The following is a 144,179-nucleotide window of genomic DNA, read 5'->3' as shown; positions in this document are numbered from 1 at the left end:
AATCCAAGGTATGACCTGGTCTTCAGGAGTAAGGGACTGTGTGGGATGTCCTTGGGTGCAAAGAGGGCTATAGTTATTGGCCATTTGTGGCAAAGCCATCATGGATTCGATGAGAAAGGCAAGGCTCCTCATTACTCGGCCCAGTTCAGCTACTTCCTGTCCAAGGGAGCTTACCTGCAATAGATAATCAGCAATCATGCAGGCATTTACACATTTATTCATGTTATCTCATACATCTAAAGCAATATTATCCTCAATGGTATTAACATATAAATATAAACAATAATGGGTAACATGCCACCATAGGGTCCACAAATGAGAAATATATTAATTCTTATTTGATTAATTGACTTGATTAAAGTTTCCCTGCAGTAAATTCAGTGGATTGGACATGATTTGGGAAAGAACTCATCTGTGAATATAAAGCTCCACAGCTGACATTATGTAAGAGCAAAAAACAAGGCATGAGGTCAAGGAAATTGTCCTCCTAAGCAGGACTGTGCTGAGGCATAGCTCTAGGGAAGGGCTCCAAAATGTGTCTGCAGCTTTGAAAATCCTGAAGAACAGAATGGATTCCAGCATTCTTACTGTAAATAAGAGAAGCTCTCTTCCTAGCAAAAATAAGCACATGGGGAAGAAAGGCTTTAATCAGGGAGGTGCCTAAGAACACAGTGGGTGCTTCTCGATACTCAAATTGATGCTTCCTTGTTTCCTTGCTCCTCCGTACTCCAGCCTGTGTCCCGGAAATCGATTGAAGTCAACCATCTTGAAGGACATATCAATTCTCTTTTTGCACCATGAGGAGGTGAGGAACGAGGAGTGAGGAAGCTTTCAGAGGAGCTAGTATGATGATACACAGGTGTATCCTATGCAGAAGTGTTTCTTGTCAAAAAACCTGAGGATATTACATTTGACTTCAATTCCTCTCTCCTCGCATCTCATCCTTGCATCCTTCCCTCACATCTCAAGGGGGTGGCGCTAAGACGCAAGGAAAGGAAGCAAGGAAAGGAAACGAGGATGCACAAATAAGAAATGAGAAGCATCCAATATCACTCTGATGCAACTCCAGAGATTCTATCTGGAGATTAGCAAACTCATTGACCTGAATGCAAATATTTTAAGGAAATAAAGCACATCTTATCACTTCAGCCTATTCCATCCTTACTGTGAATTAGGTTGGTGGTAGCATTATGATCTGGGTATATTTGTCAGTAGCAGGGACTAGGATGCTTGTTAAGATCAAATGATTGATGGACAGATTAAAGTACAGAGACATCCTTGAAAAAGAAATACTCAAGAGTGCTCAGAATCGCAAACTGGGGCAAATGTTCAAGTTCCAATACAGCACGGGCCAAAAGCACCCACTGAAAAAAAAAAGAAGTAGTGGCTTCAGAACAGTCTGGATTTAAACCTGACTGAACATTGTAGAGATGCAGAACGAAAATGGGAGTTGCAGATATGGGGTTAGGGTTAGGGAATATTGGGAGACTGAGATTTCAGAAGCACTTGAGTGAGCTAAAGAATTTGAAAATAAGTTGTTGTAGTACTTCCACAAGACAAACAAGCTTGCCTCAATGTAAAGTGATACAAGTTGTTTTACAGTACCTCTTGGTCAAGGTGGCCTAACTGTCCTCTGGTCTCTTCTGATTTTGCTGATAGCTCACCAGAGCTTACCTGCAGAATACCTGGAATAAATAGTGAATACAGACAAAAGCAAATATGATTTGGAGAAACAGTTACAAAGTTGTTAAAGTTGTAATCATTGTACCAATGATCATAAAGTTGATCATTGTACCAATGATCAATTCATTACATGTATACAGATATTAATTTCCCCTCACACTTATAAACACGGACCTGTTTTGCTGGTGGTTGTGCTGACTGAACTGTTCTGATGACCAGGAAAGAAAGAGAATGCTAAAGAGTTCTCGGTCTCTGTTCCTTCGCTAGCTTCTGTACCATCAACAATCCTAAACACAGATGCACACAAGATGTAAAAATCAGAGTTCACTACCAATAACTGTTTTACATCAGTGATGAACCAAGAACTGCTTTGCTACAAATTTGAGCAACAAAAACATTTAAAAGCAATTAATAGCTTGTGTCTGATTAATAGCGGGTATAACATAATGCCATTGTCTGTATCGGTTTATTGCTCAAAATATTCATATCTGTTTTCAAATTTGAATTTAAATTGGATGTTCCAGTTTTTATATACTATGTGTTTTTTTTTATTTTGTGGACCCAACCACTATGCCCTGGAAACACTGAAAAAAACGACAAATTATAACAACAAATAACAATCTGCAGAACATAACTTTATTGAACTACTGAACCAGACACCCTGTGGAAATCTTTTTTAACTATTTCAAAGACAATGCTGCTTTCTCAAATCAAGAAACTATTATTTACAGTTAACAACAATAACCATCTAATAATATTTTTATCAGATTCACTTTGGTTTTAGATTTGTTCCATTCCAGAAAGATCAGAAAACTTCACTGGACATGTTAACAGGATCTACTATAACGCTGGGACATATTCACAATGTTTCTGAGAGTTAAAATTGGGTCCTTTAAGTGCCATTTCATTATAATGCCTGTATGATTTGCTGAGAAGATTTTCTTGAACAGGAGAGAACTGTAATTTAAAATAATGTGCAATGAAGTGTTAGTTGATATGCTTAAAAATTATTTAAGTGATTATTTTTTGGGGGGAGCCCAGCAGGCATACTCTGCTATGTGCACAGTACATGATGTACATAAGCTATATTGAGCAACAGCTCAAAATAGTAAAGCATTTTTCTGTCGTTTGTACAAAAACATGATAGAAATGTGTTTTTATTTTGGAGCGCAGTCTTTTTTTAAGTTCCTTGAGTAGTAATGCCAGGTTCCACGTATAATTATATACTGAAATAGACTGCAAATCAGAAATGCACACCACTGTGAACTTCTTTTCCCCAAAAACACTGAGAAAAAGAAGAAACGTCCATCTACATTTTCCTATGTCTAAATATTTTGGGATAGTTTTAAACCTAAGTTGGGGTTTATGTAGTTAGGATGAGAATTTTGATGAAACCTGGCAGCCCTCCCCACAAGATACCATGAGCTGTCCTTTAAAGCTCTACATTAAAGTAAAAACCTTGCCCTCGAGCAAATTTTCTTTTCTGTCCACATCTATTGTGAAACTTTTAGCAAGTTTCTATTTTTAAAAAAAGTACTCTGCCTATTGTTTGCATCTGCATCGTATTCATTTAGGATACATCCTGTTCAATCCCAATATTGTATTTGTATTCTATTACATCCCAAATATACATGTACTGTACATACACATATGTAATAATGTAGTCATTACCAATTCCGGTCAATGCTCACTCTGTCTTCCAGTCTCTAATTAATTATGTATTGATGTATGGTAGAACAATTTATGACCTCCTATATCGCCAATATTTTGATTTATTTCCTGTCATTTTCTGAAAATAACACTCGCATCAGAAAGATGTAAAAGAGATATTATTTTCATTAAAGTCGAAAATTCTGAGTTCAACCAACAGAATATCTCAAGAGTTCATCTTGCCATGAACTCCACTCTCAAAGAATGGCACTACTGGCTGGAGGGAATCAATCATTCACCTCTTTTTGGTCTTACCTGAAAATAAAAACCTTAAATACATTAGGAATGCTAAGACCACTGGTTAATATTCTGAACACATTGTTTCTTATAAGATACCCAATTCATCTCACAAATACGGAAAACCTTTCTGCAGAAACCTGGTATCAATGTCAGCTTCACATCTAGTTATGACCTGCAATCGAATTGTGAGTATGAGTGAGTGAACCAAGAGCTAAGGAAAATTTTAATAATCTTCTCCCATGATAAACAGAAAAAAGGTTTGAATAAGACTAAGATACCTGACTTTCAAAATTCTATCATACATTCTTCTGCTGTTCTGACAACTTTTCAGTGTGTTTTAGATTCCCAATATTTCCTGAGGATCTTCAACCACTGACATACTTGCCATAATGTAATGGATTAGAAGGACCAAACAGGTCTAGGAAGTCACACATCAGTGATTTCACACACAGAGAAGGAAGAAATATCCAGCCAAGGTAGGGTGACTCCATTTCATCAGCCAGAGATTGCATCTGGCTCTGCTCATGAGATTTGAAGTTTTTAGAGCTAAATAAATTAATAACTTACACCATGTTACATAGGCCTGGTAAAATCAGTAGGGCTAATGATGTCATTTGCTCCAGAATACTTAAACTCCCAGAATACTCAGTCTAAAACCAGACCCACACTCACAGCTGTTTACAAATTAAAAAGTTGTTGTAAGTGTAGTCACCCAAAGATTTGTCAAACTCTGACACAAAGTGTGTTTCAACTGAGTAAAATGCTGTTTTTGTGATGAAATAATAAATAAATAAATAAAAATTCACCTAATTTGAAGTGAGCATTTAATTACATTGAATTGTGTGTGTGTGTGTGTGTGTGTGTGTGTGTGTGTGTGTGTACACATGTACCTGGGACTGAGATTAGAGGGGTCAGGTTTGGTGACTGCACTGTGTTGAATGCAAATTTCTTCTTCATGTTGATAAGAGTTTGTGGTTCCACTGTGTTGGCTCAAGCTTCCACTTCTCCTCCCCTCCACCTATGAGGCAAGGATCACTCAGTTATTCTACCATAACATTTTCTAAATAGGATTTTTACTTTCATGCCTCTTAAAAAGCACCTGAATCATCCTTCCTAAGTTTCTCAAATGCCCTCCCTTTTAATTTGTTAGATGCCAATTCATTGTATATTAAATAATTAATTGTTTATAATTGATGGTGGCACAGTGGCAAGCATTACCAAACTTGTCCATAAGTATGAATGAGTGTGCAAATGTGTGTGCACGATGCCCTGCAATGACTCATCCCAGGTGAATTTCTCCACCATGCACCCAGTGTTACCCAGTCTGGCTCCGGATCCACTGCAACCCTTACCATGATAAAGCAGTTACTGAAGATGAATGAAGGAAGATGTTTGTTTGTATAATATATAATTATTCTAGTTTGAGTGTCCTTTCCCTAAAGACTGTCCAATAACCCTATCCTGTTTCCAATCTAGCATTCTTATTTGAATTATGTCATGTTAAGTTATTTATCAGATATACTGTATTTTCCATCTTATTTATGACCAAGGATAAAGTGAAAGCATTCCAGAATGTCAAGGTTTTTCAGTGAGACTTTTGAAAACTGTTTTTAAGGTTTAGTTTATGTCTGAGAAAGGGAATTAACAGTCACCCATTCCACGCCTTCCTGTACTTATAACTATTTCATTACACTGTAAAAAAAAAATCATGGAGTAATTTGGTCATTTTCCCTATTAAATAATTGAAGAACCCTCACACTGTAATTGAAAGTGTGCCAGTTTCCCCCAAAGAAGTCAACCACTTTCAATGAGCCCTTGCCCGCTTCCTTTTCAGCCCTCACTCCATACCAGACTACGTTTCGCCACTGTCACTCTTCCCTCCACCATTATGGCTTCAGGCATAAGACAGGATGTGGAAAAGGCGCCTCATTTTCATGATGATCATCACTCTCTCATTCCCCCTCTCATTCTGCTGTATTGGTGCTCCTCTCAACTTGTTAGACAAATGAACCAAGAGATGGATCATCATTAAGGAAATGATCCCAGAGCCAAGGGCAAAGTAGTGCATTAAGTGACCGTAGACAGGAAGACATGCCTGTGTGTAAAATAACTTTACATAATCATCTGTCTGCTTCATCTTCCAAATCCGCCTGTAACTGCACACTGCACACAGAGTTGCTATGGATTATTATTTTACAGTAAACTAAAAAAGTCAGATCTTATTAGGGCTCATTCCTCTGCCCCTCTCTCAGACTCATTTTTTAAATTTAAATTTCATAGAATGGATCTGCCATTACAAATTATGTAATTTACTTAACAAGACAATATCAGTTACTGTGACCTCAGTCAAGTGGGTGAAAAAACACACTTCGCATTGAGGAAAAAAACAGAAGGAAAATATCAACAGCATTTGAAGGTCGGTGGTTCAAGCCCCAGCACTGTCAGGCTGCCACTGTTGGGCCCTTGAGCAAGGCCCTGAATCCTCTCTGCTCCAGGGGCGCTGTATCATGGCTGACCCTGCACTCTGACCCCAACTTCCTGACACGCTGGGATATGCGAAGAAAAGAATTTCTGTGCTTTAATGTATATGTGACCAATAAAGACTCGTTATCATTAGATAGATTGCTTTTGTATTTTTGTAATGTTTAAATTACTTTTCATAACTTTTATGATTTTTAAAAAAAATAACTTTTATGACTTTTATAAAACTATATAACAGACAGGTATGGAACATGAATGATCAAAAATGTTTCTGAACACTATAATTACTTTAAACAAGAGAACTAGGCTGTAATAACATGCACTATTTTACATGTAAAACATGTTGCACTCCATTCGTCTTGTATTCTAAAAACATTCGCATATGAATTATGTAAATTTGGACGATGGGCGCATCTCGTTAGCCATAACATTGTTAAATCAATCAGTGGGACACCTGCACTTGCTTCTTTTTACATTCACGTCTATGTCAGCTGCCGTGCGAGCAACGGGCTGCACTGCTCCGGCTCTCAGCCTATCACTGAACAGAGCAGACACAGAAAGAGGTGAGAGTGCAGCTGGAAAGCAAGACCTCGCGCTTGCAGGACAGTACTAGCCACATTTGGAAAGTTGCTAAGGTTAGTCCAAAAAGTCGCTAGATTTGTCGCTTGGTGTTTCTTTTTTTCTTTTTTTGCAAAAATAAGTCACTAAAGGGGTCTGAAAAGTCACTAAGTTGGCAACACTGGTCTGCACTGATAGCTAGATAAAAGTCAGGCTAAGCTCCACCTCTCCCCAGCATAAAGAAAATGCAGAGGGAGAGGGAATGCAGGGTTTTTCATTTATGCACATTTGATTTGAAAAGCAATAAAATGACCCAAACAATTTGTGCCCCCCTTCGGATCTCTCCAGGTTGAGAACCACTGATTTAGCTGGAGTAGGTGGGGTTCGGTGGGGTTCGGTGGGGTGGATATATAGCTTTACCTCTACCTGTAAGGTAACAGGTAATACATATGAAACTGAAGAAGAATAGTTATTGTATCCAAATGGAGGTGTGAGTGTGACCAAGGATATGGGCCCAGGACATAAAAGTTGCATGGCTTACATGGCTCTCCTGCCCCTCTCTGAGGTTGTAGGTGAGGTCTTGTGTGATATCCTGGACAAAGTGGTGGGAGTACTCAGGATACAGGTCCAGCACCTCATACAGTCCCCTCAGATTAATGCACTGCAAATCACAATATGTCAGTGCTTTCACGTCTGCACTTGTCTTTATCACCCAGTTTTCCACAGACAAGTTGGCCCCAATCAGGTCCCCTTTACCTGTATATGCACACATGTGTACAATAAAGTGATGGTCAGTTATGGCCATAGTGAGAGAATATATAATGGGGTTGAAGTTCATATATAAAACCATTATTTCAGAATCTACACACATACTAAACATCAGGAAATTGCTAATGTGCTTGAGGGGTGTATGTGTGTTTGATGATTTGTATCTCTCCATCATGTTCAGTGAAAAGCACATGCTAGTGGGGAGACAGTATCATGGCATTACCTCAGTGTCAGAGGTACCGTCCTCTGTCAGCAGGATGGTGAGAGAGATGAGTAGGGAGTGTATGTTTTTTCCTGTCAATGTCACAAGCCATGCATGCAAACACATACACACATGCATGCATACAAATGAAGCAACAGAGAATATGTTGGGGATTATCTCCTATGTGCCTGCAAAATGTGTGATGTGAGATCCAATCAGAGTGGACAGATCAGGGATTGGTTGCGGAGGCGGATGACTACTGGTTATTAAACCAAAAGGTGAATTAGGTGCAGTCATGTGGCATGAGTGTTGTGATCAGGTGAGGTGCAGTGGCTGTAGGCAGTGTATGTAAATGAATTAATCTTGGGAATTATAGTCTTGTGCGGTGTGTGGTGCAATGGCCACCATGGAGCCAGAGGGGGGCAACGATCTCCTCAAGGCCAGAAGGGGGAGCAACATTTACATTTTACATTTATTCATTTAGCAGACGCTTTTATCCAAAGCGACTTATAAATGAGAAAATACAAGCAAAGCGATATATCAAGCAGAGAACAATACAAGTAGTACTACCATACAAGATCCATTAATTGAGTTCCAGAAGAAGCAAAGTGCGCAGAATAGAGGTGTAAGTGCAATTTTTTTTTCTTTTTTCTTTTTTTTTTTTTTAGTTGGTTATGTGTTCACGGAAGATGGGTCTTTAGCCATTTTTTGAAGATGGTGAGAGATTCTGCGGTCCGGATTGAGGTTAGACGTTCATTCCACCACTGAGGAACAGTTAGTTTGAAGGTTCTGGAAAGGGACCTTGAGCCATGCTGAGTAGGAACTACTAAGCGTCGGTCGCTAATCGATCACAGATTGCGTGAAGGAATGTAAGCCTTCAGGAGAGAGTTGAGGTAGGAGGGTGCTGTTCCAGACAAGGTCTTGTAGGTGAGCATCAAGGCCTTGAATTTGATGCGGGCGGCTACAGGAAGCCGGTGGAGGGAGATGAAGAGGGGTGTGACATGGGTTCTCTTGGGCTGGTTGAAGACGAGGCCTGCTGCAGCATTCTGAATCAACAAACATCCTCCGCAAAGTAAGATTGGAGCGATGTCCTCTGTGGAGCAAGGAAGCAGAGTACGTCCTCAGCCAAGGAAGGAGGTAGAGTGATGTCCGAAGCAGAGCCTAGTGGCATAGTGACATTTGAAGTGGTGCAGGTAGATGGATTGACACCCCTGGCAAGGTCATGAGCTGTAATGGCATCCTCTGCAGTGCAGAGGGGTAGAGGGACATCCTCATCCAAGGCAGGGTGACATCCTCAGTGGGGCAGGGAGGGTGGGAGACGTGCCAGCCTGGTCAGGCACCCCTTCCTCAAAAAATTCCTAAGGGGTAGTTTTGAGTCATTCCAGCATGGCGCTGATCTAATCTCACTTCCCCTGTTCCTCCTACATCAGGCAGTTGTTCTCCATGAATTCCTGTTGGCTCATGAAAAACTTTCTGCATCCATTTATAGGTCTAGCTTTCTGTCAGGGTTTGGTTGCAGAGGCAGACGCAAGTGCAGATGTAGTTTATTTACAGTGAACGCACTAAACACAAAGACCATGAAACAATAACAAGGATTAGTGAGGTAAGGTAACAGCTAGAACATGAGTAGGAGACAGTGACACAGAAAAGCTAGACAATGAGTGCGTGAATCAGGTGCAAACAGTCACGTGACATGAGTGTCGTGATCAGGTGAGGTGCAGAGGCATGGTCATGTTAACACTCAACTAACTCACACACATCTGAACACAATCAACTCTCACAGTATATAAGGACTCAAGTTTCACACTCACATTGCGAAGTAATCTTTCGCCTGTTTGTGGATTATGGCTTTGCTTCACAATTTGGATTCGTCTGCTTGTGTGTCTCATAATAAACTCTCACTGAAATTGCATCCGTTGCCACCTAGCTTATATGACAATGGGTGTGATGGTCAGATGTTCACATATTTTTGTCTACATGTGTACAGTGTGTTTATATATTCTACACATACACACACATACTGTACGTACACGTTCAGGGGCACATTATCATATGTAAATATCCATGAGTAACTAACCGAGAATAGCAAGCACCATTCCATCCTTGAGCACCTCCATGGAGCCAGAGCAGACAAAGAAGAGGGCCTGCAGTGCATCTCCTTGCCGCAAGAGGTATTCTCCAGGTGCGCAAAATGTTGTCTTTATGTGCAGCGACAGAGAGCGCAGACAACCATGACTTAGAGATGAGAACACAGCCCGCTCCAGAATTTCCTTGTTCAGGTGCATTGCAATGTCCGAGCGCAACTCATCAGGGAAGTCTTTCAGGAGCTACACCAAGAGAAATGACACATACACTGAAGTAACCACAATGAAAGGACCAATTAAGCAATCACAATAAATAACACCAATGACTTTATAATTTACTGTGTACCAAGAGCACTCCAATAGCACAATGTTAGCTGCCATATGAGGTTGTGTCAATTTTTATTTATTTTTTTTACATGGAACTTGTAAACTACACAGAGTCAGTTCTTTTATGAATATGTACAGATGTTACCGACAGGGGCTCTGACCATTACCTGCAGTTTGAATTCACTTTGCATTTTATGTAGCAACAGTAAGTAACATCCATATGCTGTGCTTTCCTAACAAAGAGTCAAAGATTATAGCACTGATGCTTCACTCTTCTCTTCTGCTACTTTTTCAAACATCCATTCATCACTCATCCTTCCAGCCGACTGTTATCTGTCACTCCCTGATCTGCTCTGCACACTCAGGCCCTCACTTTCACACTGTCACACTACTCCTTCACTCTCTCACTTCCCTACTGTCGGGGTACCATCTATTATTCATAACTCTGTGATTTAGTTAGGTGTTTATATTCCATCTTATTTTTCCTCATTGCCATTGCTTCTGGTATAGAGTGTCTGGGTTCAAAGGCAGACTGCAGAAACCCTCACACTTCATTTCATGGGCACATTTTCCCACTCACTCAACTGCCTATAAAAATCTTTCTAGCCAGTTCCAGTTACTAATACCAATATATAACTGGTTTCAATATTTTCGGCCAACTGTACCATAAATGGGGTCATTTCTTAGTATAGTGCAGAATCATGAATATCGAATATTCAAGATATTGACCATTTCCTTTCATTGTTTTAATTTGTATTATGAATAATTATTATTATTATTTATTTTTAACAAAATTCTAACAAAAAAAAATTCCCAGCTTTATAATGTGGTCTCAGATTTTTGGACCCCACTGTATGTATACTACCCCGACAATTTCAGAAGTGTTTAAAGCCAGAGACTGAAATAGCCATTTCAAAACATTGATTCTGTGTTGCTTAGGATGTATGTTTCTTAATCTTCATAAGAGCCCCAGGATCACTAGCCAGGAACAGCTCCAAAGCATCAACGTATCCACTTCTGTGTTTCAGAGGGTTTTCAGGTCTCCTTTTTCCTCACCAAACACAATGTTTTCTTAACCAAAAACATTTGATTTTGGTCTGATGTGACCACAATACCTCTGGTCGTTGACAATTTTTTTTTACTCTTACTTAACATTTACAAGAAAAAAAATCTCACACTTTTTACTCCTTGTATTTTTAGTTAGAAATTCAAAGTGATCATTACAAATCTCTAAGGTCCCTTCTTCTTTCCTCCTGCTGGTGACTATATGCTATGTATGAAGCTAATGGGCTCAGTTTAACATTCAACCATTTCAGTTAAAGCATCTAATCATGTTCATCAATCAAGAAACGATTCTTCATTTGTTGTGACGTTCTCATGCTACACAGTGTGGTTAGTGCTGACCATTTGCATTTGAGGCTGAATTTGAGGATGAGTGCCCCTGGCCCTACCTAAGTAAAATGTTTCAATACACTGGAGTAAGCAAAGACTCGTATAAAACCAGGCGTCTCCTTTACCTCCATAGAAGGCATGAACATCTCATTTCAAAACACGTTGAGGTAAGTTTTGCTAATTTGCTAACATTAAATGTCTATATTTAGATAAGTTAACTTATTTTCTTTGCTAATGCCAGGTTAGACTAGCATCGATTGCAGTAACTAGCATAATTGGTTAGGCAACAAGTCAAATTCTAGCTAATGGTAAATATGGCAATATTACAGGTATAACTTTAATGGTAAAATGGTGGTTCCTTTAAAACAAAAATCATCCTAACAGTTTTAGACACTAACATTAACTTAATCTCATCAGATAAAATGTACTTTTTACTCTTTAATAATTGAGTACATTTAAAAGTACCTTTTAAATTTCACCCGAGTACATTTTTGGCTAGATACTTCCACTTTTATCTGAGTAATATTTTGACATATTATCTTATATTTTCACTGAAGTATAATTTCTCAGTACTTTGTCCACCCATGTGCGTATGACCACTGTTGGGTAAATTACTCAAAAAAAAGTAATCCACTACAGATTACTAATTACTACTTTAAAATTTCAATTTGATTACTGATTACTGCATGTAAAAAGGAATCAGATTGCTAATTACTTTATTTTCAAAACCTATCAAACCTACAAACATACACTACAAAAGAGTTGGATTTATCATAAAACTTGCCTTAGGTATTGTCACTGTTTGTAGAACTACCAGCCCGATAACATAAAACTTTTCTAACCAGGCTAGTTTGTTGTCACTAGGCAAGGGGAGGCACTAGTTTAGCTGCTACAGTGCCATGCAAAGTACATTATCGTTCCTTATGCTCTGCTCATATCATATTCACGTAAACTGGAACTGACATTTACACACCTTGTTTTCCTGCTCAGCATGAGAGGATGTTAGTGTTTCAGTTTCAACCCCTTGTTTAAAAAAAAAACAAAAAAACAAGTAAGTAACAAGTATTTTCCTGTAAACCCTGTCTGACTGGTAAATGGTCTGCACTTATATGACGCCTTATAACCTTAGCGGTTCTACAAAGCACTTTACACTGTGTCTCATTCACCCATACTCAAACACCAATGGCTGCAGAACTTCCATGCAAGCCTAGCCTGCCATCAGGAGCAACTTGGGATTCAATCTCTTGTCCAAGGACACTTTGGGATGTGGAGTCACGTGGGCCAAGAATTGAACCGCCAACTGTACAATTAGTCTCACCTCTGTTCACTGAAGTTGAAGTTATAAAATTATAACACTGCCGTCTTCTTTTACCGATGTTCCGTTAAGTAGTGACAAACCGCTATTTGGGGCTAAAGAAAAAATCTTCGGGGCTACAGCCCCCAATGCCCAGGCCAGGTTACGCCCCTGGCAGCCACGCAAAATGTGATTTATTTTAAAAATGTATTTTACTTAATATTGTTTTCTTAACAATAAATTTCTACTGCAAGTAACGTAATTTTATTGACATCAGTAACTGTAATCAAATTACATAAATTTAAAATGTAATGCTTAACTTTACTGCGTTATCAGAAAAAGTAATTAGATCACAGTAACGCTAGTTATTTTGTAACGCATTATACCCAACTCTGCATATGACAAGGTTTAGTTTTATTTTTGACTCTGCTGTGATTCTCTCAAATGTATCTCAGCTATCAAGAACAAAGCACAAGCCTTACGTGTGATGTAACTTGGAAATCACTCTCAAAACACACACAATACACTGACAGTGGTACCTCATTTGAATCGATGCCATTGTTGACAGACCAGGTAGTCTGGAAGTACTCTAGCATACGCTGCTTGAGGCTCTGTGGCAGGTGATGCACTCTTATGAAGTCCTTCAGGTCTTTAGTACGTGTATGGTACGAGGACCAGCGTGAGTACATGCGCTGAATGATGGCGGTCACATTACCAAACACTAGAGCATGCATGAGTGCTAAAATGGAGAGAATCACACACACACACACACACACACACACATAATTTGTTAGGAACTCCTGTACATTCATGCAGTTATCTAAATCAGCCAATCATGTGGCAGCAGGTCAGTGCATACAATCATGCAGATACAGGTCAAGAGCTTCAGTTAATTTTCATGTCAAACATCAGAATAAAGAAAAAGTGTGATCTCTGTGACTTTGAGCGTGGCATGGTTGTTGGTGCCAGATGTGCTGGTTTGAGTACTTCAGAAACTGCTGATCTCCTGGGATTTTTACACACAACAGCCTCTAGAGTTTACACAGAATGGTGCAAAAAAACAAAGCATACACATATGCACACATCCCCACCTCCAATAAGCATAGTGCAGATAGAGAAGATCTTTTCAGCATCAGTATTAGCGGAGACATTGCCGAAGCCCACACTGGTCAGACTGCTGAAAGTGAAGTAAAGTGAAGCGATGTAGATACTGCGCAATGATGGACCGCTGTTAGCTGAGCCATTCACTGTGGTATAAGGGAGCTCCAAACGCTTTCCCAGCTCATGCAGCCAACCTATGAGAGTTTGCAATGACACACAAGTGTCAGTGTAATAACAAGGAGGAAAAACAAGGCTGATGTTAAAGTTTTTCATGTTTCTCTGACACACCAGTTCAAAATCTCACTGTAGACCTTCACTTATCTAGACATGTACTGTATCTACTGTACATTATTGTTACTCAAATCTTGTATAGCTTCCTGCATTAAACTGTGGGAATTGTAGGATGGTACTCCATCTAAAACATCTAGGTACACTGCCAAACCTGGTTCCCTGGAGGACATGAAGTTGTCAGATGTGTAAGACCTTGATCAGGGCAGAAATGTTGAAGTTTCTTAAAGACAGATTGACCACTTCTTGTTCACTGAACTTGACTCTATGACTGCCCTAAGAAGACCAGACCAGAAATGTTCATTATTCTTCATTGAATGACCAAAAAAAATGGCTTGGTGGTGTGAATTACCACTGCCAACCTTTGAGGAAACAGGGCTAATTACCCAGCCAGCCATTTTTATTTTAGCTGTGTTCACATTTAGGAACAGCTCACTGCAGAACCACAATGCATCCCCAAAACTAACTTAATGCCAAAACATTACTTGCAAGACATGACTGTGGTAATGTTAAAATCACATGAATGAGCACCAGAAATGTCAAATACAGCAAGTACCAGCTTAGGAACTATTCAAATGCACACTCTCATTGAGTTAAATATGGTTCCTCAGACTCTAAAGGCAACCAATTAAGTCCGATCCACCTGTAATTGCAAAATTCCCTAATGTACACATCTGGAGTCTGCAATTCCAAAGAAGGGATAATGCTGTCTAAACCAACTGCCTCCATAAGCTAATGCAAATAACACTGTCTTTTTTTGTTGGGCCCAGAAACTCTCAGGAACCCAATTCAACACAAATGGATTCCTACTGGATGTTGGTGCAGCATGAACTCAAACAGACCTTCTGCTGGGTCAGTTTGTCATTCATTATGAATGCATAAATGCCATCTGAATGAGAGCAGACCTGAACATATCTCGAATAAAAGTCCATTAATTGACATCCACAAACACCCTCCTGGAGTCTCTGAGTCACTAAACTTAATTTCTTTCTTTAATGCTTGAATATGAAAATTATTGTTTCTCAACTACTGTAACGTGAATTATTTTCAGACTGTAGACAGTGTTAACATGCAATTCTTGCTTATAACTTTACTTGCAACTTTTAGTTAGCTACAGTACAAGTTAGGGGTGTTCTGACCCATGATTGTATAACATCAATTGGATTGTCTTTCCTTAATAAATAGATCAAGTTCCACAGTAGTGTGCTCATGTCTTTACTCCTTTACTTTAAATTAGCACTGTTGACAAAACATGTACACAATATTCTCCTTTATTTTAGTGAATTAAAATGCATGCCACTTTACTGCTGCACTAATGCTTCACAGCCATTGTAATTTCAAGGCACTAGCTCCATCCATCCATCCATCCATTTTCTACACTGCTTATCCTACAGGGTCACAAGGAACCTGGAGCCTATGCAAACTCTGCGCGTGCACACAGGGTAGGGGCGGGAATTGACCTCCCAACCCTGGAGGTGTTAGGTGACGTGCTAACCGCCATAAATATATTATATATATGAGAGAGACACAATGGGAAGAATACAAGTTGGCGGAGGAAGTGTGATGCTTTGGGCAATGTTCTGCTGGGAAACTTTGGGTCCTGGCATTCATGTGGATGTTACTTTGACACATACCACCTACCTAAACATTGTTGCAGACCAAGTACACCCCTTCATGGCAACAGTATTGCCTAGTGGCAGTGGACTCTTTCAGCAGGATTATGCACCCTGCCACACTGCAAAAATTGTTCAGGAATAGTTTGAGGTACATGACAGAGTTCAAGGTGTTGACTTGGCCTCCAAATTCCCCAGATCTCAATCCGATCAATCATCAGTGGGATGTGCTGGACAAACAAGTCTGATACAGTCGTAACTTACAGGACATAAAGGATCTGCTGCTAACCTCTTGCTGCAAGATACTACAGCACACCTTCAGAAGTCTTGTTGAGTCCATGCCTCAAAAGGTTAGAGCTGTTTTGGTGGCACAATGGGGACCGACCCAATATTAATGTGTTCCAAAAAAATTCAGATAGCCTTTAAGACTGCCTTTGACAAAAGAAGAATGTATTGAAATGATTCTGATGGCTGGATAGGGAAGCTGTTGCAAGGTTACGATGGACTTTAACAGGAAACATGGCAAGCACATCACACACATGACACTTTTGCCAAACTTAACAAATTCAAAAAGACTGGAAGTGTTCCAAACCAATCAAGAAGAGGATGCCCAAAAACATCCACTGACGATGACACAACCGACGTGTTGCTGGCAAATATAGTACCCCATGTATGGAGAATTTTGGGACACCCTGTATATAAATATTACATTATATGGATAATGTATTTATATTTGTTTACACCCTTCTGATCCAAGGATGGTTTCATGACACTTAATGCTGTATCTATGTACCATAACTTTTTGCTGTTTCAGCATATAAACTGTAACCACAAATGTCAAAGGCAGAAGATTTATATGTAAGAAATTGTAAAAACAATAGTGTATCTCAAACAATTATGTATCTCAAAAAGTGAATGAGATACATAAGCTACTTTTGGTAGACACAGATGCTGCTATCACCATTTATTTCTATTTGCACAGAATCCCATAGAATTACAAATATCTTGAGGAGCTACAGAGCAGGTTCTATGCAGAGCTGGACAAACATACAGCAGGACTAATAGACATCTACCGGCAGACAGGTGCATGGACCAGCAAAACAACAGAAACTGTCATGTTCACCATGGACAATACACCCCTCCCCCATGTTGTCTGCTCCATTTCCTTCCTTGTTTGTGCATACCTGTTTTGAGTTCCCTTAATGAGTTACGCTATTTAAGTTCTGTGTTTTCCCTCCTTAGTTGTCAAGCATTATGTTGCTTTGTTACTGTTATGTCGTATATGCACTGTGAGTAGCTTTTGTTTTCATGTTGATTTTGCCTTGCCTTGGCTTAGTCCTTTTTGTAGTCCTTTACTTGTTCTATATTTTTTAAAAATTCTTTTCCAGTCTTTGCTTGTTTATTAGTTGTTTAATTATTAAAGACACAGCACTTGCATACAACTCCTAGATTTTGTGACAGAGCCCTTGAGGAGCATCTTTAGCACCTCACATTTATATTAATTCCCTGCCCCATCTCTCCTCTCCTCCTCTCTCTCTCTCTCTCTCTCTCTCTCTCTCTCTCTCTCTCTCACCCTCTTCTCCTGTCCCAACATCCCTCTCTCTGTCCCATTTTTATCTTCTCTCTTATGGGAGGAAAACATGCGAAAAATGACTCTGAACCTAATCAATGTGCAGCACAATAAAATTTGCCATGAGATAGCGATTATGTTTACATGCACATCAGTATTCTGATATTAATCAGAATTTGGCAATATTCTATTTAGTATCGTTTAAATGCCCCAAACCGACTGCCTGATTCAGATTAAGACAATATTCTAATTCCCCAAATTCTGATTCCCACCCCTGGAATATGCCTGTTTTAATTGGAAATTTGTTGCATGTAAACACCTTATTCAGAAAATCCACTGAAGTGAGATATATGTGCATACTCGGTCCACAAAGAATTGTGGGTACCAACAGATGCTTAGCTGTAGGCTAGATATTTAGGAATGTGTATACAGGACCATGTATAGAGGAATATTCAATGCTTGTACACTTATAAACATTGTATTTGGAATATGGCTACAACCCGAATAGAGACCTTTAATGGAATTTGATGTGCATGTAAATATGGTCCATGAAACATCAGGCTTTAAGCACATCAACTAAAAAAGAATTTATTGTAAGCAGGTGAACACAATAATGACACACTAGAGAGACACCAATAACAGTAAAGAGGCGGATACAAGACAAATCAAAACAAATGGACATGGACCATGATCAAAACAACAACAACAAAAAAAATATGAAAGTGTTTCAGGAAGCTGACTCTAGAAAGGCTACTACAGTATCACCCAATTTATTTTTTCCACAAAGTTAGAAGCACACAACTGTATAGGATGTCTTTGTATGCTGTAGCATTACAATTTCCCTTCACTGGAACTCAGAGGCCCAAAACCTGTTCCAGCATGACAATGCCCCTGTGCACAAAGTGAGCTCCATGAAGACATGGTGTGTTAAGTTTAGAAGAAGGTGGAAGGACTCGAATATCCTGCCCAGAGCCCTGACCCTCAACTCCAGTGACCACCTTTGGGATGAACAGGAACTGGAGGCTCCTCACCCAACACCAGTGCCTGACCTCACTAATGGTCTTGTGGCTGAATGAACATGAATCCCCACAAACACGCTCCAAAATCTAGTGGAAAGCCTTCCCAGATGAGTGGAGCTTATTATGACATCAAAACATGGACTAAATCTGGATGGAGTGCAACTTCGGTACACCATGTTTCACAGAGCGTGCTTCGTACATTTTGTGTCATGCTGGAATAGGATTGGGCCTCTTAGTGAAGTGAAATTGTAATGCTATAGCATACAAAGACATTTGTGACACTTGTGTGCTTCCAACTTTGTGGTCACAGTTTGAGGAAGAGCCACATATGGGTGTGATGGTCAGTATCCACATATTTTGGCCCATATAGTGTACTTCAGATAAACACTTACATTTACACTAGTCAATTTGCATGGCACTGCCATTTTGTTGCATCAACCGTCACACCCTTCTGCTATGCATGGTACATAGGGCCATACTCCTGACTAGATTAGAACATCATGGGGAAGCTCGATTCAGGGTGGGGCACTAGACACCCAGTGTGTTAGACATTATCCTGCCTTTTCAGTTATGTAAACAGGTATGACTGCAGCTATGTTGCTTGCTGGCATGCTTGGGCTGTTAACCCCCTCAAGTGCAGTTTTGAGTCTCAGCAAGTGAAAATATTTTTTAAATATGAATATATATATATTTTTTAAAAGCATTGATCAAACTCAGGTCTTTTATGTTGAAAACTTGCTTTTTAATTTCAGTGAAAAACCTTAACAGAAATTTATATAGTGTTAACATAGTTAGAAAACATTATTAAATTGTAATACCAGTATAGCATTTTTTTTTCTGTCAGAGTACAGCAGTGGTGTTTTAACACAGTTTCTCTTTGTCAGCTTTGTCAAAAAAATTTCCAGACAATAGTTGCTATAGTAACTACTGTCCAGAATGAACATGAGTTCAGTGGTGGCACAAGGAGAAGCAAAGGGATCTCTATCAGTTCTGATCAGAAAGCCCTTTCCTAGAAGGAGTCCCTCAATGCTAACCACATAACTTCAGGTTGGGCCTAATCACAGCTGTGAGAGAGGGAAGAGTTGGGCTGCTGCAATAAATCAGTGAGGAATTTCCACTGATTACCTCCTCTGTCAGGCATCTCTTGGGCCTAATCTGTTGTCATTTTCATATCCCTTCCTTTCATCTCCTCATGTCATCCATCCCCCATGCACCTCCACACTTGTAGTATAATTATCCTGTAATCTGTTTGTCACTCACTCTCTTGTTTTCACCTTGCTGTTTTCTCTCTTTATTATACAATATTGATTGAATGAACTCACTGGGAGGTCTCTTAATTATAAGTGACAAACCTATTCAGTGAGCATAATGAGAATAGTTATTCAGAACTGATCAGCTCAATTAGACAGGTGTAATTCCATCAAGGGAGGTTTTCATGCCACTCTGAATTTATTGTTGTGTCACTCCACAAAATTCTCCATGATTCTTATCAGGTGATCTGAAAGTCATTTCCATTCCTGAGCCTTTTGCACTGTACAATGAATACTATTCAATATGCAACATGAAATTTATACAGAGAATGAAAAACTTCCTGAGATGGAATTAGGTAGAAGAAAAGAAGCACAACTGAGAAGTTACAAGCTTACATGAGTAAAGTTTACAGAAGAAATTATAGTAGGAAAAGTTTATAGTAAGAAAAGTGGAAATATTTATGTGCTGGTTATAAGGATTCTGGTTTTAATATTCCAATATACTAGACATCCAAAATATACTATATAAGATATGAGTTTTTAAGACTCTGACATATGAGCCTCTTACAGGTGTGCGCATAAGTCTGGGAATGTGCGTATGTGCAGATAACTCTCTCACCTATATCCCAAGTGGTGTGCACATTGCTGTCCATCTCCTTCTTTCCAATGATATACCAGATGCAGGCCATCCAGTGGGCCAGCAGGGCAAACATGGACATGAGCAGGGTGAGCACCACTGTGCTGTGCTGAGAGTAGCGGTCCATTTTTTGCAACAGACGCAGCAGGCGCAGCAAACGTACTGTCTTTAACAAGTGCACAACTGAGACCTGCCACACAAAGGTAGGCCATTATTATCATAACCTAACATAATGAGCTGTAAGTGGGTAAAGAAAGTAACCACAGTTAGTAATGGGGATGTTTTTTCTAAATCTTAAATATATAACCAATCAGTGAATAATAAGTGGGTACATTCCTCTCTGAAAGTATTAGAACAGCAAGATTGGTTCTACTGGTTTCACTATACATTGTCGACATTTGGTTTTGAGATCAAAAGAGGAATATGAGACAGTGGATCAAAATTTCAGCTTTCCTCATATTTACTCATATTGTGTGTTAAACAACTTGAAACATGACACCTTTGGTGGCAGACCACCCAATTTTTAGGTAAGCAAAAGTATAGTAAAAGATAGTCTTAATATGAATTAAGGAAAATAACACTTAATATTTGTTTGCATATCACTTGCTTGCAATAACTGCATCAAGCTTGTGACTCATTAACATCGCCAAACTGCTGCTTTTCCCCCCCAGATTTTTACTGCAGCTTCTTCCAGTTTTTGTTTGTTTTGGGGGGGGGGGGGGGGGGGGTTCTCCTTTCAGTCTCTTCTTCAAGAGGTAAAATTCTGCTCAAGTGAGTTAAGCACTGGTGATTGAGGCCCCGTTTACACGAGTGCATTTTAGTTTTAAAACGCATAACTTTTGCTACAGTTACGCCTGTCATCTACACTACTCCGGTGTTTTCAAACCTCGAAAATGGAGACTTCTACAAACACCGAACACCCTGTTTTAGTTTGAAAACTCCGGGCTCACGTTTCAGTGTAAACAGAAAAAAATTAATACTTTTGAAAATGAAGGCGTGGCTTCACCCACATTCGCTATCTGATTGGGTCTTTTGGATCAGGTATCCTTCCCTTATCCTACCATATTTACCATTACACTACCATGACCGTATAAACAATAACACTGAGAATGAACCGCAAGCTTTGCTGGCTTTGTTGTCATTCTTAGCAGCCAATGTTCAGTTAAATTCTGTATTTTATAATACTGCAGTTGCCTACATGAGTAAGAGGCAAGCTATGATTAGAGCAATCGGCAACAGATCTCATGGAATGCCGGCTTGGACTAGCAACCACCTTCCTGCTTACACTTGTATGCGCTTACCCAATGTGAATGAATGGTCATGTGACATGTGTTTTCGGTCATGTAGTGTGGACGAGGATCGTTTTCATTTTAAAACGCAGTTTACTAGTGTAAACAGAGCCTCAGTTGGCCAGTCTAAAACCATCCACTTTTCCCTCTGATGAAATCCTTTGTTGTGCATCCCAAGTTGTTGTATTGGCTATGACCAATGCTTGTGCAATGGCTCTGATTGTCTCACTTGTCTCAGCTTCAAAATAGCTTGCTCTTCTCCCATAGACAGCTCTCCTTTTTAACAAATGCAGTCTTCACAGATGAAATCTAGGACTCAAACCAAAAGTAGTTATTCAGAACAATTAATTATTTAAACAATCAGTTTAACAATGCATATCTAGGAAGCAAGAAATACCCATCTGTCACATTACAATATTTTTGATCACATGAAAAAACAGGTGAGTTCAAACAAAAGGTGCCATGTTCTAAGTTGATTAACACATATAGATGTAAATATGAGGAAATGAAAGATGAAATTCTGAGCCATCATCTCATTCATCTTTTGATCTCAAACCGAAATGTCTTCAATGTGTAGCGAAAACAACAGAATTGGCCTTACTCTTCCAAGCAAGTGAGTACACAAAAACACAGACACAATCTGAATGCATAATGCAATCTACTTAAATTGCTAAACATTTAAAAAATTATTTTGAGCTCAAGTACAATTTGACAGTACAATCACACACACACACACACACACACACACATACACACACACATACACACACACACACACACACACACACACCCATTTGGAATTAGTCATGGCTGCAATCAAGACAATATGTACAGTATGATACATATATGCAGTCATATCAGCTATGCCACACTATGAAAGTCAACACTAACCACACAGTCTAACACATGCTGTCTCTCAGCTTGTTACCCTGGTGCCTCAGGCAGAGTCTGTAAATAATACCCATAATATTGTCCATTATTATAATCACCAGTCCCTTTCCACACAAGGCAGGAATTCTCATACTTCACAGCCGACATAATGAGCCACAGCACAACAGACTATCATTCTTCATATTATAATCAAATATTAACAAGAGGGTCAATTAATAGGAGGCTCTCAGTGGCTTTTGCTCTAAGAACATTACTGCTTTTAAAGACTAATACGTTCAGTCAAATCACCCAGTTCAATACTAAAAAAAAACCTCTATATATACATACGCACACACACACATTGCTAATCTATACAGTTGCAATCAAAATTATTCAACCCCCATTGCATATCAGGGTTATTGTCAAAATTGACAGACTTTCAGCTGTTTGCAATGAACAAATTAAACAAAAGCAATTAAAATAGTTCAACACAATGAATGCTTCAAGTGGTTCCCCAAATTCAACTGAAAATGTAACGTATAATGACTTCTCCAGTTTCAAAATTATTCAACCCCCTGGATAGAATCCCTCACAACACCACAAACATGCAAAACAGGTGTTCTCAAGCACACCTGATCCAACTAATCAAGGGCTTCATTAGTTGCACCAGGTGTACTTGAGCTGGAACACATGAAATACCTGAACTGGCTAGGGCCAGAAAATACATGAAATACCTGGACGAGGCAGAAACAGGAAGCCATCAACAGCTACAAGCAGATTTCTGAGAAGATAGGTTGTGAAAAACCCTTGAGTTACTGCAAAAGACCTGCAGCAAGACTTGGTGCAAGAGGCACTGAGGTTTCAGTGAGAGCAATAAGGCACAAACTAAACGCAGAAGGTTTCCATGCCAGAACTCCAAGATGTACACCATTACTGACCCAAAACACAAGAAAAGTCGGCTCAAGATCATATAAATATGCCACAGAAGTTTTGGGAGCAATGAAACAAAACTGGAACTTTTCAGCACGATGGATCAGCAGTATGTCTGGATGAAGAAGAATGAAGAAAGAACACTCTGTCCACAGTCAAGCATAGTGGTGGCTCGGTGATGGTCTGGGGCTGCTTTGCATCCTCTGGCACTGGAAACCTGCGGCGTGTGGAAGGCAAGATGGATTCATTGAAGTATCAGGAAATCCTAGGAGAAAACGTCATGCCATCTGTGAAGAAGCTGAAGCTTGGGCGTCATTGGACCTTCCAACAGGACAATGATCCCAGCATACCTCAAATTCCACCAAGGCTTGGTTGCAGAAGAAGTCCTGGAAGATTCTACAGGGCCATCATAGTCAACTGACTTGAACCCATAGAAAATCTCTGGTGGGATTTGAAGAAGGCGGTTGCAGCACTCAAACCCAAGAATATTAGTGAACTGGAGGCTGTTGCTCATGAGGAACGGGCTAAGATTCCTCAGGAACGCTGCCAGAAGCTATGCATCTCGTTTGCAGCAGGTCATAACAGCAAAATGGTTCTCTACTAAATACTAAAGATGCTTTCCATGAAGGGGTTGAATAATTTTGAAACTGGAGAAATCACAAGTTGCATTTTCAGTTGAATTTGGGGAAACCAGTTGAAGCATTCATTGTGTTGAACTATTTCAATTGCTTTTGTTTTAGTTGATCATTGCAAACAGCTGAAAGGCTGTAAATTTTCACAAACCTGATTTGCAATGGGGGTTGAATCATTTTGATTGCAACTGTATTTGTGCTTGTATTTAATACTGGTCATTTAGAGCAATGTATAATGAAGATTAAATTATGAAGCATAGGAGTAGAAGTCACTGCAGAGGCGATGATGGGAGTGGAAAGTGCTGAAAATTTCACTCCAGTATGTAAGGGGAATTAGTGAATAGAAAGAGACAAAGTGGGTCAGATTTTGTTGCAGACAAATAAAAAGCTTGTATATCTACTCAAATGCTGGGTAAATATGAAATACTGATTACACTATATACAAACTCTTTTTCTCTCTGTCCATTCAATAATCATACTTTGATTACTTTGAGGACCACTTGTAGCATTCAGAGCTATCCTGTGCAGTTTGTGACTTTGGTTGGAGGCATGTTTTTTCTGTCCAAAAAAAGGTGTGATAGACTATTTTCTTCTGCCAACTTCTCCCACTGTGGTGACTTTATCCATTCCTTCGTCCTTGGAGCATTGGCTGTGAATTGCTAGCATCTGTTTATTACTAGAATTGATGAAGTCTATGGTGAGGTGAGACTAGGCTCCCTGTGGTGTGAGTAGTGGCACAAGCTTACCCACTGGGACAGTGCGTGGGACCTTGGCTTGTGCACATGCGGTGCATGATTAGATGAATTTCTGGATGTCTGTAATCATGTCAGGCCACTAAAACATCACCTTCAGAAGGTGATATATATTCTCTATATACCTGGGTGTCCTCTGGCTGGGGTCGTGTGTGCCCATGTGATGAGTTTGCTTCTTAGGCTGTATGGCACAAAGGTTCTATTTGGTGGAAAGGCAGGGTGGATTTTTTGTACTGGTGTTCAAACAATCTCTCTGTCAATATCCCAGGTAATTGCTCTCACAAAGCCGGGGGGGGGGGGGGTATGTTTTCCTCCCTCTGATTATTGATCTCTGTAGGGTACAGGTGGCGCAGTCAGCCTTGGTGTTCTTGGAACCTGGTCTGTACGAGTGTCTACTTGTATAATGAATGATTTTGATGGGTCTGGGTGTTTCAAAATGGGAGCAGTGGTGAATGCAGTCTTGAGTTTCTTGAATGCTTCATCAGCTGCTGTGTTTCAAATCAGATGCTTGGGTCCCTTTTTCAAGAGTGACTTAACGGCGCAGTGATGGACAGGTACAGTGCACATTACTTCACAACTGGGTAAGTGTTCAAAGTCTGCTTAGTGTGCTGTGTGTGATTAGAACTCTGGAGACTGTGGAATGTTGTGCTGGGGATTGTAGTCCATGGTGTGTTCTGGGAAATGGAGTTTCTGGTGGTATCCAGCACTTGTGTGACAAGTGCATTTAGGGCTGGACAAAGTAACTCAATCTACAACTCTGAATGTGCCGGTTACCACAGAATTCTATTATTATAATATTATGTAAATTAAAAATGCCTGCAGATTGTACAGGATACATAATAAACAGTGTGGCGCAGTGACCACAAGATTTGTTCCTGAGGTCCACCACTCCGCAGTACAAGCAAACTCTAATTTTTACCTTTTCCATTTCAATTGTTAAACACTACCCTTACCCCTGAGAGTAATACGTGCCTTTGAAAAACAAACAAAAAAGCCAAAGGCATCAATCTAACCACACTGAACTGTATCTCATTGCATTATAGAGGTTGGTGGTAGTCTTGATGGTGATAGTTTCAGATCTGCATGCACATAAATCATTGCATCCTTTGAATACAGTACAACTGTAACTTTGAATATATTTCTGACTTGTGTAACTAAGCAAGTTGATCAAAATGTTTTCTCCAGATCCAGGTGTGGTGGCCTGGGCATGGTTGAGCACTGGTTTATGAAGGGAAAGTGGAGTTGGGGAAAAACGAGTGATAATAATTGAGTGCCTGGCACCTGTTTGTTATTAATGGGACCTTGTTTGTTCCCTGTGGTTATCTGCAGTGGGCACTGAAAAATGAGCACAAGTTACACCATAACATTTGACAAAATGATGAGCAGACTCCTGCTCAATCAGTCACAATCTGACATCTGAATTCTCATTGAATGTGTATTGACTTGGCAATTGATGTGAGAGTAGTCCATGTGGTGCTGAAAGACACAGCTCTCGTTTGCAAGTGTTTTTGTGAGTATTTTGCAAAAGCATTTTCCTACCTGTGAGGGCAAAAAAATACTTGTAATGTGCACATCTGAGATATATTATATATTTATACTGTATTACGTGTATATTATATATTTAAGTTGTATTATATTCATGGATGTTTTGAAGAGGAATAATGTGACATATATATATATATACATATATACATATATATGTGTGTGTGTGTGTATGTATGTATATATATATATATATATATATATATATATATATATATATATATATATATGTATGTATATATATATATAGTCCCTAGTATTAAATAGTGTTAAATGTATCAAAAAATATTTTTGTAAAACCAAATTGTAATGCTTGGTAATCATCAGGTGAGTGTATGGGATACCAAGCATTACAATTTGGTTTTACAAAATTACTTTTGGAAATGTATTACTAGAATTAAAATAGTTTTGCTGGGCCGACAGGGCATCCATGTCTAAGTATTGAACTGAACATGAGGGTTAAATTACATATATTATATATATATATATATATATATATATATATATATATATATATATATATATATATATATATATATATATATGTGTGTGTGTGTGTGTGTGTGTGTGTGTGTGTGTGTAATCAATATTACATGCCAAAACTTGGTACTTACCACACTAACATTGAAGGCATAGAGTAGATCAAAGGGCAGTGCGGCCACCAAGTCAATGATTAACCAGGTGGTCATGTAGTGGATGCAGATCTGCCGTGCATCAAAGATCACTTGCCCAGATGTGCTCACATATGTAGTGCGAAAGTTAAGCACGATGTCTAAAATGAGTATGTAAAAGATGTTTAGACAGCACACACACTCTCAGCTCATTTAAAATAATCCACAGTCTATATGCAGAGTTTAGATTACTGTGCTATTGTAAAAAGGTTTACAATGGAAAATATGGATAAAACTAAGATACAGGTGTATTTCAACCCTGAGCTTTCTCACCAATGATAAAGAGGATCTCCACAGCAATGTCACTGACAGTGGTGCTGCGTGTCAAGTCTTCATCACCAATAAAACATACATTGTACGGCACAGTCACAGCCACATAGAAAGTAGCCAGCAGGATTAGCCAATCCCAGCCAGCCTTGAATGTGCTGAAGTGGAGGAGGATGAACTTCGAATTCTTGGCATCCGCAACTTTGTATTCCGGCACAGCTGGCGAATCACCGAAAACATTCTGGTAACCATGACCATAAAGATGGAAAAAGAGAGGAGTTACCAATTCAGCTGAAGGTCCAAAGTGGCATGTTTTTCTTGTTCCTTTCCACCTTCATCTGGCACGCCACTTTCTCTCACTTATATCATTTACATTTACGGCATAAATGAATAGGAGAGTCCACCAGCATGGACCTCATGATGTGAAGGATCTGGAGAAATTCTGTATGGAGGAATGGCCTCAGATACCTTGCCATGTATTCTCCAACCTCATCAGGCATTATAGGAGAAGACTCAGAGCTGTTATCTTGGCAAAAAGAGGTAGCACAATGTATTGAGTAAAAGGGTGCCAATAATTGTTGCACACCTATAATTAACAAAGATATTTTTTATAAACCTGTGTTTTGTTTGCAATTGTTTAATATCCATGAGAGCAGAGTATTTTTGTGATTTTTTTTAACAAAAGATCAAAAGGTTAAATAATAAAGACAATTTTTCACAGCCTTCTTTGCTCATATTTACTAAGATCTTTACCAATAGTAGTGGACAGCAGTGTATATGAAATTTGATAGGAATATGGGTTTTCTTAAGACACATTTCACAATCACATCCATTATCTATCTCCAACAGGAAGTCAGCCATTTTAGATTTTGTGCATTTTTACAGGAATTAAATTTTAAATACTTCTCTTAGGAGGTTCATCAGACTCAAAACAACATTTTGTCAGCCTAATCTCACTTGATTTCTTGTCAAGTGTTTAACATATTTCTTTACCTGAAAAGTGGTTTTGGGGACTTTCTACAAGTAGTAAGTCAAGGTGAAGTTTCAGACTATTTACCTCTCATCCGAGAGGTTTCATTGTTAGCTCATCTGCTCACTGATGAATACATAAGTCCAAAAGCCTTAACTTGCCACTACTAGATTTTTTTTTTTAAGTTAACCTGGATGATGGAAATGTAATTCCCTTCAGTCTCACCTTCTCTCTCACCTCATTCATTCTTTCATGTACCCTCCATGCATGTTTGCTCACCCACTCTTACCTTGTTGAGTTTGATTTTGTTTTGTTTCTGCCGGTTGTGGAGATGTCCTGAGATGTGATAGAGGACGGTATTAGAGCGAACCTGAGCTGTGCCGAATGGAGGTCCACTTTTGATCTGGCCATGATGATACGCTAGGAAAGAGAAAGTACAGCTAATATAAAAACCAGGAATACTGCAACTTCAAATGTGTGACCAAAAATGGGTATGACAGCAGAAACTACAAACACAACACAGCACATGTTAACACAAACACCTTCCAAAAAATACTAACACAAACAGCAGAATCTTCTATCAATTTTGGAAATAGGATATGTCTACTGAATGAAGGCTTACATAATTGTAAATCCACTGGTGCATTTCATAATCCTACCTGACATTTACGTAAGGAGTTTCGAAAAATATTTACCACATAATGGTTCCCACTACTATTCACCTTTCCTGTGCAAACACCAGTGCTTTTATATACTAAAGAGAAATAAATCACTTGTCATTCTGGGCAGTAATTTTGCTGCTATTTAATGCAAAAGAATAAGACAGCCTGTTGTTATTTCCATTCAAATAGTGAATAAGAGGATGGACTGACCCAGTGTCATTCATTATGTCCTGTTTTACACATGTAATGACTGCAGGTTTGGACCTTCAGATTGTTATTACACAACAGCAATGTTAACAGAGCCTTACCTTACCCTATACCTGACCTATTTACAGCCTGAATTCCAAAAAAGTTGGGACCCTGTGTAAAATGAAATAAAAACAGAATGCAATGATTTGCAAATCTCATAAACCCATATGTTATTCACAATAGAACATACAAAACATATCAAATGTTTAAACTGAGGAAATGTACCATTTTAGGCAAAAATAAGGAAATTTTGAATTTGATGGCCGCAACACATCTCAAAAAAGTTGGGACAGTTGCTGGAAAATGTTGGAAAAGTAAGTGTTACTAAAAAGACACAGCTGAAGGAACATTTAGCAAATAATTATGTTAATTGGAAACAGGTCAGTAACATGATTGGGTATAAAAAGAGTATCTTGGAGAGGCAGCGTCTCTCAGAAGTAAAGATGAGATGGAATCTGGATGGAAGCATTTGTTGCTCTAAAACCTGTATATACTTTTCAGCATTGATGTTGGATTTTCCATTCCATAGGCACTAATGCACCCCCATACCATCTGAGATGCAGACTTTTGAACTGAGCGCTGATAAAAAGCCGGACGGTCCCTCTCCTCTTTAGTCCTCTTTAGTCTAGAGAATGCGGCATCCATGGTTTCCAAAAAGAATTTCAAATTTCGAACCGTCTGACGAACTGTTTTCTGTGAACAGTTTTCCACTTTGCCTCAGTTCATTTTAAATGAGGTTTGGCCCAGAGAAGACTGGGCATTTCTGGATCATGTTCACATATGGCTGCTTCTTTGCATGATAGAGCTTTAATCAGCATTTGTGGATGGCACAGTGAACTGTGTTTACAGACAATGAGTTCTGGAGGTGTTTCTGAGCCCATGCAGTGATATCCATTATAGAATCATGACTGTTTTTAATGCAGTGCCGCCTGAGGGCCTGAAGATCACGGGCATGCGATATTGATTTTCACCCTTGTTCTTTGCGCAAAGAGATTTCTCCAGATTTGTGGAACCTTCTGATGATATTAAGTATTGTAGATGATGAGATATTCATAGTCTTCGCAATTTTATGTTGAGGAACATTATTCTGAAATTGTTCTACAAATGACAAAATGACACAGTTTTTCACAGATTGGTGAACCTCTGCCCATTTTTACTTCTGAAAGACTCCACCTCTCTAAGATACTCTTTTTATACCCAATCATGTTACTGACCTGTTGCCAATTAACCTCCAGCTGTTTCTTTTTAGTAACACTTACTTTTTTCTTGCTCGTCCAACTTTTTGAGACGTGTCGCGGCCATAAAATTCAAAATTACCTTATTTTTTTCTTAAAATGGTACATTTACTCAGTTTAAAAATGTAATATGTTTTTATGTTCTATTGTGAATAACATATGAGTTTATGAGATTTGCAAATCATTGCATTCTGTTTTTATTTACATTTTACACAGTGTCCCAACTTTTCTGGAATTTGGGTTGTAAATTCAAACCATAATAAAACTCAATACAAGGCAACACTGAAACTGAAGCTCTGTTAATGGCAATAACAATATTTTAAATCGGAAATACCTGTGGGGCTTATGATAATAAAGTGATCAATGCAGGTGGAAAGAAATCAAGAGCAAAAAAGAAATCATAAAGGTGATCTTGGTATTCTTGATTTATGTTATTTCCAACATTTAGCTTGGATATTAATCACATGTTCACCAACCAAGACTTCCATGGATGCTTCAAATACACTAACAAAAATACAAAACCTTCTTTCTTTTCAACTTTTGCCTTGGTGTCTGTGATGTCTTTGAATGAAGCAAGGAAGAGAACAACATCGCCTTTCTCATTCTTTATAGGCACAATGTCCAGAAGGCACCAGAACACACAACCTGTATTGGAGACAGAAAACACTCAGAGATTAAACTTACAATATTTTCCTTCTGAGTGCAGTGAGCCAATCAGACCCTCTCTCTTTAAATTTATTAAATTATTAATTTGTGTGTGTGTGTGTGTGTGTGTGTTTCAGACACAGCCTGATACTAGGACACTTGAGGGAAATTCCGTTTGATTGCTCACAGCTGGTGATGTCTTTGTCAAATCTCTTGTTTCCACTTGAAAAAACTCTCACCATTACCGGGGATAGAAAAAGGTGGAAAAATGCAAATGAACGATACTATTAAAAGCCTTGTTTCAAGGTTTTTCTGTAGATGCTCCACTTACTTTGGATCACTAGACAGAATAAAGAATAATAGTGTGTACTTATGACAGAATCAAATTGCTGTAGAATCACATAGCTATTTTAATAGCTTTATTGGAATGAATTTTGTGAATGGTTTAAATTATGTAGCGCATTACTTCAACCAACATAATGAATGTGTCGAATATTGATCTCTGGAGGTAACATGCAAAATTTTCTGTCACTTTTACTCACCTTTCTTCTTGTAGAACATGATCTCCTCTTTAAGCTCACTGCGCTCTTCAAGAGCAGAATCCACACGCAGTATGGCGTGTTCACTGCTCTCAGGCCCATAAAGAAACCTGCATGCACAGTTTTGCTGCATGACCTCAGTGCGTGCGAAACCCGTGAGCTCGCAGAAGCCATCTGAACAGTAAACTATGGGAAACCCCTTTGCTACTTGTGCGTTAGCCAGGATGAAATTGCTATCTGTGGAGAAGAACACATACATGTTCACTTGGATCATTGTACAAGGTAAGGAATCACAATGTGGCATGTAATTACAACAGCATTCTAGAAATGTCTGTGCAAAGTAAAGCACCTTATAGCTAGGCAATATGCTGAACAAAGCATATCCATAGAGCAGGAATACAGTGGTGCTTGAAAGTTTATGAACCCTTTAGAATTTTCTATATTTCGGTATAAATATGATCTAAGACATCACCAGATTTTCACACAAGTCCATAAAGTAGATCAAAAGAATCCAATTAAACATATGACACAAAAATATTATACTTGGTCATATATTTATTGAGGAAAATGATCCAATATTGCATATCTGTGAGTGGAAAAGTATGTGAACTAAACGTTTCCGGTAACTTCCAGCGTCTGCCAAATGCCATGAATGTAATGTAAAATAAATGTAAAAAACGCACTGGGCTCAGCCAAATAATAAAAAAAAACATTTCATGCATTGCTCATTACATTGCTCATTTATTTCACACATTACTCATAACATGCCTCATAACAGGTCCAATATAGACCACATGTAACTCAATTTTCTATTTTAATAAGTATTAAGTACTTAATAAATTCATGTTTTCAGATTACTGAGTGATGATCTCAAAGATTTTAAAAAGGACAACATTGTTTTAAGTGTTTAAAATACTGAAAGCTGCCTTGTGTGCCATTAAGGGTGACAGTTTGGAATCTCTCACTGTTAGTGGTTTTGTTTTACCACTCAGACAAATTGTACAGCTAAAATACACTGATGTTAAAGATTTTGCTTTTTTATATATATAGTTGATTATTTCTTATTCTCAAATAATTCTGAGGTCATCTAAATAATTTATGCAATTTTATTTTTGAAGCGAGTCACTTCAAAAGGAGCAGAAATATCCCATTCCCAATCCAGATAATATTCTTAAATTTGATGTTGCAACACAGCAAAAAATGTGATCTCGCTGACACATTGGGTTCTATTTGTGTCGGCCAAAAAGTTTCAGTGAGTCTGTGCCCACTGCAGCCTCAGATTCCTGTTCTTGGCTGACATAAGTAGTACCAATGTGGTCTTCTGCTGTTGGTCTTCAAGGTTTGTTGTGTTGTATGTTCTGAGATTATCTTCCGCTCACCATGGTTGTAAAGAGTGGTTATTTGAGTTACTGTAGACTTCCTGTCAGCTTAAACCAGTTTGGCCATTCTCCTCTGACCTCTCTCGTCAGTACTGTTGTGCACACGCAGCTGTTCTGTGTGAAAATCCCAGGAGATCAGCAGCTTCTGAAATACTCAAACTAGCCCCGTCTGACCCCAACAATGGTCAAAGTCGCTGAGAGCACATTTTTATACATGTCCTTGTCTATAGACTCACAATAAGACAAGCTGAGCAACAAGTCCCAACTAAATCAGAGTTCTTCTCAGTTGCTTCTGTAGTCTGTACCTTCAAGCAGGAGAACAGGTAATTTACTGCAATCTGCTGTTTACAAGAAAGAGAGATTACAGTATTCACATTTTCAGTACTGGATAGTTACTGTTTAACCTCAGCAGTTCTACAAAGCACTTTACACTTTTATCATTTACCCATTCACGCACGCATGTGACAGCAGAGCTGCCATGTAAGGTGCTATTAGGGGGGCAACTTGGGGCAACTTGGGGTTCAGTGTCAAGGACACTTCGGCATGTGGAGTCATGTGGGCCGGGAATCGAACCGCCAACCTTATGATTAGTTGACTCTGTAATATTGATGTACTGTAATACTACATGGAGAAACAGTAAAAGGACTATACTTTGTTTGCAATGGCAATTGTAAACATGGTCATAACTAACAACATTATTCAACTACAAGAAATTAATAGCAAAGTTGTTGATCAAGATACATTCCAGCATCATAGAATGACAATTAAACAAGAATATCAGGTTTACATGACAATTAACATATCTAATAAGCTCTCTCTCTCTCTGTCACAGTGGAGAGTCCAAGGAGACGGATGCACATGCGGAACTTCTTTATTGCCAACAGGACAAAAGGAAACAGACTCATGGAACAGGAAACACTAGGGAACCAGGACAACCAGAACTCAGAAAAACTAGAAAAGAAAAGGAAAAAAAAAACTAGAAAATACTAAATGTAAACATACAGTTCAGAAACCTAACAAATGTAATGAAACAAAAACCCACAAACATAACCTGACTTGATGTAATGCTCTAGCCACTGAGGAGAAAAACCATGGGACTTTAAAGGAGCACTAATTAAGCAGGGAAAATAACAAACACATGGGTATGGTTATAGATGAAATGAGGGACACAACAGAAGAAGTTGTTCTACATGGGGAACGAGGGTGCCCTCCAGTGGTCCGGAATATAATTACCCCTGTTAACCATGACACTCATCTCATCTCTCTCTCTCTCGCTCTCGCTCCTGCTCTCTCTCGCTCTCTCTCTCTCCGCATGATACTCCTGAGATACCAGTGATGCTGACCCCTTCTGCTCTCCGGACCTGCCTGATCCATCTTGATGCCCTACTTCTGGTTGGAGTTTTCATCATTTGGAAATAACATGCTCCTGCTGAGGATGGCCCCACATGGTGCAGCCTAAAGATCAATGAGATTACTGAGGATGGTACTATTTTTAAACCATCAAGATGGTGTTTGGCTGCAGTTGATATGAACAGTTTTCCTACGATGGCTTAAGACCACAATTGCGATGATAGCTTTAGGACAGTTTTGCACTCAAGTCTCCATCAGTGAACAGTGGATAAGTTCAAAAAACAGACTTCATGTAAGAACTGTAATGAATTTCCTGGTTACACAATTGCACTATTTGACCATGTAGTATTAGCACATTTATGAAAGGGATTTATTTATAATCGCACTGTCCATGGTTACCCAGATGAGGATGGGTTCCCTTTTGAGTCTGGTTCCTCTCAAGCTTTCATCCTCTTTTTTTCTTTTCACCTCACTTAATTAAACTTTTCTGTAAATTTTCTCTAGGTTAAGGTGAAATCTGTGTACCTGGAGGAAACCACCAAAGCATGGGGAGAACATGCAAAATTTGCACACACAGGATGGAGGTGGGAAAAAAGCCACCGACTGTGGAGGTGTGAGGCAAACTTGCAAACAACTAAGCCACTGTGCCCCCCTCAATGACCGTCCTAGATTTTCCAATCTGTTACTGTCAGTATATTCCCCATCCCCCAATTCCATAGAGGAGTTTTTCTTAGCATGGTGGTGAGAACAACTTCAACAAAATAGACTTCATGTGAAAAGTCGAATGAATTTCCTGCACATTTTGACCATGTAGTACAAAGTTATAGAAAGGAATTATTTATAATTGCACTATTCGATGTCACCCAGATGAGGATGGGTTCCCTTTTGAGTCTGGTTCATCAAGGCTTCTTCCTCTTTTTTTTTCCTTGCCACTGTTGCCTCTGGCATGTTCATTAGGGATAAATTTATCAATTTAAAATGTATATCCTCAATTTATTTATTTCTGTAAAGCTGCTTTGTGATAACGTCCATTGTTAGAAGCGCTAACAATAAAATTGAATTGAATTGAGAAAATGAGTATGTAATGTTCAAAAAGTGTGTTGAGTAAAAAATGTAGAAAAACTGTATACATAAAATGTATATTAGAATTCATGTATGTTATCTGTAGCATTTGTTCAGTCTTGTGCAGCTGATTTATGTATGTGTTGAGTTATGTAGGGCACTGGTCCATGTACAGTATGTCCTTTCACATCCAATTACCAAATTCTGTCTTTTCTTTCTTTTTTTATCTTTCCTACTCAGGATCTATGTACACTGTCCCAAGCAACATAATCCTTTACATTTTCTCAATAATGTTATTACAATTTTAAAAAATTACTATTAGAAAATTCTATCATTATGGACGTTAATATTTGCATTTTAACATAAACAATATTTACATTTCCAAAAGCTTATATTAATTTACTTGTTTTGGACCTTTCTTGAAGCAGTAAATATGACTACCAAGGATTTAACAGCTTGCTAGTTTGTCATTTGTTGACAAGTAGAAATGATTCAGTTTCAGAAGAAGTATTTAGCAAGTCAGACAGCATATGTTTTTGCATAAGGGACAGGAAAATAAGTCTTAGAAGAACATGGAATAAACTCCAATTATGTGTACCCTAGAGTTATCCTTTTAGTTGTCTTATTTCATTTAATAACCAATTTTCTGTCATGATACTTGATACTTATTCTTGGTTTGTTGTTTTGTTCTATGAGGCATCAAAAACAGGGTGATATTTCATATCATAACGGAGCACATATCTTACAGTTGGGTCCATAAGTATTTGCACACTGACACAATTTTTGTCATTTTGACTCTGTTTTGCCACAATGGATTTGAAATGAAAGTTTAGAATTTCAGCTTTAATTCAAGGGGTTTAACAAAAATATTGCATTAACTGTTACATAATTCCTAACATAGGAATTACAGCCATTTATTTATAGAGTCCCTCCATTTTCAAAGGCTCAAAAGTACTGGAACAAACAAACATAATCATAAATATAAGGATAATTTTTAATACATGGATGCAAATCCTTTGAAGTCCATGACTGCCTGAAATGCCATGAAAAGCCATGGACATCATCAAATGCTATAATTTTTATCAGGAAATGTTAGCCACCCAACATGCCAGTTCAGGCAATATCAAATAAAATAATAATCATAAGTCATTTAATAAAAATATGAATGTCCTTGATTAAAATAAGCACAAATAAAATTCATTTCATTAAATTAATTTTCAAATTCAATTAATTTCAATTCATTTTGCTTAATATTTTGTGTTGTGTTTTTTGGTTTTCCTTTTCTTTTTTTTTTTCAGAAATCCCTATCCTTGTGTGCACATTGGGTCCCCACCAAGATATAAAACATTTACTTTTACATACAGACCACATTTGATTCAATATCAGCTTATACATAATTGGACAGATTGGAAATATTAGCAAATACAAAAAAATTTCAGAAATGTGAAAGGAGAAAGGGTAGTGGGAACATTTCTGTTCTGTCCTAGATTGTTTTCAGGCTCTCCCTACACTGCTATCCACACAACACACACACACACACACACACACACACACACACACCAGCTCAAGTCCAAAACTGTAACACCTGAGAGCTATTTAAAGAAACAGGGTATGATTAGTGAGGGGAGCAGCAGCACAAGGAGAGAGAGAGAGAGGGAGAGGGAGAGAGAGGGAGAGAGAGGGAGAGAGAGGGAGGGAGAGGGAGGGAGAGAGAGGGAGGAGGGTGGAGGGGGAGGGGGACAGGGGGTCAGGGACATGGGGTAGTTTCAGAAGGGGGCTCAGGATAATTTCTGGAACCTTCTATTTTAATGGGATTGCCTGTGTTTTAGACATCAACCTGTATATATTCCACTGTGTGGGAAGTAAGAGTGGAAGGATGCATAAAACCTCACTCATATATTTGTATAATTATATGTATATATTATGTAATGTGAATAACTTAGGCTTAGGCGATGATCACTCAGCATCAAGTTTATCCCTATCTCTCTGTTCATTTTGATACCTAGAAAGCTCAGATAGACGGTAGGTACCATAGGTACAGTGTACCTGGTATGCCATGTCAGAGGTTCAAAGCACTATGGTGTTACGTTAGTGTTCGGGACTCAGACACAGTCTCGGTGTTTAAGTCCAGGCCGAAAACATATTTGTTTAGTCAAGCTTTTTGTGAATAGTTTTTTTTTCTTAGTTACAGGAGCAGGTCTAGAGGGCTCTCAGGCATAGAGTGCTGCGGTAAACTGGGATGTTTGGATGCTGTCGTTCCTCTCAAAGTTTCTTCCTCATAGCATCTCAGGGAGTTTTTCCATGCCACCGTCAACTCTGGCTTGCTCATTAGGGATAAATTCATACATTTAAAATCTATATCCTGAATTTATATATTTCTGCAAAGCTGCTTTGGGACAATTGTCCATTGTTAAATAAAACTGAATTGAATTTATTTGAATTTTAGAACGGCCACAACATTATTGACCTTGGTGAGCTGAACTGCTGGTGCTGGGAAGGCTGTTTGTTGTCTAGAACACAGGGACTATCAATCAACAGCACACTTAAAATACAGGTAATGCTGCTTCAGCTTAAAAGGAGCCTTGAGATTATCCTTGGTGTCAATTATGTCTTTTCACATATATTATCAATGTTTCCTGTTCTTGTTTGCTCTTGCCATTGTAGTTCATTAGACACACCTGTTTCTTGTTACCTCTGGAGGGTTTTTTGTCAGAATAAAATGCTAAGGAAAATAAATTGAAAAGAGAGAATCTGCCATGTTTTTTTTAAGAAACACACCCAAGAACATCCTGACTTCACAGACAGAAGCAATTTAACTGACAGGAAATCTTTCCTGTAGCGAGATGGTAAACAGACTTTGTTCATCACTAAGTCTTTGATACAAAATTCTTTAATAACTTTTAAAGATAATATATTGTGGATGAGTCCGTCACACTATATCTTGCTCCAATATGCCAACTGTGCCACAGTGTTCAAACGTTTCAAATTGGCACAAATCAGATTGAAACCTTTAACATTCTGTAGGTTACGGTCAGAAAAGATATCAAGCACTCTGTATTCCATGGGAAGAGGATTTAAGTCTGAGACTAGGTGAACTCTAAGGCCCTGTCTGAAACGGTGCTCTCACTGACTTTCACTATTTACTTTGTAGACTGTTATGTATACAGTATATATAGAGCACTGTACAGGGCTTAAGTGAGAGAGACACCAAACTGAATTTAGACAACACACGCACCTAGTGTTTCTGTGATGAGGATAAAGCAGTTAATGAAAATGAATGACTGAATGAATGAATTCATGAATTCAGTTTTATTTTATAGCACATTTAACATTGGACATTTACAGAAATCTGGAAATAGTTTTATAAATGAATGAAAAGTGAATTTGTCAGGAAACTGTTGAGGAGGCAACTGCAGGTTTTATTAAATGTGGCAAACAGAACAATGATGTAATCCAAAAGCATGAGCCAAAAACAGGCAAGGGTCACACGATGCACAAACAACATGAACTAGGGCAGGCAAGACCAAAAATGTGAATAGTAGAACGAGGTCAAAACCAGAAAAAGACTGGTACAGTGACACAGAGCATATACTTTGCAATGAACATGGAAACATGAGGGCTATAAATACACAAACTAATCAAGACTAAACACAGAACAGGTAAGAGTAATCATGACACATTAGGGAGACAACCACTGACATGACAAAGAAGGAGAGAAGACAGGAACCGAAACAAAATACACACGACAAAGTAAACAAGCACTAGGCAATATGGAAGTGCATGCCATAGTGCTGCGAGCTGCTATGCACGCTCAGAGGTACGGCATGCACTGCTTGGCATGAGGAAAAAATACACAACCACCCTCCAAAGGTACCTTCAGGAGCACCTTCTAATATTCCCCAAATTGGACTTGCACCCCTGGGTACACTGTCCACAAGGTTCCCAGGGTTCCAAGGCAGGCACTGTCCAATGTGTTCACTCTATCCAGAGGACCATGAGCCGCTTGGCAGGAGGCAGGTGGTGGGGTGACATGTCCTCAATGGGGTCAGGTGGCATAACTGTGACAATGTCACTGAAGTCTGGTGACTGAGTTATGACCCCCTTGAAAGGGTTAGCACGGAAAGCCGGCTCATCGACCTTGGGCGGAGGCAGGTCTTGGGAGGCCTCAGGCAGGAGCTTGGCTGGGGAGGCCGCCACATCATCCTCAGGGTGGAGCTCAGCTGGAGAGGCCACTACGTTGGGTAGGGGCAGGCTTTGAGGCTGCACTGCTGGCTGCAGGTAGGAGCAGGACTTGGTAGACTGCAGCTTCAGCCTCAGGTAGGAGCAGAATTTGGGGGGTCATTCTGTCTGCCTCAGGCAGGAGTCGGACTTGGGAGGACGTGCCATCGGCCTCATGTGGGAGCGCTGCAGAGGAGGCCTTCATATCAGCCTCAGGCTGGAGCTTGGCTGAGGCCTTCCTCACTCCTTCATCTTCACCTCTCCCCTCAGCTCATGGTCAGCTGACAGGTTCTTCCCAGATTGATGAGCAGCAACAATTGCTTCTCTGGCTGATGTCCTTTCTTCTTGGTATGATGTAGACACACATCTGAAAGCTACAGACCACCAAACTGCCAAACATTATGCTTTTAGCGATACTTCCTCAAATGTAATCGTTTGTCCATGTTCATGTGTTTGTTATTTCCCTGATTGATTAATGATAATGAGTCTTTATTGATCACACATACATATGCACGGTGAAATAATTTTCTTCGCATACCCCAGCATGTCAGGAAGCTGGGGTCAGAGCACAGAGTGAGCCATGATACGGCACCCCTGGAGCAGTGGCAGCCTGGCAGTGTTGGGGCTTGAACCCTCGACTTTCTAATCAGTAACCCAGAGCCTTAACCGTCAAGCCACCGCTGCCCCATTAGTGCCCTATTTAAGTTGCCTGTTTTTCTTCCGTAGTTGCTGAAGTCATATGTGTGTTTGGTTCACTTATATTTGTTATTGCTTTTGTTTATGCACTGTGTTTTGATAATTTAGTACATTTTCTTAGGGTTTATTTTCTAGTTTACTAAGTTTCTGATAGCCCTGGTACCAAGTGTGTCTATTCCTCGTGTTTGTTTCCTTGAGCCTGTCTGTAATAAAGGAAGTTCTGTATGTGCATCCTCCTCTCTGACTTCTTCCTTGTGACAAGTGATCATTTATTCATCTTCAGTAAGCACTTTATCCTGCTCAGTTTCATGCTAGATTCAGATTTCCAAACAACTAAAACAACTCAAATGTCTACAAACAATTGTATGCAAATATAATAATCTTGGGAGTACACTGACATTACATCATTCAGGAAAGAGGCACAAATTAACTCCCAGGGATAAATGAAATTTAGCCTGAAAGGTTTGACTCAACTCCAACAAAAGGAGCTGGTGAAGGCATTGGAGGGATCAGGTACCAAACTATGTACATCCACCATTAAGAGAGTCCTACATCACAATGGCCTGAAAGGCTGTTGTGCAAGGAAGAAGCCCTTACTCCAAGACTGGAGTCACTCTTTCTCTCTCTGCATAAGAAACACTCTTATTGCTTCACTGTAATTATTTACCATATGCCATCTTGAAGGGAGCCAGGCTCTGATCACATGGATTCTTGCATTTTGGTCTCCAGTCCACAATGAAAATTGTGGGTTTTGGTGACTGAAAATTAGGCTTTTTGAAACCACTCTCTCAGGTGGAGATATTTTAAAACTTAATTTTCACTGTTTTCATGTGGACAGGAAAAATGCTGAAAATATTGACATCACAGCTCAAACCTGCACGTGTCTGTTGCAGGTTTATGTGTGTGTTATGAATGTGCTAGGACTTAATATGATATAGGTTCGCTTTGTTTTATTATTACACCCTCAGGTGGACGAGCCTGAATATGATATGCACTGTACTGTGCCTGAATCCACTGCTCCAACACTACAAATCACACTGCACGGAGATTTCTGATAAGACCCAAGCGTAACATTAAGCAATTGTTCCACCTCATTATCAGGCCATATATGAAAATGTGTGTTTGCCGTTTTTCGTTTTGAATCTTTAGGCCAAATGTGACCTTGACCAGGATAAATTAGACAGTATTTTTTAAACTGGGGGAGTAAACACTACCCATATACGTGTGGACAGGGCCTCAGTGTAACAGAATACCACTTTTTTACTAAGTGGAGCAGTGTAAGTGTAAGTTCTTTTGGCATGTGGTATTCATGTTGTATTCATGTTGTACAACAATGAATAATTTGTTACATATTTCTATCTAAACGTTACCTATTTCCATTGATGAATAATGGGGGCTCATTAATTCTCTGACTGTGTTTTACCTTCACAAATATATAACATTAGTAAGTGGAAGCAGTGTTAGCTACAAACAAACTCGGACTAGCTAGCTTACAGTTTACCAGATAAAATTAATAAAATAAAAATATTTGTACATATCTGTCCATATACAACCAGAATGTTTATTGGTGTTCTTGTCACTTGAATTTCTCCAACAAATCCTGCCTTGAACTAAGACAAAGCTTCAAGGATTTGTTTGTATGCCTTCAGGCTTTCCTTAGTCTATTTCCCCGAAATCAGGTGCATATAACTGTTGGGAAAACCGATTTCTGGCTACATGCCAATGTCCATGGACCACAAGTTCTGGGGCAAGTTGTAAGGGTCACTGTTGATTCCAACTGCCTTTAATTTAAGCCGATAATCGTTAGTTATAGTAGTGTTTTCGTAGCTTCCCCTATTAAAACCAGCCATTTTGCTGGATGTTTTGCCACTCAGTACGGTCGACTGGTGGTTGGGGGAGGTGTTCTGGGGAAAGTGATGTCAATGCATAACCTCTATACGTTTTTTGTTTAAATACAAGTCAAAGTACATTTACAAGTCACTCATCTTTGTTTTTATTAGCATTTTCCATACTGTCCCAACTTTTTCGGAATTGGGGTTGTATTAATGGTTGTTACTTTTCTGTTCTTTTGTAATCTATCTAGGAAATTCTCTGTTGAGGTGGATTGGTTATTTTCCTGGTATGGAATGGGATTTTTTATTTTATTTTTTTAGCCTTTTTGGTGCTATTGTATGACATTTAATCTGCAGTAGTTTAAATACAAGCAGTGCTCTCAAAGGAATAGTGTCACACCTTCAGGATGCCTAAAGCCCTCGAGGAGAACATTTACAATCAGCTCTGTGGTGCAAACTAGTATGCTTTGCCCTAATGTCATCTGACTAATATTCTGACTACCATTCACACAGAAGAGCAGCCATATGCTCTCTGTTATAATGCATTCTCTCTCCCACCATAGAGGCATTGGAAAGGTGTTATAGATAGATTTATCAGTTAGAGGGAGAATGCAAAGGGGGTGCTACCCCCCAGTTAGAAAATGATAATAATTAACTTCTTCTAAATGACATCCACCACTTTAAATTAAAGTTATGTGATAATCACATCCACATTTAAGATTTACACACCGCAAGTGAGGACTTTCATGTCCAACCAAAACACTCGAAGTGAAACATGTGTGTACCTAAGCATGTGGTTATGTAGAGATACATGCTTTATGTATGTAATGTTGTTGAGTATTCATTGGTGCAATACCACACCATAGTTTCATCAAGATCCATGGACTGTCTTTAAAAAGCAAAACACAGCTATTATAACCAGTGTTAACCAGTTAAAGGGGTGTAAGGGGGGTAGTTTGGGTGTAAACTTGTGTTTATAATCCTGAGGATTGGTCTTAATATTTATGTATGATATGTATTATTAATTAGTACATTAGTTAGCTAATCTACTACTACATGTGGTAGATGCTTCTACTTCTACTGCTTCATTTCTCTTGTGCTGATATATGGACTAAAGAACTTTGTATGGTGCTATTAACAGAACTTATGTAGAGAAAAATACTGTTATTCAGTGTGATAACGAGCTCCTCGCATGTCCACTAATTCTCTTAACTACAGGATAATTAGATCTTTTCAGATCATCCAGAAAAGGGTGAACTTGGCATGCTGAGGAAAAACTCCATCGATAACCCTTGTCCTAACCATTTTTCAGTTGAATTTTCAGTTGTAAGACAATGGTAAAGAGCATTTTCTCCACCAAATGTAGGCCTATACGAGTAACGTTCATAAACCTGCAGATTTATCGCAAAAGTAAATAAAGGTTGGAAGGAAGGTGCAGACTTCATTTTATAGGGGGTGCAGGCTTCAAATGCAACTTTTGAATTTGATCAATTAGCTCTCCAGTAATAGCACTTCATAGAAAAAGAAGACAATATGAAGTGCCAAGTCTGCCAGAAGACCATACTGTACCTACGGCAACCCATCTTGACAAATGGTCTAGAGAACTCATTCAAAAATGTATAGGAGAAGAAATGTTGGTGCCGGCCAACGTGTCCATCACATTTTGCACTACAATGCTATTGTGGGGACGGGGGCATGGTCGAGCGTCAGCTGTGGACAGAGAGGAGGCGGGTCAAACAGGCAGGTAATGTGATATTCTCACCTGTGTTGGATAAGCACGAGTTTACTTGTGTGTGTCTGTTTGTTGCATTCAGTGTCTCCCGTGACAAGAGATAGAAAGATGACCAGCAAAAAGACGTGTGTGTGTGTGTGGTTGAATGAGTCCACTAAAAAGCGAAAGTAAAAATAGAGAGAATAAAAAGTGCTTTTGGGTTATCCTCAGCCTGTCCCCCTGCCTCCTCATTCCCGACCCAATCCAGATGTGTTACAGTGATATAATCACAACAACAAAACAATCAAGTTCACGTTACAGGAGAAGCATGTGGAAAAAATAGATTTGGGCAGACATTAGTAAATTGTGTAATTGTGAACGTACTTTGTCTAACATATGTCTGCTTCTTGTTAATATTTTACCGGACATTGTGTCTGACAATTTTTATTTTATTTTATTATATCTGACATTTCACAAACTGGTATTTACCGGCTAATGGAAACTGCAGTAGAGGTGTAATTGATCTAGGTGATTATCTATCAGCTTATAGGTTAGCTAAACTAATAAATTTGCCAGCCATACCACTATATGCCTACCTGGCCTGTTGTGTACACACAATGAAAATGTGTTCCCAATAAGTATTGAGAGAGAATAAGAACGCTGTTGATGTTACTAAAGATAAAATTAACCCTTGAAAGTTTTCTTCATAAAATGAGCATTCTATGTGTGAGGTTGTAAAGCTTTTTTTTTTTTTTTTTTTAAATAAAAAAAAAATTTAAGTAACCAAGCCTACTGAAGAGTTTCAGATTGGTGTGTTTCAGTTAGAGCTGTAGGTGTGTCACAGATCCGACAGTTTTACATGTTACTCCTAACACAATCCAAACCTTGACATCTTAAGGACAGCAACTTTCTAGTGAAACTCACGTGTGCCGTCAAAGCGCGTCGCTATGGTGTCCAGGAATGTGTTCTGAGGCGCGAGCAGTCCCTTCATCGCCGGCATCTTCACGACCCGTAAAGAACGGGGTTCCCATAAAACTGACAGAGTTATAAATAAATAAATAAATAAATAAATAAATAAATAAATATAACGAATTTATATCCGGTGAAAACTAAGCTCGGCCACAGCGCGCGCGTCTCTTTCCTTTTACCCGAGGAAACACACTAACTACAGCAGGAGCGCGCGCCAGTCCAGTCCCCAGAGAGAGAGAGAGAGAGAGAGAGAGAGAGAGAGAGAGAGCGCGAGCGACAGGGAGACAGTGAGAGAGAGATGGAGAGAGAGTGAGAGAGAGAAAGAGACAGTGAGAGAGATGGAGAGAGAGAGAGACAGCGGGACAGTGAGAGAGATGGAGAGAGAGAGAGAAAGAGAGAGAGACAGAGAGACAGTGAGAGAGAGATGGAGAGAGAGAGAGAGTGAGAGAGAGATAGAGAGAGTGAAAGAGAGACGCCCGCGGGTAAAACACCACAGTACCTGTGAGGACTGGAATGACATCCAGTTACAACCCCTCTGTCAAGCGGTTGTCAAGAAAAACGAAACAAATGTATAGAAATAATTCTGTAGATATTGTTCTGTAGAAATGATTCTGTAGAAAAGATTCAGTTGAAATAAATATATAAACATGATTCTGTAGAAATGATTCTGTAGATATGATTCTGTAGAAATAATTCTGTAGATATGATGCTGTAGAAATTATTCTGTAGATATGATTCTGTAGAAAAGGTTCAGTTGAAATAAATGTATAGAAATTACTCTGTAGAAATGATTCTCTAGAAATGAATCTGTAGAAATGATTATGTAGATATGATTCTGTAGAAAAGATTCAGTTGAAATAAATATATAAACATGATTCTGTAGAAATGATTTTGTAGAAAAGATTCAGTCGAAATAAATATATAGAAATGATTCTGTATAAATGATTCTGTAGATATGATTCTGTATAAATGATTCTGTAGAAATAATTCTGTAGATATGATTTTGTAGAAATTATTCTGTAGATGTGATTCTGTAGAAAAGATTCAGTTGAAATAAATGTATAGAAATGATTCTGTAGAAATGATTCTGTAGATATGACTCTGTAGAAGTGATTATGTAGATATGATTCTGTAGACACTATTCTGTAGTTATGGTTCTGTAGAAATGATTCTATAGAAAAGATTCAGTTAAATAACCATTTCTATGAATCTATATGAAATAAATTCATAGAAATGATTCATTAGAAATTATTCTGTAGAAACAATTCTAAATAATTCTGAAATGTATTCAATTCAATTCAATTTTATTGGTATAATGCTTTTAACAATGGAAATTGTCACAAAGCAGCTTTATAGAAATATATAAATTCAGGATATAGATTTTAAATGTATGAGTTTATCTCTAATGAGCAAGCCAGAGGTGACGATGGTGAGGAAAAACTCCCTGAGATGATATGAGGAAGAAACCTGGAGAGGAAACAGACTCAAAAGGGAACCCATCCTCATCTGGGTGACAGCGGATAGAGCGATTATAAAAAATAAATCCCTTTTATAAATGTGCTGATACTACATGGTCAAATAACTAGAAAATTCATTACAGTTTTTACATGAAGTCTGTTTTGTTGAACTTATCCACTGTTCACTGATGGAGACTTGAGTGCAAAACTGTTTGTGGTAATTGTAGTCCTATCGCTATTATAGCAATTGTAATTATGCTATGATGACATATTATTAAGCAATTGTTTATGTATACATTAACTTTTACACAAACAAAAAACATAATACATCCATTCCATGACAAATGGAGTTCTGTAATGGTTAACAACAACATTAATTGGATTGACTGTACATTATGGAAAGTTTGTGACACACCAGTGGTTATCTATAATAGCTAACTTAATCACTGAGTAAAGAAATCCTAAATATGAAAAAAGCAAGCCAACATAAAACCATAAATTAAGACAAATAACAACAGTCACTGAATTTAGAATGATGCTGTACAAAAGGAGGATGGGCTGTAACGACTCAGAGTATACAGTGAAAATCTACACACCCCTCTTAAAATTGCAGGTTTTTGTGATGTAAAAAATTAAACCAAGATAAATCGTCAGATACTTTTCCATTTTTAACATGAACTATCAAACAACAACAAAAATTTAACTGAAAAACAAAGAAAAATGTTTATGGAAAAGTAAAAGAAAAAATTTACAAAAACTTGGTTGCACAAGTCTGCACAGCCTTTTAGAATTGGGCATGTGACTCTGCACAGAAGTAACCAATCACTTTCAAACTCATGTTAAAAATTAATTATCGTACATCCAGGCCCGGATTAAGACCTTTCCAATCTTTGTACTCTACGTTATTCAACATACTGTATTTCAGGCACACACACAGGTAGCTGTATTATGCAGGACATATTCACTTCCTGTAAACTGATGTAAAGCGGAAAGCTGCAAAAAAAAGCCACGGGTGTGTGTGTGTGGGACGAAGGCATATATATAGCTAGCTCACTTACCTGGAGAAGGAACAACTGCATAGTCATGGTCACACTCCTCGTTTTTCTGTGTATGAACAACAGATGTTTGATCTGTCCATACAAATCGAGAGGGTATAGTTCCATGTTTTCGGCATATACAGCCAGTGGTTTTTGTATAGTCAGATTATTTGAAATGTTGGCTACAGACGTACAAGCTGCCTCTCACTTTAATTGCTCACCCTCATCCTGGCAGTGTTTACATTTCCAGCAGCACATGCTTTGGTTATAAAAGTGAGCAAGTGTGTCAAATTCAAATTCTAACTGGGCCACATCACATTTTTGTGAGCCCTTGAAAGGCCATAAACTAAAGATATACATTTTTTAGCATATTACTATTATTGTTTAATCTACCAATTAACAACAATAATCTAGGCTCTGAAACTACATAATAGAATGTTAAAACAACAACAAAAAAAAACTAGATGTAGGCTATAATATAATTTTATGCAGTAAAATTTGTATGTCGCTTTGGATAAAAGCGTGTGCTAAATGAATAAATGTAAATGTAAATGTAAATGTAAATGTAATGACATTCATAAAAAGTCAACAAAGTCATCAGGACTATTCGATATTCAACCATCCCCAAACATCTAATAAGATGTCATGTTCTCCTATTACTAACGTGTTATTTTATTTGAATTATTTTCACTGTCATAAAGATATTTTACCATTTCGTATTAGGAATGATTAAAACACATTTGTCTTATCACAGTTCTCAATTGAATTGTACAGACCAAATGGTGATTTTATTTAATAGATTTTTTAGTAAATTAAAGTAAAGTGTTTCGTGATGTAATATGGGAGCCCTGTCTGCTGTACAGTTGTTGAGCAGTAGTTACTATGAGACATTTCAGAATTATTTTTTGACACATGTGCTTTAAAGCATCTTACCATTAGATGCTTTTCTTCCTGGCCTTATGAGAGGGGAAATCTTTGATAATGTCATGAATCTTTGATAATGAAATCCATATCTCTAACCCTATCACATTCCAGAGACATGTGCATTAGGTGGCTCAGTCTCTACTGTCCAATAGTAGCCTACACCACCAGTGATTTTTTTACTAAACTAAAGGCAGTTTAGAAAAATAACACTTTCCTGTTGCATTGGTAACCGGCAAGGGGAGGTAGGGCTATATGCACATTTGGAAAAATATTTTGCAGTTTGCTTGAAATAATTAAAAAATATCATTATTTGTGATTCATTATTCCTGTGAACCCACGCATTGCCACTTTCTTGTGCTATAACTAGGCTACTTCTTCCTTGTCAATCATGTAACTGACATCAACAACAGCCAACCAGGTGTCCCCTCTTAGTTCAGACTCTAGGGCTTCAGCTCCCACTTGGACCTAATTACAGTCTGTGTCTGCATACACCTGCCATCAGTGAAGTGATTGTGTTTAACCCTGAATAAAGATATGCTGTTTCTGTCGGATTTTCTATAATAAAAAACTTTAGCAGGTAGGTGACTATAAAAGAGCGGAGTGAACGCCTCTTCACCACCCTCTACTGTTTGCACAGTGGCACTACACAAGTACTGTACCACGGTTATAAGTATCTACAGAGATGTAGCCAGAGCTGAATAGTGGAAATCACCGCTCAGGGCTTCAGGACCCACAAAAATGTTTATTTTGGTGTCATGTTTTGGTATCCTGTTTTAAAATTATAGGTAATTACGGTCATAAATATAGCCTAGTAGTTGTAAGTGAACAAATAGATAGATAGATAGATAGATAGATAGATAGACGTCTTTACTGAAGATAATTTTTTCTTGCATAATTTTCAAAACTGTCACAGTGAACTGACTTCATATTTAAAAAAACAACAGAACAGAGCTCTTATCATTACTACAGCATCTATTTTTTTTATCTAGTTATTCTAAATTATAGAATTGATATGTTCATTGTTTTGTATATTATACACTAGTACATAAAATTAGGCGATCCACAGAAGCTGTGGTTACTCGAGGGTGTGGTTACTAATCGGGCGTCCCTTGCAGATTTGTACCATGCATGGGCTATCATAGGACACATGATGCTGTCTGATCTGCACCATGCTAGCATTTATGTTTTATGGCTCCATTCAATCTGCAATGCATGCACAAAAACACAGAGCTACAAAACTTGAGTGGCATGATTATAATTAGTGACTGTATATGTGCGTGGACATCGTGACAGGGAGTCAAACGTGAAGAAATGTGATTGATTGACAGTTTTATACATGGCAACAAAATCTCATGAAGGCACATGTACTTTCCAAAATGGGCCTGAAGCTCTGGACCGTTCTGTAGCAAAGCGATGTCTTGTTCTGCTGTAAACTGTTCTAACAGACCCTCAACAGGGAATTCTTTGCAATTTTTCTGATATGTTGCCAGATTTTGATGTCTAAGCCAGCTCAGTGTACTAATAATATTTTAGGCAAACCACTGTGAGCGAATGAAGTGATGACATATAAACCAAGACAGCTAACACTAGCTAAATTTCATTACAATCAACAATTGACTGTAAGACCTTAGCGAACACAAGAAGGTTAGCTAGTCTCTCTGTTTTAAACAAACTCTTTAAGCGGACACTTCTCCATTCAGATGGGTAACTTACTGCAGGAGTCAGAGCTAGATGAAAACTGTGGAGAGCTTCGCTTTTTCCTCATAAAACATGTTGTGTTGAGTGTAAATGTTAATTGCTTCTTGCAAGTATATTTTCAGTAGGTACATTACATTCTCTACTTAAACTTACATTACTTTGATTAAAATGATGGCTTTGCCAGTGTCAGCTAGCTAGCAAATGGTAGCTCAGTCAGTCGTGTCTTAAAGCTCTATAATCTTTTCCTGACAACGATAAAATCACTAAACCTGTGAAAATTATATGACTACATTTTAGCATTTTGCATATGAAATAATAACACTGTACATGCCAATTTGAGTTATCCGAGGTGCCATCTTAAGTTGTACTTCAGATAATATCAGCAAGCATGCACTCATGTACATGAGTCCATCAGTAAGGGTGAGAGGCGGAACCACTGTCCACCTGGACACATCTACTGTGCAGACCATTTCAACCAAAACAAGGTTTAAAAAACACACAATGGGAGTGAATGGCACAGTGTTGTCCACTCATATGGCGTCGGCATGTCCGGAGGCCATGACCGAAGTCCTGGTCACGCTGCTGTTTTCATTTCACTGCAAGTTATATACTGTATATAATTGTGTATGTGACAAATAAAATCTTGAATCTTGAATTTTGAATTATGTATAAAGTCACTGCTTTTAACAGACAAATGCAAACCCTTTATTTTATTATTTTGACAAAGATATAAAACAATATGTTAAAGATTTAGCCACCCCAGAAAGCAAGAAGGCTAGAAAACAGGGGATGTTTGTGCTAAGTTTTATGTTTTGTTTTTCCTTCTTGTTTGTATTGTAGTCTGTTAACTAATTTAACCCTGGCATTGTGTGATGAATGTTGCTGTTAAATGTTTTCTGTTAATAAAGTTAACATTATCTGTTAATAACTTTAGCTCTTACAGCACCAATTCCGAAAAAATTGGGACAGTATGGAAAATGCTAATTAAAATAAAGAGGAATGATTTGTAAATGAACTTTGACTTGTATTTAAACAAAAAATCAAATAAAGACAAGGTATTTGATGCTTTACCTACTGCATATTTTTTTTTTTCAGATAAACGTTCATTTTCAAAATGATGCATGAAACGCATTCCAAATCAGGGGCAATTTAGGACTAATAGTGATATGACAAGTTGAATAAGAAGGTGGTGTGAAACAGGTGAGGCAATTGTCTAATGATAGTATATAAGGAGCCTCCAAAAAAGGCCTAGTCCTTCAAGAGCAAGGATGGGTCGAGGCTCACTAATCTGCCAACAGATGCATCAGCAAATAATCCAACACTTTGAGAACAACATTCCCCAAAGACCAATAGGATTTTCGGCATTTCACCTTCTACAGTGCACAATATAATTAAAAGATTCAATGAATCCAGTAAAATCTCAGTGTGTAAAGGGCAAGGCCAAAAACCACTTCTGAATGTGCATGATATCCAATCCCTCAGACGTCATGGTCTTAAAAACCGTCATGAGTCTGTAATGGATATCCTGACATGGGCTCGGGAATACTTTGTTAAACCACTTGTTAAAATACTTTGTTGTTAGTCAACACCATTCGCTGCTGCATCCACAGATGCAAGTTAACACTTTACTATGCAAAGCAGAAGCCATACATCAACACTGTCCTGAAGCGCCGCTGACTTCTCTGGGCTTGGTCTCAACTGAGATGGACAGCAGCACAGTGGAATCGTGTTTTGTGGTCCGACGAGTCAACATTTCAAATAGTTTTTGAACAAAACAGCCGTCGTGTTCTCCAGGTCAAAGAGGAAAAGGACCATCCCAGCTGTTATCAGCATCAGGTCCAAAAGTCAGCATCTGTAATGATATGGGGGTGTGTCAGTGCCCATGGTATGGGTAACTTGCATATCTGTGAGGGCACCATTAATGCAGAAAGATATGTACACATTTTGGAGGAACATATGCTGCCATCCAGAGCAGGACAACACCAAACCACATTCTGCCTAGATTACAAGCGCATGGTTGTGTAAGCATGTACATTTCCATTTATTCATTTAGCAGATGCTTTTATCCAAAGCGATTTACAAATGACAAACTACAAGCAAAACGATAAATCAAGTGGTGAAAAATAGAAGTAGTGCTACCATACAAAAATTTTATTGAGTTCTAGAGAAGCAAAGTGTGCAAAGTAGAGGTGTAAGAACCAGTGTAAAATATTTTTTTTTAAATAATTTTTTTTTGTGTGTGTGGGGTTCCCTGAGGTCCTGACCTGTCTCCGATTGAGAATGTGTGGCACATTATGAAGCGCAAAATAAGCCAACGAAGGCCAGTACAGTTGTGCACCTGAAGAAATGCATAATGGATGAATGTGGGGAAATTCCACTTGCTAACCTTAACCAACTGGTTACTTCAGCACCCACACCCTTAATGAGTTATTAAAAGAAAAGGTGATGTTACACAGTGGTACTGGGCCAACTTTTTTGGAGTGTGTTGCAGTCATTAGATTTGAAATGAGTGTATATTTTCAAAAATAAATGAAATTCACAAAGTAAAACATCAAATAATGTGTTAATAATGTGTTTTCAATATAATACAGGGTGAATTCAATTTTCAAATGACTCTTTTTTGTTTGTTTTTTGCATTCTCCTATGGAATATTATTTCGGGGTTTTGGAAGTGGATGGTCTGCAATCTTTTTTACTCAATTACAACATTTGAAAATGACCAATCAGGCTATCCAATTTCCACAAACATTTTGTACATTTTTATTTCGACTTTTTTTTTTAAATCAATAAAAAATCTCAATTACTAAACGAGAATTACTAAACGGATGCTCTTCCTAACAGAGAGCTAATATAACTTTACATCATTACGGAGTATGAGTCCCAAGATGTCCCAAAATAGCTGTAATGTAGTGAAATGACGCGCATGCGCAGATCGGGTATAGCCGTAAAGCATTATAATTTTCTAATTTTACTATTTTACTATATATAACTGTATTTTTTGTATTATATTCTAAATTGTAAAATTGTTCTATTCATACATTCTAGTTTTATTCTCAGTTATATTATATTCTGTATTTACTCCTTATTTTTTCTTATTATATATCTATATATATTTTTATTCCCTTTCACATAACGGTGCGGTCCTAAAAAAACATTTCGCTGAGTGTCATATTATGCATGGTTATGTATGTGACAAATAACATTTGATTTGATTTAATGTACACGTGCTGCAAATCGGACAAGGGACGCGGACTGGGTAACCACAGGCTTCTTTTATTTTGATAATCTTTGACTAGCTCTTCCAGTGTGTCTCATAGACTTCCGGTTTCGTGTCACGTGAGCGAGCAGCTGCTTTGCAGCACTTCCTCCTGATTAGCGCTCCTGTGTTTACATGCAGTCTGCAGAATGGAAAGACCTACGTGAACATTTGCAGGTAAAATAAATACATTGAATTCGTGCCCGTGTTTGTCTGTGTGTCCGGAAACTGCGAGAATTAGTGTCAGTAGCTTTTGTAAAGATTAAAGGCTGTGTGTGTAAAACACAACTAGCAGGCTAACACTGCACCAGCAGCCTGACTCGCTCGAACCGTTCTCAACACCGAGGCATGAATCCTGTTTACACTGTAATGTTAGATAGTGAGACACATCTGAGTATTTGTGTTTATTAGTTAGGTGATTAAACGTTGCTTCTGTATGGTGTATGTTATTGTACATTATCTTTAACAGAAGTTAGTAGTGCACATTCAGTCTAACCCGCCAGTCATAAAGGCTTCATTGTGTTCAATCAGTTCAATCCAGTTCAGATCCTTTTCTTGGCCTTTTTTAAAATATATATATATATATATATATATTTTTTTTTTTTTTTATTAAACCATGCTTTACATTAATAGATCATCTTCTGAAAGTTTTAGGCTGAACAGCGCGAACTTGAGTGCTGAGGTTCAGTATAATTCTGTAATTAAAGTAAATCGGTGCTTGTGGCTGTTTGTATTGTCGCACAGCTCTAGTCATTGATGTGGGAAACATTTATTAAAAAATAAAACATCTCCAGCTTCCACTTCTCCACACGAGATATCTAAAACGAGATCGTCACTTAGCAGCTACATGGTCATACAGTTCTATTGTAAAGAAATGTCCTTGACTGTTCAGAGCAGTTTGTTCTAAATGCTTCTGTATTTGTTGGTTTTGTGGTTTACTCGGTTTTATTTCACAAACGATTTCACAAATTAAAGTGTTTGCAAGTGAAGTAGGTAATTGCCTTGAGGTTTCATGATTTATTTGTAAACTGAGGATGTAAACTAGCTTCATTGACTACGTTTACATGGACAGCAGTAATCTAATTATTGAGCTTATTCTGATTTTGATTAAGGTGTTTACATGAGTTTTACATGTTATACAGCATTAACGGCACACGTCATTACGTCACCGCGCCACACCATCCGACGTTCCCTCCAGAATTTCAGGTATCAACATACAGTTGGTCTTCGTTATGGTACCGTATACAGTTTTGGGTGTTTCATTTGTAATTTTATGAAAGCTTCAAGTGAAGTTAATTTTTTGTCATGCTGTACATGCAAATAGACGACAGCTTGAAGCCGTGAGCTGCGTCCCAAACTGCGTACTTACTGTCTATATAGTAGCCGAGATGCACCTACTATATAGCAGGTAAGTACGTGGTTTCGGACGCAATCTCGCTCTTGTTTGCCGTAAAACGGTTGAGCACTGCCGTGTGTGTACGTGTCCTGTCGCAAAATGCAGTGAAAACTCCCACACAATGTTAATAGTGTGATTAAAGGTGTGTACATGTCTATAATGCACTTCCATAATGTGACCAAAACAGGAATACTCCACATGTCTTAATTCGATTTGTGTTTAATTCAAGTATGACTTTAATCGGATTAAGTTAATCACTAATCGCTATTTACATGGTAGTTTCTTAATCAGACTGTTGTCTTAATCGGGTTAAAATCGCAATATTGTTGTCCATGTAAACGTACTGACTGTTACATGACCAACCCCCCAAGACATACTGACAAGTCAAAACACTCACTGGGGAACAGAAAGAATGGCAGATATTATTATTATTATTATTATTATTATTATTATTATAATCGTAGCATTTTCTCATGCCATCTCTCAATGGAATGTGAAAACGAGGCCTCTGTTGCTGCTGAAAGGCATTTATAACATGATGGGTAGTCAGTCTTAAAGCTTGCAGATAGGATTGTTTTATTAGGCAGTATTATCTCTGGATTTGTTCTCAGATTGAATAAAGATTATGCTGAACGTTTTGCAGTCTGTGTGTTTGGCATGACCATAATATTAGCTCCCAAATATTAGATTGTAATCTTTAGTTCTGCTCAAAGCTGGTGGAATTCTTACGGGTCATGTGATTTGTGCAGTTCTGTAACCAGCTGATGAAGGTAAGGCATGTGAGTTTATTTAACAAGCTTTCAGCCTCTGATCTAACCAAGAGCTTGGCTTGCTTTCATGCTGTGTTGTTTTGAATGTTTTCTAAACTTAATGACAGGTACAAATATTCCTGTTGTCTGAGGGGGAAAAAAACCTAATGTGCAGCTTGAGCCCATCAATTCTTGTTCGTGTGAATAACAACAGACATAACAAGTCTACACACCCTTGTTAAAATCGCAGGCTTTTGTGATGTAAGACAATGAAACCAAGTGAAATCATAACAGTACTTTTTGCCACCCTCAAGGTGAAATTATAATCAGAAACATTCTTAGGGATGAATAGGAAAAATGTAAAAGTTACAATAACCTGGTTGCATAAAGTGTGCACACGCTTTTATAACTGGGGATGTGGCTGTGTTCAGAATGAACTAATCGTGTTCAATCTCATGTTCAAAAGTAATTATCATGCAGCTGTCATCAGTTAAATTATTCTGATTTACCTTAAATAAAGGCCAGCTGTTTCTATAGGATTTTATCTTTGGCTTCATCTGACTGCTAAAGCCATGGTCCACAAAGAGCTTACAAAGCATGCATAATCCCTGTAGAGACCCGGGGTAGAATATGTTCCCAGCATGCCCCTGCAGTTTGTAAAAGGTGACATATGGGGCAACTTGTTGGCCGTAAGTTGGTCGTGTCTGCTAAGGAAGAGGTCCTGGTGTTTGAGGAATGTGGTTAGCTGCGGCTTCCCCAGATACAACATAGTGCTTTGGCTCCAACTTCATATAGCCAGGCGGTTGGAAGGGACTGATCCAACCAAGTAGCTAGTCACGATAGACTCTTACCTAAAAAGACTGAGTTTTGTAATAAGATCAAAATAATAAGATGCTTTAACAAAGTATTAGTTTAGTGGTGAACACTTATGCAAACAGTTTATTGTTACTTTTCTTTTTCTTTTTTCCCCTTAAAATGTTTCTGGTTGTTTTTCACTTTATTTGTATACTTTGCAATTTCACATAAAAGGTGAGAAAAGATCTGACATTATTTGTCTTAGTGTTATTCTTTTACCTCACAGATTTTATACATACATGGAAGGGTATACTTTGTTGTTTCCTTGCTTGTCTTTTGGGAAGTTTATGTCTGCAGTGTTCTACACTGTGTTTTTTCAGTTCCTCCTTCTAGCAGAGAAACTTGCACTCTTAAGGCTCAACATGATAAAACAACTATATGAGAAATGAAACACATGACCTATTCCTACTGGTTTGGTTTGTTGTGAAATGATGTACAGGAAGGTTTCACGGCATGAAAGTTACTGTGAGAAGAATATAGCTGCAGCCAAAACCTTTAAGTCCTCAATTCCACCTTCAATGAAAATAAAAACTGAAGTGAAATTTACAGAAGAAAAGTGTGTTAACAATTTCCCCACAAAAAAAAAACTTAGTCAATTTAACTAAGTATATTTCCAGTAAGGTTTACAACACGGTAAGGATTAATCTGAACTGAAAGACTGGTAGAACCAAAGATTATTAATTAACTAAGTGTGTGCACGCACGTATGCATGCACCTACACCACTTGACTGAGAAACACAAAGAGGTGAACCAAGAAAACCCCAAACACTTGATCTTTCAAAACATTTCATAATATAATAGCCGTAGGCCTCAAAGCTGACACCAAAAAAAAAATAATGAAAACAAACCATCCATAATTTTCTTTGTTTCTATGTTTTAAGTTCTGTGAACGCACATGCAAATTGAGTTCAAAAACCATGCCCCAACTTTTCTAAGCAATCGGTTCAAGCAAAATTTACAAATTTTTTCCTGGTCTTTGAGGACTTGCATACGGAGCCCCTAAAGGGACATGGTGGTGGAAAAAAATTGGGATGGGAGAATTTATTTATTTATTTATTTTTAAGCTTTTGCATTCTCACGCAAAACTTTTGCGTTCCCTCGCAAAGATATTTCTTTGTTCTCTCGCGAAACCTGTGTTCTCTCGAGAGACTTCTGCGCGGTGGTTCACGCTTGTATCTTCACAGCATCACTTGAGTAATTTTTTCATCGCGACAATGCTCTTTCGCATAATATCCTTTTCAGGTGTCTTTCACTTGCGTCAAAACTGTGCCTTGATTTAAGCACACACCCCATTTCCTTATATTTGAGTCCAAGTTCAAAATAAAACTCTGAACCGCTCCATTGTGAACCTGTGGAGCTGTCTGAACAACTACCAGCGGGAAAATAAACAGGAAGTGTTTGACCGAACTCATAACAGGTTTAAAAAAAAATTTTTTCTCCCATCCCAATTTTTTTCCTCCACCATGTCCCTTTAGGGGCTCTGTACTTGCAAAATTATATCCAATGTAAAGGCAGTAAAATTTACACTTTGGGTTAGTTGCATATTTGCATGAATTAATTTAGCACAGAACTTAAATCATTTAAGTAATTGTATTTTTTTTGTGTATGTCATATTTACTAATAAATAATTTTTTTCAGTGTTCTTCTGCACATTTCCACAAACCTTAGCCATTTTGGATTCTCTGCCATAAGGATTAGCAGCAAGTCAGCCTTAGCTTAGTCATAACCCACAGTCCTGTGAATTGGCATGGAACAATGTGTTAACGTTCTATCCATATAAATATCGTTTCAGTGGTGCGACAGAATGGATACAATACTGTAAAAAAATAGTTAACCGAATTTCATTATCGAATAGTAATAATTACTATAATTATTTGCTAAACATATTTAATATATAAAGTGTTATTTTGTTATATTATATATTTAACAAACAGTATAATAACGTTTATCAGATAATCCACAACAGCATGAGAATATCAAGTGCTTATGTCAGTCCAAACTAACACATGGTGACTGTGTTAACACATGGTGTCTGAACATTTAAAAACATTTCTACTGCACACTTTATTCTACTATTTATTCAATTCAGACCAGACAAATTCACAGTTAAGGCAAAATATCTATTGGTTCTCTCGACTAACTCGAAATAAGGGTGCTAAATTAATTTTGCATGCTGAATGAGGTGTGAACCCCAAATCGACTCCAAATCCAAATGCCTGGAATCAGTGAATGAAGGTGGCATAGGGCTTTTTTAAATTCCCTATTTAGCTGATTTCTATAGCTCAACCACGCTTTTGAATCCTGCATTCTCTACTACACTGAGTGGAGTCTTGTAGCGGCACCTATGACTTTCTCAACCGCTGTGCTGATTTATTTAACCTGAATTGAATTAGCTGGGAAATGCTTTGTTAAAGCTGTGTGAGTGTGAAAGAGTGCGAGAGAAAGAGAGATTAGCACTGGCTTGTATGCTAGCGTATAGCTCATGTGAAACAGAGTGCTTATGAGAAGTATTTGAAGTATTTTATTTTTAAAACTCCTGCAGCCTTCTTTAGATGGAGTGTGAGCTTGATTAGATTTAAATGTTGATAACATTATTATTATAAGCAGTATTTTATTATGTTTAGTCTTGATTTTTCTTTATTATGCAGTCTGAGTCAAGTGCCTCATATTGAATGATAAAATACACTGTAGCGTTATAGCCCATACAAGTGAGTAGTGGTGAAGTATGAACTGGCATTTGGTTCAAAAAGAGTAAACATCCTGAATATAGAGTTAGCAGCATGCTCAGTAGAGATCAGAAAGTTCTGTAGTTCTTCACAGAGAAAGTATGATGTATGTTTATGATGTGTCGAGTACACGGGTGTGAGTTTCAACCTTATGAAGAATCTGCCTCCTGTATGTGGCTTGAAAATGTGGCTTGAAAATATGCCAACTAGGTGAACAAACATACCAGGCCAAATTTAATTCTCTATTTTAATAAACTACTGAAGGCCAAGAGCAACTTTCTTACAGAAGTTATACTGAATATCCTATCCAAATAATTTATTCATATTGATTTAAATTATTTGTATAAATTTATATTACTTCTGTGATCTTTGAAAATGTGAAAGTTGGCAGATTCCACAATATTGCTCTGTACTGCTGTCCCACCGTTAATTTTTCATACCCTTTCAGCCTAGGATAGGATGGAAGGTACTTTCACCTGCTCACTTTCAGAGACCTGTTCGTTCATCATCGTCACTATTCATCTTTAGTAAGCACTTTATCCTGGGGCACCTGTCTATCAGAGAGCATCACACACACAGTTCCATAGAGCTTCACCTCTGTCCAGGACTGTTTTGAAAGAAACTGTGGTCAGTTTTGGTGAATACGAGTCCTTTGTCGATTGAATACAATGCAAATGTAAACCTTCCAACAAAGGCTTTTTCATATAGTTGAATTGTCAAACAAGGTTTGCCTGGTTATTATTTGCACTTGAGGGAAAATATCATATTAAAAGGGAAGCACTTTAAATTCTAAATGAATGAATGAATTATCTTACTACATATGGCCAAGTGCCCCTGCTCTGTTTTGTGAGGGGAACAGGGAAAGAGTGTGTGGGGATGTGGGGGGGGCTTTGAGTGAACTGTGATGAGACAATCTTCTTGCTGTGCCTGGCTCTATTTACTAAGATGCTCTTTACACTCTGGCAACAATGGTCTGATATAAAGCTAGTGTTCTGTTTGCTGATAATTTAATTTAAATAATTTAATAAATTTCAGTAATTGATCTGAATATTTGGCATTCATATATTATGAATATTTCTTACATAACTGATTTATTAATTAGATTCTTTTTGCAATTAAATAGGTTAAATGGCCATAAAATGTACCTGTTTTTATCTGTCACATTATGTGTTTGTGTTTGGTATGTGTAGAAATAGGTGTCTTTGCTTTATTGTAATCTTATAATAGGAAATACTGGATAAATAGAACTATATTTAAGATATTTTCACTCACAGAGATGTTCTTGATTGCCTGTATAATAGTCATGTAAAGGTAATAAAATGAAAGTACCTTTATGGTAGTGGTTTTACAAAGGCTATATCAAGTTCAGTGGACAGTCTTGCCCTCAGTAGTGCTGTTAGGATTTTTGGAAAAACAACGTGGTTCCCCATCACTGAAGCGTTACAGAAATGTTTAGCATTTTTTCATCATGTCCTCCTGAAATTCCATTCACTGTGCTCTAAATGCTATTCCCATGAATTAGCTCACATCAGGAATGTAGCTGAAATTGTGTTCCTGTGCCAGCGTTGTGTAACAGTGTGTTGCGTAGTGTGGGGGGAGGGTTTAGACTTTACACTATCAGTTCAGCTTCACTTTAGTAGTCATTGTAGGACTGTTTCCTATGCTGCATAAATAAATAATGTCCTTATGCTGTTAAGCACACAGTACATGCCTGTCATAATTGTTAGGCTTGTGTTAACCTTCAGGCATTCTAAGGTTTAACAGAGAATTAGCAGTTTGTTTTACTTCAAGATATCCAGTTCATGTTCTAAGCATGTCTGACTGAGCTGTACTACATAATAATTCATTAATACACAAGTTATACACAGCTGATACATTCTGCCCCCGTTTAGCAGCTCAAGTGAACAAGATGTTACAGTTGGCTAAGACAAAATAGTTTTGTCATTTATCAGTTTTGTCTGATTGAGTTTCGAGTCAATCAGTAATAAAATGGTCTATGAGATTGGTGATGTCTGCATGTGTGATTAAAATGTTAGAAGACTATAAAAATGGCTATGGATTAATGAAATTTTTAATGGACTGTTGTTTCTTGTCCTCAGATTAACAGTCATAGGACAGTGATCTCCACCGTGGTCGGATCTCTGGCAAGCAGTAGTGAGTACTGGTTTAATTCCTCAAGCATTTCTAAGCAATTATTAGTATTGTACTGAGTAAGTGGTGAAAATTTTGAAAAGTTAGCAAAGCCCCCCCCAAACCCCCCCCCAATTAAAAATTAAATATAACAGTGTGGGAATATAACACTTTGCAACCTAGATTAATTGAGTTAATTATTCAATAAAAATGATGGGTAAAAGTATATATGTGTATATACACTATAAAGCTGTATGAACAGTGTAAAGCTATGTGAATGGTCCATACATTGTTCGACTGATAAAATTGACACTGGCATGGTGATAAACCATTGATAATGTCTAATCATTATTCTCATGGTATTTTGTGACTTTCTGCTGTTTGAGAAATCACCATCAAATTAGTGAAGCCCCATTTTTCTAAAGCTGTTTATGAAAACCAAATAAAATTATATCACCTGATACCAACTATAGGAGTATTTATTTCCTTTAATTTAGTATTGGTTACAAAATCAGTCTGGTCCCTTTCAAAGATTGCTGTTTCACTTGTTCGCAGGTACCACTCATTGCTGAGATACTGAAATGCTGCCAGATTAGTCAGGATCGCTTGTGATTGTGCTGTAGCTGACATTTTTTTCAACTTACATTTTGTGGGTGATTCACAGTTAACTGAGGTGGTTCTTAGACCATTATTTGAGCTGGAAAGCACTTAATCGGTGTAGAGCTGCAACAAGTAATCGATAAAATCTCTATCGATTATCGATAAAATCACATAAAAGAATCTCATTATCAATTATTCGATCTGTGCGCAGGATGGGATACATTTACTCACTGTGTTACTTATGTTCTGAAAATACGCATTGGAGAATACAGACCAAAGTTGTGTCCCAATTGATGTACTATACACTTACACTATGCACTCAGCCGACTAGTGTATGAATTTTAGATGGGTAGTATCGTCTCAAATGGAACGTTTAGGGGGGGTTTTTAATACTAACCGGAAGTATACGCCGTTTCCCAGTCGATGGCACATGTCATCAGAGGCAGGTGATGTGACGCCGCTAGCTTTAGCAGATACCCAGAGTCAACAAAAATGAGTTTCTCAGCGTTTTATGTCCAACATGACCTCAATCACCATCAGACGGAGGCTTAATCATCAAGTGGAATCTGAAAAAAGTGTGCGACCTCCAAGGCAGGGGCGCATTTTAGAAGATTGTAACCTGTAAACTTTACTAAATAGAGCTTGTGTAGCACGGAAGCACGACAGTGATGCACGAGCACAAACTTGTGTTTATATCCACAATGCTCCACTGTGTTCAAGGGGATGGGGAAACTAGTGCGAGTTGCTTAAAAGGTTTAGATTAATTCAGGTTTGTCATGTGCTGCATTTGCGTGCTTGCATTGTAAATTCTGTCGTTTATAACATGAGCGATCTATTAGTAATGAAGCCATGTTGCTCGCAATGTAGACATGGTGATAAACAGTAGTAGCACAAGTAAGATCTGTAATGTATAATTAAAACAGTACTATAACAGTAAATGTAAAACAATATGCCTAAAGGCAGTGAGTAACAAACAGCGAAAGATTTTAAAATTATTTTCGGAATGTAATTTAATTGTCAGTGCTTTTTTGTACAGCTATAAAAAATAATGCATAAATACTCTGCAATAACTCTACAATATTCAGAGGAGCTTGCAATTTTTTAAAAAATTGCTGCAGATTTTCCACAGATTTGGGCCAATACAGTCATGTGGCGTCATCACATCGCACATTCAGCCAAAGCCCTCTCCAATTCATGTGCGTTGAACATGAGTACAGCTTAAAGTTCTCATTTACCAACAAACGTCACTGCGAAAGACTGTGCAAAACTATTTTGTGTAATTGCAATTTCTCCAGTTCAAGTAGTTTTCCACAAAAAAACTCTGCAAGTTGCATCGCAGGTTTTGAAAAAAGCCTCAGCAAATCAGGAATTTTTGGCCGCAACAACCACACACAAAAACTCCTTGAAATCCTGTACGGACTGATTAGTTGTGCATGATGATGAAGTTTGAGAGAATTTATGCCATAGTAATTTTATTAAATGTAAATTCAAAATTCGGTTGAAGTTTTGACCAAGGAATTTCTGATTGGTGCATTATTGAGAATTATACTGACACCTCACTGTAATTACATGTGATTACATTTTAAGTGTCAGTGACATTTGCAGTACTACTCCTGGGGTGTGTGGTTTTGGTTCTTCATCTGTGTGTTGTATCACCTGTGATTTTTGACAGGACATGCAAAACCCAAACTTTGAAACGAGACACCCGCTGCAGGCAGAAGAGCAGGAAACTGGTTATGACCCTCTGCACAACTATAACCAAAACCGAGCCCGTGAGTAAAAGCAGATTCACATTATGGTTCAAATACTGTCAGCAGTGAGCAGCTTTTTCCCTAAATTTCAGTATCTAGCCATTAGGTAGTTGTGAGTGTTCCACGTTGCTCAGAATAAAGAGAACATGAGGCCATGTCAGGTGTAATGTTAGTACTAGCGTTGAACCCACTCTTTCTTTCAATTTATAACATATTGGATTGGACTAGTTTTACATGGGGAGGTGGGGTAATGTAATTAATACCAAAATATCTGTGGGATTTTACATTTACATATACATTTATGGCATTTTGGCAGACACTCTTATCCAGAGGAACTTACATTTATCTCATTTATAGAACTGAGCAATAGAGGGCTAATGGTCTTCCTCAAGGGCCGAATAGCAGCTTGGTTTTGCTGGGATTTGAACTCGCGACCTTCCAATCAGAAGTCCAGTGTCCACTATCTTAACCACTAACCTTATCACTAAGGGGATTCTCGTTGGTGTGATATCTCAAGAAGGAGTGGTTTACATGTTTGACTTGAGAAGTCTGAGGAGAATGGCTAGATTCAAGCTGACAGGAAAGCTACAGTAGCTCAAACTAATCACTCTTTTATAATCCTGGTGAGCAGTCACTGTTACCTGTATATCTTGTGGGAAAGGAGTTCTTGCACTTTTTCTTCAGTATGAAGACACAATAAGAACACTCACTCTTTCCTATCGTCCCCTGCCCAAATGAAACCAAAAACCAGTATTGGCGGAGTTTAAAACAGACCAGTTATGGGAATTTTGTTTCCTTTTGTTTTTAAGTTATCTACACAGTGATGTGTAAAATGATATTTACACAATTAATATTTACCCATTTCACTTTCTGCACACTTTATTGTATTATACTGTATATTTCATATCTACTTGTCACCTTTTCCTGTAAATTTCTTTTCCATGTCATAAGCAGACGTGCCAAACAGTGCTGCTGAGTCGACCTTCCAGTCATACAGGTCCTTAAGTGTTATTAGTATCATTAAATATCTACTAGCATAAAATTGTGAATATTTATGAATTAGAGGTCATTTTATATCAGTTTTATAGTATTGTTTGTGTATGAATTTATGTCTTTGTTGCTAAGCAGGAAAGAGTGGGATGATTTGTTCCAGAACAGCAACTATCTGGCCCGGGTCAGGGAGTCAGGCATTAACGGCCAGTTAAGGAGCAGCCGATTTCGCAGCATATGCTGGAAGGTATGAAACAATATCAGCTGCGATGCTGTTGTGCCATAACATGTCTGCTAAGTGAAGTCAGTGGTGATATTTATCATATGAATGAGCATGTGTTTGACACACTTGCCCTGGATTAATCAATGCCTGTGGTGTTTTAGCTCTACTTGGAAGTCCTGCCTGAGGATAAGAGCCAGTGGATAAAAAAGACCAAGGAGCATCGAGATCATTATGAGCAGATCAAAGAGAGGGTGAGTGTGTGTAAGTGTGTACGCATGTGAACACGCATGATCATTCATGGGATTTAAGTTGTAACACCATGTGTTGCCTTTCTTCCAGCACATCACAAACCCACGCAAAGCTGCAGGCCAGCAGGACCTGGTGGTGAACAACCCGTTGTCGCAAGATGAGGGGGTAAACCAGAGTTCTAGCAGAGATTTTTCCTCATGGAAGCCACTATACACCTGCACATTTCATTTACACACCATGTTCATTTTTCTCTCCAGAGTTTGTGGAACAAGTTCTTCCAGGATAAAGAGTTGCGGGGTATGATAAAGCAGGATGTGCTGAGAACGTAAGCGTGTGAACCACAAAATGCCCTCTCACACTAGCTCATGGCATATGAATTTTTATAAAGCTGGTTGTGCCTCAAGAAATAATACAACACAAAAATGTTCGAGGTTTCTGTGATCACAATGGAATTCTATCATATCAGTCTTATAGAGGCCATTTTTTGCAAGTTTTAAACAGTACTGTATAGTGCAAGATTACATTTTTGCACAAAATTCTGCAAACAAATCTGTGTGGCAGAAGAGCAGCTTCCTACTACCTACTGAATCAGCATCTCAACTGTATTTGCATGCTCCAGCTGTTAGTAGAATTTCAGGAAGGAACACTCGTCAGTTCCTGAAATGTGACAGTCCAGTCTGTCTGGGGGGGGGGGGGGAGTAGAAGAAGCTTTCTTGTCTGTGAAATGTGCACGATGAAATTTTGATTTGCAAAAATCCTAGGGCAGCTTCCAACAATACAAGGACACGAGACAATATAACTATATAATACTGTATAACAATACAAAACGATATACAACGTGGTCTAAAGTGACAGGTATTGTAAAACACTGAGTATGAAAGCACAAGATTTGAAAGCTTACCTTTAAATATCTTGAAAGTAATTTTGTAAGACTATAGCATTATACTAAATAATGTCCTTGTCATGCCTAGGTGTTTGTTTAACTGTAGCATTGATTTGCTTGTCAATAATAAGAAAATGGTGAAATATCATGTGTTTCTACATCAGTCTTTTGTGCAGCTGTTGATATATGTGATTGTTTCTGTACAGGTTTCCAGAGATGCGTTTTTTTCAAGAGGATGATGTACGGACTAAACTGACTGATATTCTCTTCTGCTACGCACGAGAAAATGAGCAGTTACTATATAAACAGGTGCTCTCGTTCATGCATGGTGTTTGTTTCTGTGGTGTTAGTCCTAAACCCTTACTGCATCTGTAACCTTCACATGAAACAGTCTTTCAGAAAGTGCTGATGAAAATGTATCTGTATTGTCTGTAATGCTGTCTTCTTACATGTAGCGGTGCATCTAAAAAAAAATTGAATATCGTGGAAAGGTTAATTTTTTCCATAATTAAATTAAGAAAGTGGAATTTTCATATATTCTAGATTCATTACGCATAAAGTGAAATATTTCAAGTCTTTTTTGTTTGTTTGTTTTAATTTTGATTACGGCTTACAGCCCATGGAAATCAAAATAAAAAATTTAGGATAGAGAAATGTTGACCTGAGAAGAGCTCTAATCAGCTAATGAACTCAAAACACCTGCAAAGGTTTTCTGAGTCTTTAATATCTGTCTGGTTCAGTACACACAACCATAATTATGGGGAAGGTTAAAGTAAATTTTTCATTTGATTTGGAAATCAAGGTTCCAGAGTCTAGAGGAAGAGTGGAGAGGCACAGAATCCAAGTTGCTTGAAGTCCAGTGTGAAGTTTCCGCAGTTAGTGATGATTTGGGGTGCCATGTCATCTGCTGGTGTTGGTCCACTGTGTTTTCTCAAGTCGAGAGTCAATGCAGCATCTACCAGGAGATTTTAGAGCACTTCATGCTTCCATCTGCTGACAAGCTTTATGAAGATGCTGATTTCCTTTTCCAGCAGGACTTGGCACCTGCCCACAGTGCCAAAACTTCCAGTAACTAGTTTACTGACCATGGTGTTACTGTGCTTGATTTGCCAGCCAACTGTTTGACCTGAACCCCATAGAGAATCTATGAGAGACACCAGAACCAACAATACAGACGAGCTGAAGGCCGCTATCAAAGCAATCTGAGCTTCCAGTACACCTCAGCAGTGCCACAGGCTGATTGCCTCCATGCCACGCCACATTGATGCAGTAATTCGTGCAAAAGGAGCCGCAACCAAGTATTGAGTGCATAAATTAACATTCTTTTCAGAAGGTTGACATTTTTGTATTATAAATTATTTATTCTAATATTTTGAGATACTGGAATTTTGATTTCCATGAGCTGTAAGTCATAATCATCAAGATTAAAACAAACAAAAAAAAAGGCTTGAAATATTTCACTTCATGTGTAATGAATCTAGAATATATGAAAGTTCCACTTTTTGAATTAAATTATGGGGGGGGGGAAATAACTTCATTATATTATAATTTCCAACCGAGCTTCAGCTCTCTTTCTATCTTAATTTTTAGTTTATTTGTCTGCCTTTTTACCTATAACTAACTTTTTTCTGTATCTGTCTAGGGTATGCATGAGTTGTTGGCTCCTATAGTATTTGTTTTGCACACTGACCATCAGGCATTTCTGCATGCCAGTGAGACTGGCAGTCCAAGGTTAGTCCCACCCACCATGCCACATCATGCCACACTCTCTATTAATGTCAATGCTTCTCCAGCACTCAACACTTCCTAGTTAGTGTTTATATCCCAATGATCTGCCCACTGACAGTTAATGCAGTTCTTTGCAATAAATTGCCCATAAAAGGTGCATTTGTATGTTTAATTATTGTAAATGTGTTTTATAGTAAGGAGATGATGGTGGTGCTGGATCCAAAGTTTCATGAGCATGATGCATAGTGAGTAACCATGCTGAATTGAAGTAACTGTCGTTGTACTTTTAATCCTCCGTCACTGACCAGGGAACGCATTATGTTGTTGGGTTGTCGATTCATCCATCTGAGATTTTCACTGTAGCGAGATCTCATGAGCGAGTGGTTAAATGTTTGTATGAGTTATATGGTGTTATCATTGCTATCATTTATATGTTGTGACCAGCAGATGAGTTGATTCGATTTTTGGTATTGTCCCAAACAGGGTCAATGTCACAGCACAGTCAAATGTCTGAAACACTTTTTCTTCAATAATTCCCTTCCTGTTTATCATAAAGAGGTGTTACTTACACCTTCCATTTTCATTGCTATCTACGATTTTTTTTTTACCATCAGTCCAGCCATCAGTGTTCATCTGACTGACATTCTCGTTAGCGTGATATCACAAGATAATGTGGATTTATATGGAATTATTATTGTAACCAGCAGATGAACTGATTAGCTTTTTGGGATTGATCCAAACAGGGTCAAGGGCACAGCAAAGTCAAATGTCTGAAATAAGTTTTTCTTCAATGGCTTCCTTCACGTTTGAAGTATATGTTCAGTGTAGTTCTGGTGTACACTTTAGTAACAAGAAGGACTAGACCTGTTAGTGGTGGAGGCATCATCGCTAACGCCATTGGTGTTGAGTTCGACTTGTGTGCAGTGCTAAAAAGACTCACCCTTTCATTCTGCATACCCATAGTGCCATGTTCGTACAACTCATGGAAACAGCAGAGCCCTGGTTCTCCAGTTTTGAGCGGGAGGTGCGCAAGGTGTGTCCCAACTGCACTTTCACTTCCTCCCCCAAATCAGACTTGGCATAGATGCTGTGTTGTGTTAATGTTGTGTGAACGTTGTGGTGATGTTGCAGGGAAAGGAAGAGATGCTCACCAGCATTCCTTTTGCCAGACCCCAGGACTGTGGCCCTTCTGTGGCCATTGTGACCAAAGTAAACCGAATTCAAGACCAGCTGGTAAAAAAGCATGATATTGAACTGCACATGCACCTGAACCGCCTGGAGATCGCACCTCAGATATACGGCATGTAAGTGCACACAAATACAGGACACACCCACATACATGCATGCTAGAGAAAGTATGTGCTAATGGCTTAGGCATTAAGGGTATGAAAAAATGTGTTTGTAAAATTTTTGTGTGTATGTGAGTTTCCATGTGGGTGTGTGCACATCAGAAAAATATGCATGTAATTTAGAGCCTGAAGGAGTAAGTAATGTTACTGTGTGTAATGTTCCCTGTGTGTTTACAAGTAAGAAGAAAGTGTGTATTTACGACTAGGGACTAGTCTGGAGTGTGAATGTGTTACTATAGTAATTGACCAACATTTGCTGTGAACCTACATACACGGCACAAGGTATTACTAAAGACAAAACAAACTATAGACCACTAAAACTCAAATAGAATGTCAAATAGAAAACAAATCGAAAACTGCACCAAAATTAGAAATAGTTTTCTTAAAATTGAAATTAAACAAGACTTTTATGATTGTAGGGAAAGCAGTCTAAATTGAGCCCCGTTGGGTTGGCTATGTTTTGTACCAACATTCACCAGAGGAGGAAGTAGGCCCTGTTGCACAACATCATTCTAATGTGTAAATTCAAATGGTTGAATTTTCTACATCAGAAAAATTAATAAGCAAATAGTTTGTCATTGCTGATGTCAAGAGGTAAAAAAACTACTGAGAAGCTAGATAAAAATAGAAATTAATTTGAATAATCAGAGCTATAGCTACACTCATGCATACTAGAAAATGTGTTTATTATTAGACATTAGGGTGTTACTATAGTAACTGACTATTTGTTTTGGTGTTTGTGTGTGTGTGTGTGTGTGTGTGTGTGTGTGTGTGTGTGTGTTATAGTCGCTGGGTCCGCCTGTTGTTTGGCAGGGAGTTTCCTCTGCAGGACCTGCTGGTGGTGTGGGACGCACTGCTTGCAGACAGCATCACTCTGGATCTGGTGGATTACGTGTTTGTAGCCATGCTGCTTTACATCAGAGATGCACGTGAGTTTTTTGCATGTCCATTTGTTTTTGACACATAAATCATCATGTTGACATTTAAATGACCTTGCAAAGTGCTTTGACCTTGACTTGAAAGTAGTTTGCTTAATTGTATAGTGTACAGTACAGTGCTGTGAAGACATATTTCCCCCATTCTGATTTCTTCTTTTTTTGTATCTCATACAAATAGTTTTAGATCTTCAAATGAAATGCAACATAAAACAAAGGCAACCTGAGTAAACACACAATACAGTTTTTATTTTAAAAAATGTATTTGTTTGTATTTCCTCATTTGTAAGTCGCTTTGGATAAAAGTGTCTCCTAAAAGAATAAATGTAAATGGATTGAAGCAAAAAAAAAGTGATCCCACACCACACATCCACCCATGTGAAAAACTAATTACCCCCTTAAACTTAAAATCTGGTTGTGCCACTTTTAGCAGCAATAACTGCAACCAAACGCTTGTGATAACTGGAGATCAGTCTTTCACAGCACTGTGGTGGAATTTTGGCCCACTCTTCTTTGCAGAACTGCTTTAGTTCAGCCACACTGCCTGTTCAATGTCCTGTCACAACATCTCGAATTGGTTCAAGTCAGGACTCATGTCAGGCCACTACAAAACTTTAATGTTGCTTTTCTTGAACCATTCAGAGGTGGGCTTACTCCTATGCTTTAGATCATTGTCTTGCTGCATAATCCAGTTGCGCTTGAGTTTCAACAGACAAACTGAAGACCGGATATTCTCCTTTAAAATTTTCTGGTAGAGAACAGAATCAATGTTTCCCTCAATTATTCATATAGTTTATTGCTATAGTTGCCCAGGCCCTGAAGCAGCAAAGCATCCCCACACAATCACATTTCCACCACCATGCTTGATGTTCTTTTTGTGGAGTTCTGTGTTTCATTTACTCCAGATGTAACGGGACCCCCGTCTTCCAAACAGTTCCACTTTCGACTCATCAGTCCACAGAACATTCTCCCAAAAGGTTTGAGGATCATCAAGGTGTGTTTTGGCAAAATTCAGATAAGCCTTAATGTTCTTCTGGGTTAGCAGTGGTTTTCACCTCGCCACTCTTCCATGGATGCCATTTTTGCCCAGCGTCTTTCTGATAGTGGAGTAATGAGCAGTGGCCTTTATTGATGCAAGAGAGGCCTGTAGGTCCTTTGATGTTGTCCTTGGCTCTTTTGTGACTTCCTGGATGAGTGGTTGCTGTGCTCTTGGAGGAATTTTGGAAGGTCGGCCACTTCTGGGAAGGTTCGCTACTGTGCCGAGTTTTTCCATTTGGAGATAATGTTATGGCTCTCACTGTGGTTCTTTGAAGTCCCAGAACCTTTGAAATAGCTTTGTAACCCTTCCCAGACTGATGTATTTCAATCACCTTCTTCCTCATCATTTCTGGAATTTCATAATTTTGGCATAATGTGCTACTGGGTAAGACATTTGAACCAAGTTCATGTTGTTGAAAAAGTTTTATTTAAGTGTTGATTTGATTGAACAGGGTTTGCAGTAATCAGGCCTGGTTGTGACTAGTCCAGCTGAACCCCATTATGAATGCAGTTTCATAGATTTGAGGAATTAGTAATTACAAGGGCAAATACATTTTTACACAAGCTCAGTTGGTATTGATAACTTTTTTGCTTCAATAAATAACGCTATCATTTAAAAACTGTATTTTGTGTTTACTCAGACTGCCTTTGATTTATCTTTTGATTTTATTTTAATATACACAAAACAGAAGAAATACTTTTTCACAGCAATGTAGATTCTCTAAATCTGCATCGTTCGAATGAAACAGGACCAATTTCACTGTTTGCTCTTCTTATTTGGTTACTTTGAAGGCAAACGTGATCATCTAATTGATAAGGTTTGTATGTTAGAATTATCTAGTTATATTGAGATGTTTGTGTCTTCCAGCCAAATGATTAGGTTTTAAATTGAAATATGGGAACCGTAGAAGCTGTATGTCATCATGGTCATGTCCTCAGCCAGACATGGGTCAGATTAAATTTTAATGCAGACAGGCTACATTTGTTTTTCCACGGCCATCTCCTGTTTTGTGCTAACACTGTTTAAGATTAAGAAAAAATGCTTTTTCCGTTCAGTTAATATTTAATAATGTTTGAAGATGTTTAATATGTTTCTAATAATGCATGCATCATTTTGTAATTCCTGTAATTAGTGATTGCCAGTAGCTTTCAGACATGTCTTGGCCTCCTGATGCACTACCCACCTGTTGGAGACATTCACGCTCTTCTGCACAAAGCGCTGTTCCTGAGAGACCCAAAGGTATCAGTATACACAGTCTGTGGTGCAGAATCCTGAAAAAAAGTAGGACAGATTTGAGCAGGGTATTGTATAGGCAGGAGAAACTGAAAGAGTGAGAGGGATTTATGGAGCTTTCAAGAACTCCTAGTATGGTGTGTAATGCTTATGTGATAACACGCACACGTGCCATGGTATTTTGCAAAAGGATTTTATTTTTCAAGGGCTTTGGCAGCTGTTATCTTCAGATGTGAGAATTTTGGTGATTACTGCACAAGTTTAACAGGTTGTGGTGGCAAGAGCATGGTTTTCTCTGTCTGGGGATTAATAAAGTATTATCTTATGTTAAATGCTAGAAAAGAACTTCAATATTAAGTAAGTTGTTTAAAGTTGACAATGCAGTTATTATGGGATGAATAAAGTTTTTTTTTTTTTTTAACTAATAATATTTATTCATGATAGACAGTAAACTGTTCATGTTGTCCCAAATCACCCGTTTGTGACCTTGCTTGCGCCACTTGACATCTGAACGTTTTTTTTTACTTTCAGAATAATCCAAGGCCGGTCAACTATCAGTTCCAACAAAACCTTGACTACTACAATAACCACGGAGCTGACTTCGTCGACAGGGCGCGGTAGGTTTGTGATGAAATGTTTTTGTGTCATTGTTAAAAGAACTTATCGTAAAAGAAACATCTAAATGTTGTGGGAGTATGGTAAATGCAGCACATAATTCCTGCGCTCTTTTGCTAATTTTGCATAAAATTTAAGAAACACTTGTGTCTGTGGTCATCACCTTAAGCACCATCCTTCCAAAGCTTGTTACGTATGCTTTATCGTTCTCTGACTCTCTGCATTTTAGCACGGTTAGCACCAAAGTGGCTCCCCTCAACATCAATAAGGTCTCCAGCTCTCTGCTTAGCTTCGGTAGGAAGCTCATTGCCCCTATGGGTGGAGTCTCCAGTGGTGTCTCGCCAATCAACAGCGAAGTGTTGTCTTCTCCATCTCCACAACCTCAGCCACCTCGGACTTCAGCTGAGCTACCGTCTAACACTGTGTCCTCTCGTACACAAATGCATGTGGCACAACAGCGTCTGCTGAAGTCTGAGAGCATGCCTGTGCATCTCAGTAAAGGTGAGAATACACACTTTCAGATTGTTACTGACACACACACACACACCTACATTGACATGTACACTATATGGCAAAAGTTTGTGGACCTCTGACCATCACACCACACACAGACATTCTATACAAATGTGGTTCTGCCCCAAATTGTTACCACAAAGTTGGAAGCACACAACTGTATAGAATTTCTTTGTATGCTGTAGCATTACACTTTCCCTTCACTGGAACTAAGAGGGCCAAAACCTGTTCCAGCATAACAATGTAACTGTGCACAAAGCGAGCTCCATGAAGACATGTCCTGTACAGAGCCCTGACCTCAACCCCACTGAACACCTTTGGGATGAACTGGAACACCGACTGCACCCCAGACCTCCTCACCAACATCTGTGTCTGACCTCACTAATGCTCTTGTAACTGAATGATCACAAATCCCCACAGCCATGCTCCAAAATCTAGTGGAAAGCCTTCCCAGAAGAGTGGAGCTTAGTATAAGAGGAAAGGGGGAATAAATCCACATACTTTTGGACATATAGTGTACGCTTGCATGTTTATTAGTGATTAGTTGGGATAGTTGTTGCTTTTTCCTTCTTGCATGGAAAAAGCAACACTCCCTGAAGTAATACAAAAACGATAAAAGTTTCTAGTCAGTAAAACTCTGAATATTGGTGTATCTGTGCAGTTTGAATAGTAGCCTTATTCCACATATCTATTAGATGTAGGTTCCCCTGGAGCATCTCAGATCTCTCTTCCCAGCCAGATACTATCTGACATGCCAGGTAACTGTTCTTTTAGCTACTATGTTTTGCTTTCGTGTCACTGTACCTTAGTGTGTAGCTGCCTGCTTTCTCCGTGTTGTTTGCATGCATCACTATACATGATCACTAAGTTGCATTTCTACCTGTATAAGTGTTTAATCAAGGCAACTGAGAGAACTGCATTTAAATCAAATCAAATAAATCAAATTATACAATATACCATAAAATAGTCATGTGAAAAAATAAGTACATCCCATGGAAATGGTTGGCTTTTTTTTTTTTTTTTTTTAATACATATTTGGACAAGCAAACATTTGATCCTCTTTGAAACAGTGCCTATTAATAAAGTTGAAATACTTTTTTTTTTTTTTTTTTTTTTTTTATCATAGAATTTTTATTGGGAAACCGTATTTTACATAACACCCCATCCAACAACCCCACCATACCCGGCCCCAACAAATAATCAGAGCCAAAACCAGAAGAAAGGGGGAGACAAAAAAAACAACAAACAAACAAACCACAAAAACAATAATTAAAAAAAAAGATAAAAAGTAAGATGATTAGTATTTACCGTCTACCTTCCCTCAATCCACCTCCAGCATTCGTACATCATTGAAGTAGGTAATAAATTGTTACCATTTTCCCAAAAATGATTCACCCCTGCCTCTGATGTTATACTTGATTTTTTTCAAGTTTTAAAAAGAACATTGAATCTGTAAGCCAGACTGTTATAGAGGGGGGTTGTGGAGAGGTCCAAGAAAGCAATATTCTGCGCCGAGCGAGTAACAATGCAAAAGCCACAACACTAGCTTGTTTATGGTTCAGAGGCTGACGCTGAGATGAAACACCGAAGATAGCAATTAAAGGATAGACGTCCAATTTGATTTTAAGAACGTCGGACATTGTTTCGAAGAAAGAGTTCCAGAAGTTCTGCAGTTTGGGACAGAGTGCAAACATATGACTGAGGTTACAGGGTGAAAGTTTGCATTTTTCACAATACAGGAATATTGGGATATATTTTAGATAGTTTACTCCTAGAGAGGTGAGCTCTATGGACCACTTTAAATTGTATGAAACTAAGTCTAGCACATGACGTGGTGGTACGTATATTATCTAATGCTCTGCCCCAGTAATCATCCTCAAGCTCCAGGCCCAATTCCTCTTCCCAAGCACTAATGATTTTGATATTGTAAGAATTGTCCTGTGCCCGGATCGTTGCATATATCTGTGAAAAAATACCACCCTTATGAGGATTCAGCTTGAACACCTCTTCCCAGGCAGACTTTGTAGGTAAGGAGGGAAAACCAGCGAATAGGGAGGAGACACCATGCCTAAATTGAAAGAAACGGAATAGGTGAGACTGAAGCAGGCTGAATGAAGAGGATAATTCAGAAAAGTTTGTAAACACATTATTAATGAAAAGATCTTCAAAGCATTTCAGACCCTTCTTCTACCACAAAGAGAATGTGGAATCTATAAAGGAGAGGGGAAAGATTGAAATACTTGAACAAAACCACAAGGAAAATTAGCTATTTCATTCATTTATTCAAAAGAAATATGCTAAAATGCTAAATATATTCAACCCCATCAGACTAATACTTGACAAACACCTTTTGCAGTAACAGCTTTAAATGTGTTGGGGTAAGTTCCTTGGGACCATTGACCTGCTGAAAGGTGTCTCCCAAGCTTTTGTTTTTAGCAGACTGAAGCAGGTTCTCCTGCATACTACTCCCTGTATTTTGCACCATCCATCTGTCCACCATCAATTTTAATAAGATGCCCAGTTCCCGCTGAGGAAAAGATCCCCACAACATGATTTGGGCCTTGTCTAGTCAGTGCCTGGGTGGTGTCATACAGTTTCCATTTCCTTACAATTGATCCAACAGTGCTCACTGGGACATCCACACACTGATATTATTTTGTAGCCTTTTCCTTGCACATGTCCATAACATGATCACTAATTTTCTTACAAGGTTCTTTCATCTACATTTTCACAGTTTTTTTTTTTCTTTCTTTCAGATTCTCAGTCTAAACAATGGCACTTGAATTAAGGGGGGGCTTTTATCTAGAAATAGTAACCTTTTTAAGAATTCACAGATAGAACTCAAATGTAAGATACCTGTGTCCTCATTAGGACAATAAGTTTCATCTGTCAAGTTGGAGCATCCACAGCACTTCCATTAACGCAGATTCATTAAGCAGCATTTTTTCTTTTTTTTTGATGATCTGTTGACAAATTTGACTGTGAAAATTTACTTTGAAAACGTATTTGTTTGCAATAAAATACTGGCTGGAACAATCTGTGTAAATGTCATTTGTAAATCCAGATGAATCTGATGACTTTTAAGGGTGTTGAATACTTTTAAAAGGCATTATATTCTCTGACATTAGCATGAACAGGTAAATGTGTCTACTAAAACTGGATCTTTAGAATGTTATTCTCAAAACATTTTCAAAAAAAATTGGACCAATATTACAACTGCACTCAGTGTGTCTGGGTCATTTACTAAACATCAACAACCGTGGCATGTTGATTACATTTATTCACTTAGCAGACGCTTTTATCCAAAGCGACTAACAAATGGTTTAGAATCAGTTGAGAGGCTTGTTTGACAGGTTGTTGACAGTGTATAGATGGGTTTTTGACTGTTTCTAGACTCTACAGTGAACTACCCAAAAAAAAGTGTTACGAAATTTAACATTGTCACATGCTTACTAACCTATGTACTACAGTATATACAGTTGGTCAGTGTAAAATGGTGCCTATTTCCTTAATGTTGTACATTACCTGAATGCTTGATTTTGCATGCCTTCCTCTGCACTGCCTCTATTCTTTATATCTTACAGTAGATTACATTACAAATACAAAATTTTGTAAAAAGTTTGTGGACACATTCATGTGCACTTGTTGAACATGCCTATCCAGATTTATTCCCCCTTTGCTGTTGTAATAAGCTCCACTCTTCTGGGAAGTCTTTCCACTAGATTTTGCAGCGTGGCTGTGGGGATTTATGTTCATTCAGCTACAAGAGCATTAGTGAGGTTGAGGTCAGGTACTGATGTTGGGATGTCGAGGAGGCTCCAGTTCCAGTTCATCCCAAAGGTGTTCAGTGGGGTTGAGGTCAGGACTCTGTGCAGGACACTTGAGTTCTTCTACTCCAACCTTAACACACCATGTCTTCATGGAGTTCACTTTGTGCACAGGGGCATTGTCATGCTGGAACAGGTTTGGGCCTCTTAGTTCCAGTGAAGTAAAACTGTAAAGCTAAAGCATAGAAAGACATCCTATACAGTTGTGTGCTTCAAACCTTGTGGTAACAGTTTGAGGAAGAACCACATATAGGTGTGATGGTCAAGTGTCCACATACCATTGGCCATTTAGTGTACTTAGCAAATCACCTACCACAGTTTACCTATATGATCTGATTTCTTAAGTTCTGTGGTTTCACTACAGCTTTTCCCGTCGTTGTACTAATGGTTGTACAATTTTTTTTCCTACTGCTCATTTTTCAGGTCAGCCCTCCAGGACCGTGAGCTCCTCACCAAGTGTTGAGAGTCTGTCAGGTGGGAGGGACCAGGCCATGTCATCCCCACCTCTTCCTGCCTCCAAGGGGCGGGAGTCAAGCACATCATCACCTCCTCTCTCTGCCACGAAGAAAGATTTATTCTTCAACATCAGTCGTTCACGTTCTCACAGCAAATCCATAGGCAAAAAGGATCTGGTGAGCCACTGTGTTGCTTTTACCCTCTCAGCCTTTCAGTTTTCAGCTACATGCTCCTTCCATCCACTACATATCCACAGTCGATCTATCAAGATATTTAATAATTGGAACAGTTTTTAATAAACAGTGCTGGATAAATGCAGTATATGATGTACATTATACCAGAAATTGGTTAAATGTGGATTGAGAAGCTACTAAATAGGCCATGTAATGAATCAGTAAACCAAAGAATTAGTTTTCGGTCATATGGAATGTTGGGGGTTACAGTCTTTATTCAGTATGCTATACTGTATAAGACCAGATCAGGGCAAAAGCAGTGTAGATTGTTCATGTGAAAACCTCACTCTGCCATGATTAGAAACTGAGAAAAATGTGTTGCAGTGCAATTAAAGAAGAAAAGCCTGAAATTGCACACAACCCGCAACAACTGACATCGTTTTTTTTTTCTAGGAAGCAACAGTAAGAAATGTATTAGGAAATACATAAAGGGTAGTCCTTGTTAGATGTTTGATCAACTAAATGTTCGACATTTGTCTGTTTGAGGTGAACATTTAAACTTGCTGTTATAAGTTTATAGTCAGTGGTACACATGTGAGTATATGTCTCCAGGAAGAGTTGGAGACCCAAGTGTCCTTACTCCAGGGGCAGATCAATGATCTGGAGGCCATGAGCAAATATTGTGCCAAGATGATGAATGTGCACATCGGTGAGTCGAATAGGCCACTTAAGATAAAATGTCATGTTGAAGGTACGTCATTGAAAATAACAACTTGCTTTTTTTTTCACATGATGAACAGGCAAGATTCAGGACGTGATACTGCAGGAGCATCTGCAGAAGGAGGATGAGGTGCTGGTATCACTTGCTGGACTTAAGCAGGTTTGTCCTAATTCAATATACACATCAACTGAATTACAAAACTGTTATAAAACAGCATAGCTAGCAGGATATTACAAACTCATGCCTGTCCTGATTGAGTTTTTGTTCAAAATGCCAAACATATCTTATATAATCATTTTGAACCTTCACATGAGCTCCGGCTGAAGGTTTCACAGAGACATAAACACACGACCCTCATTGTGCCTCTCCTCAGATTAAGGACATCTTAAAGGGAGCACTGCGCTTTAATCAAAGTCAGCTGGAGGCTGAGGAGAATGAGGAGATCACAATAGCAGATGATCACTACTGCTCTACAGGTCAGAACGCAGCTCAGCAGGAGGAATCCACATCTGCGGCCAATACGGATACTGAAATTGTTCAGCCAAGCTCTCAGCTGGACTTCAGCCATCTCTCTGAGCAAGAGCAAGAAATGGAGACACTAGAAAAGACAACAATGCCAAGTGAGGGGGCACATACCACAGAACCACAGGTTAGGAGAGGATTACACATGTAGCATTCACACACGTATGTCTTCAATGATGTCTCAGACATCACTGGTGTATAGTAATAGTAAGACCAGGCAAATTCATTTAATCCTAAAGATGAACAGCTAAACATCTTCAAGATCTTTTAGGGTGTTGTTTAGGGTTTTTATTATTATTATTATTATTATTTTTTTAAACAAAAACCTAATTGCCTTGACAACCAAAGAGCTTCATAGCCATAAGATTAAGTTGTATTTTTTAACATGCCCTGCCCCGCCCTGCCCCGCCCTATTTATTGTTCATGTGAGTGTATTAAAATAACCCATCCCTATTTTCTTTGCTTTCACCCCAGATTGCTGAGCGGAGGAACTGGGATGACTACATCCTGGTCTCACAGGATGGGGATCTTCAACCAACTGAGGGCGAGATTGCTGTGCCCTTCAAACAGGGGCGGGGTTTCGGCATGGCAGAGTTTCAGGACCCTCTGATGGGAACCACCTCTGGATCATCCAGCCCAGAAGAGGGCAGCACTAACAGCAAGGACTCTGATTTTACCATTGTCAACCCGGCTGACCTTTGAACCCTAATATTAATTCAGTCTGTCTGAGCTTTATCCTTTGAATCATTCTAAGAGGATAAGACATTCTGCTGGACTTTTGCACTTGTGAACTTGGGCTGATCGCCTTATGGGATCTTTGGTCCCTTTAAACCTAGACCCCATTTCATCTATGTGTTCTCATAGGCTTGTATTCTAAATATGTCTATACACCTGTATCCTGTGACCCAAACTTTTGTTTGCACATTGGATTTAGTTACCTAATTACCGTAATTTACCTTAAAACACAAGTAAACCCAGTTTATTTGATGAATCCTGAATACCATGCCATACCACTGCAAATATAACCCCCTCACAGACTCCTACATGTAGCCCAATCCTAATAGTACTCAAATCTTTCAGTACTCAAACCTCTCTTCCTCTTTCTCTCTGTGTTTGCATAATGTCTGTGATAAAGAAGAGGGCAGTGGCATACATACACCATGTGTCTTAAGTAAACCAGAAAGGGGAAATGTGATTGACATGGACTATATCAGTAACCTTGCTTTCTCTCTAGTATTGATTGTTCATTATCCAGTGCCTCAATACATGTCTGTTTATATGCCCATTCTGTTCTTTTTATTTCTATATAATTTTAACACATAGATTGCAATGTAAGCTTTTGTTAAATTATGTTTTCCATCTTTGTTTTTTTTTATTATTATTAAATCCTTGATATGTGAACTGTACCTTTTTTTTTTTTCTCTCTCTCTCTCTTATGTTTTTTGTTTAAGTTCTTTCAGCCCTTAAGGTAACTGTACAGCATTGCACGTGTGGGATGTTGGAATGATATTAACTCCAGAAGAATAAAAAGGCATTATTGCTCTTGCCTAACCCTGTGTTATTTCGAATATGATTGTCATTCTCTCTTTGAGTGTTTTCTTAAAAAGAGCTCTTTAATTTGACTCCAATTTGTTGTAAAGAGCCAGACATCAAAAGATAGCTATGTCTTTTATTCTATATAATTTCACTTGTGCTTCATCACAAGTTCCTGATCCTCCAGTTCTCTAAAGGTGGCTTGGGCTGAATCTGAAGCGTGTCTTCATGCTGACATGGTTGCTCAGCTATACCTCCCTGTAAATGTATTTGCCTAGAAATTAAAACTGCTGTGATGTCAAATGAAGAACAGTTCGGGGCATTTATAGATCTGTGCGACAGGACTGCATTTCCATTAAGTAAAACATTTAATATTCACTCTTATTTCTAGGCATCATTGCATACTATGTACGCCTGTATCTGAGGGATAATTGAAGCCATATACCCATACAGATGACATCATATGCATTTGGTAAATCTGTTGAAGGTACTATGATGTAGTTAATCTAAAAACTTTTTTTTTAATAGATTAAAAAAAGAATCCAGTTTGACCTTTTGTATATTAGAGAAAACCTCCCTGATTGAATGGTTATAGTACTGAGATCAGTTGGGGAACTGAAAGGCTATGAGTTGCGTCCATTTCTCCAATTAGTGCTCAGGTGTAGGCGGGGTGTTTCTCCTCCATTTTGTCACGACGCTTGAGAGAAACTGGAGGGAAAATTTGGCAGACATTAATTTATTCGATTATTTTAACTGTTTTAGACATGGTGAGTAAAATGAACTCGACGTGCAATGCAGCTGTATCATCCACGTACATCGGTAAAATCATTTTACGGTGTGTTTTTTGGTTTCTGCGAGAGGAACCGCGCCATGACAGACCTCAGTGCCTTACACGAGGCTACACCTCAGCGAATTATCAGCGTTTAAAAACGTTCAGTGTTTATAATCTTTTTTAAGTGGCGTATCAGACCTTGTATTATTCTTACTGGTCTTGATAAAGATGCTTAGTTGAGACATGGCTCGTCTAGGTGTCAGGTTTCTCGAGCCTTACTGAGCCCGTATATTAATTACCCTAGCTAGCTTAAAAAAAACAACAAAAAAAAAAAAACATCGTAAGTGCATAAACTTTAATATTAACTTTCTAATGGTGGTTAATTTGAGATAGAAAACAAAGCTGGCGTTGGTATAAATTTGTTCGCACAAGTTGTCAGGTCAGGTTGTTAGCAAGCCTGTGCGAGCTAACTAACCATATCTCTCTGGCTCAACAGAAAGTTATAGAAAATTAGCTTAGCTTGACGTTTATCTGTCGGAGTGATTTGGGTATCTCTTTTTATTTATTTTTTATTATAATCTCTACCAAATTGTGACTCTAGCGCTTTTAAAACAAATGACGCCCAGGTTCATGGTTGTTCACACAAAGCTTACTTATGTGTTTTTACAATTGTATAACTTCATGAAGTTAGCTTTAGGCCTCGGGACTAACTGAACTGTCTTGACTCAGGATCTCCAGAAACAGCGCCATGGGACGATGATGTCGAACGGCTTCATCTTACCGCAGGGCAAAATGACGCCCAACACACTTTTCGTGGGAGGCATAGACATGAAGGTGGGACACTGTGGACTGTTGTTTTCTTCTGAAATGAAATAGACACGATAGACGAGTGAATGCTGGGCTAAATATGTCGTGGCAAACAATCTTTCCAGCCCAAGTCAAAAAATTTCAGAGACGGAGATATCAAAAAGTAATTCAACTTTATTGAAACAATAAAGTGAGACAGTCTGCAGAAAGTCTAAATTATGCAACCACACAGCCCTTTTTATACCTTTCTCCACAGCATACTCATCTTAGGCTGGGTTTTGCCTTTCTTCCCTAAAAATCTTCTTCGCCACAATTAATTAGTCCGGTCTATATGTTATCTAAAAATTGTGGAGCACGAGTAATTAGTTGTTTTTCTTGAAACGAGTTTATGAGGACAAGGTTTCACTCGGTCTTTGTTGTTTTGTTTGTTTCTCCCTGACCTTGACCAACACTCCCTTCTTATGCCTCAGTGAGCTTCTGTCTGTTTCTGTGTGCTGTCCTAGCTAATATCTACCTCCCTTCGTAAGGCCTTATACTAACTGGTTAATTGGTATCAGGCCTCAAGACTATTTACAGGAAGGTACAGGCTGATTCAGAAAACAATTATTGTACAGTAAGATACAGAATCCATCTAACTCTGTACACACTTAGAATATAACTTGATTAAGCCGTGTTCTATGGATTTAGATTATGCTTTTAAGTATTGATTATACATATAGATCATGTCTAAGTAATACATCTGAATGTTGGTTATACATATTGATTACACTTCATAAATATTTTCTATGAATACAGTTTTTTTTTTTTCTTTCTCCCCTCTGTGTAGGTTGAAGAAAATGAGATTCGAGACTTCTTTTCTCGGTACGGTGCAGTGAAAGAGGTTAAAATCATCACCTACCGTGGGGGGATCTGCAAAGGGTGAGACTGTCTCAGAGCTCTGGTTAACTAAACATGGACTGAATAATCTACTAAAGTAAACATTTATTATTTACATTTTGTGTTATTAATGTTTGTGTTATAGTCTATATAAAAGGCATTTTTCAGTTGTTGTTTATTAGTTGACAAATCTTGTAAATTTCATCAAAAGTGCAACACAAATACATATACGGTCAAAAGTATGTGGACACTCGAATGTAGTTCTTCCCCAAAATTAGAAGCGCACAATCGTATAGGATGTCTCTGTACGCTGGAGCGTTACAATATCCCTTCACTGGAACTAAGAGGCCCCAAACCTGTTCCAGCATGACAATGCACCTGTGTACAACTGATATGGCGTTCATTTTGAACGAATCTTTAATGTGACTCTGGGAACAACGAGTTGTCTCTTGATAATGTACACAAAATAAACAAAAGGGTTTTCTTTTTTTAACCTTAAGGGTTTTTATAAGAAATTCTGTTATTAGAGTTAACTTGGGGAGCTTTCACACATTTGCTTTTTAGTCCGTTTTGAATCGAACCCTGGTGCGTTTTCCCTCAGCAGTTGATTTGCGGTATTGCTAATATGCCCAATTTCACCGATACGATGGTGGTGCTGAGTGTAATGTTTATCTAGCTACATATTATAACAGATTTTATAGTAATCACCCAAAGTCTTTCTTCTCATTGATTCCACTTCCAGTTAAGCTGCTTTAGCAGGGTTTGAATTAGTCTTGACATGATGTTCCAGACCATGATCTGAAAATCATGAGAAATAGAAAGTCTCACTGCTGTATTACTTTGTTTTTATTTTCCAAATATAGTTATACAACAGAATGTTACAGGTTCCATAATGTTGCATGACATCAGTATATTTTATTGTTCTTTAGAAAGACAGAGAATGATTATAGCTCAGTGTACCGCATGTATATGCAAAATACAGTAATAATTGCATCCTGTAAAAGAATCAGCTCATTAGTGTGTCTGCAAGTAGATTGATATTTTAATTGTCAACATTTGTAGCCTATTCAAAAATACAGAATAACAATAATGCTTTATACATTTTTGTACTATTCTTTGCATGTAGCTTAACACTTTCATGCACAGTGTCCACACTTGGGAATAGTTCATTTAAGGCTGCTTTTAAGGGGAAAAAAAGTAAAGCATTTTATCTAAAACACTTTATAAAATAAATATATATATATATATATATATATATATATATATATATATATATTTATTTAGCATCCTGTCTCTGTTATATCTTCACATACATTTTGATTAAACTCCCAAATTAAATAAAATATTTTGTGCCAGAATCCACTTAACTACCTTTTTTTTTTATAACTTTAATTTTTAAATTGAATAGATTTTTTTAAGCCTCAGAAATCAGTAACACGTCATGTAACGGTCCTAAACTGTCAATTTTGTGCACGTTAAGAATATTGCTATATTTAGATCCAAAAATCATATTTTCATATTATAATTTTTTTTTTTAGACCTGATTGTTTTTATTTGTGTGTGTGTGTGGGGGTGTATATTTATTTATTTTGTTAATAATAATAATACGCAGCCGCACCCGCATGGTGATGTCATTCGCAACAAGTCGGCCATTTCTTTTTCTTTCTTTATATTTCTTGCTTTTCATAGATGTAAACAAAGCCTTAATTTGTTCCTTCCTCCATCTGTCTTTAGCAGCTGCTTAAATACTTCCATGGTGACCTCTTTTCAACATCTGAGCTGTTCGTTTGCATTAATGGTGGGGCCAGAGAAGAAAACTCTCTGGCCATAACATTGCGAACTGTGTCGAGTTTTGAGACATGGCAATGAGCCGAAAGCGTCTGCTTAATGTGTGCATAACCCCTCTGCCTATACAAAGTGTGATCTCTGTCATGTGGCTCGCGTAGTTTATTGGTAGAATCTGTGTTTTGTGTAAATCGGGCACGAGGATATAAGCAGCGGAGATACTTGCTATGCCGCCCATGTGCAGTGCACATTAGACTGTGGTGAGAACTTGACAGCTGCATGGTTGGGGAATAAGTGTGAAGGCCAGTTTACCATCAACCGTTCATCAAATAAATCTTAAGGTAAAGTTAAATAATCATACAGCCATCTTAATGTTCTTCAGAAATGTATTTACAGTTATGAAATTTAAATGACTTTTATATATTTTGTGGTGCAGCATATTTCGGGTCTGTTGTTGATCATGGGCAGCAGAGTTGTGGAATCCTAGCAGGTAAGATAATATTTGTAATTTCTAATTTATCCCTCTTGGGTTCTCGGAGCTCAATTATGTTACTAGAATAAAATAGAATTGCAATACTTCCCAGAGTTATCCATATTTTCAGTCGCATTAACCACATTAATCAGATGTTTCTGCACACCGTGATAATGAAGATATTGACTAATTATAAAGACTAAAGCTAGACTAGATGAAGCAGGAATGCCAGAAATTCCCTGTTAGATAATCTGGTAATCTGAATTGAATTTGAATTTTGTGCATCGTTGCATCCCTAATATACATTATATGCTACTATATTATACACTCAGAGATATGGAAGTATTTTGCATAAAATTTTCAAAAGCAATTGCAAACTGTAGTTGCAGTTGCTTTCCTAATTATGGATACATAAATTGACATAATGAAAATGCGAATCCGATGCCTTGCACAGGAACCTGCCAATCATTGTTTGTGGTAGGAGTATTTTATGGAGTCTGTTTGTATTTGAAAGAGACGTCACTCGCATTCGACAGCCATGAAGGAGAATGTTCTGTATAGACGATTGTGCATTTAATTAAAAAAAACAAAAAACAAAAAAAAACGCTAGTGTTCCGTTTGAGATGATATTACCTTTCTTAGACTAAAATTCATAGACTAGATGGTCGAGTACAAAGTGCATTGTTTAAGTGTCTAGTGTGTCATTTGGGACACAACTTTAGTATTTAATCTCTGATGAGCATTTTTGGAACAGAAGTAACACTGAGTAAATGTACCCCATGCCATGCACAGACCAACTGATCAATAGTCAGATTTGTTGACTTTCATAATCGATTTGTTGCAGCTCTAAAGCAAAGTATTCAGACACCTAAACAGTTTTACAGATTTTATTTAAAATGAATTAAATAGATTTTTTTTTTTTCTGGCCATCAGTCTAAACACAATAACCTACCAATTTCCTTATCTAATATAACCTACCAACCCTTATTTCATCAGTCTGTAAAAGCACCTTTGACAGTGTAAGTCTCTACATGCTTTGCACCCCTGGATAGGTCCAAAGATGACACCATCTCCCATGTCCTACACACCACCCTCTCTCATCTCGATATGGGAAGGGGGAACTGTTTACCGTTCAGCCTTCAATACCGTAGTCCCCTTCAGGCTGTTCAGTAAGCTCAGGTAAATGGGCTTCTGCTCCTCTCCAGGCAGCTTCACCTCCACCACCCTCAACCTCAACACTGGGCCTTGCCAAGTCTTTTTTTTTAAGCATCTCTGCTGGACTCGCTGTACACCAGTGGCCTTCAGCCTTTTTAAGTCAAAATTTGATCCAGGATCTACCACACTATAGTTGCCAAAAGAAACAAAAAGCCCACAGTGTGTCATGCCGTTTTACCCGTTACTAACAGTAAAGCAGTTAATCTGCCAGTACATGATCCAATAATCACAGTGACGCAGTAATACAGTTCAAATATCAAGAGGAAAAGAAACATGTTTATATCGTTACTTGTTAATACAACATGCGTAGTACAGTTTTTGAACTCTGTCATTGCTTTTGTATTTTGGAGCATAAGTTGAGATTAACACCGTAACAACTGCATTAAGCTGGCGGTCAGTCAGATGTGTGCAGTGCATTTGCAAATCCTTGAGAAGCTGCTCATAAATGGCCTTGGATATCTTTAGTCTTTTAATTAAAAAATCACTCAAAGCTCATTTGAAATTCACTGATGGATGGATACCTTTATTACTTGCTGGCAAACTGGGAGAAGAGTCATTCCAACAAAATTATGGTAGCTAGGCAGTGAATGTTTAGACTCCTAGCTAGATTTTCTTCAGACCTTTAGTTCATCCATAGCCATAAGATAAGAACCAAACAGTTGGTATTGAGCTCAAAAATAGAAAGTAATGAATCGTGTTAGCAGTTATTCAGGCCTCACTTAGACATTGGTACTTGCTATGTTTTATTGTGGTCATGTTGTGTTATTTACCTCTTTTTGTGTCTTTCAGGTAAACAAGCATCCAAAATATTTCCAGCTACTGGAGAGCTGCTGTATCTTCTGATCAGCTAAGGAGTCCTCTGTGAATGGCAGGTTTTTGTGATGTAAAACAAGGAAACTAAATAAATCATTTTAAAACTATTTCCACCCTCAATGTGAAATTATAACATACAAATTAAGTGAAAAACAATCGAACATTTTAGGGAAAAATGAAAGCTACAATAACCTGGTTGCATAAGTGTGCACACCCCTACACTAATACTTTCACTAATACTAATACTTTATCAGCGTGGCACATCTTGACTTGGCAGTATTTTCCCACTCTTTCCTGCAAAAACATTCTAGATTCATCAAATTGTGAGGGCATCTCCGGTGCACAGCCAGCTTCAGGTCACCCCAGAGTTTTAGCTGGATTCAGGACTGTGCTCTGGCTCTGCCATTCAAAAACTTTTGATCTTTTGGTTAAGCCATTCCTTTGTTGATATGGATGTTTGGGTCAGTGTCATGCTGAAAGCTGAACTTCCTTTTCATCTTCAGGTTACTAGCAGACACCTGAATGTTGTCAAACATTAAAATCAACTTGTATTTGTAGCTATTCATGATTCCCTCCACCTTGATAAAAGCCCCAGTTCTGGCTGAAGAAAAGCAGCCCTAAAGCATGATGCTACCACCACCATGCTTCACCATGGGTACTTTTGGTGATGTGCTTTGTTTTTTTTGCAACATACCTTTTGGTTTTGGTCTCATCAGACTATAACGCATTTTGCCAAATGTCACTTTGATGTCACTGTGGTGCTCCGGTTTCTCCACTTGATGGCCTTATACCCCTCTAATGATTGATTCCTTTTGTCTGAGGTAAATCAGAGTAATTTAATTGATGACAGCTGTATGAAATTTACTTTTGAACATGAGATTGAATGTGATTGGTTCATTCTGTACACAGCCACATCCCAAAGGGTGTACACACTTATGCAACCAGGTTATTGTAACTTTTATTCCCCCCCCCCCCCCCCCTTTTTTTTTTTGGATGCATTGTAATGTCACATTGAGGATGGAAAAATTTCTGACATGATTTATCTTGGTTTAATTTTTTTTTTCATCACAAAAACCTGCCATTTTAACAGGGGTGCGTTGACTTTTATATCCACCGTACTTATTCTCTCGTTTTCCTTTCTAGATTCTACTCTGGCATTTCTTAAACTCTGCTGGTTTTTATTCAAATTTCCCATTATTTAGTTTGTATTTAGTGGTAATCCTGTCCAAATAAAATGAACAACAGAATAGTATATCGACTTACTTCAGAGGACTTTTTCAAACGTCATTGAGACATTTGGAGATCCACAAATCCAAGTGTCAGCCACACACACATTGGTTGTATAGCCTGGAATCCTGTTGCTTTTTGAAATTTGTGATAATACATGAACAATAAACAACAATAATAATAATAAGGTTAATGGTTTTATTTCTGTTCTATGTAGCCTACCTTTTCTTTTTCATCAGGAGTGATAGATTTCTGCTCTTTTAACATGATCCCTCAATGTATTTATCTCATTCAACTTCTAATATTTTTCTGTCCGTTAACAACTGATGGAATTAATGAAAAATAGCATATGAATTGGTGCAAGTAATTGATTCTTGGTGTCTTTCTATTTATCAGAAAGCAAATGGAACCAAATTAATTGTTCCGTTAAAGTCAAGCCCCTCAAACATAACTGACATAAGCTTGCATACATAAGTATGCAATATGAGACACAACACTTTTATTTTATTTTTTATATATATATATAATATATATATATATGATAGATATTTATTTATTTATTTATTTTAGCGGTAGATGGACAGGGAAATTTCTTTCTATCACTGAATTCCTAGTGTGTCAGGATAGGGGGGGAAGGAAAATAGCACCTACACGCTCATTAAATGTGGCTTGTGATTGAATATTTCAAAATACAAAAAAGTTTTATTGTTTGAGTGATATTTCTAATATTAATTTGTAAAACAAGTGAATAAAAGAAAAGAGAAGAATGAGAGTTTTCCTTTGCAACCCCATTTGTAAATCAAGCGACCCACATTTGGGAGCCCGTGCTTTATGTGCTGTGGATATTCACGTTTGCAAACAAGAAGACAAAATAAGTACAGGATGCCTTACACAATGTTTAAGTATTCATTTAATGATCTAATCATTTTTATAGCAGTGTGTGAAAGTGACTTAGATCATAGTCAAGGACTGTGAAATCTACATGTAAAGGGGATGAGACGTTTTTCATTCACACACTATCCAAAAACCAAACTGACACAAACAGTAATTATCCCGTACAAACAGAGCACAAATGAATGTTTTATTGAATTTCTTTTTGTATGGGGGACCATCTTCACAGAAGTGACACATTTTGCATGTTAGTACACACAGATGTCTTCTGTGTGTACTGATTAAAGTCAGGTCTTTCCTAAGGTGTTTCTGGTCCACAAGCTAAATCAGTTTTTTCTGAGAAAAATGAACGGAGAATTTCACACCTCCTGTGTAAACTGCAAAAATAGTAAAAAGTTGATTTTCATAATATAACCAAATCTTGTTTTTTTTTTTTAAATTTATTTATTTATTTATTTATTTATTTATAAATATATAACCTTTCCTTGTATTTCTAGAATATTTTCTTGTGGGTAAACTCATAATTTCCATACAGTATTGCTGATGCTGGTTTTTGTTTTTTTTTCTCCTTCTCTAGTTACGGTTTTGTTTACTTCAGCGAGGATGTCGACATCCAGACTATCGTTGAAGTAAGGTCGTCACTGTTAAATATTTTAATAATTATATCCATCCATAGGAGTGTATAATATATTTGCTTGTTATCAGTTGCTTATTTGAGTTGTTAGGTGTTGACTTAGTCTTGCAACACTGATGTGTGACTGCATGTCTCTTATTCCCAGCAACAGATCAATTTTAAAGGAAAGAAACTCAAACTGGGCCCTGCCATCATGAAAGAGCGGAGTTCTCGTGAGTCAGGTTTTCAAGGTTTGTCCATTTTTGATGCGTTTAGGTTAGTGTTCTACAAATAGATAAAAAAATTAATAATAATTCCATTTAATTCTCAAGCCCATTTTGACAGATGAGGTTGGTATGATATGTCAATTGGATTATTTTTGTTACAGATCCAGAAAATTAATTGGTTAATTAACTTGCATTTGATGGGCCATGCATGTTATTAGCAAAAGAGCCTCAAGCTCAAGGGGTGGGGTCTGATTATGTTTAAAATAGTTTGTACTTGTTCAGAAGCAACTTTTTACTTCTGCTGCAGATGCTTCTTCTGGTTAAAAAAAAAATCTACCTAAACATTTCCCACCCACCAGCCAGCTCTGCTGCTCATGCTGTGTCACAGGGCAGTGTAACACGCTCAGAGTAAAGTCCACCCTCTTCAGCATACATGAGCTCACAGATAACTATGAATTGCTAGTGTCACTGTAATCGAAAGGGGAGAGGGAATATCTGAGAGCACCCGAAATCTCCCAACAATAGGGTGAATCCTTTTCCGTTGTGCCACTCAGTTTAGCCTTCTTTAATTAACATGTTCGTCCCTTTTTTTTTTTTTTAAACTTTGGCTAACTGTTTCCTGCATTTCCCTCAGTGCTATTGGTGCAAGTTGGAAATAGCCATTCTCATGTCTAAAAAGTTTTTCAGAATTTACAGGATTTTCATGAATACCATATTTTTTGCGTAAACACTCATACGAGCAATATACCCAGAAATCCATTAGTATCTGGCTTAATAAATAAGGCTCGTTTTTGCTTGTCAGTTTTGATATTCAGTTTCTTATATGCGTCTGTTCGTTAAACGTGACTTTTAATTGAGTGAAATGCTCATACTGTAGTCCTGGGGACGCTTTGTCTAATTAAATTAAGTAAATGTTCTCATAATACAGGTTCTGTCCAGTCACCTTTGATTGGCCCATCACAATGGGTAAACCCCTCCCCCTGTGTGTATTGTACCTGCTGCCCTCCCAACCTGGTTACGCCCTCTGTGCTCAGTGGAGGTACACAGTACCTACAGGTAAATTTTGACACTTGTATTCTTCATACTGCTTTAAACATGAGCCTCAACTGTGCACAATACAGTGCAATGATGTACAGTACATAATATAATGTTGTTGTTGTTATTATTATTATTATTATTATTATTATTATTATAATAATAATACATAAGCAAAGTGCAGTGTTTTTAGGAAAACTAAATTAATTTCCTGGTGGCTATTGTATAGAAGTTTTAAATCAGAAAAATAAAAAGGCTATATAATATAAATAAGTTCAGTACTGCTTAGTTGTATAGCATTTGCTAGAGAGAGAGAAAAAAAGGAAAACTGTACCTGTGATGTCTTTTTCTCTCTCTTTAGCCATATTCTTACCCAAGTTTTCCAGGAGTAATGATCCCTCAAATGCCTATGAATTATGCACAGACAGCCTATCCCTACCAGGTATCAGCACAGCATGTACACAACCATTCTGTAGCTGACATTTCTTCAGACATTCCCGGTTTTATTGCTGGACAAGCCTGTGTCTATCTTACTCTCCAGAGTATTCACATTTGACTATTAGTGTTTGTGTTTCTGAATGTCAGTTAATGGACATAAAATGTCAATGGGCAAATTGGTGCCACGGGTATCTTGAGTATTTAGACTATTTACACTATATTGAGATCTCTGTACTAGCACAGCCCTAATCCATAACACATAACATCCATAACACACAGAGAAAAGAAAATTTTTAGTGCAGAATTATAGTTTAGTAGTTAACTTTTCTGCTTTTTTTGGTGCCAGTATTCCCTGCCACAGTGGTGTGGTGACCAAAGGACAAGGATTATGAATCAGGTGAGTTTCCTTTGTTCTTATTTCAACACAAAAGAAACAGTTAATGGACATAAAAAATACAGTATCTCACAAAAGTAAGTACACCCCTCACATTTTTGTAAATATTTGATTATATCTTTTAATGTGACAGCACTGAAGAAATGACACTTTGCTACAGTGTAAAGTAGTGAGAGTACAGCTTGTGTAACAGTGTCAATTTGCTGTCCCCTCAAAATAACTCAACACACAGCCATTAATGTCTAAACCGCTGGCAACAAAAGTGAGTACACCCCTAAGTGAAAATGTCCAAATTGGGCCCAATTAGCCATTTTCCCTCCCCGGTGTCATGTGACTTGTTAGTGTTACAAGGTCTCAGGTGTGAATGGGATGCAGGTATGTTAAATTTGGTGTCATCGCTTTCACACTCCCTCATACTGATCACTGGAAGTTCCACATGGCACCTCATGACTCTCTGAGGATCTGAAAAAAAGAATTGCTTGAACAGTTTTGTAAAGGCCTCTGGATCGTCCTGTGGACCCATCTTTGCTGGGGCGGCATGCGGCGGTTGGAGTACCCGCGGCTCGGATCAGTTCCTGAAACACCTGTCAGTCCTCCAATTGCGCCTGTTCTTTTTGCAGTTCTTGGAGGGCTTGATGCTGTGTTCAGTGAAGACCAGCGAGGGATTCAGCAATGGCTACCAACGGCGAGGATTCCGTGTCGGCGTTGCTCCTCAGTTTCCCAGGTTTTGGCACCAGTGCAACGTTCCCTGATGTGGTGAAATGCGGATGAAGGGAGGCAGGCTTGGTTTGAGCACATGAAGTGGCTTTATTTGCTGACACTTTTCCTCTTAATCGCTTTTCAGCAGTGCTACTTTTAATCTTGCTCATGCGCACATACACGCATGAGCGTTCTCCGAAGGTGCTCCTCTCTCGCCTCCTTCTTTTCCCCGAAGGTGCTCCTCTCTCGCCTCCTCATGCTCTCGGCCTGACTGCAACACAGAACAATAATTAACCACTTACAAGGAGGCTAAAGGTTGTCAACTTGTGCATGGCTTTGAAAGTGAGATTGACTGCCAGGAATTAAATGGAGTTAATAACCCATGTACAGACATTCGGGCTTTTAGGGAGTACAGGGACTCAAATGTACAAACGGTTCCAGAAGGACTGTGGCAGTTATTGGCTGCTGTGAAACCCTAACAATCTCGAGTTGAGTGTTGTATTTTTTTTTAAAACCATTAAAAGGTAGTGCAGGCTTTTCTTTGAGCCTAAGAGGAGGCTTACAGGTTTAGAAGGATTATACAGCAGTACAGTAATTTTCATGCCTTTTGTGTTTTAGAACTTTGTGGACTGTGGAGTCCAGACGTTGCTGACACTTCTGTAGTCCGTTTTAAATGTGGACTGTCTTCCTGGTAAGAACTCACTTCTTTTCAATAATGGCTTTTTCCAGTATTTCATACTGTAAGATAGGGGTCTTTGGTGTTGTCCACAATGGGCCGGTGTGGCTGGAGGCTTTCATTCCTCCCCAGTAGGAGCCATACCTATTAGTCAATTGAAGACTAAAGCCAGCTGATTAAACAAGTGGAATCAGATGTGGCTCCTGCTTGGTTGGAATGAAAGCCTCCAGCCAAACCAGCCCATTGTGGACAAAACTGAATACTTCTGTTGCTTGGAAGCAGGAAGAATAGCACTTACACTCTCCATTCATTTAAATAGAAACAGCTGTACACTTGCTGATTTATGCAGTTATCCAAACAGCCAGTCTTGTGGCAGCAGCACAATGCATAAAGTCATGGTCAGATACAGGTCAGGAATTTCAGTTAATGTTCACAACAAACCTCAGAAAGGGAAACAAGTGTGATCTCTTTGACTGTGGCATGGTTGTTCGTGCCAGATGGGCTGGTTTGAGTATTTCAGTAACTGTTGATCTCCTGGAAGTTTCACACACAAACAGTCTCTAGAGTTTACACAGAATGGTGTGAAAAGCAAAAAACCTCATGTGAGTTGGGGGTCTGCCGGCTGTAACACCTTGTTGATGAGAGAGATCAGGGTAGAATGACCAGACTGGTCTGAGCTGACAGGAAATCTATAGCAACTCACATCAGTCTATACAACCATGATGAGCAGAAAAGCATCTCGGAATGCATAACACCTCAAACCTTGAGGTGGATGGGATACGACAGCAGAAACCACATCAGGTTCCAGTCCTGTCATCCAAGAACAGGAATCTGAGGCTATCATGGGCACAGATTCAACCAAACTGGACAGCAGACTGACAAATCAATAATGAGATTTGTTGACAACGATTTTCATAATCGATTATTATTGTTGATTAGTTGTTGTAGCTCTAATACTGATTGTTTCTTTCGTATTGGGAAATTAAATTACGATGTGATTGTTTAGATGCTTTCAGTGCAATGCAAATGTGTTATTTTGCTACATACGATGTAGTGCATATTGTTTTTAACATTTAATAGGGATAGACTGTACCCTGTGCACCCTGTACAATGGTTTCCCTCGTAATAATATAGCAGTGCTTAATTACATGCAATAAAATGCCTACATCTAACAGTTCAGTGTTACCTAAAGTACATGACTTGAGACTTGACTCTGATTTAAGCTGAGGCTTGAAACATGATTTTAAATTTCAGTTGATTAAAAAAAAAATGGATTAAATAATAAAAAAAACAAGAAGTTGCTCAGTAGACAGTGTATTTCCCCCTTTCCCCTTTTTGAACATCATATTTACATGGCTTCTTTAGGACCCAGCACCCATGGAAACCAAGGCTGATGTCTTTCTGGAAATGACATCTAATTGTGGGAAAGCATCTTCAGCATTCTACCTCTGGTGTGACTGTGATTTTGGGAACAAAGATCCCACTCTGGGTGACATGTCAGTGTGATGCCAAATCATGGCCATGTGGTCAAACTTCTAATAGAAGGCTGCATACTGTGTACACGTGTGTGTGTGTGTGTGTGTGAGAGAGAGAGAGAGAGAGAGAGAGAGAGAGACAATTTTGTCAGATTATTTGTATTGTCCTTTCTCTGCTTTTGTCATTCCAAACCTTTAAAAAAAAAAAAAAAAAAAAAAAAAAAAGTCACTTTTAAAGTCACAAAAGTACTTTTCATTTATGTTGTGCATTTTAATGTTTGCACCTCTGTCGCTCTCCAAATGCTTTTTATTCTCAAGGGGAGGCAACTGTTCTTGAGGCTTTTGTAAATTGTTCCGCAAGTTCAGTTCAGCAAGTTTTATAATTATATTTGTTGCTTAATCTCATTCATGCTGGCAAAGCTCTATTGATTAACTTCACATCTCATCTCACGCATTGTAAGCACTGTCCTGGTTTTATTTTTTATATATATATATTTATTTATTTTGAACAACTTGGGATTCCAGTGTTTGTTGGCATTTTGAGTATTTCTCAGCGGATTTGAGGGTTTTTTTTTTCTTTGTGGCTTTGCCTGTTTGACACACAAGTTATTACATTGGCTTGACTCTTAATTTCAGATCCGTTGTGAAGAGTGGCCAGAAATAAAATCACTGCATTAAATAAGAATGATTGATTGAAAAAAGAAAAAGAAAAAAACTTTTAACCTTGTCTCTGTAAAAAGGCTTAGTCACACAATGGGTTTGGCCAATTTTGATTCACTAACTAATGATGGAATAACAATGCTTTACACGTTCACTGGTTGAAACTGATGTTTGATATTTGTGTTTATTTTTTTTATTATTATTTAAAGGTTCACTGCGCTTGTATGTTTCCTTCACTTTGTTAATGGTGGTTTTCTTCACAAGAGTTGTTTTATTTAAAAAAATAGGGTGAACTGTCTTGAATGGTGAGGTTTGCACTTGTCATTTTCTTATGGTTGTAACAGATTGCATGCCAACCTAAATAGTTGCTGGTAAGCCATAGGCATTGAACACTATATTGTTTGTGAACACTTTTATGGAGCCTTTGGCATCTGATGGATGCTTTTCTCTTTAAACCTCCCATGGCCTCATAAGAACCGTAGTTTCTGCTTTGATTGATGGCATTGGTCGATCACTGTTCAGTTTTGTATGTATACTAGTTTAACATAAAAGGTTTGGAGTCTTGTCTTGTTTGTAAAGAAATAAAGTTGAAGTTAAATAAAAGTTTTACCATATGTACATCTGTGCCTCTTTATTGTAACTCTATTAATGGAGAAAAACCTAAAGGAACATTTGCACAGGTTATTTTGGACAGAATACTAAGTGTACATCCACACTGTAGGGACAGATCTGATTAGAAAGATCTTTCTTGAGTGTGAAAACATAATTTTCTAAACCCCCCCCTTTAATATGTGGTACTGACAATCTGATATGAGGCAATACAAACTTAGACTGAACAGGTTAATTTGAATTCATGTGACTTGTAGATTCAAGCAACTCCACAGTAATCAAGATTTCTGCTAATAAACACAATGTTGAGACCTTTAACATGGTCATGTGGTGAACATATGACGTAAAACTCTTTAATGGCATTCCCTTTATTGTTTTTCTTGCCTCATATCAGGCGTGTCAGGCTGTTTGCTTGTAACTACAGTCAGAGCTACAGGTGAACCTTCTCCAAAGCGGGTGACCATCTCATATTAACTTCATATTATCTTCATGCAGTAATGTGATTAACTTTTGTTTCTAACCAAGCTGTGTCTGTTTTCTCAGTTTTGCAGGATAACAGCTCTTCAGCCAGCTATGAATAGTAGATTAATCTGCGTGACACTTGTCCCCCTTGGCGTGCCAGGGATAGCGTATGAGGGGACTCATAATTTGTATGCACATAATGCCGAATTGCAGGGTGCGTTTGAGTGATGCGCCCCTCATATTTCTATGATTATAACACTGATCTGCAAATCTAGTGAACTTGCGTATACTGGGTGGAGTGGGTAGCCCTTTGTTTTCCTGAATCTCTCTGCAAAGCTTCCTGGACAACTTCCGTGTTGCTGATCGGAGTTTCAGTAATGTGTAGGCGACCCACTTAACTGAAGATCAACAGGTAATTGAGAACCGAATTTTTGTGCAGACACTCCTGAGTTTATACTTGGGTTTACACAGCATCACAGGAAACTCTGATTCTCCTTCTGTGTTAATCACCTGTGCGGTTTAGTGCACTTAGAGGCGAGTCATGGAATGGCCGACTCCACCACCATGGCTAACTGTCATTCCACCTTAACGCTGGCTCTTAGCTGTGAGTCACAGAATTACCAACCCCACTGTACAGTACATGTACTTCCCCCCCCCCCCCCTTTTTTTTTTTTCCTTTTTTTCGTTTTCTTCTTTCTTTTCTGAGCCACATCCCAGAGAGGGTTGTCCTTGGAACAGTGCTCCTTGTGGTGATTCGAGGAAATGTGATCCTACTATTCACAGTTTGGCTCCAGAGAGAAATAGAAAAATAAACATGATAATGCAGGACCCATGCTTGTCTGAGAACTTCTAGGAGCTGGAGACAGGCATGAGCTCTGTATTCAATATCTCAGCATTGATCATCTCTGAGACAGATATTGGAACGGACATTCCATGCACAGAATGCTCAGTAACACAAATACTGCCTCAGCAAGCTTACCTAATGAATCTAGGTCCCAGTTGGGAGTCAGAGATGATCGGAGCACCACACAAAATCTTGATGTTGACATAGAGACCACACGCAGTGAAAGCTCACAGCCATCTGCGAAGCATCGAAAGAGAACTGAAGACGATTTCCCTCTCATCTGGAGAGGAGGCTGTTATGCAGTGGTGTCAGAAAGTATTCAACCCCTGCAGTTTTTTGCACACTTTGCTATAAATGTTATGTATATGTATGTATGTATATATGTGTATATATATATGTATATGTGTGTGTGTGTGTGTGTGTGTGTGTGTGTGTGTGTATATATATATATATATATATATATATATATATATATATATATATATATATATATATATAAAAAATATGTATATAATATGTATGTATGTATATATGTGTGTGTATGTATGTATGTCAATCATGGCCAAAAATTGCTGTAATTACAAATGCTTTCTTTATTTTTAAATATTTCTTTTGTTTGTATTGGAACAGCACAAAAAAAGCCAAATCTGAGACATTCCACACAGAATGGTAAAAATGGACTGGACAAAATTATTGGCACCTTTTCAAAATCTTCAGAAATGATTGTATTTCAAGCATGTGCTGCTCCTTTAATTTGTAATTAATTTCACCTGTAGCAATTCACAGGTGCTGGCAATATAGAAATCACTTGCAACCAGTTAAAATGGAGAAAAGTTGGCTCAACCTTTTGTGTTGTCTGCATGTACCACACTGAGCATGAACAAAAGAGAGAAGTGCAAAGAGCTGTCCGAGGATTTGAGAACCAACATTTTGGAAAAGCATGGACAATCTTAAGGCTACAAGTCCATCTCCAGAGAGCTTAATGTTCCTTTGTTCACTGTGTGCAACACTGTCAAGACGTTTACAGCCCGTGGCACTGTAGCTAATCTCCCTGGATGTGGACGAAAGCGATAAATTTGATGAAAGATTGCAATGAAGGATTGTTCAAATAGTGGATAAAGAACCTTGATCAACTTCCAAACACATTCAAGCTGACCTGCAGACAAAGGGTAGAACAGTGTCAGCTCACGCTATCGGTCACCATCTAAATGAAATGGGACGCTATGGTAGGAGAGCCAGGTGGACCCTGCTGTTGGCCACATCTGCAGTCCTTATGCCTCCCTGCAGCAAGTCTATAGCATGTTCATGCAGGTGAGCAGGAACCCTAGGTTAGAAACATTGGGGTGGTGTGCGTACTCTGTTGATGAAATATGCGTCATGCGTACTGTGTGGTGTTCCGAGCGTATACGTAAAATGTGAATTCTTTAGCACTGATTTGTTGTTCCACAAGGTGGCAACAGTGACCCAGGGCTGTTGATTCTCAAGGTAGGTGAAGTAAAACGGAAGAGACGGTAACGAGTGCAGGTTAGAAAGTACCCGCATTTGTATAAATCTAGCCTTAAAGAGTATAAGGATTTGTGTATGGGTGCTAATCGTGGCGAGAGATTGCCCAAACATTGTTCTTCATGTTATTGTGATTCTTCCTTGTTGTCGTCCTTCACACCAAAACACCTGCTTTGCTGCTCTATACTCCCTCTTGTAGGCCAGGAGGAGTAGTGCAAGTTGTCGTAATGCGCATGCGTAGACCGCCTGTGTATGCGTACATGTCAAATGGAGTATACTTTTAAAGGCTATGCGTATGGCTGTGTGCATACCCTAGCGTACACGTTTAAAAAAAAAAAAAAAAAAAAAAAACTAAACCGGAGTATACCTGAGGCTTAAGCATAATGGGTTGAAGTTAGCAGGGGGGAAATGCATCACATTTTTCCTGAGAAACTACAAATTAATCTAATCTAAGTCATATGATTTTATCTGCAATAGTATAAGTACTTAACAAGATATTGTCTTGGACAAAAAATGTACTTGTTTTTGAATCTGCACCTGTTTCCAGCTTTGACAACCACCATGTTGGATCAGGGAGGAAGTAGGGGTGGGTGGATCGATCCTGAAGTATCGATACTTTCAGTACTGATGATGTATCGAAAGGATCGATCCTTGCATAAAAATATCGCTACTAAGGTTGTTTTTTTTTCTCCAGTGATGTTTGTTTATTTAGTTTAAAATGTTATGTTTAAAATAAGCTTTGAAGCTAATAATACGTCACTCCTTTCCATCTCGTATGCACAGCACACGTTGCTCCTCCCCTGCTCTGTTGTGTATACTGGCCCTGTATTTATTTGGTATCGGATTTATTTTGCAGTATCGCCCACCCTTAGGGGGAAGTGTGTAAACTGAAATGATCATATGACTCCTATCTTATCCCTAATTGGTGGAACTGGTGGCTTTACAACTCTCCCCATGTTACAACCATACCCGGTGTCCACTATGTTAGAAATGCTTGGGCAGAGGGGCTGCTTGCTCAATATCATTTTCTCCTTAAATGCGTTTGGAGGGGAAACTAAAGTTGATCGAGTAAATTGTACACACATCGTGTAGGCGGACTGAGTCTATAAAAGTCTCAGTTCAGCTTCAGCCGAAGACATCATGATTCTGCTCATGCGCTATTACGGGAAACTGGGGAGCTGAATTAACCGCTACACCTGACGGTGAGAGGACCACCAACCTACAAGTTACCGCAGGAGTAACAGTAGCGTGGGTAAACTGCAAATTTGTGGAGATTTGGGGTTAATTTATTAATTTATCAAATCAATATTTATTTTTATTTATTTATTATTTATTTATTGCATGGACTCAAGCCCAAATATTAAAACATTTAGTCTTGCTCCCAGCCGCGTGTGTGCACCCGCTACGCGAGACACGCAGGTCATCTCCGTTCTTTTCGTAGAATGAGCAGCTTGTTGTTTATAATAATAATAATTATTATTATTATTATTATTATTATTATTATTATTACTACTACTACTACTAGATTACAAGTTGAAACGAGTGACAGCCTATGGAACAGCAGGGATAAATCAGCAAAAACGGCTTCATTGTATACTTTTAGAAGTGTTTTTATTAGTTTCTCGACTCCCATTGGTGTTTCCGGGATGTGCATCTGTTCGGAAGCGTCATGATTAATGAACAGGACGCGGCGGAGACACATGCGCACGCGCACTGCGTTACTACATCTCTTCAAATCAACTGCAGGGCGCAAAGACCTGAGGGGTAATTCCACGAAACCCGGTAAGCCAGGCAACTTCAGCAAGCTAGCTTAATTTGAAGTCTATTTGCCAAACCTTGTGGTTAAGGTCAGGTTTAAGTATAAACACAGCATTAATTAGCTGCATTAATAATTATGCAAGGCGCGCGTGTGTGTGTGTGTGTGTGTGTGTGTGTGTGTGTGTGTGTGTGTGTGTGGGTGTCCGTCTGTCCTGTGTCTTGGTGTGATGTCTCCCATCACTCATAGGCATTAATTGACAGTGATTTTGATCTCCCGTTTCCTGGAATTTCCATAGTCACGGATGAACTGAAAACCTGCTGGGCACCAGCTCAAGAACCTTAATTGCTCAGGCCATTTATAATATTTTTATACAGTTATTTGGGAAATATTAAAATGTTGACTGTATTGGGATTAAGTCTTGTGATGCTTTATTGGAGTTCAAATGGGGAAGAGTCTGTATACTTAACTGTACACTATTTGCAGTTACAATTACCGTACAAAAATATTGTTTAAATACTTCTATCTATAGTACACATTACTGCAATAGTTTACCAGTGATTGGTGTTCAGACATGATGGATAATAATAATGTAGGTGTTAGAATGATGTTGCACATGTATAAGGATGAGTCTGAAGCGTCTCTATGTTGTACTGTATCTGACCAAATGCTGCTGTTCTGCTGAGAATTTTGTTTTAATAGTGAAATGTTGACCAGTGTTTTGTAGCCAGGAAGAGAAATCAAACATGTTACCAAAAATAAATAAACAAATGCTGGCTACAGTGTTGGTTGCTTAACTATAAACAGTCCAGTGCTGCACATCCATGAGTAGCAGATCAGTGGATACAGTCAGCTTACTGTGCTATTGACAAACCAGTGACAGTCTAGCGCAGTTTAGCACTTGCTTTTATAATAATAATAATAATAACTTTGGGGTTCAAAAGCATGCCAGTAGTTTGATTAGCTACTCTAAATTGCCCCTGTGGGCAAATAAGTGTGCACCTTGTCCAGGCTACTGAATATTAATTAATTAGTTAGCATAACCCTAAATATTTTAAAACAGAAGGAAAATGAAAGGGGGAACAATCCTAAAATTTTGCTGAACTGTGTTACCTTCAGCTGGGGGAAAATCATGAAACAGTATACGCATGAAACCGTCAAAGGGTATTTAGAATTTCCTTGTCCCATGTTTTTTTTTCATTGTGGGATTAAAATCCTACTCGGACTGATTGCTGGTTCGCGTGAGAGAGAGATGAGAGAGGGGTGGATTAGGGAGAATGGTTCATATCCTCTTATAACACAGCTTTGTAGAGCTGCTCTGTTAAGAGCTGTGTTGAGGTCAAAGCTATAGTGCAAAAATGTTCTGTGATGGGAGAGTGGTGTTTTGGATATTCAGTGTAGCAGCAGTCAGTTTTGAAAATGGAGAAAACACTTGATATTGTGTGGGAGTTTGTGTTTCAAGTGTTAGAACCACTAAAATCTCTCTCTATGTAGGCAAGTTATGTAGTTCAACTTGTTGCAGTTTGCCAGTGCTATATTAGATGAAAATTTCAGATATCATGATTTCTGCATAAAGTACACATGTTGAGGTGTTTGTGTCAGAAGTGGAATAGTATACCTACTACAAGTGTACTGATAGACACTGTTCCTACATGAACGATGTATAAAAATGTGTGTAAAATTGATGAAGGGATGAGTATGAACAGTTCTGGCTGAAGTTATATAAGAAATTGCACAGGGCTAGATGTTTGTAGTATAGATGGGGTGGGATAGTTGATGGTCACTGAGCAGGGGATGATGATTAGTAGTGGTTTGGTCAGATGATGAGATTTGTGGGATTAGGAGATTAGATGGAGTGGTGTATGTGTTTGTGTGTAGTAGAATAAATGCTCATTGCATGTGGAAGCATTGGGCATCACCTGGACCTATTGTTATTGGTCTCATGTAGTGCTATTTTGCTTTTGATTCATTATTTCACTGTTTGTCTAGTTGTTGTGGGTTTTTTTTTTTTTGCTTTATTTTCTAGTTTTTCCAGCATGACCTTGTAAAAAATTCATTTAAGCAATTATTTCTATCTGATAACATTTGTGTAGCTTGGTCTGAAGATGACCTAAGCCAAACGTGGTAATGAAGGATTGGACAAATTGAAGGCTGTAAAAAAAAAAATAATTAAATAAATAAATAATAATAACTTTTTTTTTTAAAATGGTTTTCAAGAAATTCCAAAAGGTGCATAAAATACTATGGTGACTGTAAAATTTTACATCAATTGACATTAGAAGCTTCCAAGAAATCAGACCAAAAATCATGATTCAGGCCTGTGGAATGCTGGTAGTCACGAGGCTAGAGGAGGTGCAGTCTGTTAGTAAGGACGTCCAAGGTTCAATTATAAAGAGAGGTGCTGATGCCAAGGTCTGAAGATTATCTTGGATGGGTTGACTGTGCTGATATGAATAGCATCCTAATGTAGGTTTTGTTGATACTGATTCATGATACTGAATCATATAACCAGCTCTTCTCAATGGAAGAACCCGATGGCCAGACAAGGTTCACCATCAGTTTAGAAAACTTCTCCCACAGAGTGTTCTGTATCTGCTTCTTAATAACTTAAATATAGTCTGGAGATCAGGACACATGCCACCCACCTGGTCAGAAGCACTAATAATACCCATACCTAAACCAGGCAAGGACTATAATGACCCCAACAATTATCACCCTATAGCCCTGACTAGTTGTCTTGGTAAAACCATGGAGAGGATGGTTAATAATCATCTTGTCTAGAAGTTAGAAACTGGAAATAAAATAAGCAGACTTCACTGTGGCTTTAGACAGGGTAGGAGTACACTAGGTCACCTTCTTAGACTGGAATCTTATGCACGTCACACTTTTTGTTAAATAAGAACATGCTGTAGCTGTCTTTTTTTGATCTAGAGACAGCATGACAACACAACATGGAAGTATGGCATTTTAAAAGACTAAAAGTACCAAATGGGTTTTAGGGGACGCCTGCCTGTTTTTGATAGACACTTTGAAATGAGGGTAGACTCTACTTTCTCAGGCTCATACACACAGGAACTGTGAGTACCTCAGGGAAGCATTATTTCTGTTAATCTTTTTTTGATTGGGTCTAATATATTGTGCAGTCTTTATGTTGACGATGTCTGTATTTGCTACAAGGGGAAAAATATGAACCCATTCAGTTATGTTCATTTATTTGTGTGCCCATTCTCATATATATCTACCCATGTATTCATTTACACACATTTTTTCATTTATTATTTATAACCTTGCTCCTGCCATGAACATGGATTAAAAATTAAACAACTAACTGTGAATCAAAGAAATGAGGAAAATACAATTGTTTAATAATGCTAATAACTCGTACAATATAGAAGAGAAACAGGGATTATAATAAAGCTGTCGTGAAAATAATCACAAAATTAAAGATCATTAATTAGTAGTGTTTCTCAAATTGTCCCGCTCTCTATTATTAAATCTATTCATGTTCTAGCTGCATTAAAGATCTGTTCATAGCATCAAATTAAAAAAACTGTTTTTTCCCTTGCAGTGCTTTAAAATATTTCTAGTCCAGTAAAGGTGGTATTTGGTGGTAAGGTCATTGAACGAGGGTTCTGTATCCAAAAAAGTATCGAAACCACTGAATACACATATAGCAATATGAATGTTTGTCATGTTCTTTATGTTTTTGGTAATTTGCACTTTCAAAAATAAGTTTCGAACACTACAACTGTTACACTCTAAAAGTAAATCTCTAACTACAGAGGACAGAGACTTCTATAAGAGAAGTCTTTCCAAAGCTGGTCCTATAAAGTTGTAAATGCAATTCTGGATATTTACACTTTCCCACAAGGAAAGTTCAGCAGTATCCCTACATCATTAGGCCAGAACTGAGACAATTCTCACTGAGACAAAGTTGTAATTATTAATAGATTGAATGCCTTCAGTTTCTCTCTAGTATAACCACGCTGAGTTTCTGTGTGTATATGTTTGGTCATTGCAGGCTAGAGCACTGCTTAGTATCGTTTTACCACTGCCAGGATGCCAAGCCATAAGTATCTTCTAGAGTTACACCATTTGAAAGTGCCACCATTTGTTTAGCACTCCTTGTCTTTTAGTGTTAATACATAACAATAAATAATGTTTTAGCTAACCAGCATTGGGGGTAACACGCATTACGTAATCAGATTACTTTTCTGAAGTAACAAGTAAAGTAACACATACCTTTAATGCAAATGTATAAAGTAATGTTCTCCCTCCACATCACCGATATGCATCCCACATCCTTAATCTTGTATGCACAAACGACATAGTTACATTTTTGACAGTGAAGATAGCTTGCAAGGCAGTGTACTGTAGTGCAACTGGAAAGTGTTCAGTCTTGTGGTCAAATGTTAGTCGATCAACTGTGGCCTCAGAGCGCCTGGAGGTATCCAGTAAAAGAAAGGTGGAATTCGTTTCATGATGCACTTAGCAGAGTCACAGACATGGCTTTAGTGGACCTGGACAACTTTGCACCCACCTGGACATCAGATGCATAATGGAGAGAGAGTATTGGTGCCTTAAAGAATATTGCAAGGCTCTGAAGCCTGTGTGTATGGCATTGGATATACTTCACGGAGAAGATGACTGTTTCTATGGCACCCTTCATCCTACCCTTGAAATGCTGATGGCACATTATTATTATTGTTGTATTTTGTGTATCCGTTAAGTTTAATTCTACTCCTTTTTCTACTCCTGACATAAACCTAAATTATTCTGATATAAATGCATGTCTAATAGTTTATAAACTGTGTAACCAGTCTGAAATGATCTCTGGCAGGCAGTCAAGACATGGTTTAGCTCCATCCTTGACAGTGGTGTAGCTTTGCTTGCTGCTGTGACCCTGCCAAAATTCAAGTTGCGCTGGCTGAGAGATGAAATAAGCAAAGACACCGTCAAGATGACTGTGGAGATGCCACAGAAAGACTCCTGAAAGCAGAGACCATGGAAATGACTTCTTCACATTTCCTTTAGAGTAGAATCAACATAATAAACAAGCAATTACTGTGGACATGGAGATGATGAAATCATGAAATGAGCTGATATGGGAAATCTACATGATTTCCCCAGGATTTTGAAGATCTTCTTAAAAGCCAACACAGCAGTGCCTTCCAGTGTGCTGGTTGAGAGCCTGTTTAGTATTGGAAGTCTCCTCCTCACCCCAAAAAGGAAATAGACCCACGTTTTGAGAGAATTCTGCTGTGTTACAGTCGTTATAAACCTGATGAAATAGTAAACTCTTAAGATAAGAATACTCTAACACACACAGACACACACATCTGGTGGTGGTGTTCTTGTTTCTTTGCATACATTGCAGAAGTGATCTGGACTCTTTTGCATAAAAGGAATTTTGTTTTGAGGACACTTGATAAACTAAGTAGGAAACTCAGAGTTTTGGCTTGTTGGAATCAACTTGCATTCGTTTGTTTAGCTGTGCTGCTAATTATGCACAAAATATTACCTCTATCTGTTATTATAAACTAGAAGAAATGGATTCTAATTTCAGAATGACTTCAAGAAGCTTATATTGCACTCTATTCTCACAATGGACAGTGAATTTACTTTATTTGAATAAACCTAAAAATAAAATCTCTAGGACGTACACATACAAAAAGTACAAAATAACAAAACCTCTTACTGTCAATAAAAAGTGTTGTGCAGTAGGTGACATAACCCATAATTTTAAGAGATCTTTTGTATGACATACATGGCTCTAGGGGTCAGGAAATGTTCACAGAATAAGTGCTCAGAATATAATAATAGTCTTGATGTGTTTTTAAAAGAAAATGAAGGTGTATGTTATGTAGGCTGTTGTTGAATGCATTACTGCGTTAAACACTAGTGCAAAAAAGAACTGTCAAAAAACACCTGCAAGGCCTGGAAGAGATCGAGCCTTAGCTAGATAAGAAAAAGTAACGTAACGCATTACTTTCCATAAAAAGTAACTAAGTAACACAATTAGTTATTCTTTTAGTGAGTAACTCAATATTGTAGCGCATTACTTTTTAAAAGTAACTTTCCCCAACACTGTAGCTAACGTCAATCTTGTTCCTAAATTTAAATTTTTGATGGATTTTTCACTCAGTTTATAAACAAGTAGCATCAGACACGGTATAGAACACGGTCATAAAATGCATTAGTTTCATGACAAAATTAAATAATCTCTTTTTGTATTTAGTCCTCAGATTGGATAAAAGCTTTTATTCATCAACAACAATGTGAAGAGAATGCATTATTTTGTGCACTAAATAATTAAGTTTGCATTGAACTAGAAACAAACCTTCATTTTGTGGACAAGAAGGTGGCTATCATTCTCATTTTGATGTTATGTTCCTTTCTTCTTCATTCAAGTTCCTAGATGGTTATATCTCTAATATCTATCCAGAATTTTGACTTTGATACCAATTTTACTATCAATATCGCTCTAAAAAAAAATTAACTTAACATTATTAATTAAATTATGTAATTATTAATTAAATATCTTGTACTAGCTTTACTAGAGTCCACAAAAACATCTATTGAAGGCAGAAACTTCGAATTGATGCATGTTCATTGTTGTCTTGAACATTTCACTCGCAGAAAAATGGTACTAAACTATACTCTTCCGTTGTCACTGCGATCTTTTGTGCCTTTAATGTGTCCTTTAGTGAAATATTACCTTAATGAGGTCCGTACAGTCCAGTTTGATAATTTAAAAGTAACCTATATTCCCATTACAACATAATGCATTTCATTTATAAAATGTCCATAGGCCCACAAATACAATTCAATGTATGAATATTCTGAAACAATTATTTCTGGTTCTGAAAACACTATGTCCTATAGAGCTGACTGTGATTTGCAAGGCCATTACTCCAAAGTTTATTGTTCATATAGAGTTCATGGAGTCTTGCCAATTCCATCAAACTAAAATAATGTCCCCTAAAATACCACATCTACCAATCTGGGAAGAGTGGCAGCACATACTTCCTCTGAGACACGTGAAACCAGCCAACCACATCCTTTCAAATTGCTGCTCATCCATGGGGTGGCGTAACACACTTGAAGGAAAACTGAATCCTATTCTGCATGCATGAGCTCACAGATGCCCACAAATGGCTAGTGTCACTCTGACTGACAGAGGAGAGAGAGTATGCCCCTCCCACCCTGAGAGGAAGGCCAGTTTTGCTCTCTTTGGTTCTCGGTGTAAACTCACCCTGTTATGTATTTACAAACCAAAGATTATGATGTATATAGTTATGGAATTCTTAAACATGACTAAAATACATTTACATATTTTCTATTTGTGGGCCAAACGATTTTTTAAAAAAGTTTTTTTTAGAATTAAATTTAGGTGTAGCCGGGTGTTGATTAGCTGCATTAATAATTAAGCGTTAAATGCAGCAGTCATTCTTTATTCAGCTTTTTGGCAGTACATTCACTGCACTCATGGATGTGGCATGTGACTATGAGACAGCTGCTTTTCTGTTGGGTGGGCGGGGTGTGTGTGAGTGAGTGATTCACTTCTTCTTTAATTCTGTAGCCATGCAACAAGTGTTTGGTAACCTGAGGGACTTGCCGAAATCCACCAAGGCCAGTGACCTCGACCTCATCTTCCTCAAAGGCATCATGGAAAGCCCTAATGTCTGCTCTCTCACCAAGGTACTGCAGAATCTCTCCCTCACAAACTTGACTTACACTAATGATGTAATTATTAGCTGATAGCCATAGTTGAAAGACAGGATTGAATTTTGTGCGTGTATGTGTGTAGGTTCACAAGCATTTAGAGGATATGAAGTTGGAGGCAGTACAGGACAATAATCTTGAACTACTGAGTGAGATTCTAGGGGTAATTCGTGGGCTGACCATTAGAGACGACAGTGCTACAGAGCTATTGAGAATACTTCAGCAGCCTCACTTCCAGGTACGTAACTTCAGTATGATCATTACCTTTCTCTGTCTCTTTGCTTCTCCCCTCGTCTTATCGTTTTGTCAACTTCTTTGTTTCCATGTCTTAGTCTCTCCTGGAGGCCCATGATATGGTGGCATCAAAATGCCATGAGGCTCCACCCCCTGTCGATCCTGCCATTGAAGCAGCAGTCAACAATGCACTCCTGCAAGGTGATGCTGTCAGGATGATCGGCATCCACAAGAAAGCCGGAGAACCTCTGGTTAGTGTGTGTGTCAGTGTAGTTTAATAAATATAGCAGAAGGAGTATGTACTGCTGATGAACTGATCCTTTGTGACAAAGGAATATCTGTTTTGGAGAAATAGTGCTTGAGGTTTTCCTCTCAAGATCCAGTATACAGAGCATAACTTGTCAACATATTTAATGTGTGTGTGTCTTTAAAATAGGGAGTCACGTTCCGGGTAGAGAAAGATGACCTGGTGATTGCTCGGATTCTCTATGGTGGGATGATTGACAGGCAGGGCCTGCTCCATGTAGGTGATATCATAAAGGAAGTGAATGGACAGGAAGTGGGCAACAACCCCACGGAGCTACAGGAGATACTGAAAGAGAGTAGTGGAGGAATCACACTTAAAATCCTGCCAAGCTACATAGATTCGGCAGTACCACCACAGGTATCGGTAATGCGTGGGCATGCTCATACAACTGCATGCTGCCAGTGGGTGCACTCAACAGCTGGGGGTATCAGGGTTCTTTATGGTCAAAAGCTCTTTTGGGAGCAATGTTAATAACACGTAATGTTTTAACACATGTTTGTTTAATGCTTTTCTGACAAAAACCTGATCTTTTTGTGTGTGTGTGTGTGTGTTTGTATGTGTGTGCTCCCTCCTAATTGGCCTAAACAACCTGTGGTCTCACCCAGACTTTTTAAAGTCTATTTTATTTTGCAGGGCAAAATTTGCACACACTCTTGACACCTCTTTAAACACACTAAGCTGTTACTTTTTGTTGCTCTAATTTAGAAAAAATACAGTAGGTAGACTCTGTAAGATCAGGGAATCATGTTTAAACAGTGATATAATACAGAGACACTCGAATAGAAGATGCATGCATGATTTTTAGTGGAGCAGATCTAAATGCATGGTATTTGACCACTAATGCCTGATAAATGCTCAGATACACATGCTGTATTAAGTTCTCCCGTCATCTGTGTGCTAGGTTTATGTAAAGCCACATTTCGACTACAATCCAGCCAATGACACTCTGATTCCGTGCAGAGAGGCCGGGCTCGCCTTCAAGAGGGGTGATATTCTTCAGATAGTCAACAGAGAGGACCTGAACTGGTGGCAGGTATGATTTCACTGCTTTGGTAAGAGCTTACAGAGGATTTGTATTCATTTGGATTTGTTCATTGAGAATTTGGATGGCAACATTTCATTGGATGGTTGTGTTGTTTTAACAGGCATGTCATAATGTGGGAGGGGCTACAGGGTTAATTCCCAGTCAGTTTCTGGAGGAGAAAAGGAAAGCTTTTGTCCCTAAGGACTTGGATAGAACAGGTACATCCTAATTTGAACATTCAGATACATGTGTGAAATAAGGAAAAAAATACATGCATACATATGTGTAAAAAATAAGTACACCCCATGGACATATTAAGACCAGAATACATTTGACCCTCTTTAAAACAGTGCCTATTAATAAACTTGATGCACTCTATCAAATGATGCACAACATTTTTTGTAGTAATAAGTCACATGGAAAAAGTAAGTACACACCTTCAAATCTATAAAATTAGAATCCGGTGTTCAAGATTAGATGACAGTGATTAGAACCTGCTTAGGGAGTGCAGGTGGGACCGGTCTTATTTATACCCCTCTCAAATCTAGTGTTTGGTGTTCCCTTTGTTATTGAGGTGTGTGGTGTCATCATGCCAAGATCTAAAGAGTTCTGTATGGCCTTCAGAAAAAAGGTTGTGGATCCCTCTGTGTCCTTCAAGGGATTCAAAAAGACCTTCAAATTATTTGAAATTCATCATTCCATTGTAAGCAAAAGCATCTACAAGTGGCGCAGATTTCAAACGACTCAGTAAATTCCCAGTAAATTCAGCCCAAGAGCAGACTGTCTGATGCAAAAAGAAGTCTCAAGGCATCCCAAAATTTCATCACAAGATCTGTTAGTAAGTCTTGCAACTGTTGGTTGAAGTGCATGCTTCTACAATCAGAAAGAGATTACACAAATTTGACCTGCATGGGAGACGTGCCAGGAAAATGCCTTTGCAAGACTACAGTTTGCCAATGAGCATATAGTCAAAGTAGGGGCCTTTTGAAATAATGTGCTCTGGACAGACAAATTAAAGATAGAGTTGATTGTCCACAGTAACATCAGACCAGACCAGACCAATAACAGCAGACCAAATACAGCTTTTCAGGAAAAGCACCTCATACCAAATGTGAAGCACGGTGGTGGAAATTTTATGGTTTGGGGTTGCTTCACTGATTCAGGGACTGGACCGCTTGCATTCATTGATTCAACTATGAATTCTGTATTATACCAAAGAGTGCTTGAAGATAATATGAGGCCATCTGTCTGACTGTTGAAGTTGAACTGAAAGTGGACCTTTTGACAGAAGGGCTCTAAAGTGTGACCATTTCACTCACATTTGCGACTGAAAAGTTCTTTGTGCGACTGTGAAAAAATATTTAGGAGCACCGGTGTGAGTGACCTGTTCAGAGTTGTATAATACAATCGGAATAAAAACTAAAACTCCAAAATGCATCAACACCGCGCAACAGTTACTTTCACGCTGCTTTTCATCACTTCAGTGAACCGAACAAGTGTGAAAATACTGCAAAAAAGCCATTATGATGATGAGTAACACTGTAATCATCTGCTTCTCTCAACTTCCCAATCTCACAGCCGCCATCTTTTATTGTTCCCGCAAAATGACCTGAACCTGTGACCTGCTCATGTAGAGACAGTGGTAAATTAATAATAATGCTAATGCTACAAGGTGGGTTTTAATTCAGACTTCTTTATTAAATAATTCCTCACCAATCATAATCAAGCATAGCAACTGTTCAGTCTGTAAACAAACAGTGCACTGCTGCTCTCCTTCATGCTCTTCAGCAACTCTAATAGACAACTCTGTTCACTTCATTTAAACTCAGGGTTGCCAGATATCACTAGAAAAGTCAACTCCAGTTTCGATTGTTTTGATTTAATCCCCCAAAATAACTCAATATTATCAGAAGACATGGCAACACTGTACTGTGGGAACTGATCTAAAAGGAACAACTGATAAACAAACAAAAAAAAACTAATAAAATGTAAAGACAGAGAAAATGTGCTTAGTTATAAATAAATCATTTAATATAAAAAATGGATATAATAACTTCATAAAATATAAATAAAATGAGAAATGAAATAATGTTTAATTACTATGGGTTGCACTTAATATCAATTTGACATTAAGCTTAGTTTGCTATCTCCTTAGAAGGCTATTAGCCTTTTTCCTAATATGGATCATGCTTATGTTAGTCTACTTTTAATTAGGACTCTTTATTTTTTAAAATATTTAAAAATAAATCATTTATGCTTGTTTATTTATCAATTAACCAACAGTATTTCTCATTGCTATTATTTTAATTCAATTAACAGTGACCATGAGCAGAAAGCTTACATTTAACAGTTTATGACAGACCTCCTGATTAAAGCTTAAACAAAAAAAACATTGGTATCTGGATCGGTCGTAAAAATCCTGATCGGTGCGTCCCTAATGAACACCATTAAACTAAAGTGCTTTGCATCTGACGGATAAATGAACTCATCCAATCACATCCTATATGAGATTATTCAGATATATACACAATATACACAGAGCGGTTCGAGAACTGACTCCAGCCCAGAACCATGACAGCGGAAAATGTCTAATATTGTAGCTTTAAATATATTTAAGAGGAGCAGACTTCAAACACTGAACATTGAGGTTTTTTGTATTTGTTTACAAGGTGGAACAGGTTAACGGTTGTTTTTTTTTTTGCATACAGTCTGTAAAATGAACTGAAAATATTACATTTATTTTATCAGAAGGTAAATTAATTTGTCATGGCTCACACTATGTTCCTAAAATTCTGTCATAATTGACAAGCTCAAGTTTTCGCATGCCTACGTGTGTGTTATAATTGTGGCACATTAACGTTACCATCTCTAAAAAAACAAACTAAACTTCAACCGTGCTCCTAAATTTTTGTAACTAGTGCTCCTGAAAGAAATTGTTACTGAAGAGCCCTGGACAGGATAACGATCCTAAGCACACTAGCAAATCCATCAAGGAATGGCTCAAAAAAAGAAATGGAGGGTTATGGAATGGCCTAGTCAAAGCCCGGATTTGAATCCCATTGAAATGTTCTGGGCGGATTTGAAACAGGCAGTACATGCAAGAAAACACTCAAACATCTTGCAACTTAAGGAATATTGCGTGAAAGAGTGGTCAAAAATTCCAGCAAGCCGATGTCAGAGACTGGTGGACAATTATGCAAACTGCCTACAAGAAGTTATTTTTGCTAAAGGGGTTAATACTAACTTCTGAGGCCAAGGTTTATTTACTTTTTCCAGAGAACAATATCACTTTTATTGATTTCTGTTAAATAAATGATTGAAAAAGCTATTTTTTCTTGTGGTTTTGTTCAAGTATATCTACTTTATTAATAGGCACTGTTTCAAAGATGATCAAATGTTTGCTTGTCCAAATATATCAGACAACAATTTCCATGGGTGTACTTACTTTTTCACATGACTGTATAACTAAAGTGTTCATTTCCCCTATGTATGGAGACTTTTGGGGGACACTGTCTGTGTGTGTGTGTGTGTGTGTGTGTGTGTGTGTGTATATATAATATATATATATATATATATATATATAATATATTACACACACACACACACATATATATATATATATATATATATATATATATATATATATATATATATATAAAATATATATATATTTTGCTGAAGGTCTGTTAGTACAGTTTACAGCAGAACAAGACAAGGCTGTGCTACAGAACTTCATACTGGAAAGCACATGCACATTCATGAGGCCCTACTGTCATGTCCAAAACTAGTCTCATCACCTCATCAACCACGTCCTTTTATTTACTATCAAATAACTCCTATAAAATACATGTACTGTAAGGGAAAATGTTGGGGGAGATATCATGGTCAACCAAAATTGTAAAAAGGACAGAACACTATTCCCAAAAATAATTTGTGATTTAAATTAAAATTTAAGTGTGGGTTCTTTCCTATTCAAGAACATTAGAATGGATATGTTAAAAATTGTACTGCAGCCAGGCACTAGATGGCCGTAGACATTTTGACTTTATTTTGAATTCCTGTTACAATATCAACCCATATGTCATTTGTGTGCACTTAATACATGTGTGAATGCCCCCTGCCAACCCCCCCCCCCTTTTTTTTTTTTACTGCTAGGGATCTTATGTGGAACAGTGAATGGTAAAATGAAGAAAAAAAAGATGTACCTCACTTCGAGGAATGCAGGTAAGTCACTCGGTGCTTTATTCTCCGGTGAATGTTGGCACCCATCTGTTTAATGTGGATGTGACTGAACATGCTGTATTTTTGGCAATGGATGGAATGTAGAATTTGACAGTCACGAGCTGCAGATCTATGAGGAGGTAGCATGCATGCCACCATTCCAGAGGAGAACGCTGGTTCTGATCGGACCACAGGGAGTGGGCCGCCGCAGTCTGAAAAACCGTCTGTTGGTGCTGCATCCTGACCGTTATGGAATCCCGGTACCATGTGAGTACTGACATTAAAATTGCTATCCAGTCAAAAGAAGTGTATAATCCATTTAATAACTCATTTAAGGGTAGAATAAACTGCATTTAAACTTTTGAATCTAATTGCTTTCACAGTCAGAATTTTTGTGTACACAAATATATATATATATTTTTTTATGTATGTTATACCACACTGGTATAACAAGAACTGAGGATGGAAAATGTCTGATTTTTCTACTTAGTGTTTCTTTTATCTGTCTACCCACAAAATTAGTTTAAAAACTATTATACTTTTTTAAATAAAAAAATATGTGTAAGGACAAAGTGTATAGTTGTCACAATTGTCCACTTGTCAATGTACCACTGCCGTAAGACAACTGTAACACTCATTTGTTATAGAAGTCTATATGTCTACCAATCATTAGTGCACGGTTGCCATATCTTTACTAAAACATAGCGCGTCATGTTTTTGTATGCAACACCATTTGTGCTGTTCATTGAAAACATGTTTTACTATATTTTTACAGTATCTCTTTCATTTGACAACTGAATAATAACTAAATGAGAGTTCACTGTGTTTCACACCCTCTGATAATGTCAGTAAAGGCTTCTTGCATGTACATCTTTGGATGTACAGTACGGTGCTGTGAAAAACTATTTCCTGATTTTTTTTTTTTTTCCTTTTTTTTTTTTTGGTTTTGTGTATATCTCATACTAAATAGTTTTGGATCTTCAAGTAACATAAATCAAAGGCAACCTGAGTAAACATGCAGTGCAGTTTTAAAAAAAAAATTATTGAAGCAAACACCGATCACGAATGTGAAAAACTAATTGCCCCCATTAAACTTAAAATCTGGTTGCTTTAGCAGCAAAAACTGCAACCAAACGCTTCAGAAAACTGGAGATCAGACTTTCACTTATTTCTAGGACTAGGACTTATTCTGATGCTTTGGATCACTGTTGTGCTGCATAATCCAGTTGAGCTTGAGTTTCAACTTACGGACTGAAGACCGAACATTCTCCTTCAGGATTTTCTGATAGAGAGCAGAATTCATATTTCCTTCAGTTATTGCAAGTTGCCCAGGTCCTGAAGCAGCAAAGCATCCCCACACCATCACACTTCCACCACCATGCTTGACCGTAGGTATGATGTTCTTTTTGTGGAATTCTGCGTTTGATATACTCCAGATATAACGGGACCCCTGTCTTCCAAACAGTTCCACTTTAAATCATCAATACACTGAACATTCTTCCAAAAGGTTTGAGGATCATCAAGGTTTTGGCAAAATTCAGACGAGCCTTAATGTTCTTCTGGGTTAGCAGTGGTTTTCACATCACCACTCTTCCATAGATTTCATTTGTGCCCAGTGTCTTTCTGATAGCAGAGTCATGAACAGTGACCTTTATTGATGCAAGAGAGGCCTGTAGGTCCTTTGATGTTGTCCTTGGCTCTTTTGTGACTTCCTGGTTGAGTCGTTGCTGTGCTCTTGGAGTTATTTTGGAAGATCAGCTTCTTCTGGGAAAGTTCACTACTGTGCTGAGTTTTTCCATTTGGAGATAATGTCACTGTGGTCCTTTGAAGTCTCAGAGCCTTTGAAATAGCTTTGTAACCCTTCCCAGACTGATGTATTTCAATCACCTTCTTCCTCATCATTTCTGTAATTTCTATGGCATTGTGTGTTACTGAGTAAGACCTTTTAACCAACTTCATGCTGTTGAAAAAGTTCTATTTAAGTGCTGATTTGATTGAACAGGGTTTGCAGTAATCAGGCCTGGTTATGTCTAGTCCAGCTGAACCCCATTATGAATGCAGTTTCATAGATTTGGGGATTTAGTAACTATGGGGACAAATACATTTTCAGACAGGCCCAGTTGGTATTGGATAACTTTTTTGCTTCAATAAATAACATTAGAATTTAAAAACTGTATTTTGTGTTTACTCAGGCTGCCTTTGTTTTATTTTAGATTTTGTTTTAATTTCTGAAATATTTACCATGATGTACACAAAAACCAGAAGAAATCAGGATAGGGCAAATACTTTTTCCACAGCACTGTAACAGACATGTAAATGGAGATTTTCAACAATGGCAAAGTGAATATATAAACCATTTATTCAGTCTGTGGAAGGAAAACACAAAGGCATGTAAGAGCTTGTCCACTCTGTCTTTCTCTGAAAATGAAGTCGGGAATTATCCAGCATGTTTAGATGCTTCCTTGAATCCTTAAATTCTACTAAGATGCTTCATTAAATCCTTTCCTGTCATTCAGTCACATCTAGAAGGCCTCGAGAGGATGAACACAATGGTCAGACTTACCAGTTTGTGCCAAGGATGGACATGGAGATGGACATTAAATTGGGATGTTTCTTGGAGCACGGCGAGTATGATGGCAACCTGTATGGCACCAAGATAAGTTCTATTCATGAAGTGGTGAACACAGGACGCACCTGCATCCTGGACATCAACCCTCAGGTCCATAAACTGAAGCCGTTAATTTTCATTTATGTAAATCTTTGAAAGCATCACACTTTGATTTTGTCTTTAGAGACATTTTACCTTATGCAATCTTAATTGTGTGTCCTAGTGAAGGTGTTTAAACCTAGTCTTCGAAGTATTCTTCTGATTTCCCCTGAAAAATCTTTTTGAATCTGTTTGGAGTAAATTTAATATTATATACATAGCTGAAATTTGCAGCATCACAGTCCCGGTCAATGAGATCTGCACAGGGCATTGACATTTTAGTAGCCTAAAAATGATTTGTTAAACAGTGGCTTTTCATTTGAATGTTTCAATTGATAGTTTGTTTGTTTTTTTTAAACAAGGTCAAAGCACCACTAATATACATGCAGACATTCTTATCCTGCTTGTACATTTACTGCTTCACAAGTTCAGGGAGGAAATTAAGTTGGAGGCAGGCTTGGAACAACTCAAAAACCGCTTTATATTATACACACACACGCGCGCACACACGGCTCAGTGCTGGTTGGCTTTATCTCTCTCAGTTGCTCTCTCTCTCTGGCCTCTATGAGGGAGAACTGAAAGCACAGAGACACAGCTCTCACTAATTACACACAGGTGAGAACCATTACACCTTACCTGCCGGTTCGACCTGCCTTCTCTCCGTCCACAGCCAATGCTGGACCGTGTCCCCGTAGCCACTGTGTGCTTGTCTTACTATCCTTGTGAGGGCCTTCCATTAACATAACTATTAATGCAGCCGATTAATGCGATGCTTACACCTAAATCTAACCCTAACTTTAATGCAAGTAGCCAAAAGGAAACCTACTGGGTTTTTAAATAAAAGCAGTTTTTATTTGCAAAATAAATTAAAAAAAAAGACGTGTATAATTATGGCTGAAATACCAGTAGATGACCTTTCTTGTGTGTGTGTGCACACATCAATGTCTGCCATGGTGGCTGTACAACTTAGTATTTTAATATGAAATAACATAGTTGATTGTTTGAAGGCTTTAAAGGCCATTGTTCCCTTTATTCTTACTGAACACTTTAAGTATGTAAGTTTATTGCCATTCTAGCTCAACACAAGGCTGAGGATTGAATGAAATACAGTTTCTCCTGAGTCAGGGAGACATCAGACAGACATTAAATATGACATACAAAAAGCAAAACATTGCTATATACATACATTACTATATACACACAATGGATATAAAAAGTCTACACACCCCTGTCAAAATGTTAAAGGTTTTCATGTTTTGTGATGTAAAAAAAAAAAAACAAATTACTATTGGGAACTACAACATATAAATATTAAGTGAACAATCAAACATTTTAGGGAAAAACAGGAAAACAAAAAAGTTACAATAACCTGGTTGCATAAGTGTGTATAATTTGGGATGTGGCTGTGTTCACAATTAACCAATCACATTCAAGCACGTGTTAAAAAGTAATTATCATACAGCTGTCATCAGTGAAATTATTCTGATCAACCCCAAATAAAGATCAGCTGTTCCTGTTTCTAGGATTTTCTTCACATCTTCTTGGTTTCGTCTGACCGCTGAAGCCATGGTCTGCAGAGAGCTGACAAAGCATGTACAGTGTCTCACTTGTAGAAAGATGTTGATCAGGAGAGGGGTTTAAAAGAATTTCCAAAACATACTGTTCCATGGAAATCTGTGAAGGCCATCAACAAGAAGTGGAGAAGGGTAACATTAGCAGGAACAGGACATCCCTCCAAACTTACCAGGGAGGATGCCAAGAGACTTACAGCACCATTAAAGGAGCTGCAGGAATGTCCGAAAAGTTCTGATTACTCTCTTCGTTATCTCCATGAAGCATGGAGTTCTCAGCATCATGCTTTAGGGCTGCTTTTCTTCAGCCAAAACTGGGGCTTTTATCAAGGTGGAGGGAAGCACGAACAGCTAAAAAATACCAGTCGATTTTAATGCAAAACATTCAGGTGTCTGCTAGTAACCTGAAGATGAAAAGGAATTTCACCTTTCAGCATGATATTGACCCAAACATCCACATCAACAAAGGAATGGCTTAACCAAAAGATAAATGTTTTTGAATGGCCGAGCCAGAGCACAGTCCTGAATCCTGCTAAAAATCTGTGGGTGACCTGAAGCAGGCTGTACACAGGAAATGCCCTCACAATTTGATGGATGTGGAATGTTTTTACAAGGAAAAGTGGAAAAATATTAAGTCAAGATATGCCATGCTGGTAAACTCTTAGCCAAAAACACCAAGTGGTGTAATAAAATCAAAAGGTGTTTCAACAAAGTATTAGTTTAGAGGTGCGCACATTTATGTAATCAGGTATTGTAACTTTTTTTCTTCCCACCCCCCTAAAATGATTCTTACCGTTTTTCACATTTATTTCTAGTTGCAATTTCACAGTAAAGGTAGAAAATGTTCTGACATGATTTAACCTCACAAAAACCTAAAATTTTAAAAGGGGTGTGTAGACTTTTTATATCCATTGTATATGTGTATTTATATGTATGTGTGATTATATACAAGTACTCGTATATGTACACACACTAGTGTGTGTGTGTGTGTGTGTGTGTGTGTGTGTGTGTGTGTATATATATATATATAATGTATGTCTGTCTGTCTGTATGTATGTGTATATATGTGTGTATATGTGTATATATATATATATATATATATATATATATATATATATATATATATATATATATATATACACATATATATACACATACATATATATACACATACATACATACAGACAGACAGACATACATTATATATATATATATATATATATATATATATATATATATATATATATAATGTGTGTGTGTATATATATAAAAAATAATATAAAAATAAATATAAACACACACTCTCATGAGTCTCGAGGATTTGGCTCGAATGCTACGCAGTCTTTTCCCCAGTGAACAGGTTGTATGATGGATGAGTGGAGATTGCCCAGATGCTTTGGGCCCTCCTTTTACATCATTCCTTGTAGATGTTAATATTAGGGAGGCTGGTGCCAATGACTTGCTGGGCATTCCTGGAGTGTTTTCTTATCTGATTCAGTACAATTACCATATCGGACTGTAATGCTGTGGGTCAGGACAGACTCAATGATACTCTTGTAGAAGCTGGTAAAGATCACATACCTGCTTTTTCAATTTCCTCGAGAAGTAGAAGCATTGGTGTGCCTTTTTAGCTAAAAGTGAGGAATTCAGAGTCCATGTGAGGTCAATGGTGAAGTTTACACATAAGAATCTGAAACTTGACAATTGTTCCACAGGTGTTCCATTGCTATTTTGTATATAGGCTGGAGTGTAGATTATGTCCTCCTAAAGTCCACTACCGTCTTTGTTTTACAGCCACTCTGGCTGGCCCTCAGGTTCTTTCTACCTGCGTTGTCTAGGCACAGGTGGCTCTTTACCAACAAAACTGGATTGGTCAGTTACTGCTAAGTATGGATGTTTTTTTCCTGGTAGATAAGTTCTATTAAATTTTATTTATGTAGCACTTTTTATTTTTAATTTATAAAATATTTTATATACATTATATTTTTATATATATTTAAATCCCCAATGAGCAAGCCAGAGGCAACAGTGGCAAGAAAATACTTCCCATGAAAACATGAGGAAGAAGTCTTGAGGGAAACCAGTCACATCCTTTTGAGTAACACCAGATAGTGTGATTGTCATTACTCTTCCATAACTGTATGCTGTAAAGTCACTAAGTGGAGTAGTGTTGGCGTAGCCTGCCTCAATTGAGTCACAGTCATCTCTGAACTCAGAGTGAGCTGTTTCCTCTTAACATGCTGGTATAAGTTATTCATACATGAATAACCTATGAGGTGTTAAAACACTCCATGTATTCACTTATACATTTATTATTATAAACATACGTTTATTATTTATAACTTTTCTCCTGCCTGGAATATAGCACTTGATGCTGACATGGTGTTAAAAAATGTAACTCTTATACAGTACCTGTTAAAACACTAACCTCTGGTGGTTACCAGGGGTGGAATAGAATGATAGGGTTAAATATGTAATGGTGGTTCTATGAATAGCGGATAACTACCAGGGTACCCAGTCACTTAGTACCAACAGTGAAGCAGTAGTAATTGAGCCATAAGGTTCCAGGGAACAATGGCCGAGGTGTGCATGCGCATAAGAAGGTATACAGATGTTAAAACACTGTTCTACTACTCTCGTGGTTACATATGTAACTTACTATTTTCCTTGTGGTGACCAGCTAAATGTCCGATATTTGTATCCTTGTGGGGAAATCTGGCATCTACCAAGATCTAAAAACATACCTACATAACATACACACTTTACTTAGTCCAAAAATAAAAGGTGCAAACTATGTTAATGTTCAAGGTTTAATAGGGATCCTCAGACTACAGTCCTCTGTAGCAGTTTAATGTTTTCTCTTATCCAAAACACCTGATTCAACTCATTAGTTTGTGGGGAAAAAAGACTAAAATGAATTTATAAACCAATCTATAAATATAGTGGCTAAATACATTTGAGTCCAAAAAAAGGTTAAAGCCTTTGGGCAAAATAAATGAGACAAATTCATACTGACAAGACATTATTAGGGTTCCTTTCAAGTAAAAAATTATTTTAAAAAAATAAATAAAATAAAACTAACAAATTTTAAATAAAAAGTATAGGTTAAGATAAATTGTGAAAAAAACCAGACTATATATTAGTTTCAATATATTTCAGTTCTGTTCCAATCTAAATATTCCCTAATAGATTTTATGCCTAATGTTTGCCTTTATAACTACCTCCGACCTCTTTCCTGTCCTCTTAGTAACACATACTCTCACTATATTCTTGGCATCTCCTGTTACAAATATGCTAGTCTACACAGCCTACATTCTGATCAGTTTTGGAGGCTGATTAAATCGTGGCTAAAGATGTTTTTCCCCACTGGCTCTTTGCACAGGCTCTGAAGGTGCTGCGAACAGCGGAGTTTATGCCCTATGTAGTGTTCATAGCGGCTCCTGAGTTCGAAACCCTGAAAGCTATGCACAAAGCTGTCTGCGATGCAGGATTCACAACCAAACAGCTCACAGTACGTACAAATCAAGCCCACATCACATCTCACATGAGATGATTTGAGTAAAGACCTCATTTTATTTTATTTATTTATTTCTCTAGTGCCTAATTCTCAGACAGTCAGGGAGCAACATGGAAGTGTGTGAGATGTCAGAGGTAGCACTAGAATTCAAGGTAGCACTGCCTCTGCTTGCAGGAAGGGAAATGTCCTGAGTCCTTGCTACACATATTAATTAATACTTATTCTTTCATAATGATGAATTAATACATGTACAAATCCTTAGTGCATCATGAAATAAAGACATTTGCAGCAGTCTCTGAGTTATGAAAAGCCACTAAAATGGTAATAGTTTAGCAATAACATCTTGTTAGCTGATTTGATGAATTAATAAGCTAATTCTGTCTAGCTATCAATGACAAAGAAGCTTGACCAGGAACTACTGTAATTGGAAAACCTGCACATAGAGAACAAATAAAAGGCTTGGTGGTTAACTGCATAATTCACTCCCACTGGTCATAGTTAACAAAACCTTATTGATTCCTCCTGGGCAGTAGGTATAAACAAAAACAAGACCATGTGCTGGCAGAGACGATGCCAGCATGGACAAACCATGAACACATTTCTGTAATAACAGTAAACACTGCTAAACATAAGACATGATGAGAAATTGTGAGTTCAGATCCCGAATATGCCACAGCAATCTGTGGCCATGAGTCCAAGAAAGCAAAATTGGCTATGCTGTCAGGGTGGGAGGGGTGGCATAATCTCTCCCCTATCAATCACAGAGAAACTAGCCAATGGTGGGCATCCGTTAACTCTCGCATGCGGAGGGCAGATGGGGCTTTCCTTACGAGTGTTACTCCGCCCTACATTTGCACTTTCAAGCCAACACCACTAACAAGTTGCTTTGAGACAATAAATAAATAAAGAAGTGGGTATGGTGATGACCTCATAGGATCTTGATCAATTCAAGCACTCTGTGAAGCCTAGAGCATAGTCATGTAAAAATAAGTACACCCCATGGAAATTGTTGGCTTTTTTGACATACAAGCGAATATTTGATCATCTTTGAAACAAAACCACAAGGAAAATTTGCTTTTTCAATCATTTATTCAACAGAAATATCGATAGATATGATATTCTTCTGTGGAAAAAGTAAATAAACCCTTGGCCTCAGAAGCTGGTATTGCAGCTTCCCATTTAGCTTCCCATTTAGCTTCTTGTAGGCATTTTACATAATTATCCACCAAGCTTGCTGGAATTTTTATCACTCTTCTATGCAATATTCTTTCAGTTGCAAGATGTTTGAGTGTTTTCTTGCATGCATTGCCCGTTTCAAATCCCCCCAGAACGTTTCAATGGGATTCAAATCCAGGCTTTGACTAGGCCATTCCATAATCCTCCATTTCTTCTTTTTGAGCCATTCCTTGGTGGATTTGCTACTGTGCTTAGGATCATTATCCTGTCAAAAGATCCACTTTCGGTTCAGCTTCAAATTTTGGACGGATGACCTCACATTATCTTCAAGCACTCTCTTTGATATGATGCAGAATTCATAATTGAATCAATGTATGCAAGCTGTCCAGTCCCTGAGGCAGTGAAGCAACCCCAAACCATAACATTTCCACCACTGTGCTTCACAGTCAGTATGAGGTGCTTTTTCTTAAAAAGCTGTCTATGGTCTACGCCAAACATGTCGCTGTTACTGTGGCCAAACAACTCTGTCTTTGATTCGTCATTATTCCAAAAGGCCTGGTCTTTGCCTATATGCTCATTGACAAACTGTAGACTTGCAAAGGCTTTTTCATGGCATGTCTCCTATGCAGGTCAGTCTCTGTCTGATTGTAGAAGAATGCACTTTGACACCAACACTTGCAAGACTTACTAGCAGATCTCGTGATGAAATTTTGGGATTCTTTGAGACTTCTTTTTGCATCAGACGGTCTGCTCTTGGGTTGAATTTGCTCGGATGGCCAGCCCTGGACAAATTGGAAGTCATTTGAAATCTGTGCTCTTTTTTAGATGATTTTCCTTACAGTGGAATTAAGTATTTCAAATAATTTGGAGATCTTGTCAGACTCCTAGGCATCCACATCCTTTTTCCTGAAGGCCGTACAGAAATCTTTAGATCTTGGCATGATGACACCACACACCTCAATAGCAAAGGGAACACCAAACACTAGATATGAGAGGGGTATAAATAAGACCGGTCCCACCTGCACTCCCTAAGCAGGTTCTAATCACTGGCACCCAATCTTCAACACTTGATTCTAATTTTATGAATTTGAAGGTGTGATAAATGTAGGGGTGTACTTACTTTTTCCATGTGACTGATACTTTTTTTTTGTCAATTTAATTTGTGAAAATTACTACAAAATGTACATATGTCATTTGATAGAATGTATCAACTTCATTAATAGGCACTGTTTCAAAGAGGAATAAATGTTTGCTTGTCCAAATGTAAGAAAAGCCAACAATTTCAGTGGGGTGTACTTATTTTTTCACATGACTGTATACTATTAAGAGTAGCTGTGGTTGTGATTGTAAACTTATGATTCATACATGTTTCATGTATTTATAATACAGTATATCCTGTGTTAGGGTTTAGTTTTGATTTGGAAGACGTAGAAAACAAAAATATAGAAAGCTCTAAATGACATTATCATGTATAATGTTGGGGTTAATCTACATTGTTTCCAGACACACCCTTCAGAATGTAAATGGTCTTTATTAATATTGCAAGCATGAGTTAAGTTGTCAGTGGTTTACTATAATCACCATTGGCCCTTCATCACTCAGTGGCTGCTTCATTATTTTGTGATGTGCTAAAGATTAGTATATGTTTTAATTCATCATTATGAAAGCATTAGTTAATAATTGCTTATTTGTTAACAATTATATTAATGTTACCAAGATCAGACTACAGTATTGTGTGTTTCATTACACAATCATGTGAACAGATTGATTCACAAAGTATTTTTTCTCTGAGGATGTGGATCTAAAGAAGAGAGTGGATGAGAGCACTCGCATTCAGCGGACTTATAGACACTACTTTGACCTCACCATTGTGAATGACAACCTGGACACTGCATTTGAAACACTACAGGCGGCTTTGGACAAACTTTATTCTGAACCACAGTGGGTTCCTGTCAACTGGGTTTACTAAAGGTGTGAGTGTGTGAGCTGTGCAGCAATTAATATTGTGTGTAGACAATACAGTATTCCTTCTACTCAAAGGGAAGATGACCTAGTTTTATACTTGAACATTTAGGGGAAATATTGTTTTTTCCCCACATTGCAATTTCAAAACATGGGCCATAAATATTTCCACATTGTTCCATTTTAGTTGCTTTATTTGTTTCTCTACTTGTGTGGTTTCCCCAAAAACAACTGTTATGTCATCATATTTCTAGAATGTAGTGTTTAATAGATAAGGGCTCTAATAGAGAACAGTTCCTGGATTTCCTGCTAAGAAGTGACTACTCTTAGCCAAAGGCATATGTAGGAGAGTGGTGGCTCTAGGTTATTGATCCGTAGGTTAGGAGTTCAGGCCCCAGCACTGACAAGCTGCCTCTGTGCCCTTGAGTAATCCCATAACACTATCTGCTGTGGGGCGATGTATCATGGCTGACCCTGCACTATGACCCCAGCTTACTAACGAGCTAGGATATGCTAAGAAAGAATTTCTTCTAAACCTTTTAGAATTTTCTATATATCTGCATAAATCTGACTTAAAACATCAGATTTTCAGATGTATAATGTATACAAGTCCATGTGTAAGCTGTTACTATAGAAATGATAATTTACTAGAACTAGAAGTGGATTAATATAAATCTTTCTTCTGCCAAGAGCTGCTGTTATAGAAATGTAATCAACACCTTCTGACCAATCAGAATGGAGAATTCAATGTGCTGTGGTATAAAGTGCAATAACTACTTTATATACAGAGGTGCTTGAAAGTTTGTGAAGAATCTTCTATATTTCTGCGTACATACAGTGCATCCGGAAACTATTCACAGCGCTTCACTTTTTCCATATTTTTTATGTTACAGCCTTATCCCAAAATGGATTAAATTCATTATTTTCCTAAAAATTCTACAAATAATAACCCCTTAATGACAACGTGAAAGAAGTTTGTTTGAAATCTTTTCAAATTTATTAAAAATAAAATACAAAAAAAGCACATGTACATAAGTATTCACAGCCTTTGCTCAATACTTTGTTGAAGCACATTTGGCACCAATTACAGCCTCAAGTCTTTTTGAGCATGATGTTACAAGCTTGGCACACCTATTTTTGGGCAGTTTCTCCCATTCTTCTTTGCAGGACCTATTGGGTTCAAGTCTGGGCTCTGGCTGGGCCACTCAAGGACATTCACAGAGTTGTCCTGTAGCCACTCCTTTGTTATCTTGGCTGTGTGCTTAGGGTCGTTGTCCTGTTGGAAGATGAACCTTCGCCCCAGTCTGAGGTCCAGAGCGCTCTGGAGCAGGTTTTCATCAAGGATGTCTCTGTACATTGCTGCATAAATCTTTCCCTCTATCCTGACTAGTCTCCCAGTTTCTGCCGCTGAAAAACATCCCCACAGCATGATGCTGACATGACCATGCTTCACTGTAGGGATGGTATTGGCCAGGTGATGACTGGTGTCTGGTTTCCTCCAGACATGACGCTTCAATCTTTGTTTCATCAGACCAGAGAATTTTGTTTCTCATGGACTGAGAGTCCTTCAGGTGCCTTTTGGCAAACTCCCTTCAGGCTGTCATGTGCCTTTTACTGAGGAGTGGCTTCCGTCTGGCCACTCTACCATACAGGCCTGATTGGAGTGCTGCAGAGATGGTTGTTCTTCTGGAAGGTTCTCCTTTCTCCACAGAGACACACTGGAGCTCTGTCAGAGTGACCATCGGGTTTTTGGTCACCTCCCTGATTAGGCCCTTCTCCCCCGATCGCTCAGGTTGGCCGGGCGGCCAGCTCTAGGAAGAGTCCTGGTGGTTCCATACTACTTCCATTTACGGATGATGGAGGCCACTGTACTCATTGGGACCTTCAATGCTGCAGAAATATTTCTGTACCCTTCCCCAGATCTGTGCCTCGATACAATCCTGTCTCGGAGGTCTACAGACAGTTCCTTGGACTTCTTGGCTTGGTTTGTGCTCCGACATGCATTATTAACTGTGGGACCTTAACAAGAGACAGGTGTGTGCCTTTCCAAATCATGTCCAGTCAACTGAATTTACCACAGGTGGACTCCAATTAAATTGTAGAAACATCTCAAGGATGATCAGTGGAAACAGGATGTACCTGAGCTCAATTTTGAGCGTCATGGCAAAGGTTGTGAATACTTGTGCTTTTTTGTTTATTTGTTGGATTTTATTTATTAAAGTTGCAAAGATTTCAAACAAACTTCTTTCACGTTGTCATTATGGGGTATTGTTTGTAGAATTTTGAGGAAAATAATGAATTTAATCAATTTTGGAATAAGGCTGTAACATAACAAAATGTGGAAAAAGTTAAGCGCTGTGAATAGTATGACTATTCTAAGACTAAGCACTGTATGACCTAAAACATCATTAGATTTTCACAAAAGTCTTAAAGTAGACAATGATAACCCAATTAAACAAATGTGACAAAAATATTATACTTGGTCATTTAATTATTGAGGAAAATTATGCAATATTACATATCTGTGACTGGCAAAAGTGTGTGAACCTCTTGAATTAGCAGTTAATTTGAATGTGAAATGAAGTGTCAGGTGTTTGTCATGACATTGATTGAAATCAGGTGAGAGAGAGCCCTGTTTTATTTAAAGAACAGGGATCTATCAAAGTCTGACCTTCACAACACATGTTTGTGGAAGTGTATCATGGCACGACCAAATGAGATTTTTGGGGACCTCCAGAAAAAGAGTCGTTGATGCTCATCAGGCTGGAAAAGGTTACAAAACCATCTCTAAAGAGTTAGGACTCCACCAATCCACATTCAGACAGATTGTGTACAAATGGAGGAAATTCAAGACCATTGTTACCCTCCCTAGCAGTGGTCACCCAACAAAGATCACTCCAAGAGCAAGACGTGTTATAGTCCATGAGGTCAAAAAGGAACCCAGGGTAACTTCTAAGCAACTAAAGGCCTCTCTCACATTGGCTAATGTTAATGTTCATGAGTCCACCATCAGGAGAACACTGAACAACAATGGTGTGCATGGCAGGGTTGCAAGGAGAAAACCACTGCTCTTCAAAAAGAACACTGCTGCCCATCTGCAGTTTGCTAAAATTCACATGGACAAGCCAGAAGGCTAATAGAAAAATGTTTTGTGGATGGATGAGACCAAAATAAAAAAAAATTGGTTTAATTGAGAAGCATTATATTTGGAGAAAGGAAAACACTGCATTCCAGCATAAGAACCTTATCCCATCTCTGAAACATGGTGGTGGTAGTATCATGGTTTGGGCCTGTTTTGCTGCATCTGGGCCTGGACAGCTTGCTATCATTAATGGAACAATGCGGTCTGAATTATACCAGCAAATTCTAAAGAAAAATGTCAGGACATCTGTCCATGAACTGAATCTGAAGAGAAAGTGGGTCATGCAGCAAGACAACGACCCTAAGCACACAAGTCACTCTACCAAAGAATGGTTAAAGAAGAATAAAGTTAATGTTTTGGAATGGCCAAGTCAAAGTCCTGACCTTAATCCAATAGAAATGTTGTGGGACGACCTGAAGCAAGCAGTTCATGTGAGGAAACACACCAACATCCCAGAGTTGAAGCTGTTCTGTACTGAGAAATGGGCTAAAATACCTCCAAGCCGATGTGCAGAACTGATCAACAGTTACTGGAAACATTTAGTTGCTGCACAAGCGGCTCACATCAGATACTGAAAGCAAAGGTTCACATACTTTTGCCACTCACAGATATGTAACATTTGGATCAGTTTCCTCAATAAATAAATGATCAAGTATAATATTTTTCTTTCTCATTTGATTAATTAGCTTCTTGTTGTCTACTTTTAGGACTTGATGTTTAGGACTTAAAATCTGATGATATTTTAGGTCATATTTCTGCAGAAATGTAGAACAAACTTTCAAGCATCACTGTATGTGGCATAAATGAAGGTCAGTATCTATTCTATTATGTATGAGGATTGAGAATTAAAAACACCCGTTGGTGTGTCTTGATGTGCAACATATCCCTACTGTACACCTTCAAATCCAGTAGCGAAAGCAGTATCACTGAACACATAGTCTTATAAAGCCTATTTTGTGACATACTGTTAATTTATTCACTTTGTGTCTGTGTTATAATTTTAGCTAAATGTTTGGTGGCATGTTGTTCTTTATGTTGATCTTTTAGAGGTTATTTTGACACTGACCTCATTACAGCTAGTTCCACAGCATTTAGTGTGCCATGTCAAACCAACCTTCACTCCCCCCCCCACCCCCCCCCCCCATTCTGCATGCATGCATTTTGCTGATCACTCCTTAATCTCTGAGGGGAAGCAATAAATACAGAGAATATTTAATTTCAAATTAAATTTGTAATGATTTGAAAACTTTAAGAATTTTGCTGTATGGATAATGTAAACAGAGCAATGTTTCATCAGAGCATGCAGTGTTTCATAAGTGATCTTGAAGAGCAGAGATAATACAAAAACATGACTTAATTGATGCAATACTTTGTTGTGCAACCCAAACTGCTGTGGTGAGTTTTGCTATAATAATCTGTGCACGTTTTTTATATTTTCAGTACCAAAATGTACACAGGACTCGGTAAAATCCATATTGTGCATGCAGATGTGTGAGTACATACATACATACATACTCACATACAGTCCACTAAAACACTAATTCATTTGTTTTTGCTGTAGACTGTAGACATTTGGGTTTGAGATCAAAAGATGAGTATGAGAAGAGAGTTTAGAACAGTGGTCATCAACCCTGTTCCTGGAGAGCTAGCTTCCTAAAGCACCAACCTTAGTCGTGCCCACCTGACCATCTAATCATTGCCTTAAGAAGTTCTTGATGAACATAAACAGGTGTGTTAGATTTTAGTTGCAGATGAAATCTGCAGGAAGGCAGATCTCAAGGAAGAGGGTTGGTGATCAGTGGTACTTTTCCTAGTATTTATATGTTGATGTGTTAAACACTATAGAACATAGCACATTTTGTAACAGACCACCGAGTTTGTAGGTGTGCAAAAATATTTGAACATGCAACTGACAGGTGTTTCTTGTTACCCAGGTGTGTCCCGTTAGATTGATTGAAGCCATCATGAACATCAGAGAACTGTCTATGGGATCAAAGCAAGCCATTTTGAAGCTGAGAAAAGAGGAAACATAAATCAGAGGCATTGCCAACATTGGGCATAGCCAATACAACAATTTGGAACGTCCTGGCAAAGAAAGAAACCACTGGTGTACTGAGCAACAGACAATGAATGGGTCAGCCAAGGAAAACAACAGCTGATGACAGATGCATTGTGAGAGCTGTGAAGGAAACCCCAAAAACAACAGTCAGTGACATCACCAGCAACCTTCACAGCAGAGGTGAAGGTATCACAATCCACCGTTTGAAGAAGATTTCAAGTGCAGGAATATAGAGGCCGTACCACAAGATGCAAACCATTCATGAACAGTAAGAATCAGAGCGCCAGATTGGAATTCGCAAAAAAATACAGAAATGAGCCACAAAAGTCAACAAAAGGATTTTATCAGGGGGGGAAAAAGTGAAAGGTTTTAGACTGGCCAAGTCAATCAACAGACATTAACCCAACTGAGCAGTGTTTCACTTCTTGAAGAAGAAACTGAAGAGAGAAACCCCCTGAAACAAACAACTGAAAGAGGCTACATTAAAAGCCTGGAAAAGCAACACAAAAGAAGAAACCAGCATTTTGGTGATGTCACTGAGTCGCAGGCTTGATGCAGTTATTGCAAGCGAGGGATACACAACCAAATATTAAATTTACTTGAAGACTGATCTGTTCCTATACTTTTGTTCGACTAAAAATTGGACGGTTTGATTCAAAAGGTTCTATGTTTTGTTTAACACATCTGGATGTACAGTTGCAATTAAAATGAATGAACCCCCATCAGGTTTATTGTAAAAATGTACAGACTTTCAGCTGTTTGCAATGAACAAATCAAATAAAAGCAATTGAAATAGTTCAACACAACGAATGTGTCAAGTGGTTTCCCCGAATTCAACTGGCAGGTTTCTGTTGTCAGAGGATGCAAAGCAACCCCAGAGCATCACCAATCCACCACCATGCTTGACTATGGACAGAGCGTTCTTTCTTCATTCTTCTTCCTCTAGACATATCGCTGATCCATCGTGCCGAAAAGTTCCAGTTTTGTTTCATCGTTCCACAGAACAGAATCCCAAAACCTCTGTGGCTTATTTATATGATTTTGAGCTGACTTTTCTTGTGTTTGGGGTCAGTAGTGGTGTACATCTTGGAGTTCTGGCATGGAAACCTTCTGCGTTTAGTATGCGCCTTACTGTTCTCACTGAAACCTCAGTGCCTGTTGCCACCAAGTCTTGCTACAGGTCTTTTGCAGTCACTCAAGGGTTTTACACAACCTGCCTTCTCAGAAATCTGCTTGCAGCCGTTGATGGCTTCCTGTTTCTGCCTCGTCCAGGTATTTCATGTATTTTCTGGCCCTAGCCAGTTCAGGTATTTCATGTGTTCCAGCTCAAGCTCTGTTTGATTTGTTCATTGCAAACAGCTGAAAGTCAATTTTGATAATAACCCTGATATGCAATGGGGGTTGAATAATTTTGATTGCAACTGGAAGTAAAAGCTGAAATCCTAAACTCTCGTCTCATATCTATCTTTTGATCTCAGATGTCTTTGGTGTATAGCACAATTAACAGCCTTAATGTTCCAATAGTTTCAGAGGGGACTGTACATACATACAGGGATGTAAACTCCTATAAATGTCTAGAAAACTATAAATAGTTGTGTATGTTGTACTATTTAAGTGCATTGAAGTCATGTATGGCCAGAACATGTTCATGTAAGTGGCTCAGACTAGAGCATTAGGCTGTTTAAATAAAGGACATCAAAAGGCATATAATACCCAGTTAGAAAGTCCCAATCATGACTTCATTCCAACAAATTGTTGAATGATTAAAATGAAAACAGTTTAAAAATGTCCTCCAACAAAAGATTAAAAGTACATAGAAATTATAGACTATAGAATTATGGGTTGAGATTATTATAGTTTGACTATAATAACAGTTACAGTAATCCTCTTATTAGACCAACATTGCATGCTTCTTTTAAAATAGCAGTTCTCAATTGGTCACAATAAATTAATCAAAAGAGAGAAATTCATCATAACAAACCTCACAGAACACATGCATGATACCAATACAAGAATACATAGAATCAATATTTTATTCAGTAAATGCCAAAAAGTATTGTATTTTACAATCACAACATGCTTCAGTTAAAAAAAAAAAAAAAAAAAAAAAAGTAGTGCAAAGTATTTACAAAGTTGCAAAAAATTACAGTCATGAAAACATAATTCTGAAACAACAGTAAAGTCTTTAAACCCATTTTTGGGGCCTATACAATGTCAGCTATGAAATTATGAATAAATGCATCACAAGCAGAAAATTTAAGTTTTGGAGCAGTATAACCTACTAAAATTGCATTTAACCTACTGAAATATCTTCAAGAAGCAGCTATTTTTTATATTTATATATATATATTTATATATATATATATATATATATATATATATATATATATATATATATATATATATATATATAAAAAGCATCATTTTTAACAATTCCTGGCTTTATAAAAAAAGAAAAAAAACCATATTACAAATACACTGCCTAGCCAAAAAAAAGTTGTTTTTTAGACTTAGATAAGCAAATACTTAAGAGCCTATGATTGGATCATCATTGCAGTAATTAATGTTTCAGCTGGCAACAATTCTTTTAACCCTAACTGATGCAGTGAGTAGCTTCTCATTTCTTAAACATCCATGTCGGAAAACGTATCCTGTGGTTGTGGAAAAGATGTTACTTTTTCAGAAGGGGCAAATTATTGGCCTGCGTCAAGCAAAGAAAACAACAACAAGGAGATTGCAGAAGTCCCTGAAAGGAAAGTGGTGAACCGTCAACTTTGAGGTAGGAATGTGGTCAGAAAAATGAATGATTGGAGTTCTTTAAAATGCTTGGTGAAGTCACGTCATAAAAAAATTGACAGTAGAATTCATGTCATGTTTAATAGTGAAAGTAAGAGCATTTCCACATGTACAATGTGAGGAGAATTTACAGGATTGGGACTAAACCGCTATGTGGCCTAATCAGTGTGAGGCTAATCAGATAAAAATGACTTCAATTTTCTAGGGAGCATAAAGATTGGACTGTGGAGAAATGGGGAAAAAAGGTCAGATTTACGCTATTCCAAAGTGATGGCTGCATCAGGGTTAGAAGGGAAGCACATGAATGTATAGTGCCTACTGTATAAGCCTCTGGAGGAAGTGTTAGGATCTGGGGTTGAGTCAATTTGTCAGGTCTCAGCTCTGCAACATTATGCGGCAATAAAATGAAGTCAGCTGAGTACCTGAATGTACTGAATGACCAGGTTATCCAATCAATGGATTTTATTTTCTTCCCTGGCAGCACAGGCATATTCCAGGATGACAATGCCAAGATTAATCTGGCTTAAATTGTGAAAGAGTGGTTCAGGGAGCACGAGGAATCATGTTCACACATGGATTGGCCACCACAGACTCCTGACCTTAACCCCATTGAAAGTCTTATGGATGTGCAGGAGACGACTTCGCAGAGCGACTCTCCCATTCTTAATACAAGATCTCAGCCAAAAATGAATGCAATTCTGGATGGAAATAAATGTCACATTGCACAAGGTTGCTGAAACAGTGCCACAATGAATGCATGCTGTAATCAAAGCTAAAGGTTGTGCAATGAAATTTTAGTGTGCATAGCTTTTTTTTTTGACCAAGCAGTGTATTACAAGAATAATATTTGTTGTTAAATTCTGATAGATATATTTTTACTTTATCATTTAAATTGTATTAAATAATATAAAAATATTGTTATTTTATGTCTATGTTCCTGTTATTTTATGGGTCTCTGAAGTTATGATTTAGAAATACTGAATTTCTAGTGGAAAAAACTTTATTCTTTATTTCATCCTTAATGCACATCAGATTTCTCAATCTGTTTCACATGACTCATTCAAGCATGCAAGGCCATGAATGACAATACACAGTACTCGGGGAAGGACTTTACTACCATTTCCTATCTCTGCATACAGCTCTTTGTTGTCTCTCTTCAGTATAATATTGGATGAAGTAAACAGCAGCTTCATCTCCTGGGGCACCTCACCATCCCTCAGGGGAAAGGGAAGTTCACTGAAGGGGACACGCTGGGAAACACCTGTCAGTTGAGTTACCTGACAAGGCATGGAATAGTTCTATTAGTCACCAGAATCTGTTAAGGCCTTAGTTGAAACTGAATCACACTCTAGTTGCTGGGTAAAAAACCCAGCAACACCAACTGCTTCTTGTGGGTTACTATCCCTTTCCACTCTATATGAAAAGTATGAGGCAAATAAAAATATTATACTTACTAAATAACTTAACGCATTAATTGTTTCTGAAGAGCAGGTTTTTAGAAAGGCGAGGCCATCATCCGTCAGTCCTAAAAACAAATAAAAACTGAGATCAGAATGAGATCGTAAATCTTTAAAGTCAAAGAAACTTCTCAGATCGTAATATGTATGCAGTACATTATCTCACTCACCTTCAGCAGCACTAATCAGCATGTGCATAGCTGTCAAGATTAATTGCCTCTGATTGGATCCATTATGGCTGGTGTTAGCTGAAGTAAAACCATTTTGATCAATCACTTTAGAGGAGAGGACATTCATTTGAACGGTTTACCTTTATACACATCTATTCTACATCTATTTTATCTATTAATTATGTATTGTAAGTAGCTAATGTTGATTTACCTGCTTTACCTGCACTCTGACTGCCGTTTTGTTTGGAAATTGCAGGCAAAGATCCATTTGGCCGGAGGGCTGTGGGTAGACTGTCCATATTGTCTGTCTCAGACTGTAGCAAATCCAAAAATTTGTCAGTGAGCTCAATTGATGTTTCAGACAAATAAGAGTGAGAATCATACACCGTTTCATCACATATTTTCTCCAGCTTATCCTCTAAAGTGGAGAGAAGTGTCTGGTCTGGTAGAATCTCTTGAAAGAGATTTAGCAAAGAGAATCGAGTTTCAGATGGCAGACGAGTCAATTCATACAATATCTCCTTTTCACTTTCCAGTTCTGCAACACAGAAAAACATACAGGCACGTCCTCTTAGAGCCACTCTGGATGATCTTGTCACAATATAGTTCTGTCATGCGTTTTACACACAAAAGTGGTACTTGTTGGTCTAGGTCAACAATGACATGGAGTGGCAATTTTTGCAACCTAAAAAAATTAAATTCTGTTTTCATGAAAACACACATGGACCCCATATATACCATTATTCAGGGCACTCAGTGAAGATCCCTCACTTATTTGTGTTGGTGCCCATAAGCCGTCCAGTTCTGTCCAGTTGTGAATGAACTGCTGAGTAATGCTGTCATCTGCCTCAATCCCATCAGGGCTTACACCAACTTCTGAACACACAAACACAGTCTGTGTACATATTTCATAGGCAAGCTTGTACAACCCTTTCCTAATAAAAACAAAAACATAATACACCACTAACCATAATGACCATCACTTTCAATGTTCAGTTCGCTGACACTGTAGGCCACCACAGTGTGTGGGGGGATCTCAATAGCAACATCTGTGGTGTTTTTTAGACTAATGCTCTTGTTCAGATGGACCTGAATGCAACATACAGTATGCAGAGGCATAATCATTTCATGTTTATCTGTATAACATTTTTAACAATATACATGGTCACAAAGATGTGTTACAGCAATCCAGATGTAAAGTATACCCCATGGAAATTGTTGGCTTTTTTGACATACTAGGACAAGCAAACATTTGACCCTCTTTGAAACAGTGCCTATTCATAAAGGTGATACACTATCAAATGACATAAAATGTATATTTTGTGTTTAATTTTCATAAATTAAATTAACAAAAAACATCAGTCACATGGAAAAAGTAAGTACAATCCTACATTTATCACATCGTCAAATCCATAAAATTAGAATCAGGTGTTGAAGATTGGGTGCCAGTGATTAGAGACTGCTTAGAGAGTGCAGCTGGAACCTGTCTAATTTACACCCCTCTCATATCTAGTGTTCCCTTTGCTATTGAGGTGTGTGGTGTCATCATGCCAAGATCTAAAGAGTTCTGTAAGTCCGTCCATCCATCCATCCATCCATCTTCTACCGCTTACTCCTTTTCAGGGTCACGGGGAACCTGGAGCCTATCCCAGGGAGCATCGGGCACAAGGCGGGGTACACCCTGACAGGGTACCAGTCCATCGCAGGGCACAATCACATACACACTCACACACCCATTCATACACTACGGACACTTTGGACATGCCAATCAGACTACCATGCATGTCTTTGGACTGGGGGAGGAAACCGGAGTACCCGGAGGAAACCCCCGCAGCACGGGGAGAACATGCAAATTCTGCACACACATGGCCCCGGCAGGGAGTTTTGTAAGTCCTTCAGGGGAAAAATGAAAGGGTGTGGGTGCCAATGAGTCTGGCAAGGGGTTTAAAAGGATCTCTAAATTATCTGAAATACATCATTCCACTGTAAGGAAAATCTTCTACAAAGATTTCAAACAACTGCCAATTTGTCCAGGACTGGATATCCCAGTAAATTCAGCCCAAGAGCAGACTGTCTGATGCAAAAAGAAGTCTCCAAGAATCCCAAAATCTCATCAAAGGATCTGCTAGTAAGTCTTGTAACTGTTGGTGTCAAAGTGCATGATTCTACAATCAGAAAGAGACTGCACAAATTTGACCTGCATAGGAAAAAGCCTTTGCAAGACTACAGTTTGCTAACGAGCATATAGGCAAAGACCAGGCCTTTTGGAATAATGTGCTCTGGACAGATGAATTAAAGATAAAATTGTTTGGCCACAGCAACAGCAGACATGTTTGGTGCTGACTAAAGACAGCTTTTCAGGAGAAGCACCTCATACCAACTGTGAAACACGGTGGTGGAAATGTTATGGTTTGGGGTTGCTTCACTACCTCAGGGACTGGACAGCTTGCATTCATTGAGTCAGCTATGAATTCTGCATCATATCAAAGACAGTGTGTGAAGATACTATGAGGCCATCTGTGCAAAAATTGAAGTTGAACTGAAAGTGGACATTTCAACAGGATAACGATCCTAAGTACACTAGCAAATCCATCAAGGAATGTCTCAAAAAGAAGAACAGGAGGGTTATGGAATGGCCTTGTCAAAGCCTGGATTTGAATCCCATTGAAATGTTCTGGGGGGATTTAAAACAGGCAGTACATGCAAGAAAACATTCAAACATCTTGCAACTGAAAGAATACTGCATAGAAGAGTGATAAAAAAAATTCCAGCAATCCTGGTGGACAATTACACAAAATGCCTACAATAAGTTTCTGCTAAATGGGGGCAATACTAACTTCTGAGGGCAAGAGTGCACTAAACGTTTCCCACAGAAGAATATCACATCTAGTGATAGTTCTGTTGAATAAATGACTGATTGAAAAAGATAATTTTCCTTGTGGTTTTGTTCAGGTATATCAACTCTATGAATATGCACTGCTTCAAAGATTATCAAATGTTTGCTTGTCCAAATATGTCAAAAAAGCCAACAATTTCCATGAAGTGTACTTACTTTTTCACATGACTGAACAACAATTATAATAATAAAAGCTATATGAATGTGGCCTCCCTCTCTCTCTCTCTCAAATATTTATTGCACTGTACTCTCCCTTCTTCTTCAACCTTTTCTACCTTGGACAAAGGGATGATAAAGGGATGATAAACGTCCCGGGTGGGACTGCATGAGATTTCATCACGTTACTCAAAATGGTGCACAATTTAAATGATAAATGTTTACTGTATGTCTGGAATTTTCTATTTAATTTTTTCAGAACATGGTTAAGTGAAACCATGGTAAATGAAACAGTGGATACAAGGGTTTTACTGTATAGTATAGTATAGAATAATATGGTATAGTAAAAAAAAAAAAAAAAAAAAACTACCTTGGCAGGACAGAATAGTTTAACTAAGGCGCTGCAGCTGCCTTCTTTCAGTTCACTGAAGTTAATGGTGCAGTCACAAGAAGTGAAGATCCGCTGTTTCACTAGAGTGAAGACCTGATTTTTGCGCTGTATCTGCATGATAAGATTGTGCTGAAGGTCCACTTTCCTGTAAGACCCAAACAAATCAACATCACCCAATTACAAACTAAACATCCAACTAGGCAGATGTTTCCAATTGCTTCCATAATTATGCTAATTACAATGTGCTTAGGCACTGTTTGTGTTTGACTATTGGTGCATCTGAAAGACCATGGCACAGGAAAGCCTTCCCCCCCGGCCAAACATTATGGAGGGCACTGTACATTGGATGTTTCCTTAATGGTTTATGTCACCTGTCTTTGGAGTCTTTTAGAAAGTGTGACATAATCACGCTTTCCTTGAGAAGTGTCCCGAGAGACGATAAAATATTGGATGTTCCACGTCCCTCGGCTTTCATGCTGACTCCACCCATATCTACCTCCCCAGATCCAGCAATATTGCCATTCTGTGTCGCTTTATATTTATTTAGAAACACCTTCTCCTCCAGCACTGAAAAACAGAACAGGCACAAGCAGAAAAATACTATTCAGACTTCATAGTAAGTGGAAACAAGTATTTGAAGATACATAAAATAATAATAATATATATGAGAGAGAGAGGAGTATGAGACGCCAGATCAGATTTTCAGCTTGCATTTCCTCATATTTACATGTGTTAAACTTAGAACATGCCACATTTTGTTTGAACCCATGCTTTTTTTTTTTCAAGTTATCAAAAATATAGGAACATGTGACTGATGTGTTTCTTGCTGCCCAGGTGTGCTCTGTTAAATTGACTGTTTAAAGAATTAATAACTCTGAATGTTTACGCTTGGTTTTTGCCTTCAATTTCACTTGTGAAGATGGCATTTGTTGCTAAAATTATGTCAACATGAAGACTGGAGAGCTGTCTATGGGGAGAAAAGCAAGCCATTTTGAAGCTAAGAAAGGAGGGGAAATCTATCAAAGCCATTGCACAAGCATTCGGCATAACTAATACAACAATTTAGAATGTCCTGAACAAGAAAGAAACCACTGGTGTACTAACAACCAGACATGGAACAGCAGTTGATGGCAGAAACATTGAGAGAGCTGTGAAGAAAACCACCCCCAAAAAAACAGTCAGTAACATCGCCAACAACCTCTACGGGGTAGGGGTGAATGTATCACTATCCACCATTCGAAGAAGATTTAAAGTGCAGAAATATAGAGGCCATACCACAAGATGCAAACCACTCATGAACAGTAAGAATCAGAAAGCCAGATTGGAATTCACAAAGAAATACAGAGATGAGAAGATAAGACTGAAGGGTGAAATCCCCCGATACAAACAACAACTGTAAGAAACTGCAGTACAACCCTGGAAAAACATCACAAAAAAAGAAAATGCAACAGTTATTGTAAGCAAGGGATATCCAACCAAATATTAAGTCTTATTTATTTTAATACTGTTTAATCTGTTCCTATACATTTGCTCACATACAAATCGGGTGGTCTGATACAAATGGGTCTATGTTTTATGTTGTTTGACACATCTAAATGTATATATGAAGAAATGAAAGCTGAAATTCTGAGCTATAATCTCATTAATCTTTTGATCTAAAACACAAATGTCTTTAATGTATAGTGAAAACAACAGTATTGGCCTTACTGTTCAATACTTTCAGAAGGGACTGTGTGTGTGTGTGTGTGTGTGTACGTACATGCAGTCCCATTATTACAACTTTGTGTGGGTACCTGGTTGAATAGGCTTTCCCTGGAGCAGGTCATTGAGAGTGAAGTCTGTGGGTTTGTATTTGGTACTTTGCCAGGGCCATTTTCCTGGACACTTGATCACCACTGCAAGTAGCTTCAGTTTTTCTGAATCATTTAGTCGGGAAACAGCAATCAGCGTTCCATCATGGTCAGTCTGGTGAAGGAGGTTACGTGTGACCCTTTCAAACATCTGCACCCAACACACATGGTGAAATGGCTTGGTCTGGGGTATTTTTACACATAATCACTCTGCTTATCCATGGTTAATTAGGAGAATATGTTTTCTATTTTCTTATACTACATTCACCTGGAAAACCGAAACCCAGAGACTAAGCTATTATATAACCTGGTTCAAAAGGTAAAATCCTCTAAGCTACTATGTGGAATTTTTCTACAATATGAAAAGAACCTCTCCCATTTCACACACAAACACAGATAGACAGACACAGAGAGACAGCATTGTGTAGCATGAGAACTGGCATGATTGTTTATTTTTTACATTGATTAACTTGATTGGATGCTTTAAACCAAAATGACTGGAAACTAAATGCAGATCATTTGGTTGATTATATAGCATACATTCCAGAAGTGTAACCTGACCTGTGCATTTCGGGCTGTAGCCAGGAAGATTTTTTCTTTAGCCCCGCATAATTCTCCACTTGGAACAGTTTGTCACTACGAAAACCAATGTCAGTAAAAGAAGACAGCAGTATTGTAAATTTGTATCTTCAGTGAACGGAGTGTTGTATTTTATCTTCAGTGAACTGAGGCGAGACCAATCAGACAGGGTTTACAGGAAAATACGTGGAAATACTCGTGTCTTGTTGGCTGACAGCTCTCAATTCTGCTCTCAATTTAGCTCACACAGTCAGTTAATGTGAGGGGGAAAAAGGATATATGCCGATTTTTTTTTTAACCAGTAAGGAGGTTGAAACTGAAAAACTATCACACAAAACTTGAAAGAATCCCTGATTATTGATCATTTTGATAATTATAAAAATGTGTGTTTTACTGGCAAACTTACTAAGTAACATTTATCATTCATAGATTTAAAGGCTATTCTTCCAACTTAGAACAGTTTTCTTTCTTACTGCATATAAATTCAGTCATTTCATTTATTTTTAACCTTATGTCTGTTTCCCTACTCATATTGCAGCCTAGACAAGTTGAGTCATAAGAATATTGAAGTAGGCTAAATTTAACCAGATAATATCATTTTTATCATTTAATATCAAGACAGAATTCGGTCATTGCCTTCGTTTTAAATTTAATACTTTCTCATGTTTTACTACCTGTACCATTGAGAAGCAAATTGTGGTTCATATGAAGTGGGTCCATCAGCAATGATTTTGCAACCAGATTATGAAAATTTACTCAGTCACTTTGAGTAGTTAACCGTTTTCAATGCTCCTTCGTGAAATTGCCATTGTATTATAGGTTTTGAGGATTTTCCATCATGTAGGCCACGGCAGCAAAGATAGTTTAAGGTTTGAAATTCAGATTCTTCTGGCTGTAAATCCACAATGCACTAATTGTAGACATGTAAACATTATCGCATGTTATCCCTGCTGACAAAAACACAATAGAAACCATCACAGAAATTCTAATGGTTTAATGTTAGGTTTAACCGTAACCCATCAGCTAACCATTAAAACCATTACCATTATTGGCCCTTAATGGTATCCACTAGACATAACATGCTGCCAATAGAAGGCAACAAATTACCAGTAGAGAACCCACAGGGACCATTAGTTTCCATTAAAACCAATAAAATTCCCATTATAAGCATTAAAACCATTACAAATTCTATGTGGGTTTCTATTGTTTTTTTTGTTTTGTTTTGTTGTTTATGTTTTTCAGCAGGGATTCTTGATGATTTGTGAATTCAAATGCAGTGATGCAGTCCTCCAGTCTGGCATCCGTAGCTGATCTGATGTATCTGATATGATGCTGGTTTGAGACATTCCAGAGCCTGGATTATTCACGTGCAGATTATATGGTACATCAAATCCAAACCCTTAATTTCTTCTCAATTTTTAACCGTTTTTTAAGCAATTAGCCCTCACATGCAAGAAAAAAACTCTATTTAGAAGTACATTTTTAAAGGTTTTTGTGATCTGGACTCAGTCTCTGATGATCAAGCTAACACACCTCGCCCAGACACTGCATGAGGTAAACATAGACATAGCGTAATTAACCGCTGGAGTGCTTTTCCGGGGAGAAATAAAGTGAAAGAGAACCACAAGGGACCTGATCAAAGCCTAGGACTAGCATTAAATAAACAAATAACATTCGGATATTAAAGATATACTATATAATAATAGGCTATAAACTAATGAATTCAACTGACTAATTACCTTTAATCAAATTGAGTACATAATACTTAAATACTGCTATAGTACTGTACCTTGTATTTACAGGTCCCCTTCTTCTTGTTCTTGTTCTTCTGATGATGACGTAGAAAAAATTAATATAATATTCGCAACTCCACGATTCAAGATCTTTATATTGTCATATGTACTTGGTACAATTTTATTCTTATTCTTACACTGATTCAAAGTTCAAGCGATAACTCTAACAAGCTGCTTTCTTTTCTACAGATTTCTCACACAGGACGAGACACACTTGATTTCTTTCCAAGTAAATGATGAAAAGTTCACGCCCACTTCTTGAAAGGGTCAAATATCACACTTTCCCAAGCAGCTATAGGATGTTCAAGCTGCCAATCAACATGGAGGCGGTGGGAGACAGCATGAGAAATAGTTTTTCATTTCTAATTCCCCGATGAAGCAGTTAGTGATGGAAAGATCGGATCATACTGACTTTGAATCTCGTTCAGCAAAATGAACGAATCGTTCTTCAAGTCACTTCGTTCATTTGAGCAGGAATAAATTAAAATGATGTTCACATTAAAATTTCAGTTGCCAAATTCTCCAAACACGTCTACTTAGGCAAACTATGATCGTATTCCGAAAAAGGAAAACAATGATAATGCAGCCAAGGAGAAATTATGAGAAACAGAAATGATGTGTTCAGGTCAGAGTCGTGCCTTTCGTGGTCACGTGACAGCCGCATACACTATGTTCAGGAAACAGGTGATTAGTCTACTGACACTAAAGAACAGAACCAACAAGAACAGCACGGAACTTTTTAGTGTTTTTTTTTTTATTTTCCCCGAAAGTGTTTATTGCACATGTATTTTGATAATTTTATCATAATTCCAAAGTAAATGCAACATTACATTAGTATTGTTGATTGCAAGATGCTGAGCCGAGTAGCGGTCACGTGACAAAAGAAGGCACGACTCTTTTCCCCTAGCTTACTTATGCGGTTTTAACGTTACTATTACTAACGCGCGAAAGGACACAAAAATTAACGAATCACACTCTAAGACAACTCGTTATTCTCGAGTCCTATAAAAGATTCGTTCAAAATGAACATGAGACGACCTATCATTATAGCTCAAGCTTTACATTCGAACATTATTTATAATAATGTGATAGAACATACTTTTGTCATACCGCAGTTAGTGGAACCAAACATTAGGTTTAAAGGAAAACATCAAGAAAATACACTCACTGAGAACTTTATTAGGAACACTATACTAATGCTGGGTAGGACCTCCCTTTGCTCGAAAAACAACCTCACTTCTTTGTGGCATGGATTCCACAAGATGTTGGAAATATCCCTTTGAGATTTTGGTTCATGTTGGCATGATTGCGTCACGCAATTCCTGCAGATTTCTCAGGTGCACTTTCATGCTGTGAATCTCCTGTACCACATCCTAAACGTGTTCTACTGGATTCAGATCTGGTGACTGGGAATGTCACTGAAGAACACTGAACTCGTTATCATGTTCATGAAACCAGTTTGCCGACTTTTGCTTTTTGACATGGTGCATTATCATGGTGGAAGTAGTACCATCAGAAGATGGTAAATTGTGGCCGTGAAGGGATGCACATGGTCAGCAATAAGCAATGACTGACTGGCCCAAAATGTGCCAAGAAAACATTCCCCATACCGTTGCACCACCTCCATCAGCCTGGGCTGTTCACACAAGGCAGGTTGGGTCCATCAATTCATGCTGTTGGTGCCAAATTCTGACCTTACCATCTGAGTGCTTCAGCAGGAATTAAAATTCAACTTTTCCAGTCTTCACCCATCCAGTTTTGGTGAGCCTGTGCTCACTGCAACCTCAGCTTTCTGTTCTTGGCTGACAGAAGTCAAACCCGACGTTGTCTTTTGCTGTTGTAGTCCATCCATCTCAAGGTTCAACATGTTGTGCATTCTGAGATGCTTTTCTGCTCACCACAATTGTACAGAGTGGTTATCTAAGTTACTATACCTTTCTGTC

General features: G+C 38.1%; 5 protein-coding genes across 10 annotated transcripts in view; 3 read left to right on the top strand and 2 right to left on the bottom strand.

Moving 5' to 3' along the window:
• The window catches only part of kcnh8 (potassium voltage-gated channel, subfamily H (eag-related), member 8), a 44,871-nt gene extending 153 nt beyond the window's left edge, over positions 1-44,718 (bottom strand). Inside the window, exons 1-17 of the mRNA XM_053638118.1 lie at positions 44,643-44,718; positions 31,474-31,707; positions 30,809-30,931; positions 28,430-28,560; positions 27,177-27,411; positions 26,847-27,004; positions 20,200-20,407; positions 13,831-14,034; positions 13,279-13,478; positions 9,720-9,969; positions 7,214-7,428; positions 6,992-7,098; positions 6,589-6,652; positions 4,524-4,651; positions 1,858-1,970; positions 1,606-1,769; positions 1-174 (exon numbers count right to left, since the gene is read on the bottom strand). The exon at positions 1-174 is cut by the window's left edge and continues 153 nt beyond it. Of these exons, the coding sequence (XP_053494093.1) occupies positions 1-174; positions 1,606-1,769; positions 1,858-1,970; positions 4,524-4,651; positions 6,589-6,652; positions 6,992-7,098; positions 7,214-7,428; positions 9,720-9,969; positions 13,279-13,478; positions 13,831-14,034; positions 20,200-20,407; positions 26,847-27,004; positions 27,177-27,411; positions 28,430-28,560; positions 30,809-30,931; positions 31,474-31,707; positions 44,643-44,718 (2,784 nt within the window). The remainder of the gene's footprint in view (positions 175-1,605; positions 1,770-1,857; positions 1,971-4,523; positions 4,652-6,588; positions 6,653-6,991; positions 7,099-7,213; positions 7,429-9,719; positions 9,970-13,278; positions 13,479-13,830; positions 14,035-20,199; positions 20,408-26,846; positions 27,005-27,176; positions 27,412-28,429; positions 28,561-30,808; positions 30,932-31,473; positions 31,708-44,642) is intronic.
• Positions 44,719-52,683: 7,965 nt separating this feature from the next.
• On the top strand, positions 52,684-80,671 carry tbc1d5 (TBC1 domain family, member 5). 4 transcript variants are annotated; one of them, XM_053638141.1, is made up of 23 exons: positions 52,684-53,235; positions 60,884-60,938; positions 63,187-63,286; positions 64,220-64,262; positions 64,394-64,502; positions 64,640-64,729; positions 64,818-64,892; positions 64,985-65,052; positions 65,817-65,919; positions 67,253-67,341; positions 67,533-67,583; positions 68,302-68,371; positions 68,470-68,642; positions 69,474-69,616; positions 71,794-71,900; positions 72,426-72,511; positions 72,739-73,010; positions 73,718-73,780; positions 77,273-77,481; positions 78,091-78,187; positions 78,279-78,358; positions 78,573-78,819; positions 79,196-79,330. In XM_053638141.1, exons 3-23 carry the CDS (start codon positions 63,190-63,192, stop codon positions 79,201-79,203), a joined length of 2,280 nt encoding a protein of 759 aa, XP_053494116.1. In that variant the 5' UTR covers positions 52,684-53,235; positions 60,884-60,938; positions 63,187-63,189; the 3' UTR covers positions 79,204-79,330. The 4 variants fall into 4 exon arrangements, with proteins under 4 accessions (XP_053494116.1, XP_053494113.1, XP_053494114.1 ...); XM_053638138.1 differs by having other exon boundaries at positions 52,687-53,235; positions 72,748-73,010; positions 78,573-78,848; positions 79,196-80,671; XM_053638137.1 differs by having other exon boundaries at positions 52,690-53,235; positions 78,573-78,848; positions 79,196-80,670.
• Positions 80,672-80,816: 145 nt separating this feature from the next.
• dazl (deleted in azoospermia-like) lies at positions 80,817-95,947 on the top strand. 3 transcript variants are annotated; one of them, XM_053638744.1, is made up of 10 exons: positions 80,817-81,021; positions 81,756-81,860; positions 82,660-82,751; positions 89,690-89,741; positions 89,892-89,976; positions 90,881-91,008; positions 91,349-91,429; positions 91,772-91,822; positions 93,137-93,209; positions 94,560-95,947. In XM_053638744.1, the coding sequence occupies exons 1-9, from the start codon at positions 81,019-81,021 to the stop codon at positions 93,179-93,181; spliced, it is 642 nt and encodes a 213-aa protein (XP_053494719.1). In that variant the 5' UTR covers positions 80,817-81,018; the 3' UTR covers positions 93,182-93,209; positions 94,560-95,947. The 3 variants fall into 3 exon arrangements, with proteins under 3 accessions (XP_053494719.1, XP_053494720.1, XP_053494718.1); XM_053638745.1 differs by lacking the exon at positions 91,349-91,429; XM_053638743.1 differs by lacking the exons at positions 91,772-91,822; positions 93,137-93,209; positions 94,560-95,947 and having other exon boundaries at positions 91,349-91,704.
• A 3,598-nt stretch (positions 95,948-99,545) lies between these two features.
• Positions 99,546-130,176, top strand: pals2b (protein associated with LIN7 2, MAGUK p55 family member b). The gene is made up of 14 exons (XM_053638402.1): positions 99,546-99,949; positions 108,086-108,204; positions 108,314-108,466; positions 108,561-108,713; positions 108,899-109,126; positions 109,671-109,802; positions 109,915-110,011; positions 113,949-114,017; positions 114,120-114,281; positions 116,531-116,733; positions 121,675-121,803; positions 124,778-124,958; positions 129,530-129,580; positions 130,024-130,176. The coding sequence occupies exons 2-12, from the start codon at positions 108,088-108,090 to the stop codon at positions 124,952-124,954; spliced, it is 1,620 nt and encodes a 539-aa protein (XP_053494377.1). The 5' UTR covers positions 99,546-99,949; positions 108,086-108,087; the 3' UTR covers positions 124,955-124,958; positions 129,530-129,580; positions 130,024-130,176.
• Positions 130,177-132,575: 2,399 nt separating this feature from the next.
• On the bottom strand, positions 132,576-140,496 carry gsdmea (gasdermin Ea). The gene is made up of 10 exons (XM_053637581.1): positions 140,426-140,496; positions 139,808-140,015; positions 138,386-138,581; positions 137,994-138,159; positions 135,540-135,660; positions 135,310-135,447; positions 134,783-135,109; positions 134,572-134,649; positions 134,399-134,469; positions 132,576-134,221 (listed from the first exon to the last, which is right to left on the bottom strand). Exons 2-10 carry the CDS (start codon positions 140,013-140,015, stop codon positions 133,982-133,984), a joined length of 1,545 nt encoding a protein of 514 aa, XP_053493556.1. The 5' UTR covers positions 140,426-140,496; the 3' UTR covers positions 132,576-133,981.
• Positions 140,497-144,179: the final 3,683 nt, after the last annotated feature.

This window comes from Ictalurus furcatus, chromosome 12 (genome assembly GCF_023375685.1).
Source record: "Ictalurus furcatus strain D&B chromosome 12, Billie_1.0, whole genome shotgun sequence".
Classification (NCBI taxonomy): Eukaryota; Metazoa; Chordata; class Actinopteri; order Siluriformes; family Ictaluridae; genus Ictalurus; species Ictalurus furcatus.
Note: the sequence above shows the minus strand (reverse complement) of the source record. Positions and strands in the feature narration are given on the sequence as shown.

Coding starts and splice junctions, on each gene's coding strand:
- pals2b (XM_053638402.1), top strand. CDS start 108,088: ATGCAACAAGTGTTTGGTAACCTGAGGGACTTGCCGAAATCCACCAAG. Junction 108,467..108,560: donor TTCAGCAGCCTCACTTCCAG/GTACGTAACTTC, acceptor TCCATGTCTTAG/TCTCTCCTGGAGGCCCATGA. Junction 108,714..108,898: donor AGAAAGCCGGAGAACCTCTG/GTTAGTGTGTGT, acceptor TCTTTAAAATAG/GGAGTCACGTTCCGGGTAGA.
- gsdmea (XM_053637581.1), bottom strand. CDS start 140,015: ATGTTTGAAAGGGTCACACGTAACCTCCTTCACCAGACTGACCATGAT. Junction 138,160..138,385: donor CTAAAAGACTCCAAAGACAG/GTGACATAAACC, acceptor TGGGTCTTACAG/GAAAGTGGACCTTCAGCACA. Junction 134,650..134,782: donor TCAGAGTGCAGGTAAAGCAG/GTAAATCAACAT, acceptor GTTTTACTTCAG/CTAACACCAGCCATAATGGA.
- dazl (XM_053638743.1), top strand. Junction 82,752..89,689: donor CGTGGGGGGATCTGCAAAGG/GTGAGACTGTCT, acceptor CTCCTTCTCTAG/TTACGGTTTTGTTTACTTCA. Junction 89,742..89,891: donor ACATCCAGACTATCGTTGAA/GTAAGGTCGTCA, acceptor TCTTATTCCCAG/CAACAGATCAATTTTAAAGG.
- tbc1d5 (XM_053638137.1), top strand. CDS start 63,190: ATGCAAAACCCAAACTTTGAAACGAGACACCCGCTGCAGGCAGAAGAG. Junction 63,287..64,219: donor CTATAACCAAAACCGAGCCC/GTGAGTAAAAGC, acceptor TGTCATAAGCAG/ACGTGCCAAACAGTGCTGCT. Junction 72,512..72,738: donor GACTTCGTCGACAGGGCGCG/GTAGGTTTGTGA, acceptor TCTGCATTTTAG/CACGGTTAGCACCAAAGTGG.